General features: G+C 47.9%; 18 protein-coding genes, 1 long non-coding RNA gene and 1 pseudogene across 28 annotated transcripts; 10 read left to right on the forward strand and 10 right to left on the reverse strand.

Moving 5' to 3' along the window:
* The first annotated feature begins 3,124 nt into the window (after positions 1–3,124).
* Positions 3,125–5,854, forward strand: LOC112878096. Of its 2 annotated transcripts, none has more exons than XM_025942499.1 (2): positions 3,125–3,270; positions 4,249–5,854. In XM_025942499.1, the coding sequence occupies exon 2, from the start codon at positions 4,266–4,268 to the stop codon at positions 5,586–5,588; it is 1,323 nt and encodes a 440-aa protein (XP_025798284.1). In that variant the 5' UTR covers positions 3,125–3,270; positions 4,249–4,265; the 3' UTR covers positions 5,589–5,854. The 2 variants fall into 2 exon arrangements, with proteins under 2 accessions (XP_025798284.1, XP_025798283.1); XM_025942498.1 differs by having other exon boundaries at positions 3,143–3,270; positions 4,244–5,854.
* A 987-nt stretch (positions 5,855–6,841) lies between these two features.
* Positions 6,842–8,673, forward strand: LOC112873542 (GPI-anchored protein LLG1-like). 2 transcript variants are annotated; one of them, XR_003224770.1, is made up of 4 exons: positions 6,842–7,645; positions 7,736–7,798; positions 7,901–8,397; positions 8,540–8,673. XR_003224770.1 is itself a non-coding variant. In XM_025936534.1 (3 exons), the coding sequence occupies exons 1-3, from the start codon at positions 7,249–7,251 to the stop codon at positions 8,266–8,268; spliced, it is 828 nt and encodes a 275-aa protein (XP_025792319.1). In that variant the 5' UTR covers positions 6,842–7,248; the 3' UTR covers positions 8,269–8,492. The 2 variants fall into 2 exon arrangements, 1 of the variants encoding a protein (XP_025792319.1); XM_025936534.1 differs by lacking the exon at positions 8,540–8,673 and having other exon boundaries at positions 7,901–8,492.
* LOC112873543 (photosystem I reaction center subunit V, chloroplastic-like) lies at positions 8,625–9,327 on the forward strand. Its single transcript, XM_025936535.1, has one exon. The coding sequence runs from the start codon at positions 8,713–8,715 to the stop codon at positions 9,133–9,135; it is 423 nt and encodes a 140-aa protein (XP_025792320.1). The 5' UTR covers positions 8,625–8,712; the 3' UTR covers positions 9,136–9,327.
* Positions 9,328–13,103: 3,776 nt separating this feature from the next.
* On the reverse strand, positions 13,104–17,225 carry LOC112875228 (polyamine oxidase-like). Of its 2 annotated transcripts, none has more exons than XM_025938999.1 (9): positions 17,027–17,225; positions 16,642–16,894; positions 15,939–16,085; positions 15,571–15,826; positions 14,403–14,546; positions 13,857–14,264; positions 13,646–13,727; positions 13,458–13,546; positions 13,104–13,340 (listed from the first exon to the last, which is right to left on the reverse strand). In XM_025938999.1, exons 1-9 carry the CDS (start codon positions 17,139–17,141, stop codon positions 13,332–13,334), a joined length of 1,503 nt encoding a protein of 500 aa, XP_025794784.1. In that variant the 5' UTR covers positions 17,142–17,225; the 3' UTR covers positions 13,104–13,331. The 2 variants fall into 2 exon arrangements, with proteins under 2 accessions (XP_025794784.1, XP_025794783.1); XM_025938998.1 differs by having other exon boundaries at positions 13,437–13,546.
* A 1,844-nt stretch (positions 17,226–19,069) lies between these two features.
* LOC112878293 lies at positions 19,070–28,950 on the forward strand. Of its 2 annotated transcripts, none has more exons than XR_003225672.1 (4): positions 19,070–20,067; positions 27,917–27,966; positions 28,192–28,273; positions 28,371–28,950. XR_003225672.1 is itself a non-coding variant. In XM_025942741.1 (4 exons), exons 1-4 carry the CDS (start codon positions 20,031–20,033, stop codon positions 28,555–28,557), a joined length of 378 nt encoding a protein of 125 aa, XP_025798526.1. In that variant the 5' UTR covers positions 19,070–20,030; the 3' UTR covers positions 28,558–28,950. The 2 variants fall into 2 exon arrangements, 1 of the variants encoding a protein (XP_025798526.1); XM_025942741.1 differs by having other exon boundaries at positions 28,349–28,950.
* Positions 28,951–29,105: 155 nt separating this feature from the next.
* LOC112878292 (polyamine oxidase) lies at positions 29,106–33,840 on the reverse strand. The gene is made up of 10 exons (XM_025942740.1): positions 33,718–33,840; positions 33,158–33,340; positions 32,794–33,046; positions 31,234–31,380; positions 30,716–30,971; positions 30,414–30,557; positions 30,127–30,276; positions 29,762–30,019; positions 29,551–29,632; positions 29,106–29,442 (listed from the first exon to the last, which is right to left on the reverse strand). The coding sequence occupies exons 2-10, from the start codon at positions 33,276–33,278 to the stop codon at positions 29,363–29,365; spliced, it is 1,491 nt and encodes a 496-aa protein (XP_025798525.1). The 5' UTR covers positions 33,279–33,340; positions 33,718–33,840; the 3' UTR covers positions 29,106–29,362.
* A 961-nt stretch (positions 33,841–34,801) lies between these two features.
* LOC112875574 (FRIGIDA-like protein 3) lies at positions 34,802–38,080 on the forward strand. Its single transcript, XM_025939457.1, has 3 exons — positions 34,802–35,571; positions 36,866–37,038; positions 37,134–38,080. The coding sequence occupies exons 1-3, from the start codon at positions 34,908–34,910 to the stop codon at positions 37,830–37,832; spliced, it is 1,536 nt and encodes a 511-aa protein (XP_025795242.1). The 5' UTR covers positions 34,802–34,907; the 3' UTR covers positions 37,833–38,080.
* Positions 38,081–38,528: 448 nt separating this feature from the next.
* Positions 38,529–40,888, reverse strand: LOC112873394. Its single transcript, XM_025936357.1, has 4 exons — positions 39,960–40,888; positions 39,514–39,676; positions 39,006–39,440; positions 38,529–38,896 (listed from the first exon to the last, which is right to left on the reverse strand). Exons 1-4 carry the CDS (start codon positions 40,886–40,888, stop codon positions 38,750–38,752), a joined length of 1,674 nt encoding a protein of 557 aa, XP_025792142.1. The 3' UTR covers positions 38,529–38,749.
* A 471-nt stretch (positions 40,889–41,359) lies between these two features.
* Positions 41,360–44,433, reverse strand: LOC112877307. 2 transcript variants are annotated; one of them, XM_025941558.1, is made up of 6 exons: positions 44,178–44,433; positions 42,985–44,075; positions 42,473–42,623; positions 42,218–42,349; positions 41,817–42,093; positions 41,360–41,718 (listed from the first exon to the last, which is right to left on the reverse strand). In XM_025941558.1, the coding sequence occupies exons 2-5, from the start codon at positions 43,136–43,138 to the stop codon at positions 41,943–41,945; spliced, it is 588 nt and encodes a 195-aa protein (XP_025797343.1). In that variant the 5' UTR covers positions 43,139–44,075; positions 44,178–44,433; the 3' UTR covers positions 41,360–41,718; positions 41,817–41,942. The 2 variants fall into 2 exon arrangements, 1 of the variants encoding a protein (XP_025797343.1); XR_003225464.1 differs by lacking the exon at positions 44,178–44,433 and having other exon boundaries at positions 42,218–42,369; positions 42,985–44,063.
* A 1,284-nt stretch (positions 44,434–45,717) lies between these two features.
* LOC112873395 lies at positions 45,718–47,888 on the reverse strand. Its single transcript, XM_025936358.1, has 5 exons — positions 47,029–47,888; positions 46,571–46,730; positions 46,311–46,474; positions 45,945–46,215; positions 45,718–45,840 (listed from the first exon to the last, which is right to left on the reverse strand). Exons 1-5 carry the CDS (start codon positions 47,886–47,888, stop codon positions 45,718–45,720), a joined length of 1,578 nt encoding a protein of 525 aa, XP_025792143.1.
* A 197-nt stretch (positions 47,889–48,085) lies between these two features.
* LOC112872606 (putative yippee-like protein Os10g0369500) lies at positions 48,086–51,134 on the reverse strand. Of its 2 annotated transcripts, none has more exons than XM_025935664.1 (4): positions 50,729–51,134; positions 50,341–50,512; positions 49,248–49,356; positions 48,086–48,403 (listed from the first exon to the last, which is right to left on the reverse strand). In XM_025935664.1, the coding sequence occupies exons 2-4, from the start codon at positions 50,481–50,483 to the stop codon at positions 48,323–48,325; spliced, it is 333 nt and encodes a 110-aa protein (XP_025791449.1). In that variant the 5' UTR covers positions 50,484–50,512; positions 50,729–51,134; the 3' UTR covers positions 48,086–48,322. The 2 variants fall into 2 exon arrangements, with proteins under 2 accessions (XP_025791449.1, XP_025791448.1); XM_025935663.1 differs by having other exon boundaries at positions 50,660–51,134.
* A 349-nt stretch (positions 51,135–51,483) lies between these two features.
* On the reverse strand, positions 51,484–58,601 carry LOC112872604 (scarecrow-like protein 21). Of its 4 annotated transcripts, XM_025935659.1 has the most exons (4): positions 55,854–56,434; positions 55,529–55,724; positions 52,525–54,262; positions 51,484–51,969 (listed from the first exon to the last, which is right to left on the reverse strand). In XM_025935659.1, exon 3 carries the CDS (start codon positions 54,164–54,166, stop codon positions 52,556–52,558), a length of 1,611 nt encoding a protein of 536 aa, XP_025791444.1. In that variant the 5' UTR covers positions 54,167–54,262; positions 55,529–55,724; positions 55,854–56,434; the 3' UTR covers positions 51,484–51,969; positions 52,525–52,555. The 4 variants fall into 4 exon arrangements, with proteins under 4 accessions (XP_025791444.1, XP_025791446.1, XP_025791447.1 ...); XM_025935661.1 differs by lacking the exons at positions 55,529–55,724; positions 55,854–56,434 and adding an exon at positions 58,275–58,601; XM_025935662.1 differs by lacking the exon at positions 55,529–55,724 and having other exon boundaries at positions 56,191–56,434.
* A 2,746-nt stretch (positions 58,602–61,347) lies between these two features.
* Positions 61,348–69,539, reverse strand: LOC112873679 (annotated as a pseudogene).
* A 3,871-nt stretch (positions 69,540–73,410) lies between these two features.
* Positions 73,411–77,328, forward strand: LOC112876166 (inositol-3-phosphate synthase). Its single transcript, XM_025940215.1, has 10 exons — positions 73,411–73,598; positions 74,284–74,352; positions 74,433–74,568; positions 75,051–75,298; positions 75,690–75,916; positions 75,996–76,111; positions 76,214–76,390; positions 76,487–76,675; positions 76,764–76,826; positions 76,920–77,328. Exons 1-10 carry the CDS (start codon positions 73,411–73,413, stop codon positions 77,037–77,039), a joined length of 1,533 nt encoding a protein of 510 aa, XP_025796000.1. The 3' UTR covers positions 77,040–77,328.
* Positions 77,329–77,701: 373 nt separating this feature from the next.
* On the forward strand, positions 77,702–78,548 carry LOC112873396 (predicted GPI-anchored protein 58). The gene is made up of 3 exons (XM_025936359.1): positions 77,702–77,777; positions 77,846–78,244; positions 78,493–78,548. The coding sequence occupies exons 1-3, from the start codon at positions 77,702–77,704 to the stop codon at positions 78,546–78,548; spliced, it is 531 nt and encodes a 176-aa protein (XP_025792144.1).
* Positions 78,549–80,199: 1,651 nt separating this feature from the next.
* LOC112874251 (non-specific lipid-transfer protein-like protein At2g13820) lies at positions 80,200–81,525 on the forward strand. The gene is made up of 3 exons (XM_025937471.1): positions 80,200–80,872; positions 80,971–81,003; positions 81,120–81,525. The coding sequence occupies exons 1-3, from the start codon at positions 80,491–80,493 to the stop codon at positions 81,335–81,337; spliced, it is 633 nt and encodes a 210-aa protein (XP_025793256.1). The 5' UTR covers positions 80,200–80,490; the 3' UTR covers positions 81,338–81,525.
* Positions 81,526–81,597: 72 nt separating this feature from the next.
* LOC112874250 (probable protein phosphatase 2C BIPP2C1) lies at positions 81,598–86,829 on the reverse strand. Its single transcript, XM_025937470.1, has 9 exons — positions 86,432–86,829; positions 85,333–86,165; positions 84,807–84,868; positions 84,532–84,601; positions 84,224–84,311; positions 82,669–82,838; positions 82,286–82,429; positions 82,074–82,202; positions 81,598–81,941 (listed from the first exon to the last, which is right to left on the reverse strand). The coding sequence occupies exons 1-9, from the start codon at positions 86,520–86,522 to the stop codon at positions 81,774–81,776; spliced, it is 1,755 nt and encodes a 584-aa protein (XP_025793255.1). The 5' UTR covers positions 86,523–86,829; the 3' UTR covers positions 81,598–81,773.
* A 1,898-nt stretch (positions 86,830–88,727) lies between these two features.
* Positions 88,728–91,690, forward strand: LOC112873491. Its single transcript, XR_003224754.1, has 2 exons — positions 88,728–91,057; positions 91,164–91,690. It is a non-coding gene; the product is annotated as an uncharacterized LOC112873491 (long non-coding RNA).
* Positions 91,213–93,783, reverse strand: LOC112873490. Its single transcript, XM_025936449.1, has 2 exons — positions 92,808–93,783; positions 91,213–91,638 (listed from the first exon to the last, which is right to left on the reverse strand). Exons 1-2 carry the CDS (start codon positions 93,665–93,667, stop codon positions 91,602–91,604), a joined length of 897 nt encoding a protein of 298 aa, XP_025792234.1. The 5' UTR covers positions 93,668–93,783; the 3' UTR covers positions 91,213–91,601.
* Positions 93,784–94,520: 737 nt separating this feature from the next.
* On the forward strand, positions 94,521–97,066 carry LOC112877998 (NADH dehydrogenase [ubiquinone] 1 alpha subcomplex subunit 13-B). Its single transcript, XM_025942373.1, has 3 exons — positions 94,521–94,893; positions 96,394–96,465; positions 96,562–97,066. The coding sequence occupies exons 1-3, from the start codon at positions 94,679–94,681 to the stop codon at positions 96,704–96,706; spliced, it is 432 nt and encodes a 143-aa protein (XP_025798158.1). The 5' UTR covers positions 94,521–94,678; the 3' UTR covers positions 96,707–97,066.
* The last annotated feature ends 38,473 nt before the right edge of the window (positions 97,067–135,539 follow it).

Below are 135,539 nucleotides of genomic sequence, written 5' to 3' on the forward strand. Positions count from 1 at the left end.
TATTGGACCATAATAAAATAAGTATATGATCTGCATTCTTTATATTATGTCGGGTTTAAAAAACCCGTGGATTTGCGGGTTCAGGTGCTACGATCCCATACCCGTGCCCGCGTACTCGCTGGGTACACATTATCACCCATTAAAAAACCCACGGGTATAGATATTAGCCCGTACCCGTATGAGTAAAAATCCGTCGAATTTCGGATGTCGGATACCCATTTCCATCTCTACATGTGGCCGTGCGGATCCGGCGGCCCTCCTCGCTGCCGCTTCGCCCCTGAAGTAGCGTCTTCAGCGCCTCCTTCCTCGATGGGTCTTCGCCGGCCGCTACACCCCGCTGCACGCTGCGGAGGGCCCTTCCTCAACGGGCCGCCACTGGCCGCTTCACCCTGCTGCAACGCCGTCCCTGTTCGCGAGCCGCATGCCCGCATCTCCCAGCGGCGCTTGCCCACCTCGGGGAGTCACGCTCCACGAGCCACCACGATGCTGCCCCGCTTTCACCAAGTCACCGGTCCTGCTGGATAGGCAAGGACGAGAAAATGGAAAAGAGAAGGGGAAAAGAAAAGAAGAAAATGCAATCTGTGGTGCAGCCGACGACTGTTGTAGGCCTAGCCACGTGCTCCATGGCAGCGTGTCAACCGCTGCGAGCGCTCCGCGCGGTCGACCGCAAAACCAGTTTCTCGGTGATTGTTGATGACAACTGGATCTATGGGTTCTGGATGCCCGTAGTTCCTGCAACAGAGCGATGAGGATGCAAAGTCCTGTCCGCGCGTCCAAGTAGTCAACCCTGAAATGAAATGGGCCGGCGCGGGCGTAGCACTTCAACTTGGGCTCGGTCCACGTGATATGGCCCACGACTTAGCCTCCTGCCTGGCCTCCTTCCTTGTCTTCTTCTCTGTTCGCCTACACGCCACTGGTCCTCTCCGGCAGTTTCGGATCAGCCGTTCGTTACCTGGCTCCATTGCCGGCGGCGTCATTGCTTCCGCCCACCAATAATCCACTTGTGTCTGCATCCCGTGGTGCCCTACCGTCTTTCCCGTAAGGCCATAACTCGCCTCCACCGCGTGGGCACCTTCCAGTTTACGAAGATGCTCTCGGGATTTCGCTACGCAGACAGAGGGAGAGGGAGAACGCGTCTGGCATCACGTAGTTGAATCAGGACGTCGGTCCTGTCCGGGCTTCAACTTCCACCGGCGAATCGACTCGGCGGCTGGTCGCATCGATCTAGAGCGTGCAAGTAAAGACAGGGAAGGGCTGAGCTAGCCTGTTTCGTCTTGGTCAAATTTTAACGCCAACTTGTGAAAACGAAGAGCAGGGCTGAGCTAGCCTGTCTTAGGGAGCTTAACACAAACAACAAAGATGCTGAAATTACAGTCGCAGCAGGCGTGGACCAGCGCACAAGAACAAAGGAGAAGATAAGCAGGAGCTTAGCTATCTTGTTTCTTTGGGTCGGCTAAAATTATTGTAGGTCCTGCCTTACTTTTATCTAGATGATGGAGATGCCTTTGTCTGCTGATGTGTGCGCTTACCTTGGCTAACCTACCAGCTAGGGATCGAGATTATCCCGTTGGTCAGCAGCACTTGGACTGAACCACTGACCGTGTTCACACGGTGAGTTGGACAGGAACGAAGGCACTTTTCCCACAACTTTTGTCAAAGCTTTTCTCACTGGAAACGGAAAGAGAAAACAGCAAGTGAAATGCGTATTATTTTAAGCTTTTTTCTTTGGCTTATTGTCAGTGAAGTAGCCCTTGATTTTGGAATTAAAAAAAAAGTGAGAACAAGCACTCCAACAGCTACCGAACCTTTTTGTGGCACAGTGCGGATGATCTTGCTGCACTTTTATTTGTTCGGCACGAGCGGGATCTAGAAGTTCCTTTTGCCGAGATTAAACGCTTTGGTGGAGTGTGGTGTAAAGTTGGCGCCACTTTGTTGAAAAAGCTGAAATCAACTCGATGACTAAACTTTGATTTTTCTTTCTGCAACTGCATGCAGTAAGTCTAATAAAGACATTGGGAGAATTTTTGCAAGCATCCATTCCAGCCTATCTTCACTTCACTGACGACTGACAGAATATGAAGAAATTTCCACTGATGCCCCTTCTAGTGGTCTTTGCGTTGAGACGTTGACCAAATTGTGTCGCTGGGTCGACGGTACCGACTACACCACATGACACTATGCCGTCTTTTCTTCTTTTTTTTCTTTTTTGTAAGCTCTAGTACCATTGAGAGGGCCCAAAAAGAAAACACACTTCGGTCTAAAACAAAAAAGAAAACGCACACAAGAATGGGGTAGTTTCCCCTCAAAAAAAAAGAGAACAAGAATGGAGTAGTTTAGCTGATGACACCGGTCGAGGCAGTTTACACTGGTATGTCATTTCGCTGCGAAGCAGTTGGCTCTGGTGATGGTTAATTTACAACTAAAACTAAGCATTGTTCACTGAACACCGTCCCTGCCGATGTAACTTTCTTCTTGAATAATGTGAGCGGTCGTAGTCTCAGAGACTTCGCCGTTGGAACTCTGCAGCAGAAGATCCCCGTCGTCCGGTTAGTGCAGCCGCAGCTGACCCCCGGCCGCAGTTCTACGACGCTCTTTTCCACTCCACTGGGCTATCTCCAACCCTCGTTCTCTGTATCCTTCTCTATATGCTTTATTTACAGAATTCTCTACAAGATTCTCTCCTCTATATCTCATTTCTCTCCAACAACATTCTCTACGTATTTTGTTCTAAATTTTTATACGTACGTATTTATCATACCTCAAATGCTATGGACATATTTTATTTTTATTTAATTCAGTGTTTAAAACGTAAAGAAAAAATAGAGAAGATGAGAGAGAATCTCTATATATAGAGGAAACCTGTAGCGTTATCTATTTTAGAGTACCATTTAGAGAACGCTGCTGGAGCAATAGAGAACGAAATCTTCCCTATATACAGAACGCTCTAGAGAACACCGTTGGAGACAGCCTTACCAATTCCGGACACTTTTACACAAAGCTTCTAAGGTGGTATGAAATCATATAATAGTCCCAGGCCATGCCTCTCTAGTCTCTAGACTCTCTACGCCTGATTTCAATTATGACATGGCCACCAGGTCTCTGTAGTTTGTGGAAACAACGATGGCCTCTCTGCAAAAAGCAGCGTTCCTTTTTTATATTTGGCCTTTCCCCTCCCGTTCCCGTCTCGCGCACCCAACAGCGAACACTTCCCCACGAAATCCTTCAACAGCGCGTACCTCAGTTCACCCCCGTCAATCCCCAGCGAAGGAGGTAATTACTGCCATTCTCCCCGTAATTTTGCATTACGGAGTTGCTAGTCCCTCTAGTTCGACACCAATATCTGTTCCGAGGCCAGACGATTCCTCACGCCCCGCGTTTGTTGCTCTGTCTGTTCTGATTTGGGGGTTCTGGATCTCCTCCCGCCTGTTTAGCCAAATCCTCAAATTTCTCCAAGAGGACGCGCTAGGAGGATTCCTTTCCGTTACGGATAGGGTTTTTGATAAGCGCAGGAGGTCAAGAATCTCTGTTCTTTGTTGGCTGAATCGAGTATGTAATTCCATACGTGCCTAGCTATTCGTATCCCACGCCAATGTTCTTGCTGTCATTTTGCGTTCGCGCTTTGCCGGCGAATTATCAAATTATGTCTTTGATTCGAGTATTTGGGCTGGACAGCGGGTTCCTGTTGGGTATACCAAATGCAATCACTTTCTGTTCTTCTATAAAAGTTGCAAATCGTCCGGGCTCTTGCTGTTGCGCTGAATATTGGTTCTGTTTGGTCCCCAGTTTGTTCCTAACATGCTCGTACTGTTTCTGAACAAATCAGTACCCGTTACCTTTCAAACACCAGAAATTTCGTCTTTTGCTGCGTTTGGAGGTCTTTAGGCTAAAATTCCTTCAAGTCTGAACCCAAATACATTCCACCTAAGTCACCTTCCAGATTACAGAGCAGCCAGGGACCAAGAGTTGCTTTTAAGCTTTCATCTGCTTCAGTTCTTTAGTAAAATCTAGAAGTAGTAAGCACCTCACCTTTTCAGTTTTACATGTTTACATATGTTGTGCTGCTGTAAGCCCAAGATTCCTCCAATGTAGGTCCAGTCGTTTTAGCTATAAGCTATCTATTGAATTTATGAGTATCAGTTTGACTTATCCTGAACTTTGTACTTCTATTCTTTTACAAGGGTATACAGTTATTTGTTCACACAATATTCTTTCTGATTTATGATTATCTTTTTTCTGTGCGTAGTGCAGTACTTACCACACCTGCAATGGCGGGTTACCATACGGGCCTTGTGCCTGAGCCACAATTGCTGAACATCACTCAGAAGGCCACTAACTTTGTTTCTGACACCACGAGAAAAGACAAACCCATTGGCTACCTGGATGTGTTTGTACATCAGGCACGCGATATCCACAATGTTTGTATCTACCACAAGCAGGACGTGTATGCAAAGTTTTGCCTCACAAGCAGCTCAGATGTTTCATGCTCAACCAAGGTGATTAACAGTGCTGGGCGCAACCCAGTATTTGAAGAAAGCCTACGGCTTGACGTGCAGACTGTGGATGCTTCACTCAAATGCGAGATATGGATGTTAAGCAGAGTGAGGAACTACCTGGAGGACCAGCTCCTTGGCTTTGCCCTTGTTCCTCTGGCAGACATTGTAATGGGTGATGGGAAGCTGGTCCAGGAGTTCTCCCTGACATCCACTGACCTGTTCCATACACCAGCTGGTTTTGTGCAGCTGTCCTTGTCATATGCTGGTTGTTCCCCAGATGTTATCCTCATCTCATCACCCAATAATTCAGTGTCAAGAGCGGCTGATTCTGGAAATGATTATGTAGTTCCTTCTCAGCTTGAAAAGATCGAGTTCCCAGATCTAAATGTCGTGAAGGAGGATGAGATTATGGTCTCAAAGTATCTCGAGATGGGGTCTTTGGACTCTGAGAACCCTATGAAAGCTGAGAATGGCAAGTTGCTGCATTCTGGAAATGATAACGATATTCCTTCTGAATTTGGAAAGGCCGACTTGCCAGAGAACACTGTAAAAGCTGAGAATGGCAAGTTGCTGCAGTTTGGTGCAGCTGTTCCTGGTACTGCAATCTGTGCAGATAAGCTGGAGGAACATCAGGATGAAAGCCCTCTAAGTTGTGTCTCAACAACAGGTTCCTCCACCGCCCTTTCTGCAACAGGACAATCAGTTTCTGAGCCAAGTTCTGAACCTTCGGAGACCACTGTTGAGGCATCCCCAAGACAAAGCCAGAGGGAGAAAAGCCAAGATATTACCGATGGTGAGGCTGATTCTTCTGAAGCACCACCCAGGGATGAAGTTGCCAAGCCTGTGATCAGCATTAATCTTCAGCCGGAGCAGTCAGTTGTCCAACAGGACATAGTTGACATGTACATGAAGAGCATGCAGCAGTTCACAGAATCTCTTGCAAAAATGAAGCTTCCGTTGGATGTTGAGAATAATAGTCCCTCAAATGATGACTCTGACACCATTACGATTGAGAAGCCATCCCCATCCCCATCCCCGTCATCATCCGCGTCAAAGGGTTCTAGGGTCTTTTATGGCAGCAGGGCCTTCTTCTAAGTTTCTGATGCGAAGTAGCGCTAGCTCATTATCTCATATACATACACTTCAGGTTTGTCAGCCATTGGCTGGCATGTATTGACATACTTTCTGTCGCCATAATATACTGCTAGGACTCACTCTTGGTACTGTTCATAGTGCTGTGCTTTGTTAAAAAGGATAATAATTTCAAAATAATATCCTCTCAGAGTTGTAGATTGATCCTATGTACTAATATGTGTCGATGAATATAATAATGGTAATGAAATCAGTTCTGTGCTCGAGTTTGTCTGGAAGTTTGCATGAATTGAATCCATTTCAGAAGGTCCTATGGCTTGCCTGTTTATCAGAATTGCTTCTAGCTAATGCCAGGTCTTCATATGTTCTTGTCAGTTTTATCTTGTCATGAAATGTTTTCTGGGTGAACCATATGCTGCTTCCCAGAAATTGGTGGAGGCACGACCATAACAGAGCAGCAATGCACTAACATACTAAACAATCTATTTTCATCAAGAACCTGATGCTCTCTGATGAATTGGTGTTGCTAATATGGAAGCCTCGAGCAAGTGCGGTAGTATTTGATACTGCAGGTACGGTAGTATTGGGTGTAGCAACTAAGGATGCAGGCGTGTATCGAATAGTATTTTTTGTCAGCCAATTAATTACGATGGTATGTTGCTCTAGTTCATTTTCTCCTCCCATATATATCAACTTTTTGGATCGACTTGCATCAGCGTCGTCAGAAAAGTACTAGCGAGCTGTAGTTTGCAAGCCAGGCCCAAAGAACTAGCGCAGCAGCATCAGCAGCGGGGCAGCAGGCCTACACGTTGCGCCCATGATGCGGCACACACGAGTGCATGACTGCGTGAAATATCTTTGTGTTTTTGGCAGTGAATTGCCAGAGTTTCTTGGTGGTTCATGCACATGTTGTGACAAGGGTGGTTGCCTCGGGTCTAACAAAGGCCATGGAATGATCCTGCGATTTTGAAGGTACCTCTAAATTGCAAACCATGTCTTATATAGGTGCCTGCTTTTTCGATACATTGTTGGGCCTGCTCAACATAACTAGTGAAATGTTTGGGACAATGCTTTCTTCTGTCAGGGGAGATGTTCTGTTTCAACTTTCAAATCCTCTTAGAGGACAAATAGTATGATCGACGCAAGACTTACAAAGATGAACTCACTAGTGGCAAATTAGGGAACTGCTAAAACGAGGGTTTCTCCCCTCTCTAATCGAACCTCAGCATCATGTGGTAGTCGGCATAGGAGTAAGATGATCGTTGAACCGTAAGCTGTCTGGATTAACTGATGAGCCTGAAGCTGCCAGCGCCATTTTTGACCCGAGTTCTTGTCAGCCCTGTGCGTCAAAGACAACGTCGCCGTGGTGCTAGCTGGACGCAGATGATCAATCAGCGTCTGGTCTCGGTGGCGGACCCAGCGATTCTACGGAGCCTGGATGGAATAAGCTACAACTAAGAAATCACTGATATTGAAGACTGTCAATGCACAAAGTCTCCATGGGGCTCTCGCCGTCGAGCCCGGGCGGCCGCCCGGGGTCGCCGTGCCTTGGGACCGCCGTGATGTTCTGTAGTTGCTAGCACTAGCCTCCTTCTGTTGATACACTCTGGTCCCCATGGGCTGTAAGAATGACACAGCTTTTGCCGTGCTACCTTCTCTGTAAATGCAGCGGTTGACGCCATTGGAGTACAGAAGCATCTTCACGAGCATTTCTGACCGTCCAAGGCACCTGCTATTTTTGAAACGCTCCGTGCCCATATGGACACGCCCCGCGCGCGCCGGCGCCAAACTCTTGCCGCGCGCCTCCGCATCTTCCTCCCTCCGCCTCCCGCACGCCCGCGTCGGTTACCCCCTCCTCGCGTCCTCCGGGCCAATCGCCACCCTTCCTCCGCTTCTCCCTCCCTCCCTTTCTCTTCCACGGACACACCGGAGGAGGAGAAGGGCCATCGATCCGATCGGGGAGGAGGCGTGGCCAGCGATGGGTCTCCTCAGGGGCGTCGCGCTGCGCGTGGCCGTGCTCGCCGCCGCCGTCGGCTTCGCCGCCGCCGGGTTCATCTCAAGTCGGTCGCATTCCGTTACGGCGTCGCCGATCTGGTTTCAGGTTCTTAGGTTGATCCACTAATGCCACCGCCGTTTCGCCGTGGATGCAGATGACGCGCTGCTGGAGCGCGGGCACGACACCACCGGCCGGAGCCTGCTGCAGGCCAAGAAAGGTGAGCCTGCGCTGCCACCTCTGGCGTCTCTCTTCTCGATCCGTGCCGGCCGGCCGTTTGATCTCTGGGCTTCTGCCGCGAACGGTTGATTCCCCACTGCAGATTGCCCGGTGAGCTTCGAGGGCGCCAACTACACGATCATCACGAGCCGGTGCAAGGGCCCGCTGTACCAGCCGAGCCTGTGCTGCGGCGCGCTCAAGGACTTCGCGTGCCCCTACTCCACCTACATCAACGACGTCACCACCAACTGCGCCGCCACCATGTTCAGCTACATCAACCTCTACGGCAAGTACCCGCCGGGCCTCTTCGCCAACACCTGCCACGAGGGCGACAAGGGCCTGTCGTGCCCGGAAGACACGCCGCAGGTGCAGCCGGGCCAGAAGGCCTCCGGAGCGGCCGCCGTCGCCGCGCCGGCTGCGGCCGTGGCGTTGGCGGCCGCACTGGCCGTGTCATCGATCATGTCGTGCTGAGGCCAGGAAGGCTGTGGGGACGTGACTGTGTAACCAACCCTGTGCTTCTGTACCACTTGCCGCTGGATGAACGGGTTTGCAGTTATATGCATGTGTGTATACCTGAATTTCGAGAAGGGTGGTAGACAGGTAATGCTAATCCAACTTAGTCACTGTTCTTTCACCTCCTGAACATGAACATGGTAAAATTCCTTCAAATGCATGATGCAACACGCGATTCGGTTACAAGGCTGAAGATTTTGTTGTCGTCCCTGAGGTTTTACTTTTACAGGGGCTCTGATTAGGCTCAATTTGCGAGTGCCGTCCCTTCTGGAAAAAAAATGGCTTATAGACTGCCAATTTTCACACACAGTTCATTTGCTAACCAAGCAGCACGTTAGATCAAGGACACCGCGCACCCGAGCCCCTCCCCGATCCCCAAGAGCAGCCGAGCAGCAGCGAGCCATGGCCACGTCGACCGCCGCCGTGCTGTCCCCGCCGTCCGTGGCCGGGCTCCGCCTGGCGCCGTCGCCCAGGGCGCGCGTGTCGTTCCGCGCGGCGCCGGCGAGGCGGTCCGTGGCGGCGCGGGCGGAGCTGAGCCCGTCGCTGGTGATCAGCCTCAGCACGGGGGTATCGCTCTTCCTGGGCCGCTTCGTCTTCTTCAACTTCCAGCGGGAGAACGTGGCGAAGCAGGTGCCCAAGCAGAACGGCAAGACGCACTTCGACGCCGGCGACGAGCGCGCCAAGGAGTTCGCCGCCCTGCTCAAGTCCAACGACCCAGTCGGGTTCAACCTCGTCGACGTCCTCGCCTGGGGCTCGCTCGGCCACATCGTCGCCTACTACATCCTCGCCACCTCCAGCAACGGATACGACCCCAACTTCTTCTGAGCGCGGGCCGTTGTTCCTGACCGGCTTGCTGTAATCTACGACTCAGTCAGTGTGTGTTGGTGTTGCTGCGTGTTGGTGATGTATCTGGTGCCGGAAAGATTGGTTAATTTGGACAAGTAGTGCAACTGCGTGTGTATATTGCCGCATAAATTTGGTCTTCATCTGTCTCTGTGAATTCAGCTACTTCCACCCTTCCAGTATGTCTCGTAAAATACAGTTAAAGCATCTCCAACCATGAGTTCTATATTTGGATCCTATAATTTGTATTAGGCACATATTTAATGTGTTTATGGTCAAAAAAAAAGCTTATACTCCAACAGCGGGGTCTCAAATCATATCATTTATAACTAATTGGGAAAAGATTGGAATGGAGGTATTGGGGAAAGAAGTCTTTGTCAGTTAGATTTCGTGGCAAAAGGGAGATAGGACCCAACCAATTGAGTCATATATCTAGCACCCGGGAGACTGAGTTCTAAATTGATTTGCCAGTTTTTTGTAAAATAAGACTTCTGTTGGAGGCTATTTTTTTTCTCTTAAACCCTATATTTTAAGATAGGATCTAATTAACTCCTATTAAAGATGCTCTAATCTAATCTCCTTGACTGCCTCGCGAATCGCCGACTCATCCAATCCAAACAAACAGCGGCAACTCCGTTTTCTCTCTGTCTCCGATCCGACCTCGACGTGGGGGGAGCGAACAAATAAAGGCAACGGTAATTTGCCTCAACGTCTGATATGTAAAGTTCAAAATTCATCAGTTTATCTTATTGCCTGATGCGTTATTTGCAGTCTGCACAATCTTCAGACTTGAGAATCCATTATCCATATCTCCATCACGGGTATTAATTTAAGACAAGCGGTTTTTGCAACTTGGTAATTTACTAGTTTTGTGGAGTTGATCTTGTATGGCATTACATTTACTAAATTACTAATTGTATTTTCAAAATTTTCAGAGCTTCCATGTCTACTGAAAGTATGTGTCAGAGCGTGCAAAAAGAAAAAAATATGAAACAAGTACTACTATTTTTAATTAATATTATTGTTATTGGGCCTCTTATTTTAGTTTCGCTCCGGGCCATCAAAATCTCAGGACCGGGCCTGACTGACGGTGTGCTGAAAAAAAAAAGGACTGGTGAATCCGTTTCCCTCCCGTCTAGTCTACTGACGCGAATGGAACTGGAGATGGTTTCCACCAAAGGTTGCCCCCGTATAGCCGTGCTATACCGGCACTGCTAGTTCCAAAAAAACAAAAATGGAGCGGATCAAAAGCGATCGGCAAGATGGCAACTCGTACGCCGAACTCCAGATTGGCACCGGCTTGGAAGTTCAATCTTGAGAGAATTCCTTATACCATACTATAAAAGTTGCTTATTCCTTCTTTGTCCCTCAAAATATTTTTCTTCCCTATTTGACCCCAAATCCAAATTTGATTCCCTATCTGGCACTACCGTGTGTTTTAACGGTTCATGGTATTAAATTGGGCATGAAAAGACCATTTTGCCCCCGATGTGTGCAGAAGAGTTTTGCGTCCAATAAATTTATAGAAAAAAATCAGCAGGTTGGTTTATATATTTATACATATTCAATCATCCTTTTGGGCTCTTGTTTTGTGGATATAATAATAATTTCGGCATATTTTTTGCTGTTTACCATGCTTAATCAGGTATAAATTAACGATCAGGCAAAATCATGCTTGCAATACATCAGAATAGTTGAAATATAAATTAACGACCAGATAAGCACTTTCAAATAATGTTCACACAATAGATTCAAACATATATAATGTCTAGCTGTCCACACACATCACATGTCCAGATACATCCGTTTCAAGCTGTCTACACACATCACATGTCCAGATATATCCATTTGAACTAAGAAAGCGATACATATCCGTTTTGCTGTTTACATAAGGAGCATGCATACATATTGTTCAAAAGGAACTAAGAAAGCGATAAAAATCACAAGATGAGAAGTCTTTTGCTTCTTGTGCTCATGGCAGGACTTGCAGGGAGCCATTTTTTGCTTCTTGTGGCCATTGCTGGACTGTCTAATGCCAGCATAGGTTGGATTGTCTTTTTTGGGTACCTCCTTTCTTTTCCTCTTTGCTGTTGCCTTTGCCGGAGCAGCTGTTTGCTCAACAGAATCAGGTTGATTTGATCCACTTCTTGACCTACACCTGTTCATGTCTGGCAGCAGCAAGTTTAGAGAAAATAAATCAAATAAAAATAGCAGCAAAGCACAAGGTGTGATCAAAATTTCAGAACCAATGTAGCTACCTTTTGATGTTCCAGAATCAGAGTTAGCATTGTTTTCCACTTTCTTAGAGTCACATGTTGTGCCCAAACTTTGCCTATAATAACAGAGAACTAAATTTAAAATGAAAGAAATAATTTACATATAAACATAATAACTCAAGAAGTAGAATAAACAAGTAGTGCTACCTTTTTGATGCTTGAGAACTAGGGTAACCTTTTTCCCCTTTGGCTTAGTTGCAGTTTCCAAGATTTGACGAGACAATTGAAAATTAGAGGCCTGTTTGGAGTGCCGCCCAACCCGCCACGGCGTGCCTAACCTGTGGCGCTCAAAACGGCCACCACACCTGCGGCGGAAAAAGTGTGGCGCGCCATGGCGGGTGGGGCAGCACTCCAAACAGCCCCTAGATCTGCTGTCTAAAACCTTAAATTCATGAACATAAAGTGTAGAATATTTTACCTTGGTGGAAAAGTCATAGAGAATTGTGGTGCTTCAACCTCAAAAGGCATAATGGAAGACTGATTTGATTTGACGGTTTTCTTCTTCTTCTTTAGAGATCCTCTACATTAGCAGTAAAAAAGTTCTGTAATCAACATATGTGCATACTTATAAAAAAAATCAGATACTTATAAAAAAATCAGTACAACAATCATTGCAGCAATTGAGTACCTAACGCCATCATTGCAGCAATATCTTCTGGATTACCCTTCTTGCACTTGTGCCAATGATGCTCATAACCAGAACAAATAGGACATTTGTGCTGGACTTTTGTGCTTTTCTTCTCAGTACAACCCTTATGCCGCTCGGTCCTAGGTCTACCAGCTGTGGCTTTTAGTAGTGGAGGACGCATATAAATCCATGAGTAGATTTAGGCCACTGGCTTTTGTTAGTAATTGCTGGAATTAGTTGACTATAAGCTGCTCTAAATTTCTCAGTGGAGTAATACAAGTTCACATATTTTTTTCAGAGGAGTATTGCTAAGTTGGGTGATAAATACTATTGCATGCTTGCAAGGAATGCCAGAAACTTACCATTATCTACATGAACATGTCTTCTCATTTAAATTCACCACAAACCTAAAGCCACGGCCTCCCAATGCTGTAACTTCAGCCACTTCTTTTGAGCATTCAACCACCTCCAAGTTCAATTCTCTACTCTTTTCATTCAAGTTCTTAATTATGTGAGGTAGAATCAAGTCATTTAATTTCTTTGTTTATTTGTTCTGAACACTTTGTTTATTTGTTCTAAACTTTGTGCAGGTTTACTGGTTAACCAATGGAGGTGGAACTGTCCAAGTCCTCATCACGCATCATTAGAATGCGATTGATGCACAGCGACGCATCTTTAATTTGCGATCGATGCCCCCCCAACCGATAACATGATCTTCAGCGGAGCGGTGAGTTCTTCGTGGGTCCCAAGAATTTATTGCCGTCGCCGTCTCTCTCTCTCTCTCTCTCTCTCTAGTTGTGGAAATTCTTCTTCCTTTGTTTCCTCAGATTGACAATAATGACACGCCCCGTCGGCATGAAGCGAGGATATTGTGCCAGACCAGACCGATTTTTATTATTTGTTTCAGGGATGGGATAATCATCAGAGCAGATCCTTGCTTGGGTCGATGTCGATAGGCCCATGGTTTACGATCGTCCTCTGATCAGTGAGTGATAACGAACCGAAATGATTGAGCGGATCCAGTGCGAATATGAAACGTGTAGACGTTAAGCAAAACCAGCAAACAGGAGCAGAGTGTCTGTGCTTTTTATTACGCAGGCAGAAAAATACATCCGAGAACACAAGACAGAAACGTATGAACAACCGACTGGGAAGCGAATGAAAGCCTGAAAAAAGGCACCCACAGAAACCATGCATGCATCTGATGAGCAGCTTATTATTAGTCCGTGGGTGAGCCGGTGTGGTGGCGGGGCAGGTTATTAGCTCATCGTCATTCATTTAGCCTGCAGTGAAAAAGTTTTACTGTTAGTCCAGCTGGTCGTGCCGGCGCGGCACTAATTAATGATATGAGGGGAGCTAGCTGCTGCCGTCATTTTTACCTCTGCAACCTTTCCGTTTACCTCTGCAGCTTGGTTGTCGTACTTGCCACGGACCTTGTACTCCTCGTTCCTGAAGATGCGGTTGATCAGGATGTTCGCAGAGTCGACACCTGAAAAACAGCTCTCAGCGCCGCATAAGCAGCTAGCATATACAACTTTGCATTAGGAAACAAAGACATACTAAAGAGACGAGGCCAAAGACTCGAGACCTGCAAGGTATGCTCCATGGACATAGCCGTTGTAGTGCTCGCTGGTGTGCTCACCGGTGAAGTAAACCCTCCCAACCGGCGCCTTTTTTTTGTCAGAACAGAAAAGAGTAGTATAGAAAAAAAATCAACACACGGTTAATATAATAATTTGATCGTCAGGTAATAATAAGAATAATCGAGGTTTCAGGTTTGGCTATCAATAGGTAAATACCCTGAGCTGGTCGTATTCGTAGCGGTTGACGCCGATGGGCCAGTTGGAGTAGGAGCCCTTGAAGAACCGGTTGGACCACCAGCGCGGCACGTAGATGTCGGTGGCGTCGGGGACGTCGGCGTCAGGGAACATCTTCCTGAGCACGGCGACGGCCTCCGCCTTGGTGACGTTGTCGGGCTGCTGCTCGATCCGCCGCGACTCGTCGTCGGTGACCGTCACCAGGAGCACGTTGGCACCCGGGTACTCCCGTTCGAACGACTGCCACATGCCGTAGTAGCCGCGGCGCCGGCTCGCGTACACGAAGAACTGCTTGCCCTCGCCCACGGGCCAGAACCGCCGGGGGAACTTGAGGAAGATCTTGGTGTACACCGCCATGTCGAACCGGTAGATCGCCGCGATCTTCCAGAACTGCAGGTTTAGTTTGCATTGGTTTCATATCCGTTCGCGACCAATCATGCGTGCATTCATGGAGCTAGCTGCTAATAAACTAAATTGATTAAGTAATCGAAAATTCATTCAGATAATTTAAAAGCGACCGGAACTGACAGGCAGCTGGGGCGTGAACTGAATGAGGTCGCTCTGCAGGACGCCCAAGCTGGTGGAGACGACCACGAAGTCCGCGCCGTACGACGAGCCGTCCTCCGTCTTCACCACCACACCTCGGTTGTTGTAGGCGATCCGCCGCACCACCTGCATATACCATATCCATGCGTGCATGTATAATTAAATCAAACTCGAATCGATCCACGGCTTCCCATCGATCAGTTTTAATCAGGTAAAAACCACTTAGATTTGATTCTTAAGAGGTGTTTAGATCCAAGTGCTAATACTCAAAAGTGCTAAAGTTTAGCACTAGCCCATTCAAATAGGAGTGCTAATGGGATGTGCTAAATTTTAACCAAGATTTAAAAATTTTAGAAAAAATATGAGTACAAATAGATGCTAAACTTAGCACTCAACTTAAACTCGTCCAAGCAGATCTTTACGTGTACTGAGCCGCGTGCTTCATTTCTCCACCACGTGGTTTCATAGCTTTACTAACGATGGGAAAATGGAAACCTACCGAGTGGGACGTACGCGTAGCCTCCTGCAACCCAGCTAACTAGGCTGATTGCATAAATGCGTATGATGATTAGTGGCCGTTGTCTTTTCTTTTTTCAATGTTGCTTGGGCCATTTCTTTGTCTTTTTTTTGTCGTTAGAAATTCAATATTATATTTCTTTCAGTATTTAGATATAATTAATGGTCGTTTTCGACAGCGATGTATCATTCCACGGATCAATGTCACAGACATGTACTACTCATGTGGCTGGTTCGTTCTCCATTTATTAGTCGTAATTCTGTTTCAATCTCGTTCTTCCGTCCAGAGATGTTCCGCTGATCTTTTCTGCATAATTTTTCACAGATACTTCCTCTATTTTTATTTACATATCGTATTAGGTTTGTCCTAAATTAAACCTAGCTAACTTTAATCAAGTGTATAGAAAAATATAGCAATAATTATACTATCCAACATATGCACTGTCAATACATACTTCCAACGTATGCACTATCAATGCATACTTCATGGTGGATTCAATAAAATAATTTTTTTATAATTGTAAATATTATTATTATTTCTATAAATTTGGTTAAAATTGATCAAATTTGACTTAGATCAAATCTAAATACGATATGTAAATAAAAACAGAGGAAGTAATAATAAACACCGCACCTTGTTGAGCAGGACCCTTCGGTCGGAGATTGCGCCGTTGGCGTCGGTGGAGAGGTAGGAGCTCCCGACGTAGTGGATGATGGACTCGAACCCCCGCTGGTCGGCGACGAATTGGCTGTCTTCGCCGAAGTCGGCGTCGGTGGGCAGCGGGTTGGTGTTCTGCAGGCTGGTCACGCGCGGCGGCTCCGCGAACTCGTAGTCGTAGATGAAGTAGTCCAGCGCCATGTCCACCGGCGTCGCAGGCCCGTTCGGCTGGCTGCACGTACGGCCCGCCCGATCAAAGCACAGTACCAGCAGCTAGTATCTAGCGCATGCATCATATATGCAGCATCGATCAGGATACATAGGCACATAGGCGATCGACGTACTGATTGAACAGGCGTTGCATGGCCAAGACGGAGATGTCGTCGCGGCCGCTGGGGTCCATCATTTTGGTAAGGTTGGCACCCATGTCGTCCACCTCGTAGGCACGATCCATCCTCTGCTGCACGTAGTCCTCGTCGTAGAGGCCACCGCTGGGCAAGGATGGAAACAGAAAACAAACAAACTGACGATTCAAAATGGTGTGGCAGATTGAAAACGTACGTACATGAAGCAGAGTGAATCAATACAGATGCATGTTTTCATATATTTTCTTCAATTAAGGTCGAGACCACCGGTATTATATCAGTCCATTCTCGATCGATCGTCTGTTGCAATCAATGCATGTGATTCTGATCAGGCTTACTTGCAGCTTCTTTTCTTTCAACTCCTTTAATTTGGCAAATGTCTTGGTCATTGCACAATGCATCATTTGATATCGTTCATCGTTCTCCTTTACTTGAGGAGGAATATCTCGTCCATCGTCAGGTTACTGGCCAGCTCATTATATTGGCTGGCCGGCCAAACATTTTTTTTTCAGTGATAATAAGATCTCGACCAGGACCACGGGCATATTAACTGTGGTTCGTTCAATCCGGACAAGATGAAGATCTCTTACTGTTATTATATAGGTGCATCATATATATGCAGGTTAGGTAAATTAAGTTTTATTTTTTGAGCAAACATGAAATTTTAAATTAAGTTTCGTACTCCTCCTTGTAGACGTTGCCGACGACGCTGTCGAAGTCGGAGTAGAAGTTCCTGAGCTTGAGCGTGGAGTTGACGATGGGCCAGATGGGGTTGACCTTGTCGCCGCCGACGCCCTCCACCCAGTTGGCCCCGATCTCCACGTTGAGGCCGCCGAAGTTGTGCTTGTGCATCCGCCCGCCCACGCGCTCCGTCGCCTCCAGGATCAGCAGGTCCCGGACACCCGACTCCCACAGCCGCTTCCCCGTCGAGATCCCTGCAAGTGATCAATAATGCATGTGATGATCGCAGTGGCATGCATCTCTCGATCATGACGACGAACGAAGCCATGCATGCATGAACACAAGCACGCCCGTGCATATATGCATGGTTGATTATTGGTTACTACCGGACATGCCGGCGCCGACGATGATGACCCTTGGCCCGTAGGCGTCGGCGAGGGAGGCGTACTGTGCCGCGACCAGCAGCACCGCTGCTAGAGCGATCACTACGGAGGGCTTCATTTTCCTCCCTAGCTCTTCTCTCTACCGAGACGAAGAGCGTAAGAGACGCGACTGTATGGTGGTAGTAGCTCGCAGAGACCTTGCGGCCACTCAGCGTGCGCTTATATACGCGCGCGATTGGTGGAGTTTTCCTCCAGAAATTTTTGATCGTCGAGAGGATAATTAATAAAATGTGTGTGTTCTGTGTTAATTTTCGAAAACATGTAGGGTCTACATGCTCAACAGGGCAACAGAGCTATATAAATTTGATCATATCCTACCACTATAGCATGATGGAGTAGTGGACAAGAATCGCAATAACGACATTGAGGAAATTTTCTTGGTGGAGAAAAAAAATCTCGAATGTAACATGGAGAGAGCTCTCCCGATAACAATTGATGGAGAGCCCTTACCTCACTGTTCTTGTATGTTGCATGGGAGAGGGGGAAAAATAACACAATAATGACATCAGCACATAAAAATTAGTTTTAAATCTAAAAATTTGTAGTTTCATAGCCACACATTCAAATCAAAGTACGATTGAACAATTGAGTTCATTACAACAAGTCTAACAAGAATCAAAACAAGATCTCGCTTAAATATATTTTGGTCAAAATAGTGATGCTACTATTTCTTAAAAATAAATCTTACTTCCTATATCATAGTACTTTATGTCATGTACATTATTAATAAGTTTCTTCCTGCTATGAATCACAAAGTTAATTTTCTTATTCATAAGTTACATTTTACGGACCACAAAGTTATTTTCATAGACAATAATATTACTTTTTATTAATTTTGACAGAGTACAAAGTTACAAGCACGGATTGCAAAGTTACTTTTTCTAATATTCATTTACGTTTTCTTAACTTTCACGGAGTACAAAATTAGCTTTTTAAATACGTGCTTAAAAATAAACCAACTTTTACATTTAGAAATGTGGTAGGACAGACTCTCCATTTCAAGAAAGTTTCGAAGGCTCTTCCTTCAAGACTAGGAATAATTGAGAGCAAAGTTTCGAAGGCTCTTCCTTGAAGACTAGGAATAATTGAGAGCCCTCTGCATTTAAATTTTCCGATTTCATCATTGATGTCTTTGCCACCGCCTTGGTGCAATCAACAAGAAACCAAACCTAAAATACACCATGGTATAAGCTGTGGTCGGGCGATCCTTACAAAGTAGTCCTGAAGACCTGAAGTTGTCCTGTGTATCAAAGAACGAGCTGAGTAACTTGTGGGTTGGAGAAATCTTTCATGCAAACTCTTGTGGATCTCCTTTTCTTTTTTTACAACGTGGACCTTTTCTCCCACTCTCTTTTGAGTGGCACACGTTGCATGTTTTTGAAGGTTGTCACATTCTGCTGTCCTCGATCGTCCATGCATGCCTGTCCAAGACAGAGAAAACAACTCCGGCAGAAATCGCTAGGCAAAGATACATATATAGGCACGGCCTGGTTCTGGGAGACGCGGCGACGTGGAAGGAGGCGTCTCCATGCGCGTCCCGCCACGTTACAAAAAGAAAAATCTGGACGAACCTACTGCACGTGTCGTCAACCGGAGGCGGGCGCGCACCGACGTCGTCGTCGTTTTTTCCATTTCATCGGGCGACTGGCTGGCTGCCAGGTGCGCCCGCGTATGCTTGCCGCTAGCTGGCGTTCACGGCGCTGTCGCCTATATTTGTTGCGCTTGGGCGGTCGGTGCCTTCATCGATTGGATCGGGGCAACGTGGATCCAGAAAATCGTAGGCCGGGGTCCATGCAAATTAATCGGTTCGCGCGGTTTCCTTGTCACGAATTGAATTCCTGGTTGGGGCCGGGCAGGGCAATCATGCACGCAGATGCTGTTATCTTGCTTGAAAAAGACCTGAATAATGCGCACGTGTTCTAGTGCAACGCGCGATGTTAATTATATTGTTACAAACTCATCACAATCTTACGAGGAAGTAAACAATCACCAAAGTCTCCGCCTCGTCCTTCCCACCGGCGGCCGTGGGGAGCCATGAGCCATGGCTGCTGAGTGTGCTGAGGTAGACCAATAGTATTGATCATGTCTTTGCACTGATGCATGAGCAAAGAACAGAGAATACCGCACTTGAGAAAGCCAGGAGGGCAGCGAGATAGGCAGGGAACACTTAGGTGCTCCATGTGGGCAAAGCGTCGAGCGCCGCCTCCTACCGGCACACCAGTCAAGCGCACGTACAAACCGGCGAGAGAGATGGTGGCATTTATGGATAGAGCAGGGGGAAGGACGAGCACCTTGCAAGTGGCATGCACGAGGCTGGCCAGGGGACGCCGGGACGGTGGCTGGAGCTGAGCGAGTAGAGTACTTCGGGGAGGAAGCATGACGCTGTGCGCAACCAGGGAGCAGCGGCGCGTGACAGAATCCAGAAGAAGGCAAGGCTAGGCGCGTGGATTCAATGGTGGGCGAGCGCGGAAGGCACGGCGGCGGGGCGCGCCGGTGGCAGGAGGAGCTCGTCGCGGTTGCCATGCCATCGGTAGGAAAATATTTACAGATAACCCCTCAAGAATTTACATATACACCTCTAGATTGGTTGTGATTAATAATCGTGATCCAAATATTTGCATATCAACCCCTATACTTTAAATATTCCCTCTGATTTGGATCGCGATTATTCCGAATATTTACAAATTGACCCCTGGTTTTGGTTGGATCCTGCTCTCGCCGCCCTGTCCGTCCGCCGCCGGCCGCGGCTGCCGCCATTCCGGTGGGAATCACGATGAACAATACCCTGCTCTTCCTCCTGGAGCGAGCAAGCACGGAGGCGAGCCAGTCCGAGCAGCCGCAGGCAGCAGTGGCGACTCGATGCTAGCTGTTGGTCCGCAGGCAGCAGGCACGGCTGTGCCCCCCGGCTGACGAGGGGCGGGCCGAAAGCTGAATTGCCGGAAGTGCCATGAGAAGCTACGGGGGACGAGACAGAGATACCCAAGGTAACCACAATTTCTTCCGTGAAGATTGGAAATCGATGCTGCACTTGTTTCTTTCTTTTACCGCCATTGCTGCAGAGTGCAGATTAAAAGATGCACAGGTAAAAAGACATCGGTTCATTGATTTCAACGTAAATGATCAATCATCACAATGTGATGTGTCAATGTTAATTTCATCCTGATGAATTGTAGAGAAACGGGTAGGCTACGCTAGCATTACTACCGCATATATCCAAGATACTTGCGAGTAGAAGATCATAGATCGTTACCACTAGACGCGCAGCGCAGCGGAAAAAGTCGTGCGTCGATGTAGAGGAAGTAGTCGATCACGTCCCACGAACCGAGCTCCTCGTCCTTGATCCCAGCAGCCGATCAGCAGCAGTCGCAGCAGCGCCTCCACGGAGTCCACACGTACGGGGATGAAACGCCGTGCGTCGGTGTGCTAGCACCGCACACACGGCAAGGGCGGCGGCCGAGAGAGGGAGGGGCGACGGCTAGGGAGGTGGTGCGGCTCACAGGTTGTCACGCCCCCTTTAGCCCCTCCCTCGTATATATAGGGCGTACTAATGGGCTTCTATCTCATAGGCCCATTAGTAACCCTAATCCCTCTTGGATCAATATCCTCTTGGGCCTTTAAACCGTATTGTGATGATGGACTCTTGGGCATATCACCAACAATCTCTCACTTGCACCGGAGACAATCGTACAGGCAAGCTTTCAAACATTCCAAACCCCTTAAGTGTGTGACCCGTTAGGTTCATGTGTAGGTGGTCGTGATCGGAAATCATTTCCGAATCACAAGTCAATAGCGGCACCTAGCAGGGTATAGTGACTCACAAATACACATAAAGATCATATCGGCCGAACCTTAGATATACTCATACACCGATCCCTTTGCCACACGATACCAGTCAAGCTCAAGGCGAGATGCGTGCCACCTTTGTGATAGCTCGACCATTCTCTCGATCTAATAGTGGATTCTATTAATAACTAACCTTTAGTCATAATGATTAACTCTTTAATCACTTTGGCATGGCCGTGCACTTTCAAATCCAACTATCTCGAGGGGTCCAGAGATATCTCTCCCGTTATCTAGGAGGGGCAAATTCCATCTTGATCCGCTCACATCCCATTCCATGTTTCATGACACACCTGTAAGCTACTTTTGTAACTACCCAGTTACGGAGTAGCGTTTAGCAGTCCCAAGATGCACCACTACACACAGTGAGAAATAATGGCGATCTCAGGTCTAAGGATCCAGTAGGTATAACACTCAAGAACAACTGATGGCACATACAAAATAACAATCCCAACATTGTCTTGGAGTGGATCAATCCAACACCATGTTCACCAACATGTGTCCACATCATTAATCCGATATCTCCATATCCATGATCCGTGAAACATGATCATCAATTAATGCATGTGCTAGTCTCAACGTCGTTGTTGTCCCACATAACGACATAAACTAGGGATAATTTAGAATCATATCATTGTCAACAAAGAGTTTCACGAACAAGTCACGTACTTGATAATCAATGTAAAATAATCATCCATGGAACAAATAATAATTATTCATCATTACATAAACATACTCATGATACAAAATCTCCCATGCACACTAGAATTACTGATATAAGTATCTAATACCCATAGATCTCATGTGTGCCTCATGCTTTGGTTGTGGGAGAGGCTTCATCAATGGATCAGCAACGTTTGAATCCGTGTGCACCTTGCAAACCTTCACATCACCTCTCTCAACAAAGTTAGGGATGAGGTGATACTTCTGCAGTATATGTCTAGATTTCTTGGTTGTTCTAGGCTCCTTTGCTAGTGCAATGGCACCACTATTATCACAATAGAGGTCCACTGGACTGGACGCATTAGGAACAACACCCAAGTCAGAAACAAACTTTCTGATCCAAACAGCTTCTTTTGCAGCTTCGTAAGCTGCAATATACTCGGCCTCTGTCGTCGAATCAGCCACCGTATCTTGCTTGGAACTCTTCCAGCTCACTGCCCCCCCATTGAGGCAGAAAACAAAACCGGATTGCGATTTGGAGTCATCTTTGTCTGTTTGAAAACTAGCATCGGTGTAACCCTTTACAAGGAGCTCATCTTCGCCTCCAAATATTAGGAACATATCCTTAGTTCTTCTCAAGTACTTAAGGATACTCTTTACAATTGTCCAGTGAGCTTCACCGAAATCTGACTGAGACCTGCTCGTAACACTTAGAGCAAAGGAAACATCTGGGCGCGTGCAAAGCATAGCATACATGATCGACCCTATGACTGAAGCATAAGGAATCGTACTCATCCTCTTTTGCTCATCAGGTGTCGTAGCACATTGACTCTTGCTTAGAGTAATGCCATGTGACATTGGCAAGAAACCTTTCTTGGAATCCTGCATATTGAACCGATTCAATATCTTGTCAATGTACGTGTCTTGGCTTAATCCAATTAGCCTTTTTGATCTATCTCTATAGATCCTAATACCCAGAATGTAAGCCGCCTCTCCTAAATCCTTCATCGAAAAACTCTTTTTCAATGAGGTTTTAACGGCTTCAAGCATTGGAATATCATTTCCGATCAGTAACATGTCATCAACATATAGGACCAGAAACACAAGTGCGCTCCCACTAGCCTTTTTGTAAACACAAGGCTCATCTTCATTCTTGATGAAGCCAAACCCTTTGACTACTTCATCAAAACGAATATCCAACTCCGAGATGCTTGCTTCAATCCATAGATGGACCTCTGAAGCTTACATATTTTCCCAGCATTTTTAGGATCGACAAAACCTTCAGGCTATGTCATATACACATCCTCACTTAGATGTCCATTAAGGAAAGCGGTTTTGACATCCATTTGCCATATCTCATAGTCATAATATGCGCCAATTGCTAGGAGAATCCGAACAGACTTTAGCATTGTGACGGGCGAAAAGGTTTCCTCATAGTCAACACCTTGAATTTGTCGGAAACCTTTCGCCACCAATCGTGCCTTATAGATGTGAACATTTCCACCCATGTCTAATTTTTTCTTAAAAATCCACTTACAGTCGACAGGTCTTACACTGTCAATTTGATCGACCAAGTTCCAAACTTGATTATCATGCATGGATTTTAACTCGGATTCCATGGCTCCAAGCCATTTGTCGGAGTCGGATCCTATCATTGCTTCTTTGTAGGTCAAGGGCTCATCATTTTCCATCAATAATACGTGGCGCTCCTCTGTAATAAGGATGTTGAGCTTGTCAGTAGCGCGACGTGCCCTTATAGACCTTCGTGGGACTGGTGCCTCAACTACGGGTTGTGCAACATCTTGCACATCCCGTGGATCTTCAGTGGGTGCTGAAACAATTTCGGGTGTTTCCTGAATTTCTTCAAGTTGCACCTTGCTCCCACTAAATCCTTTTGAGAGAAATTCCTTTTCTAAGAAAACACCATTGCGAGCGACAAACACTTTGCCTTCCGCCTTATTATAAAAATAATATCCTTTGATTTCCCTAGGATACCCCACAAAGAAGCATTTGTTTGACTTTGGAGTGAGCTTATCTGAGATCAAACGTTTGACATAAGCCTCACATCCCCAAACTTTGAGAAAAGATAATCCGGGACGCTTCCCAGTCCATATCTCATATGGTGTCTTCTCAATAGACTTACTTGGAACTCTATTCAGTGTGAACGCAGCAGTTTCAAGAGCATAACCCTAAAATGATAATGGAAGATCAGCTTGGCTCATCATGGACCTAACCATGTCCAACAAGGTTCGGTTCCTCCGTTCGGATACCCCATTCCATTAAGGCGTTCCGGGCGGAGTTAGCTGCGGAATAATTCCACATTGCTTCAAATGATCACCACATTCAAGGCTCAAATATTCTCCTCCACGATCAGATCGCAGAAATTTAATTGTCTTGCCTAATTGATTTTGTACTTCATTCTGAAATTCTTTGAACTTTTCGAACGATTCAGACTTGTGCCTCGTTAAGTAGATATAGCCATATCTACTAAAATCATCAGTGAAAGTAATAAAGTACTGAAAACCACCTCTGACTATTGAGCTCATTGGTCCACATACATCGGTATGTACAAGTCCTAACAAGTCGCTCGCCCTCTCACTATGACCAGTGAAAGGCGCTTTGGTCATCTTTCCAAGCAAACAAGACTCACATGTGTCAAATGATTCAAAATCAAATGAGCTTAACAATCCATCTTTATGGAGTTGTTCAATGCGCTTCTCATTTATATGACCTAAGCGACAATGCCAAATAAAAGTGGGATTCAAATCATTTGGTCTAAGCCTCTTAGTATTAATGTTACAGACAGATTTATCCTCAAGATCAAGAACATATAATCCATTCACCAATGGACAATGAGCATAAAAAATACCATTGCAAAAAATAGAACAACGTTTGTTCTCTATTATAATCTTAAAATCATCAACTTCTTCCAAACATGAAGAAGAAATAATATTCTTGTTCAAAGCAGGAATGCAATAACAATTATTTAATTCCAAAACTAATCCGGAGGGTAGAGACAAGTGGTAGGTGCCGACCGCCAACACCGCAACCTTTGCGCCATTGCCGACACGAACGTCCAACTCGCCTCTTGCAAATCTTCTAGTCTCACTTAGACCCTGCAACGATTTGCAAGTGTGAATCATCGATCCAGTATCAAATACCCATGATTCACTGGAAGATAATGCAATATTAATTTCTGTAATATTTATACTTGAAGTGCAAGTCTCACTTCTCTTCTTCTTCTTCTTTTCTTCCAAGTACTTCTTGCAGTTCCTAGATCAATATCCCTTTTCATGACAGTGGAAGCATTCATCCTCAGAAGTAGGGCCAGATTTGGCCTTAGGTGCTGGCTTTAGCTTAGAGCCCGAGAACTCACCATTGGAACTCTTTTCCTTGCCTTTACCTTTGGGATTAGGAGGCGTCCAACGCTTCCTCTTTTTGTTCCCCTTCTGAATCATCATCACATGATTGGGATTCTTCTTAATATTCTCCTCTGCTGTCTTTAGCATCCCATGCAACTCACTCAATGTTTTATCCAAGCCATTCATCTGAAAGTTCATGATAAAAGGCTCATAGCTCGCCGGGAGCGACTGGAGGATAACATCAGTAGCCAAGTCTTGGTGAAGTTCAGAACCAAATTTGTCCAAAGTCTCAATGTAACCAATCATTTTGATCACATGAGGCTGATCGGGCTACCTTCTGGCAGCTTGCATGCAAACAAGGACTTTGAGATATTGAACCTCTCAGTCCTGGCTTGGTTCTGAAACATCCCACGCAGCCCCTCGATCATGGTGTGAGCATCCGCATGCTCATACTGCTTCTGCAGATCAGGGGACATGGTGGCGAGCATCAGACAGCTGACATCAAGTGAGTCATTGCAGTGCTTCTCATAAGCTCTACGATCAGCAGCAGTTGCATTGTCAGGGAGATCATCAGGATATGACTGCTCAAGAACATACTCCCTTTTCTCTTGCCTGAGAACAATTCTCAGGTTGCGGTACCAATCAATAAAGTTTGTTCCATTCAACTTTTCTTTCTCAAGAACAGAACGCAAATTGAAAGCGGAATTGTTACTGGCAGACATGATCTACAACATTAAAGTAAAGCAAGATTTCAGCACTAAGTTTATGTAAAGACTTTCATTAACTGATTTAATAAAAGACAACCTACTATATCAAAGTTATCTTCCCTCTAATGACATATAGTGGTTCAAGATCCATAATCACTAAAATCCTAGTGAGCTTTAGCATCACGGCTAGAAAAATAGTGATACAGGTAAGCAACAAATTACTAATCACATCTCTATGCGACTCTTGTTTGTTGGGTGGCATCCAATGCCCCGGCCCCAACCCTATGCCTTAAAGCCCAAAACTGTTTTGATAGCTTTATTAAGTAAACCAATACTATGCTTGTGAATGTCCGACATCCACCCTATACAAAAGTGATAGCTGAGGGTACTCTACTTTGGTAAACCTACCACACAACGATCAAAATTTATAGGTGCAGCTATTGGTAAAAGGTATAAAAAACTCAACCTTTTCTGAGGGAAGTTATTCTATCATGATTAAAACATCCACCATATGTAAAAGCATGAAAGAATAGTATGACAGAAAAATAGTATGGCCTCTTGCATCACAATGGGCTCCATCGCCATGGCTCCAAGGTGACCTCCGTTGCCATCCGTCCTGTCTTGTAGTGATCATCATCGCCATCATGATTGAAGCCTCCATGAAAAGATACTAAGCTACTACATCTAATAGCTAGTGAAATAATTACATGAGGATTCAAACATCACAAGTCGACACGCAGGTCGTTATACAATAATGGTGCAACCTCAACCCGGTTGTGTTAACTTGCGACACACAGGCCGCACAAATCATCACATGACATTGAGGCCATACCATTCACATCACACCCCGCAAAAATAAGTTAGGCGTACGACGTGTTCTACCAAAATAGCGCTTAGGAAGCCGCTATAGCGAGAAAGCAACGGCGGTACCAAAATAGCGCTTAGGAAGCCGCTATAGCGAGAAAGCAACGGCGGTCAGATCTATGGAATCCTAATAAAATCTCATCAGAGTGATAGCATCACCTCAAATCCGAGCCATTCATAATGCCTCAATTTTCACTAGGTCAACCACATTGACCGTGCAAACTTTGCACTTGAGAAGACTGCATCTACACATGACCTCGATCCGTTGGTTCAATCTGCTGACTATGCACACAGTTAGTCCCTGATGGTGATTCCAGCCGGTAGGGACATGCTGTATGCATAACAGAGAAAGAACACAAACTAATCTTTTATCACATACCGTGCAATCAACTCGCTCCAGTTTTAACCCCTTATGACCAATTGATCTAATCAAACCGTGCAAAAGTAATAGATCCAATCTACTACAACAACATATCACCTATATGCTAATGATCCAGACAAAAAACTATGCAAGATGGCTCTGATACCACTGTAGGGAAACGGGTAGGCTACGCTAGCATTACTACCGCATATATTCAAGATACTTGCGAGTAGAAGATCATAGATCGTTACCACTAGACGCGCAGCGCAGCGGAAGAAGTCGCGCGTCGATGTAGATGAAGTAGTCGATCACGTCCCACGAACCGAGCTCCTCGTCCTTGATCCCAGCAGCCGATCAGCGCAGCAGTCGCAGCAGCGCCTCCACGGAGTCCACACGTACGCGGATGAAACGCCATGCGTCGGTGTGCTAGCACCGCACACACGGCAAGGGCGGCGGCCGAGAGAGGGAGGGGCGACGGCTAGGGAGGCGGCGCGGCTCACAGGTTGTCACGCCCCCTTTAGCCCCTCCCTCGTATATATAGGGCGTACTAATGGGCTTCTATCTTATAGGCCCATTAGTAACCCTAATCCCTCTTGGATCAATATCCTAGAGCCTTTAAACCGTATTGTGATGATGGGCTCTTGGGCATATCACCAACATGAATTGCACAGAGTAGAGCAATACCTGCTCCAGTTCACATAGACGTACAAGCTGAGCAACTGAACCTCTGCTTTTGACTGAATGAACCACTCAATATCACTACAGGTTTAAGTGAATGGTCGATGGTGATTCCATGTAGTAACATCAAACGCTACTATTCAGATGCACCTGTGGTCCTTAGGAAATATAGAACTGAGAAGAAAAGTAGGTAAAAGATGGATGCAGAAGACGCTGTTGTTTTCAGTAGAAGCAAACAAGATCAAGTTTTCCCTTTTGGCATTTCCTTGTTGATACAAGGGTCATCAATTATTGGGTAGCAATATGCATCATCGCTGATGATGTCGATTCGGTGTAATCGTTTTTTCGTCTTCTTCAGGGACACGACTACATTCCACATTGACATCCTTTTCTGGGTTCCTGCAGCAGGTAGTGTAAAGCCATGCAATTTTTTTTTGTGTCGTTCAATATCTGAAGCTTGAACTAACATCTTGAGCTCTCACTCAAGAAGTCAAGCTACTGGTTCAATTGCTAAGATATATAACCTCTGTCGCCTAGGAGACCCAAAACCTATTATAGTTGTCACACTTCTCAGCTCTTGCGTCATCCCTTTTGCGTTGTATAACAACCAGTGAACATCATGTTCCATATCAGGTCGGATTTCATTTCTTTCTCAACTTCCTTCTTACAACTTTGGGGGTTGTCCGGGCCCAAAAATCAGCCATGTCATGCGAGTGTAAGATCATCATATTAGATTCCCTTGGTATTACATTGACATCCATTCCAAATTTATCATTTCATCACTCTCCAGCTGATGAAGAACTTCTTTTAAGTCTTGAAGAAATCAAGAAAATAGCAGTGGTGCTAATATTGCCATCAGAAACCGTGTGGTCGTGCTCCTGCAAGCAACATGTTGAGGTCCATGGCAGCCAAATAATTCCTGCTAGCAATTGGATGTTGTACTCTGAATGCCTGAACCGGCCCAGCCGTCATATTATTAGTCCAGCATTGTGTGTATGATATATATCATTTCAAGGTTCTGCAACTGGTTTACCACCGGTGAGTTCAGTCTTCAAAGGATACTTAGCACTAGTGCTAATATTGCCTAGTGTCAATCCCTAGTGTCGTCAGAAGATTGTTGGGAGTTTGCTGGAACGTTTCAGGGACTGCAATCTGCCCTCATTTCCGTAGTATTGCAGAACTTCCTCATAAGATACAACTTATATCCAAGCTACTGAAAATTTCCTTCTGCATTTTGCTCAGGCAAATACTGCTCGTTTGTAGATTGTTACTGACTTCCACGATTCTTGAATGGTTGGAAAAAGAAAAACTGCCATGCGTTTTGCAGTTGTGCTCTTCTGAATCCGAGTATGCAATCTGCTGCCCTTTTCTTCTTTGCTCTTACTGATCAAATTTCTCCTTTCCCTTACATATACAGGAAGTTGAAGTCCTTATATACTGTTGTGATTGTAATGAGAACGGTATCATGCAGCGTTTCTATGATCAGCGAGTCAGCTGACATCAACACCAACCGTCCGGGCAGCATGTGACAACAAACTTTTCCCTAGTGAAATTGCAGACGCGGTACACAATTTTATTCAACACCCCTCCTCAGAAAAAAAAAGTTTTATTTCAAAGAGACAACACTACAATCCACAGCAGAATGAAGCAACACAAGCGTACTTATTGCTTAAGCATCCATAATTATTAACCATAAACCTTAGATGATGGTAGTAGACCACTACTGGCGCGCGCTTAATCACGAAGAAGCCGCCTTATTTCAATTTCGCCGTCGCAGTATGATCGATCGGCCGTTCATTCGAACCTAGGCGTACTTGCTCTGGACATGGTACTTGCACATCTTCTTCTGGGCGCAGTTGATCAGAATTTCTGCAGAGTCAATGCCTGACAACACACGACGAAAATTGACAGTGTAAGTGCAAGCAAAGCTTATCGCAGGAAGGCCTGGCAAGCCAACGAATAGGCAAATGGAGACCTTGTGCGCACATGTACCTGCAAGATAAGCGCCATGGACATAGCCATTGAAGTGCTCGCTTGTGTGCTCGCCAGTGAAGTAAACCCTCCCAATCGGCGCCTATAGTGCAGGGAAAGAAAAAAAAAACAATAACCCAGGTTCATGCATGTGGTTATTACATGATTCACACCAAGCAAAATCACAGTAGCTATAAGATTATAAAATCACAAAAGGATCTGTAGTACGTACCCTGAGCTGGTCATATTCGTAGCGGTTCACGCCAATTGGCCAGTTGGAGAAGGTGCCCCTGTAGAACCTGTCGGACCACCATCTCGGGACAAGGATGTCGGTCGCGTCCGGGACGTCCTTGCCAGGGAACATCCTCCTCAGCACCCCCATGATCTCTGCCTTGGTCTGGTTGTCCGACTGCTGCTCAATGCGCCTGGACTCCTCGTCGGTCACGGTGACAAGGAGGACGTTGGCATCAGGGTACTGCTTCTCAAACTCCTGGTGATGAGTTGTTGTTGAAAACATAAGGACGCCGCAAGATGTTCAGTTGCATGGCGTTCATCATAATTTCACTTATCGCTGCTAATTAAACGACGGGCTACTACCTGCCAGACTCCGTAGTAACCTCTCCTGCTGCTCGCGTAGAGGAAGAACTCCCTCCCTTCCCCTTCAGGCCAGAACTTTTTGGGGAACTTGACGAATATCTTGGTGTACACGGCCATGTCGAATTGGTAGATCGCCACGACCTTCCATGACTGATTCGATCAGTGCATGGAAAATATGAGACGTTTGTGATGACGAAAATTAAGTTGGACAGGCTAATAAGAGAATGTCTAGTTCCGATCCTAGTAGTTCGTTGATCAATCTATGTATGAAGGCGAAGGGGACTGACAGGCAGCTGGGGCTTGAACTGAATGAGATCACTTTGCAGGACTCCCAAGCTTGCAGAAACCATGACATAGTCTGCTAGGTAAACGGCGTTGTCCTCCGTCTTCACGGTGACTCCACTCGGGGAGTAGGAGATCTCACGAACCACCTGCACATGTATAGTATACAGATCCAAGCTCACGACGATATGCTTACACATGATTGAGATCTCGAGTAACTAATAATGTCATTTAACTTGTGCTTATTACTAGATAGGAAAAAAAATGCAAATTAAGTATGCAGGGCAAGTAGGCTAGTAGCAGGCACCTTGTTAAGCTTTAACCGGGGATCGACGATTTTGCCGAACTTGTCGGTCTTGAGGTACTGGCCGGCGAGGTAGAAGACGACGGACTCGTAGCCCCGCTGGTCGGCGACGAAGTAGACGTCGTCCCCGAAGTCGCTGAACGTCGGGAGAGGGACGGTGTTCTGCAGGCTGGTCACGCGCGGCGGCTCGGCAAACTCGTAGTCGTACTTGTAGTAGTCCACCACCATGTCCACCGGCGTCGCGGGGCCGTTCGGCTGGCTGGTATACACCATTTGCACGTGTTTGATCACAATGTTTGAACTTTGCATGTAATTTTGTTGCATACGGAGTACTGATCTTGCTTGATTTTTAAGCATGAAAGAAGTTTCTTTTTTTTAGATTATTGTTTACAACAACGCTGAAATGCATGCATGCAATGACTTTTTTACAGTATTATGTATAAGATGATCCTTTTTTAATTTGTTTAGAACAGAGCAGACAATTAAGGATATGATGAATCTGTTTATGTAGATATACGTACTGATCGTAGAGTCGCTGCATGGCAAGGACGGACATGTCGTCTCGGCCACTAGTGTGCAATGTGCCGGTAAGTTTCTTCCCACTCTCTTCCACATTATCCGCCTGATCAATTCTCTTCTGAACGTAATGTTCATCGTAGAGGCCACCACTGCAGTTTATTTACAGCAAAAAGATGTTAAGAAAATGTTATGCTCCCTTTGGTTCAATATGCTTGATGTTTTAGAATTCCTGTTGATAACAAAAATATTTTCCCTTTGGTAAAATATTTTCAAAAATATTAATTATATTTTTTGAAATATAATATTTTTTAAAAGAAATTGTTGTCGATGTCTTTATTTAATAAATGACACAAATCTGGAACTTGATGGAGTAATACACAGATGCTAACATCTCTAAATACTAATTACAGGGGCGGAGGCAGTATTGATGCCTCAGTATTCCTAGAAATACCAACTATTTTACCAAAAAATAGTATTTATCAAGTATACACATATATTGGGTCAAAATCTCTAGTTTTTAACTTATAACTCAGCCCAATACCGATGCAGAGTATTATCCTGTACCCACTCTCAGGCCAGCCCGCTGGCTAGAGCTGATAGCCCAGGAGGCCAACATCTCTCCCAATCGGTAGCATTCCCACCACTCTCCCAGGCCGGCAACACCCAACGTCATCAAGTACCCATGTCACACTCTTATCAGGAGCATCAAAACGAGGTAGCGGGCTAGCAGCAGCACTAGTTGAATCGAGCATTAGCCATCTGGCTAGCTCTAGCACTAGCACCATTGGTGATGGAACCTCACATCCCAAATTTTGATTTTCTTGCACAATAACTATTAATATTTAGTTTTAAGCGGTATATATTCTTTTAATGTGAATTTTGGAGCTGTAAAATGAATAACAAATCAATGATTTAAACTCTTTATGGAGCTCGGTGCATTCTATTTAGTTTGCTACTTGTTGAAGCATAAAACTAATTGTTTTGGTGCAAATACTTTTATAAAAGGAGATTTAGATATGGACACATGAGGAATTATAAATAATTGTAATTTCTTTTTATTACATGGAACATCTTTGATTCGAATGGTTTTGTAGCATTGCGAACCCTTAGCATTTTTGTATTGGGAACTTTTCTTTTGATATGGGAATACCCAACTTCTAAATCCTAACTCCGCCACTGACCAATTATACTTGTACAGTGTGGAGTGAGTAAATATAATCATAGCCTACTGACACAATAAACATCATACTTTTGGCCTCGGATGTAAGCTACTTTCTCCGTCTTAAATTATTAGTCGTTTTGACCTTTTTAGATTTATAGACTTTGCTATGTCAAAACAACTAATAATTTAAAGCGAAGGGAATACTACTCGTGAATACATACATCCACAGCCAGCTGTATTAACTTTTCTAAGCTTGTGTGTTTGTCCATCATGATGGCAGTGTGGTGCGCGTCTTTGTTGCAATTGCATAAAGAAAACTCATGTCACTAGATTTTTTGTTTAGAAAAAAAGCTGGTTCATTAGTTTAGCTTAAGCCTTTTCAGTTCACTTGAGGACATACTCCTCCTTGTAGACGTTTTGCGCGAGGTGATCGAAGTCGGAGCGGAAGTTCCTGAGCATGAGGGTGGAGTTGACGATGGGCCAGATGGGGTTCATCTTGCCGCCGTTGACGCCCTCCACCCAGTTGGCTCCGACCTCGACGTTGATGCCGGCGAAGTTCTGCTTGTGCATCCGCCCGCCGACGTGGTCCGTCGCCTCCAGAATCAGCAGGTCCGTCATCCCGGCATCACACAGCCTCTTCCCCGCCGAGATCCCTGCATTAACAAACCGAAGAGTCATGATATGACGGTACGTGGTGCATGAGCGCGCCCTGTGTACACAAGGCAGAGAGAGTGGAGGATTTGGTATGGATAATGCATGTTTACCCGACATGCCCGCGCCGACGATGATGACCCTGGGGCCGCCGCCGGCGGCGGCGGCGAGGGAGGTATACTGTGCCAGGTTCAGTGCAACCACGAGAGCAATTGCTGCCGTGCAGGGAATCATCTCTAGCGATTTTGGAAAAAGCGTGAGAAATGAGAACACACTGCCCCTCTCTTGTTCACACACTGCATATAGAAATATTCCACTAATTAGTAAGATAGAATAGCCACGTATATATACAATGGACTTTATTGTCCACCACCCTCAACCGCTGCCATCCCTCCACCACGCCCTGAAGTTAGCTCGCCCCCAGCGTCTCCTGCCTGGCTTCGGCGATGAGCCGCCGCCGCCGCAAAGCACTTTAGACTTGAACAATTGGCATCTCCATTACCGAACCATCTTCTCTTCCACCATCTAGTGAAACATACAAAATCCACTACTACATCCCTTTAAAGTTGAAGATCATAAAACCCTTCCATCCCCAACCCCAAGCACAAAATCCTGAACTCTAACATGGGCCATGCCCCATCATGATAAGGGGAGGAGGAAGAGGAGGACCCACCTTGCCGGCGCCGCTAGCCACCGGATCCAGAGCACACGGAATGAAGGAGGGGGAGAGCGAGTGAGAGAGGAGCAGCGCGATGAGTGCACGGGGTGAGGTGCAAGAATGGTGGGTAGTAGTGTTGTCTCCGTGGCTCGGGCTGTTAGGAATACCGAAAAAGCCGCATAAAGAAGGTGTTAGGTAGGAGAGAGTAAGAACTTCGCGCGGTTGGATTTTGGTCTTTGCACATTAGATAATAGCAAGTGTCTATAGGTGAAGATATTTGCGTCGTGCACGTTGGAAAAGTAGCATTTTCTAAAAAAAATATAAAATACGTGATGTAGTTTGAACCTACGGAGCTGCAAAAAAGGTGTTAGGTAGGAGAGTAAGGACGTCGCGCACGGTTAGATTTTGGTCTTTGCGCATTAGACAATAGCAAGTGTATATAGGTGAAGACATTTGCGTCGTCCACGCTGGAAAAGTAGCATTTCTGTAAAAAAATATAAAATACGTGATGTAGTTCGAACCTACAGAGCCGCACAAAAAGGGTGTTAGGTAGGAGAGAATAAGGACGTCGCGCGCGGTTGGATTTTGGTCTTTGCATATTGGACAATAGCAAGTGTCCATAGGTGAAGACATTTGCGTCGTGCATGCAGCATTTTCTCTAAAAAAATATAAAATACGTGATGCAGTTCGAACCTACGGATGCTTCTCTTTTAAAAATTTATAGAGGGACAAAATAAGTTGAGTTTTTGCGGCGCCTTTGGTCTAGCACATCAGCCTTCCAAGCGTATATGTTGCCAATAGTATAGTTATTCGTGCTCGTGTGTATGTTAAGATATTTTATTATATAATGTACATTCAATAATGATTGTGTCCCTATCTTCTTTAGTTTAGATTTGATTCCTTTTACTGCATGGCTTATATTTTTACATGTTATTGTTCCCGTCTCTCTGGAAGCAAAGTTCTGGTTTAACATCAAGGATCGCAATACAAATTAATGGACCTTGCCTTTTCAGTTATGGGTAGGGTCTTGGTGCTTCTTGGGCCACATTTATATGGGCCCAATGGTGGTAATTTGGACCCAACGACCGTGTCTCTTTCTTGTTCCACCTTTCGCCTCCACCCGTCCGCCGTCGGAGGAGGAAATTGGGGGCTCCACCCGCATCCGTCGTAGCACAAACCTCGATAGGGTCTCGGACATCGTAGCCATGGCCGACGCCGCGCAATCCATCCCGGCCGCGATCGCTTCCCTCCAGACCTACTCCACGGCCCTCTACGCCTTCACCGCCGCGTGGCGCTCCGTCGAGTCCCACGCCGCCGGCCTCGACTCCACCCTCGCCGCCCGCCTCGCCGGCTTCTCGGAGCTCGAACTGATATGCTCCGCGATGGACGGTGCCGGGCTTCGCGCGCACCTCACCGAGCACAGGGACGAGCTCAAGGAGCCCGCGCGCGCCCTCGACGCCGCGCTCCTGGTGGCGCCCGATCCGGGGCTTCTGGCCCTCTCCGCGGCCGCGGGTTTCTGCCGCGCCCCGCCGGAGGTGGCCAAGAGCGATGGGGACATCAAGGTGTCCTGCTGCCTGCTCATCGGCCTGCTCGACCGGCTGCGCGCGATTGGAGTGAAGCCGTCGCCGGAGGCGCGCGACGAGGCCAGAGCTGTCGCGGCGGACTGGAAACGAGGCAAGCGGATCGGGCCGGAGGCGATGTTTAAGCAGGAGATGTTCGCATTCCTGCTTCTCGTGGGGGTGTTTGGGCTGGTTGAAGATGTGGGCGGAGCCAGCGAGGTGCTAGATCTGATCGTGTCGATCGCGAGCCGGGAGCGCGCCGTCGATGCGTTCGTTGGCCTTGGGCTCGACCTCGACCAGCATATGCCTGGTAAAGTACATTTACTTTGTGTACGGTAATTTGTTGGTTTCGTTCTGTTCTTTTTTTGAAAATAATTCGTTCTTTTCTGTGGACTATGGAATGCTAGCATTATTGTTGTTTGTGTGCTGAATTGTCCAACCAAGTTGGGTAGTCACTCATCTGGCCTGCGGATTCAGGATGATGCTTGTAGCGGTAGTTGGTTTACATGTTATTTGCAGTGATCCATGCCATGCCATCGTGTGTTGTGTTAGAATGCTTACTCTGGGCCTGTTTGGGAGAGCTATCCTCCTGTAATTTTCACCTTCAAGACAATGAAAGTGTTTGGTTGGCAGGTTGGTTCCCTGCTCAGACAATGAAAGTGAGGTTAGGCATATAGACTGTGCTTCCCCTAGGTATATAGACTGTGCTTCCCCTAGTTGTAAGTTAAATCGACACGGATGCAGGTGTCACTTGTCCAACTTGGTTACGACTTGCAAGTACTCGATTCGGCAGATTTTTTGGGGACACGCCAAATTCCACTTGAATCCGACATGGTCATGATATTTGGTGCTATTACTTAAAATTGACCAACGCAATGGTCAGGATATTTAGCACCCTTTAGTTCTGTATAATTCCTAAGCTAACTCATTGATGCTTCAATCAATTCAAATCAGACTTCATTACACTTGCTAATTAATCCAACTTGTTATTCCTTTACTCAAATTAGCATCATTCAGATAATCAACCAGATATATGATGCTGTTCCTTCTTCCTAGTTATGTCGTTATCTTATCAGTATGTTCTACGAGTATGCTTGATCATACGCTGCCAAATTCTTGTTGCTCTTGTTATGTTCTCATATATCTTGTTGGCAATTGTATTTCTTCACCTGTTTGGTATGTTGCACTGTTCTTTTTGGAATCCTTTCAGCTGTGTGTTAACAATGTGTGCTTCTCTATAAATGTGTTGTTTCCTTCCATCATTTTTCTCTTTTTTTATAAATTGAATCTTTTTTATTTGTAGTTTAGGAAGATTTTTGGATGCTAATCGGGGGGCAGTGAATGTCTTTGACAGCTCTGCTTAACATCAAACATGCTCTTGAGTGTTTTTAAAGAAATGCCGCCAATAAGATTCAATCATAGGCACATGTCATGTATTTATTCATAATACACTATAGTCTATTTGTCAGCCTTCCAGGAACAGCTCTGTGTTTGTTGTTATAAAAATTCATGGCAGTAATGTTGTTTCCCGTTCCAGTTTCAATGTTTATAATTGTTCTTGATGAAAAAATTGACCTTAAAATGAAACATTTTCTTTGTACCAGTTCTCATTGAGAAAATGAAACAAAAGAGTAAACAGCTTGAGGCGGTCAAATTCATTCAAGCTCTTAATGTTGTGCACAAATATCCTTTGATGCCTGTTCTGAGGTCGTACATTAGTGCTGCTGCATTAGCTGGGAAGATGATCCGCATCAGGGGAGATGATCCTGCCTCTCAGGTACATGTCTGCTCCAGTACTGTTTATTATGAACATTTTACACCAAAGGTTGTACAGACAGTTCTTATTTCCTAAACTATCTTGGACTTTGGCAGAATGCAGCTGATGCAAAAGAGCGCATGCTGCTCGGAACATTGCAGAAGTTCATTCAGGAACATAAGCTAGAAGAACTGCCTATTTTGGAAGAAGCCAACAAGCGAACGGCACAGTTGGACAAGCAAAGTGCAGAGAGAAAAAGAGCTGCTGCCGCAGCGGTGGCAGCTGCTCAACAAGTTAGCAAGAACATTGAGGAGCAGCGGAAGATACAGCAGCTGATGCAGCCTGCTAAGAGATCAAAGGTAGACAATGTGGTGCTAGGTTCTTCAGGCCAGAATGTCCATTCAGCTGGAACTCCTAGTCAACAATTTATCCCGAGGCAGAGCATCCATACTGCTGTGGCACCAAATCAGTACCAAGCTGCTTTAAACCCGAATGTACTACCTGCCATCACCCAGATTTCGCAAGTAGTTACTGGGAATCATCGTCCAATTGGCATCCAAAGTCAGGTCCCTGTTGCGCCGGCTGTTCCGACTCATTATGGTGGCCCAGATTATGAAGTGACATCCTCCAGGCCATATAGGTCCAGCACTCTAGCTCCTGGACCAAGTGCTTTGAATGTTCCAAGTGGGCGTGCATCGTCAAGGTCAAGGCTCTATTCTGGAGATCCCCTTGCGGCTGTCTCCCGATCATCAGGCAAGAAGGGTTCATCTTACAACTATTCCTTGTCCAATATGTCAACTTATGATCCTAAATGAAGAGGATTCGGTTTACCTGTAACCGGTGGACTAACCTTGGAAATTTGGGTTCCAGAATGAGCTCTGGTCCCTTTGTACAGCTAGGTTTACAGCTAGGTTTGTATCTATAGGAAAATTTCTTTGACAAAGTCCAATAAATATTTTAGGAAGTCAAACATGGACTCTGGTCATAAGGACAGACTGCCTTCGTGTTATTCTATCTTTAGATTCAAACGATCTTCTTGTGTTACACGGGAATAGTTGTTTCACCAGTATGCGTTTTGAGGTACTACTTTTTGCCAAAATATTGTTGCTTCTTTTCACGGAGACATCCATCCTAAAACAGGAGAAACAATTGAGTGGCATGCTTAATTGCGATCTGTTCGTTTTGTTAACATATTATGTAGCTTTATATCAGAGATTTATGATTCCATGTCACAATCCACACTAGATATAGTTTGTTAGTTTTCAGCCCCAGTGCGCCCATCTCCACTACCATGATTTGCACATCGATTGCTGCCTCTAAACTGTTTGTTTTAACCAACAAGTGTAACGTGGTCCTGAAGCATGTACAATTTTTTTTTCTTTCTTAAAAAACAAACAAACTGTGTTATGTTTGATTGTTTTGAACGTGCTAAGCTAAGAAGACCGCACGCACAAAATAGGACTTCCTCATTTTATACCTCTCATATATAGCGAAACCAAGCCTACAGAAAACAGTCAGTAACCGTGCACATTGCACAGGGGATACAGCAAAACAACTGACAAACCAGAAGATGGACCTCACCAACCCAACAGACAGCTACACGCACACGTACTTCTACAGATGACACACAAAACGCCGCATCGCGGCAACGGCATCCTTCATCCCTTGGGCTACATGACATACTTGAAGAATAAGAAGAAGAAGAATTACTACAGATCGAACAACATCTCGTCTAGTATAGCGTGCGGTGGCTGCCTAGGTGCCTGTGGTTCAGCTTGCCGACGACCCTCATCACCCCTCGCGCGTGCATCTCGCGCTGGACCGCCATCGGGAGCCCCTCGATCCGCCGCGCCAGCAACCTCGCCTCCTGCGGGAATTGCTGCATCGCATGCCAGTCAACCACAAGTCAGCGCCAAACAAGCATGCACGCATCTATCAAGGGAGCATCGAAATCGGATTCATCGACGTGGCAGGTAACGAGGGCTCACGTTCTTGCCGGCGTCGAGCAGCTTGGAGACGACGTAGTTGGAGTAGCTGCCCCGCACCAGATCGGCGAGCTCGTTGGCGCGGAGGCCCACGAACGCGGCGAGCAGGCGCTGCCGCGGCACCGGCGTGCGCGCGAGGAGGAAGCACGCCTCCACCACGTAGCTCCCGAACCGGTCCAAGGACAGGCTCGCCACGTCCGCCGCCACGCGGTCGGCGATGGCCACCTGGAGGAGCTCGCTGCCGTACTCGATGGCGCGCTGCAGGAAGTAGTTGCTGAACTGCCCCATGGCGATCTCGACGGTGCGGTTCAGGATGATGTCCTCGAGAGCGCGGAGCTCGCCGTTCCTCGCGTACACCAGGCATTCTGCCAGGCACCTCGACCCGAACGACGAGAAGAGCAGCTCGTCGATGATGACGGTGGCGAACTGTATTATGATCTGGCAGAAACCAAGTAAATAATCATCAGCAAATGACAGGTCAAAATTAACAGCAAGTATGGCATGTTCATACCTTGCTGGCCTCGTAAGACATCGTGGTGAAGCAGTACTGAAGCAGCTCCGCGCCGTTGCACTGTTCCATGAGGCGTTCACGGAGGAGCCAGCAGATGAGCTGCACGAGCAGCTGGGGGTGAGGCACCAGGGCCGTGACGAGCTCCTTCACAAGAGTTACCAACCTGCGCCATGTAATGTAAAAGGGTATCTGAACATTTGTGTTTCCATCTCAGTTTCGATTCGAGTATCTATCTACTCAAGTGATCATGTGAATCGGTGCGCAAAATACTACTACTGTTACTTGTGATCATACCAAATTAAAGGAGGCAGTACCAATTTTTTCGCAAAATTGATTGAGGGATCTTTTTTTTTGAAGGGTCGTTGAGGGATCTTTTGAGGGGGTACAATTTTAAAGCTTGATCAGAAAAGGCCAGGCTCGATTATTTTTTCAGAAGGGGAACGTACCCGTAATTGTGCTTGGCGACGCCCATCAGAAAGCCATTGCCCTTGTACACGGCCTCGACGATGTCCTGCAGCTCGTCGGGCCGCCCCGCGCAGGCGCGAACCAGCGCGCGGAAAACGGCCTGCCTCTCGCTGCTCCCCGTGACGCTGAGCACGTCGTTCCTGACCCTGGCGAGCACGCTCCGGCGCACCTGCTCGTCGCCCTCCAGGAGCAGGCGGACCACGTGGGCCGCCGTCTCCGGGAACCTCAGGAGGTCGGGATCCATCGGGCGCCGGAGCAGGCGCGAGCGGACCTGCTCCAGCGTCGGGTAGTAGTAGCGGACAGGCGTGGGGATCCAGGATCGGTAGTCCACCGGGTTAACGCTCAGAGTGCTCTGGAAAGCGGAGGCGTTCGGGTTTAGGCTGGAGTAGGCGTCACCGACGAGGTGAGGGGCGCTGGGCACAAGCTGGAAGTGGGCGGCGCTGGTGCTCGGGCTCGGGATCGGCGTCGACGACGAGCGCGACGACTCCGAAGGGTGGGACGCGGCGACGGGGTCGAAGTGTCCGGCACCAGCGCCCGGCTTTTTCGGCGTCGCTGGCGGGGCGGGGGCGGCGTTGAGGCGCGGGCTGTGCGCGCCGAAGTGCGAGTTGTAGAAGCCGGCGGCGCTGCAGGAGGCGTAGGGCGGGACGTAGCCGGCGCCCCTGGAGCTCTCGCCCACGACGTAGTTCCGCGGCTGGGGGAAGTAGTACTGCCCCGCCGCCGCCTGGAGCTGTTGCATCTGAATTTCGGCCCTCGCGGCCGGCACGGGCACCACCTGCGGCGGCGGCTGGGGATTGGGCTGCTCCCGCGGCGAGGGGTCGTCGCCGAGCCGCATCACGCGGAAGTAGGCGCCGAGCTCGGCGGCGGGGTCCATCAGGGCGGTGGCGGCGGTGCTCTGCTGAGTCCCGTCCATGGCGATCTCGGGGGCGTCGGAGCTCAAACCGGATGGATTGCGTTGCGAATCTGCCGTTGAGGGTTTTGCGGGCTGCGGCCGCACCTATATATAAGTGTGGGTTCCTCGGAACGGACGGGATCACGAGAACCCGACGCGGCGGCCGGGTCGGACTCCATCACCGAGTCCTACCCGATTTCGAAACGCACGCACCGTCGCGTACGAGCAGAACAAATCGTCGGCTAGCGCTGCCGCTGCCTGGAGAACACCTACCGGACGACCTGCATCACCATCACCTGCCGCGGGGACGCCTCGTCCTGGTCCGCCCCCAGCACCTCCTGCCGCATTTCGTCAAACACCTTCCGCGTGACATCTGAGAGCTCGGCCGGGACATTGCCCGCACGGGCGCCGCATTGATGGCATTGCCAGGATGCGGAGGCACGGGGACGCGAAGGGACCGGAGATTTTGGGGAGGAAGAAGCGGTGGACCGGTGGAGAAGGGTACCTTTTTTTTTAAGCCTCGCAACTACACGTATAAGCTGTAGTATATGAACGCACGAGCTGAAGTACACAGCACACACGACACGCAGCGCCGCTTTGTAGAACGGCCTGGCACATCCATGATCCTTGCGCAACATGACAGACAGACCGACTGACATTTAGACTAACTACCTTGCAAGCTTCACGGTGCGCTATGAACAGAACAAAGACTGCAGCGGTTGCTAGGAGAGCACCTCCCTGACGGCCTTCATCACCTTCTTCACGAACAAAGTCTGGTTCTCCTTTTCCCGCCCCACCCCCAGCAGCTCCGGGATCCTCCGTGCCAGCGCCATCGTCGCATCCGAGAAGTGCTGCAAGCCACATTCGACACGAATAAAAAAGGCAGGCAGCTAAGGATCGAGGCCCCGGCGCCGGCACCGGAATGACAGGAAGTTAGCTGACTACTTACGTCTTTGCCGGCCCGGAGCAGGTCGCTGACGACGTTGTTGGCAAAGCGTTCCTGCACCAGTTGAGAGAGCTGGCACTCGGACAGGTGCTCGAATTCCGTGAGCACGCGTTCTAGCACCGGGCGGCACTACCCCGTCCGGAGGAAGCACGCCCGTACCACGTGGGACCCGTGCTTGTCCAAGGACAGGATCACCAGGTTCCCTGTGAGGACGCGTCCCGTGATGTTCTCCTGGAGTTGGTCGCTGCCGCGCTCGAGGACTTCCTGCAAGTAGTTGTTGCTACGGCACGCCGGCGCGCGGCTTCGTTAGTTTCATTCAGACACAACGCTTCATCTTGAGAATGCTAAAACTGAAACCAGAATGATCGGACGACGCTTTATGTAATCGTATGTTCAGTTCGCACCTGTATTTACCCTTGGCGAATTGAACGGTGTGGCTCACGATGAGCTCCTCGATTTCCTGGTTCTCGGGGTTTCTCGAGGCCACGAAGCATTCCAACATGGACTTCCACCCGAACTCGGACAAGAGCACATCACTGAAGGTGCCAAGTGCACGCTGGATGACAATTTAAAAGCAAGCGCATCAGAGAACACGGAGGAGAGCGCATTGGTATAATGGTATGTCCCATTGTTGCCAAGCTGTGGGCTCTGTTACATACCGAAGAATCCTCGTAAGGGAACGTGGTGAAGATTCGGGCCTTTCTTGTGGTGGAACAGGGCTTCGTTCAGGAGGCAATTGATGAGCTGCTGGCGCAGTCCGGTGTGCGGCTCCACCGCCCTGAAGAGACCCTCTAGAGATGCCATCCCCACCTTGGGCAGCGCACACAACAACAAGGTCACATACATTGATATTACCCAGATTTAAGTTCACCGAAGAATCAATATAATCACAGCAAATGGTCTGAACATTTTGAGGAAATTAGTATCGAAAGGATTCAAGGAACTGCTAAACTTCGGTCGCTTGCAAGCTTCAGTCAAGACTTGTCTGAATATTATGCAGTTTAGATTTGTACTCATTACTGAGGTTTCTCTCTGGCTAGATTTGAATTAACGAATTGCTGTGCTCAATTAGTTCGATAGATTGATCAAACTATGGGAAGCGAAATGCGAAGCTTCAATTTCCGAACCATTTCTTCTCAAAATCAATGGAGGGATTCATTCGCAAACTTACCCGCGTGCATCATCCGCGACGTGGATCGGGGGGGCCCACTTTCGCACGCGACATTGACGATGACCTTGAGCTCGTCGAAACTTCCCGCGCGAAGCAGCTCGACGAAGACGACGCGCCACGCTCTGCTCCCCATGACGAAGTGCAAGGCGCCCATGACCCCGTCGAACACGATCCTTCGAACCACCTCACAGCCCTCCTTGAGCAACCGAACCAAGCACGGGGATGAACCCACGAAGCCCACATCCCCTGGCGCAAGCTGGCGGACGAGACAGAGAGCCTGTTCCTCCTCCAGCGTCAACTTGCGAGGAATAGCCGGCGCCGGACTCCTCGATCGGGGCTCCACCTGGTCAGCGCTGCGGGCGTGTCGAAGCTGGCGTTATCATCCCGCGCGGAGGAGTCGATGGCGCTGGCTTGAGGACCACCGGCTGATGTCCGGCCCACATCGGTCGGAAAGTACGCCCTCCCCCGACGAGCTGTTGCGGCTGCGGCATCGGCAAGTACGGCCTCACCTCCACGAACTGTTGCGGCTGCGGCTGCGGCATCGGCAAGTACGGCCTCACCCCCACGAACTGTTGCGGCTGCCACAGCACGCCATGCGCAGCGGTCGGCGCCAGCCCCTGCGGCGGCTCTGGGGGTAGGAGCAACATCGGCGGCTGCGGGGGCTGGACGTCGCGCTGCTGCTGCGGCAGCGCGGGTGGTGGAGGATACGGCTGCGGCGGCGGCAACGGGGCCGGTGGCAGATGCGGCTGCGGCTGCGGCTGCTGTTGCGACGAGGAGGGGTGGCGGGGACACCTTGCTTGGTCGGCTCCATGGTGATGGAGGCGACGAGCTTGATCGCGCTTGTATTTGTTGGGGATATTGAAATGAGGGAGGCGTGGGCGGCGCGCTTATATAGAACGGCTGGCTCTTGGGCTCTTGGGACGGGGCGGGTTGCATTAGCATTTAGCAGGACGGTTGGCTCACCAGGCTGGCTGTGTCTGGCTCCAGACGGGGGGAGAGGGGAGGGCCCCACTTGGTTGCAGTAGGCAGTGCCCCCCTGCAGATGGAGCGCTGCATACACCTGTGTCTTGCGTCTCTTCTCTTTCTTACCCCTGCAGCAAGGAAGCCAATGGAGCTTGTCACTTGTACCAGGCAAGCAAGCTGTTAGCTGTAAGAAATCAGCATTATGACTCACCAGATCACCAATCACTTACCAAATGCTAGCACGTTAAACCAGCTAAGAGCATGGGCATTCCGGGTTAAATGGCATTTCCACAGATCACAGCTGAGGCAGCCAGTGTTCTTCGTAAACCGGCAGCGATCAAAGCAGAGTCGCTGACATATCTTATTCCAGTTTGAGGTTCCTGAATTCATAACTGCAGACACACTTCTGTACACACGGTAACTGACAATAAGGACACTCCATCGTCTTCAGGCGTCTTTCACCATTCAATTTTTTTTCCAGACTGAACTTCCCATCCTTATAAATTGTAATTCAGGCTTTGACCTTCTTCAGATTTCAATCTTTTCCAGTAACTTGTGCTGTGCTCCCTAACGTTTTTGAGACCCGTCCGTTAGAGCCATGCTGCCTTTTGCCATCACCAACCAATGAAACACCATTGGCCATTCGATTCCTTAGAAACAGACCACGTTGCCCGAGTCTGAATCCGCTGCTACCTTGGTCTGGGTTCTGGCGGGAGGATCCTTGGCGTCCCCCGGGCACCAGTTCCAGGCCACCAGCGGCGCTAGCAAGCACCGTGCATCCCCCTTCCCTTCCCGTTTCTGGAACTGGAAGCAGCTAGCGCCTATCCGCGCTTGCAGAACGGGGTTCACGTCCAAAACTGAGGAGCCAAACTGACTCAGGGTTCCTGCCCCGGAGCACGTGATCACGACAATCGCCAACGTCCGTGTGTAAGAAAGCTTCTCTCCATCTTCCCGTCCACCGCGACTGAATGGTCGCCATGTTCCACAGCACCATGGACCTCTGCGGCATTCCGTCGAACAGCTTCGGCGCGACTTCTGAGCGGCCGAGCGAGCCTCGCGTGCAGCCCACGGCCTGAAGGCGCTCAGCCGGGACGATGCCCGCGCCGGCGCCGGCATCGGTCGCGCCGACTGACATGTTGGGGAGGCACGGAGGCGGCGAGGGACCGGAGACCGCGGGGAGAAGGACGCGTCGGAGAGGCCGGCTGCTGCGCCGATTGGCGATTGCCGAGCTCCGGACACGCGCGGGGAATCAGGATCAGTCACTAACCAGTGGGGCCCTTCGATGGAAAACGGACGCTTAGTAACAACTAACAAACCCATACGAGTACGACCCCCCTGGCGACAGCGTGTCGCCCGTGCACCGCCTTTCTCCAGCAGCTCCAGGTTTTCTACCGGGCCTGCTGAATTATGACCTGCCCTGACAAAGCCAATATGCTCATACACAATTGACCTGATAATGAATCGGCTTGCAGGAAATTAAAGATAAGCTTGGCACATAAAAAGAGGACTTCCAGAAAACCTTGACTTGCCGTTTCAAATTTCATCATGGAATCAACATTCAACAATCAACCAAGCCTGGACAAGCCAAAGTTGCAGCATCGCCTACTTACCAATCGATACGAGCTGAACACATGACACGCGTTGCCTCTTTGCAGTGTCTTGCAGCACGGCCAGCGGCATACTATCTACTTACAGTCGCAAGCACGTATACACATCGATGTGCGCTGTGAACAGAAGAGATCGTCTATTGCCTATTGGATGGAGCAGCTGCTAGTGGAACAGCCTATCGATGACCCACATCAACAGCCACAGCTGCGCATCCTCCACTTGCAGCACCGCCGCCGGCAGCGCCTCGATCCGCTTCGCCAGATCCTCCGCGAGCTTCGGAGAGTACTGCCGCCGATCAAACAGCAGTCAGCTAATAACGATCGAGATCTCAGCGCATCAAATTAAACAAGCGACGAGGGAGGAGGGTGTGCAAGAGCACGGCTACTCACGCGCTTGCCCGTGTCGAGCAGCGCCGCGAGGACGGAGTTGGAGTGCGGGCCTCGCACCAGCGCCTCCAGCTCGCTGGGGCGCAGGAGCAGGAACGCGGAGAGCACGCACTCCACCGCCTCGACGGACCTCGTCAGGCGGAAGCACGCCTGTACCACGCAGTAGCCCAGCCTGTGCCCGGACAGGTCCACGATGTTCTCCGCCACGCGCTTCGCGATGCGCACCTTGAGCTCCTCGCTGCCGAACGTCAGGGCATACTCCAGGAAGTTGGTGCTGCAGCGCAAAGAGGTTTTGTCAGTTCCGGCGACAAAAAACTCTAGAGCTGATGAGAGGGATCATCGGCACAAGACGACAGGCATGGTTCGTACCCGCATTGATACGTGGCGATCACGCTGACCCGCCTCAAGATCTTGTCCTCGAGATCCTGGAGCTCGCCGTCTGTTGCGTTCCACAAGCACACCAACAGGCAGTAGCACCCCATCGGAAAACATAGCATCGCGTCAATGGAAGCGACGGCGACCTGGATGATAGTCTAATAACAGGAAATCATCAGATCGAGAGAGAAAAGAGCTCAGCTCGGCCAATAGCTTTTCGCAGCCGCGTCGTGTTCCCAATGGTAGGCACATACCTTGCAATCCTCGTGAGGCAGAACGATGAAGCAATGGTGAAGCAGCACATCACCTTTGCTCTGCTCCATCAGGCATTCATTCAAGAGCGCGGTGAGGAGCGTCACGCGCAGTTGAGGTCTCAGCGCCACTACCCTGATGAGCTCCTTCAGAGCTATCACCCTGCACCGTGCAAACAACACAACGCTCGCCGTTTAGTTCTACGGCAGCATTAATTCTAGCAGATCTCGACATTTCAACAAAACTAGTATGAACACTTTGAAGTTTGAATCTATGTAGGGCGCATGTGCACATTGATCTATCTCTCTCGGTTTTCATTTGAATTGCTATTGAACATGTGAATCGCAAAAACGTGTACCCAAAACTTGCGCGGCGAACATTCGTCAGAAACATGGGGCTCAACTTCAGATTTCGCATCAATTTGTGCAAAATTGACGGAGGAGTTGATCGGCGAACGTACCCGAGGCTCTGCTGGACGACGATCATCAGAAAGCCCTTGCGGTTGCACGCGGCCTGGACGATGCCCTCGAGCTCGTCGAAGCGCCCCTCGCAGGCGCGCAGCAGCTCGCGGAACACAGCGTGCCCCTCGCGGGTCCACATGACCGTGTGCACGAAGGGCTTGACCTTGGCGAGCACGCACCGCCGCATCGTCTCGTCGCGCTCCTCAAGCAGGCGGACCACGTGCGGCGAAAACTCCGGGGACATCAGAAGATACGCATCCAACGTGCCTTGGCGAAGTAGGCGAGCCCGGACATGCTCCCGCGTCAATCGGAAGAGAGCCGCGTCAGCGCGCAGCGATCCGAGAAGGGCGGATGGGTGGTACGCGTCGAGTGCATGCGGCAACTGCACTACCGAGAGGTTGGGCATGGAGGTGGGGTGGAACGCTTCGGCGCTGGCGCTCAGCTTGCTCCGCTCCGGCGCCACCGATGGGGTGGGCGCGGCCGGGGCGTTCGAGATCAGCCAGTTGCCCAAGTTGCTTTGGATGCGGTCGGCTGGGGAGGGCTCGACGCCGCCGTAGCTCCGCGCCTCCGGTTGTGACTGGTGCTGGTGCGGCAGCAGCCGCATGTCGGGCGTCGTCGCGGTCGGCGCGAGCTCTCTCGGCGGGGACTGGGGCACGTGCGGAGGCGGCCGCTCGACGGGCGGCGCAGGCGGCGCGAGCACCTGCTGCGGGTCGAGCAGCAGCGAAGAGGTGGCCGCAGGCTGGTGCGGCTGCAGTCGCGGCGAGGAGGGATCGCCGAGCCGCATCGCGTGGAGGCCGCCTTCGAGGTCGGCGGTGGGCTTGGACGAGGCGGCGCCACCCTGCTCGTTGTTCGGCTCCATGGCGACCGAATCGCGCTGGATTGAGTTGCGGATTTCAAAATGAGGCGTGTGAAATGCCGGCGCGCTTATATAGAGCGGCCGCTCGAGACGCATGCGGTTCAGGAGCCCGAGTCCAGATTCCAGAAGCGGGGGGCCCACTAGGCTGCCCGTGGGATCATGAGGTCCCACAAGGGCTGATGCCTGAATGGGAAATGATCAGAGTGAAATCAGCTTCATTACTATTCACCGGATCACCAATGATTCACCAAACGTTAGCACTGCTAACAAGTTACCAGAATTTTTTTTACGAGAATTCAGAATCAGTAATATTTCACAAATCACACCATCCGCAATCAGTCATCTTCCTAGCTAATCGGCAGTGAACTCAGCTGCCCGATATCTTTATAGTTGTGCGCTTCTTCGATTTTCAGTGGTAAAGAACATTCCAATGATCGTCAGCCGTCTTTCACCATTCTAGCTCTCTCCAGGATGTACTTCCCTTCCTTGTATTTCTGGCTTTGCTCATAGGCTCTCTCCTGCAGAACACCACCCATGAATTAGGATACATCATATGAAGAATATGGTAGTAATATGGACATTATGCTTACTGGTTGATGCAAACTCAAAACGAGGTGCAAGAGTAAATGCCAGCAATTGGCCACCAAAAACCTGACTAGCATTTGAGGAATGGAATGGTATCATGTCTTTTCTTTTACATGGTAACGAAAATCTATTCACTAACAGAGCAACAGTTAATATGATCGGGGTAAAGGAGTTCTTGTGACTTGTGAGCATAACAGCAGAATGAGGCCTGAAGCTGGGTTGAACAGACAAAACTGTCACCGGCATCAATGACAAGTATGTAGAGATCATATAAAAAAGATAGATGTTCAAATTATATTATCAAATTGTATAAATCCTTGACTTCTTCACTGCAATCTTATGTTTTACTCTCAAGAACAGGGGGGCAAAAGAACTAAGCACGAAGAATAATGTGAGCATGACATCTCTAGAAGACTAGAGTTTAATTCATCTTGCAATCCAATAATTAAGCCCAAAAGGTGAAACAGAGAGTTCACTTTAGTGTTAGCTAATAGTTCCAAGACAAACAGTTTATGCATTAGTAATTTGTTGACAAACTGAATGAAGTGTTAATCTTCTTTCCTCATGCATTCATGGTCGCTCGAATTTCAATATGTGTCTTGAAGAAATTATATGTATACCTTCTTCAGCATTCTTTCGTTTTTCAGATAATTGCCACAGGATAATTCTTGTGTTATTTTTTTAAAAAAATAATTTTGCTATTGTGTCTAGTATCGAGCATGAACCCAAGAAAGATAATCACTGTTGCAAGATAAACCAAAGTATGTTTCTACTTACATATCTCCAGCCAAGAATCTGTTGGCAGCAGCTACAGTAGATGTCATTCACTGTGTGGAGCCCAGTTACAAGATTGCGATCTTCATTAGGTCCTAAGCATATGTTCACACTGAAATATTGCCAAAGAAAAATGGATTTTAATGACCATATCTGAACAGGCATGCATGGATCAAAGGCAGATAGCCGCAAGATACAGATAGGATTTTGACTTGTGCTGCTCTGGTTACAAGCTATTCGCAATCTGACAGAGTGGCAGTGAGTTTATCTGAACGACTTTATAAAATGGAATGAGAGCGGTTTTGTGGCAAATACAATAATAATGACAAAACAGGAGAACTACGTTAAACTCATGATAGTGGCTTTCATTTTAAGGTAGACACCACAAACTGCAGCTATAACCATCAGTCCATCACCAAACATGTAATTAGCCTTTTGTCATCCTTGAAACACACCTAGGACTTTTTCTTTGTCAACTGCCAAACCGATGTGATCCCCACCCATACCAACAGTATCCAACAGCACACTACGTTAAGTTGTGAAGCAAGTTACAAGAGTACAGTCTGATGGCTGGTCAAGCGTGCATATCTCATCTGTCGGGACCTCAAACATCACAGAGACGTACTATGTAACAAGGAATGGATTAAGCCATTGTCAACGCTGAAAAGGCTCCGACGTCGTAACCATACTACGAACTTATTTACAGGCATATCATAGGCATGTTATAATAGTTCGACGAGGAAGCCAAAATTCGTGGTATTCGCAGCAGCATTTCTAGTATCGGAGAACCTGTGATGACCATGGCTTCCAACGTGAGATGAACAAAGTTCTATAATCTCGCTTCAATTCCAACGGAGATTAACCTGAAACCGGCACCCTATTTGCAGTGCAGCTGCACTACCAGCCGAGTTCAGATCACATCTTGCGGGTCGGACGAACTCGCCCGGCCCGATGAGGAATCGAGGAGCAGCTTCCACATGAGCAAACGCAGTCTCTTTCCCTACCGGCCAGCGGCCACCAGCCCATTTCCGCCAAGGGAAGGCAACCGTTGCAGCGAGAGCTAGCAAAGCTAAATAGGAGGCGGCAGAGAACATACACGTGGTCGAAGAGGTAGGCGCGGCCGGTGCGGCCGTAGAAGTCCCTGGAGATGATGGCGTCCTTGGAGGCGGCGTCCACGCGGCAGCGCCGGCACCTGAACACGCCCTCCCCCTCGAGCCGCTCCACGAACAGCAGCCCCATCCCAGAAATGCACCACCGCCACCCGCTGCCTGGTCAATCGACGGAAAGATCAGGCGATCGGAGCCGAGCTCCGCCGGCACCCTCTCTCACCCTCAGCAATCAAGAACCGGGGAGGAGAAGAAATTCACAGCAGCAAGACTCCAAGAGGGGGAAAGAAAGCAGAGGAGGACAGGCACCGGTCCGGCGGTCCCAGCGGCTCTCGGCTCCCAAGAAACGAAAGGAGATGATGAGGAACCTTTACTTTCCTTGAAGAGATGGCTACCGAGGAGAGATGCGACGACGGATGATGGATTGGGGGAGGGAAAGGAGGGTAAAAGGGAGACGAGAATGGAGTGTGGGTGGCAGCGACTCCAACCCTGCAACAGCTAGCAGCTCAGCGCCGCAGCGAAAGCATGTGAACGACGCGCGGAACCGTGGTGCGGCGCGTCCTGCGTGGGCCGGGTGGGGTGCGTTTGCGTATTTATATCGATGAGCAATGGCGCCACGATTTCTTCATCAATCTGTTCAGTGTTTCAGTTGATGGCTCATTATATAGCCAGCGAATTTGTTCAGAGTTTCAGACACAAGATGAGGCCCTCGTAACGAAACAGCCGCTTCACAGATGGGATTCTGCTGTTTTGCCAACCAAATGTGATCTCCGATGGAGTGATCCGACTGAAACCAAAACATCACAAGACACGCATACGAAAGTTAGAGCCACTACACACTACAGGCACCACTATAACAGAGGGCCTGGAGTTCTGAATCCATCCAGAGGTAGCATCAGCATTCAACTGGGATCGGTGGTGGAAACCGGAAGCTTGGCATGCTTCTTTGGTGCAGAGTGGTTCAGTCACGCATCAGGCGTGCTGCCATCCAATCAGGTGAACGTCACGTCATAAGGCATTCACACACTCACTCCTTGTCCCTGCCTACCATCTTGGCTCTGCATTTCTGTGCCGTATTAATGCAGAGCAAAACTTAATAATCACCAAAAAGGATTTAACGCCCAACAGAACTGTGATCACCACAAACCAGGCATAGTATCGAAGTAACTCACCCATACTGTATGTAAGTACAATACACGAGCTGCATAGGTTGTACATACAGACTAATGGCACTTCTTGTGCCTACTACCGAAAGGCCAGCATAAGCTTCAGACTCATATAGCATTGTACAAGTCAACCTAAATGCAACATGCAGGGTTTCAGAAATCCAGATTCGGAAGCTGATACCAGATTTCTACCAACATGCAACATTGAGACCAGTAGAAGGTGGGGGGGGCCACTGTTTGCTTGCTCCTAGATAAGGATGGAACCTAGTCATGATGAGTATACCAGTGATAAACCATTTGAGTCTGAAATGATGGTGAGCATGGGACTGTTTGAAAGCTGGGCAACAACAGTCAGCAAGGAAGCAACCAAGTTGTTTTTTATTAGGAAGTCCGCATTGAGAAGTTTAGGTTCCACCTTGGATTCATGTGCTGAACACAAAGCCACGAAAGAACCTGTACGGAACAAAATACAAACTAAGTAATTGTGTTATTGAAAGGAATGTACCTATGAATGGCATGAGCATGTGTTCCATCCATAGACAATCTTATTTCCCTCAAAAGACGTTATTTAATCATGAAGCAACACAGCACAAAATGCATTAAGCTACGTTGCATGGTAGAAGCATGATATTCCATTATTCCATAAGCTTAGTTGATTTGGCAAGACCAATGCTGCTTGCTATCCCATTTTATATGTCCAGGGACTTCAGGTAGAACACTCGCATTGGGCTATAAGTCCCAGTATAATCTTCTGGGAAAAACTATAATGGGTCTTATCATTTGATTTGTTTCCTTATCTAACTATGGAAATATATAACCAACCGAAAAGACTAACAATTCCAAGCTTGGAAAGTAGCAAATCACTGGGTCAGGTATTACTAAACTAGTTTCCTCACCTAAATGGAAGATTATGCATAAAGGCTGATGTGGTTCCAAGCTTAGAAACTAAAAAGTTGCCACAGACATGCATAAGTTTGGGATAAGTAATGTGAGGTGCCAGCAACATACCTAAACAAAGCTTCTTCCAAAATTGGAAATGTCAGCACCAGGCAGAAGATACAACCAGCTTTCTGTTCTTCCAGCCAAGATAAAGGACACCATCCTTCTCCTCAAGCCTGTAACAGCTGTGGTAACTATCCAGCAGTGTTTTGATGGTACTGTTCACCACTGGACTTAACGGGTATGGTCTAAATCCAGCCATGGCAAGCCTTGCCCTCCATTTTCCGAAAGGTTCATGCCTCTCTATTCTTTCCGCACCTTCGCAAGCAATTAAATTGACAATATCTCTAGCAACACAGTGCTGCTCAGCGCTAATGCGCTTCTTATCATCTCTGGGGCGAGCAACATCTATCGCCTCAAACATTGCTGTATAATAATCAAGCGTCTCCAGGTATCTAAGAAAGAAAGGTGCCGTGTTCGTATTTGCCTCCTGCTCTACAAGAGTCACCACCCTTGGAGAGAGGCTCTTGACCATTCTCAATATCCTATCACGATGGTTTTCTATGCCCACACTCTCATCAGGTGTATGATGCAGCTGATAAGCAAAATTGACAACAATTGCCTCCCCAGGTCTTACACAAAGATGTTCATACATAACTTCATGACTAGCTGCTGGAACAGGATTGAACTCAAAGGGCAGACCACATTTCTGGGCAATGCTGTGCAACCTCTGTCCAACTATATCCAGTCCACCACCTCGGGCATGAGCAGAATTTGAGTCATCTATGCCAGTGATTCTTAGGTATGGTCGTCTCCCAGGCCTTGAAGCAAGGGCCTGAATCATAGTCATCCACTGACTCCCCTGAGCGATTTGGAAATCGATGATGTGAATAAAGTTTTCACCCTTAACAGCATCAGCTATGGCACCATTGGCAGACATGTAACCAAACTTAAAGAATGGACAGATGTCGTAAAGAAGATGCATATAGGACATGAGCTCAGAACTCGTAGCCACAGGCTCTTTGCACTTCAGAGATTTATATAGGGCATGTCCAGTGAAAGAAAGCCTCGCAATGAGACCTTCCAACATATAAGCTCCCAGACGTTGCATCGGTTCACCAGACACAGAAACCATCTGCCTTAACTCAGACATTAGTGCGTCCATATAGCAAGCATTCTCATCAACAGCCTTACCACATGCTATAATTACCTGCCTCAAATCCCCGGTTTTAATTCCCAAAAGTTCTCTCCAGTTGTTTTCATGCAAAGCAGTGCCAGAGAGTAAGGAGCTGTCAGGGCTGCCTATGTCAGAATCAGGTCCGAGCATCACATTTTCTAGATCCTTAAGTGTCCAACTGGGAACCTGAGTAACACATGACGCACTTGGAGAGGAACCATATGCATGATCTGAGTGGCTCTCCTGCTGAGACAGGGGACTCCCACTTTGACTCTGAGAAGAGGTAGAGCTATGTGCAGGATAAACACAGTTGGCTGAGGACGAGTCTAGGGTGCAGTACTGTGTTTGAAAACCTTTAGCTCTAGAATTACTGGTCTGCAATCCGTCATCAGAGGAAATGTAGTGACCATCATCATGATTTTGTGGCATATAGTAAGTACCATTGCCCCCAACTGGCACTAGATTGCCATTGTAGTATGGTATTTGGGTATTGTCCGGATATCTGTACGACCGATTAGAGGCATGTGTCGACATATTTTCTAGAGCAACCTTGTGGGGAGTAGGTATATGCTGGAACCCAAAGATATGATCTTGCCGTCTACCACAAAATGCTCAGCATGATGATATCGACTGGACAAGACAAACAAACAAAGGTAAGATGAATTTGAAGTTGTAGAAAAACAAAGTTACTGGTAGATCATAACGGAAGAACAGATAAATAGTACAAACCTCTAAGGTACAAAAATAATAATAATAATTTCCCATTCAACACGTGAAATCGAATGTAAGTTATTACTTAAAAACAACTACCCAGTGGGAACACAGAATAGATCCATAAAGAGTAAATGCGTATACAGACATTTAATGGGTTAATTTAAAATTAGTTGGTATCATGGCCCTGGTTAATGACAATTGGTCAAGACTTAATAGACATGCTGATGTCTGGAAAAGCAGGGCAAAACATGCTAGGTGCACCACCCAATCTAAACATGTCATCTTATACGTTTTGTGCAGTATAGAATTTAATGTTTGCATGTTGTGTCAGTGCACATCTTCTAGCACCTGCTGGAGTACCACATGTGATATTCCCTGAACCGTGATATTAATGGTACATAAGGAATTGTGTCGGTGTAAGTATTGTAGCATTTGTGCTCGTACAACATGGGAAATTCACCAATGTTACTACAACAGCACATAAGGAGCAAAGTCTAGCTTCGTTGTGTGGTGTAACTGTAATGGACAACAAACACATAAATAGATAGTCGCGTTGAACAATTGCAGATAAGACGATCCAGCTTAAAGGCTTAAGCACAGGAAGTGCATCAAGTCAAGGTTTGAAGAGATCATAAATGGACTGTACAGAATCAACAAATTCTCCTTGTTGGATTTTATTTGTTGACGTACCAGTACCACAGATTTATGCCATGGCAGTATGACATTGAAAAGAATACATGCACAATTATCAAATCTGCAAGTTGAATCCCAATAGTCTCACAGGCAATCCTGATATAATCCTCCATAAATAACAGAAGCTAAGAAATTCATAAAAGATGAATGTCAAATTATTAAACTTCTTTTTGGAAAGTCCATTTATAGGCCTGTCGCCAACGTAGCTAGACCAACTCCCTAAACACTTAGCAGTGGTATCCAAATTCGCTCCCTCCCTCCCTCTCACCCACTTAGAGCAGCAGAACAGGAGCAAAAGCAGGACAGAGGAGGAAAAAAATGCAAGAGAGATGTCATTTTCTGATCCATTGGAATTAATAGAATCATTTAGCTGGGGTGTCCAAAATTCCAAGCGCATCTGGTATGGCAGCAACATTTTGAGAGCAACTGTGGCCATCATAAATCGTTCGTGGACCAAAGATGAAATACACAATCTTGCAAAGTGCCTGCCTGTAATTACTAGGTGTCGCATGGTTGCACGCCAAAACATCAACATGGTACTGGACGACCACATCCTCCCCACCAAACAACGAGTCAAAAAGGTTGAGATGATGAAGTGACGGTGCCTATGCCATGCAGCTCCCGTTCTCCAGACATAATGAACTTTGTAGAATAGGACATGGGAAGGGAGGGGAATAGGCAATAACTGTTGCAAAAAGATCGAATTTAGTAGGTAAAATCATGGTCAGATCCGAATACAAGTACCATATGTTAGGGGTTTGGGTGTTTGATTTCGCGCAGCAGGATGGGAAGGGAGGGGAATAGGCAGGCATACCCCTGTCGGATGTTCGTCGCCGGCGAAGCGCCCGTCGCTCGACGAACAACGGGCAGCGCAACTCGCCCTGTCGTCGCCGCTAGGAAAGGAAGACCGAGGCCGAGAGAAAGAACAGAGAAGTCGTGGGAAGGGAGGGTGCTGCCGCACCAGCCGGACTCGAGCTGCAGCTGGGCAGGGGAGCGTGGAGGGCGGCGCACGGGCCGACCGCGTGGAGAGCGGCGGGCGCTGGGGGAGCGAAGGGAGGAGATGGGTCGCGGTGCTGAAGGAGCGGGCCTTGTTGCCGTGTGGGCGTGTTGCCCGTCAAAGGAGAAGGCACAGCTGCTCCGCCGGCGGCTACCTGCCAGATGGTGGGGCCGCGAGCTGCTAGGGCCGCCCTGCTGAGAGGAACTCGTGCCGACGGAGGCCCGCCCAGCGCATCGCCCGTCAGGCCGTCACCGTCAGACGGGTGGAGGCGCTGGCACGCCGGCACACCGGATCTTGCGGGGAGGAGAGGAGGGGAGGGGACACCACAGCCGCCGATGAGAGATACGAGAAGACTGGCGGCTAGGGTATGGATGGATGGGGTGGGGATTTCGGGATGAATGAACTGGAGAGGTGACAATCATTTATATGTGTAGGTCTGCTTATTAGGTCTGGGTTGTACATGCTATTAAGGCTAATAGATAGGAGTAGTTCGGTTACTCGGTAACCAAGCCCAACAATCGGAAAAAAAACCGTAGTTAATTTGGTTATTCAGATCTGGCAACCGAATTTAGAACTGAAAATATGGGTTTTGGTCTCCGTTAACTATGCTTACCCCTAGTCGTGGGGATGAATAAAACTACAGCAGATGCCGTCCCACGGGCTGGACAGGTTCGACCAATTTTGTTAGAGAGAGAGGAGAGTAAAGACTCCATGATCTAAACTAAATTAATATCTCAACATAAAAAATTAACAATTTTAAAAATCAGACTAACATTCGAAAATAACATAATCAATATTTTTAAAACATATATCAATATTTTGTAGAAAGTAGTACAATCAACATTTTCTATAGGCTACATATGAGTAGAAGAAATTTAACATTTTCTAAAATAAAAATTAATATTTATGAGATGCTAGTTTTTTATTTATTCTTCTTCCCCAAAGTCAGTAGCTCTAGGGCCACCGTGTCAAGCACTAGCAGCACATGCTGGAGGTAGACGATATCAATAGATCACAGCGATGAATGCGGTGGGATGAGCACTCGCAACTAGCACGGGAAGCCATGGTTGGATGTTATGCACGGGGGGTCGCAATAAGCACGGGCGGTGCACGCAGTGGTGGAACATGAAGCAAAATATAGAGGAAGACAATTTGCTTCCAGATGGCCGCTTGTTCTCTGAATTAGCTAGACAGTTGGACTTGGATGGACTGCAGCAATACAACAACAATAACGTCTTAAAAAAGTGGCAAGGGGCCCGGAGCCCATTATAGCCTATATAGAGATCTACCACTGGGTGGCAATAAGGGTGGGCGTGTACACGAACGGTCCAAATCTGATAGAAATATTTAGTCTTTTATTTTTAAAATATTATCTTAACATAATATGCCGATTTTCACATTAAATTTTTTATCTTGTAAAGAATACTTTTAGAATATTATTAAAATTAAATAGATATATACTTCTTTCAAGATAATATAAAAAACTATAAATATTTTTTCTTTTAATGATGGTTCTAGATAAAAGATTTTTTAATAAAAATATCATCATCGCTACTTAAAAAAATGAACATTTTCTAAGTATGATATTATAAAGTAATGGTTATGTTTGTAATTTGTCTAACACAACTACACTGCGATCGATTAAATTTTCGGTGAAGACAACCAACCGACAACTTCCTTATCACTAAAGTTTAGGAGTTGCCATGATATCTTCCAAAATATTTTAGTTAGAAAGTTAAAAATATATTTAAACAAAAACAACTTGCAAAACATATGAAGGTTACGTTCTTCTATAAATTTAGGATTGTTAGTTTCAAAGTAGTTAAGAAAATTTTATTTTCATTTGAAAATAAAGTCTACACTTATTTAACAATCATGTAATAGAATGATATATATTTAGAAATAAAATTAAGAATATATGTACAACTATTCGTATAATTCTACGTCCGCCACTGCCACCTATGTTATGCAAAATTTTCCTATACCCTGCCCTATATCTGCCTGGTCCTAGTGATATGAGCACGGTCAAAGCAAAAGAGCTGATCATGAGAAACATTTTTTTTTCTTTTTCCCCTTTTAAGAACTACCAAAAATTCTGAAAAATAAGGTCACAACAAACAATCGATTCCACAGCCCAGATGTACTAGGGTTTCCGAATTTTATCCTGGCGAGCAGGTTTCGGATTTCATTTCTCAGAGCAAACAAGAGATGCTGACCCCGACAAAACAAAACCCTTACCAGCGAAAGAAGAAAGCAATCCAATTCCGAGTGGATCTCCACTCCACGTAGGACAGCCACTAGAGAGGCGGAGCTTGCTTGAAAAAAGTAGAGAGGCGGAGGAGGACTGCTATTAAAAGATAATTCTGGGTGGGAGCAACTTCACTTGGGTGGAAGCCCGCGCGGCTGCGTTTGCGCCCATCGGTGTGGTAGAGGCAACCGGGTTGTGGAAACAGAGAAGGCAAGGAGCGGGTTCGGGAACCGGCGGGACTGGTGGTGGCTTCCGCTGCTTTACTCACTGTCGCCGAGAACGGAATGACGAGGACTAGAGGAGGAAGAAAAAGGCTCCCTTGCTTGGTGAGATCCGAAGGGGCGGCGGGGGTATTTCCGTCACTTCGCAGATGAGAAAAAGGAAGGATGAGAAGCCAGGTGTAGAGTGGATCCGTGATTCGCATGTGATTATCGCCGGCCGCTTCAGTATTAATACTACAACTACAAGCAACGTAGGGCTAAATAGTTAAACAAAAAGATCAATAATTAATCCTCGATTAGTTAAAAGGAGTATGCATTAAAATATGATCCCCACCGGCCACGGAATAATGAGCAGGCTGGCATATCCCACCCACCAAACTAACCAACAGCTCGTGGCTAATGGCCTTGTTTGCACTTGATTAATCGCTTCTTTTTTTTAGAGATCCCGGCCGGCTGGCTTAATTAATCGCTTCGACGCTACCTCCTGATCACCGTACGCCGGCGCGTTTTCCTTGAAGCGAGATACTCCAACACCATAGCGTCGACGCGTCTCGTTTCCGGCTCGTCGTGCTTGGCCTTTTACGCCGATGCCATGGCCGTCGCTGTTGCTGGAGAAGGGGGCATGCCCGTGTCACTGTTCGTTAATCGCTGCCCGTCCGTGATGGCTTGGCAATAATTTGGACTTGAGGTTATCACTTCAACGGCGTGGCAATTAGGAAGGGTGACGGGGCTGTCGTGCGCAAGTTGCACAAAGGTTCCTCTTGAGGCTAGATTGTTTGGACTCTGGATAAATTTCTCACCAGTGCCATCTACTAGCCTGTTTGCTGTACGTCTGTACCTGCAGAACGTACTTGCAGGTCTTACTAGCTAGCTGCCACGACTTGTTTGTAGTCTCGTGTGGTCAAATGTGATGGTGACACAGGACTCCCTAATCTGTTGTTGTCGTGCTCTTTATCACTATCACTACAAGACAATATGTGGTTCCATTTTTTACGCTGACTCCCTTCGGACTCTCGAGGTTTCTGAGAAGCTGCCGGTGGTCTACGAAGAAAACGCCGGCCTCCTTTGAGACTCGATTCACAGGCTCACAGTTAAGTCGGCAAGTGTAAAAATGCTGCTCCCGTCGGCAGCTTGTGTGGTTAAAAACGGCGCCGTCGTCCGAAGACTTGCGTCTCACACCACAGCAGCTGCTGATCACCCGACGTTGGGCGCGCCGTCCAATCGCCGAGCTGTTGGAAGACACTTTTGTCCCCATGCAAGGTATCACCGCATTTAATGGCCAGTGTGATTATCTTGGTGACGCCGGAGCCGCAAAGGCAGACAGAGGGAGAGATCACGGAGACCGGCCTAGGCCAACCTGCGTAGGTCCGTCCTGTGCTGGCCCCCAGCGGGTGATGATGGTTCGTGCAGAGAGACCGTCGCTGTCGCCGCATCCTGTTTCCCAACCGCATCGGCATGTGCGGAGGACAGTACTGACACAATGGAGTCACTAGTTAAGCACAGTGTCTTTTCTCTGAAAAGGGCTAAGCACAGTGATCCATTAGTGAATCTACCAGCCAGCGACACAAAGCCAAGTCTACTTGGGGGCAGTTTAGTCAAGTTGCGTTTGGAATCCAAGTTCGAGCCGAGCCGAGCGGGGGAACACGGGATGATGACGGCAGCGCGGCGACACGCGGACGTAAGCAGAAGCTGGCTGGGGGCCGCAGCTGTTTCACGGAAACCGGCTGGTGCTGGGTCGGGCCATGCCATTGACCGGCTCGTTGGACCGAATGGTCCACGTAACCGCGTGCCCTGGTGGACCGCGACTCGTTGCACAAATGGGCCTTTCGTTTGGACTCGCTCGGCACGTTTTTGACTCTGCCGACACGAGAGTGGGTGGGTTGCCGCGTCAGTCGTGCCGCAATTTTGGGCATGGATGGATGGATTGGATTACTGATTAGCACCAGAAGCCCAACCTCTAGTCCACTCGCAAAACCTCTTCCGTGGTCTCCATGCGTGATGGGTGAGGCCAGTCAAGGAAAGTCAATGCATCTAGTCATGTAGAATATGCTGTCAGGATGCAGGCGCACAGTATAGGTCATGACCGTTTTGCATTCTGCCACATCCAAGCTAGTATGCAAGTTTAAGAGTAGCTAGGCATCAGCTAATGTAGAAAATAGCCACCCGATTTCCAAGCTCATCTCTCTGAGCATGCATGCACGTATGCACCGAGTAGAAAGGATGGAAAGTCATGGCCATCAGGTTCGCACTGTACAAGACAAGGCTCGGCCCTCAGTCGCAGGTCACAGCCAAGAAAAACGACTACGAATTCAGGCAAAACTGCCGGAAATAGCCAACAACCTAGTCATAATTACATTTGGGGAAGACTGATAACGACAGGACGAGTCTCTTCGGTTTTCCTCGCTCAAGTGAGGATACGTAAAACGACCTTAAGTGCGACACCGGAGGGACACAAGGGAAGACAGATTAAAAATATCCGCCCGGGCTGCCAAGAACCGCCGTGATTCAGTACTACCCCGTGAAGCAATCAGATTTCCGCATCACGAATAACCACGTGTCATTATCTCTTGAATTAGCAAATACCAGATCAAAGAAAAGTAAGCAGTAAAGAAGAGGGATAGGTTATAAAACTGGACCAAAATGTGCTGAGCATCTCAGTATGAGTGAATAATGTTCCAGATTCGTTACTTTTGTGCATATGCAGATAGCAAGAGTTCACCAAAAAAAAATTATGCCATGCACGGAGCATGGAATGGAACGCCAATAGAAAAAAAATAGGGGTGTTGAAACATTATGTAACTTAAGCAATGCCCAAAATGAAAATTCTTAAGCAAGGCAGCAATCAGCATGAACTTGATAATTTCTATTAAGAAAACGATGATATGTAACCAAACAAAGTATAAAGAAATCATCAAGTCAATAATCACCTCTCAGACCTTAACCAGCATAAGCCAACAGGAATGCAGCAATGTACCTGAGAGCGGGAACTCGTTCACTAAGTGCTATATCCTGACAAAGATGTGCTGAAACACTTGATGTCAATAGAGTCCCTCTAAATCCTTCCTCAGCCTGCAGTAAATCACCCTTCTGCTCTGAAATCTCGTCTGAAACATATAAACGAAAAACACTTTAGAACCATCAACAATCTTATTTTTCTTTCAGAAATGATCTGGCAGATCCGTCATGTTTGGTACTTCACCTGCTATGTCACGGTTCTCATAGATTTCAGAATCTCTTACCCAAAGAACATCCCCAGCAAAAATACTCTTGTCAGCAAGAGTAGCAAAGTCATCTTCAATCTCAACATAATCTTTGTGAAGCTTCTGATTCTCCTCAACGATCTAAATGTAACAAGAGCACAAGTAAGCTATTTGAATAATCTACCTTCATCCAAAGAAGCAGAGGTATAAATATAATATCACAGGAAAGCATGCTCCAGATTTTGACGGAAAAGCAAAATGCCAGTCCCTTTTAAACACACGGAATTAAACAAATACCGATAATAGTAATCATACTGGCAAAAATTTTGTAGTCTCGGTATCTATAGCATACCTCTAAAGATTCCCATATCATGAGTTTCAACTGATAGACTGATGTAAAACTAGAAACTTTCAAACTGACTGAATTCTCAGAGCTTGTGATCTTGGAATGCTTTGAAGTCCGACGATCTGATACAGGAACAGCTTTAGACGCTTCTTTGATAGACTTTGGTGCTTCTTTTCCAAGGACAAAATAAACATGGATGTCTTCATTCTGGTAATTGAGCTTCTCCACCAATGCACAGCTCTCTCTTTCTCCAATACATTCTTCACAAACCTAGCATACGAAATTCATAGGTAGAGCTGAAAAGGGCAGAAAAATACGAAGTAACCTTCATACACATTAGATAAAGCATTTCAGTTCTAGATAACTTTGGTAATCTAGAAGCCCAGACATTCAAGAAACTTACTACAAGTAGCATCACCTTTTTGAAGCAGCACAGAGCTAGAGATCATTTCATTCGAAGAGTTTAATTAATATGCATAAGTTCAAGATCTGCAGTTTCTTACATCCCATATTATCAGATGGGGTCCAGCCTCAACTACGGGGAGGTGAGATCTCAAATATTTTAGTTACATAGGTTGTCAAAGCTGATACTAACGTTTTTCTGTTAAAGAGATATGTAGTTACAGAAATAACCTCACAAAATTTGTTTCCATGATATCTTTGTAAATTGTGAAAGCACCACATTGCTTCGCCTCAAGCATACCAGTATAGCATGTTTCTGTTCCATCCCAATAAAGATCAATCTCCTTGTTGCTTACTTCCTCTTATCATCCACTAGGGTGGACACGGTCTCCAACATATCACTGACTAATAATATCAATGGAAATTGGAAATATAATATATCAGATAGAAAGAGTCCTCTACTGTGAAAATATATTCCATGGTGGATCTAGTAATATCAACTTACGCTGTCAGGTCACAGTGCAACCTAACAGTTTGCTTACCTCAGGATCAGTTTTGAGATAGGGTTCTCTGACCCCCAAATGGTCTAGATCTCCATTCATAATTGACATTGCTTCATATGACCCATGCAGTTTATCTTGAACGCTCTTCCTAAAAGCAATTTCAGCATATATACCTTTTCCAGGAGTGGCACTCCACTCCTCAGAGAACATTTCCAATCATATTCTGGGATCATGGGTAACCTGTCAGACTGAAAACAAAGGAAGATAATCAACTCATAATGTTCCAATTATTCGTTTTTATCTTACAACACAACATATATCAGCAAAACCCCAAACAACCATGCAGTTAGACAAAGGTAGAACAAAAACAAAGTGAAGTGGTTGCTGGGCATGCAAGAACAGAAGAAAGGGGTAAATGAATAATGCAAGACAGAAAGAGACTCAGTGTTGCTGAGCTGCTAGTTGCATACTGCATTTCCACTGTTTAAAGATGAACCAAGCATGGTTAAAGGCACCGGACATGGCTTTGAACCAGCTAAAATTCTTCAGTCAAGCTGATTATTGTGGTAAACTGTGTGCAAAAAGAAAAAGAAAAGATGTATTCTGTGACTCAGATGAACAACTTCGTTGTGGGAGCCCAAAGAAAAGAGGAAGCCTTTTTAAAATTCGTGCTGCAAATGCTGTTAAGATTGTAAGGATACATCCCCCCTTCCCCTCAAAGCGCAAAGCAGAAGGTACGGCAAAAGAGGAAAAGAAACAAGAAACACAGATGCAAGAAGCAAGAAAGAAAAACAGAAAATTAGTAAAGAGCACGAACTTACATTTGATGTTTCCTGAGTGATGCTCCCATGCTTACAAACAAGATCCAAAGGCCTTTGAAGCAATCTTGAATGCTGAGAGTTATAAAACCTCAGGTTCAAAAAGAAATCACTTTATAGACCTAATGACTAGAAGTAATAAGAAACAAGTAGTATGGTTGATAACAATCAACAGGACAACCTCCTATATTAATATGTGTTGGGCAGACCTCCTGCCAATTTGTTTCAGAAAAGAAAAATAATAAAAATGACACACAGATACTCCTATCAAGACAAATGAATTCACAAACCATGTCAAAGTTGCATCCATTATCCTCATAGCAGTCATCTTTAAAATACAGATTAATTACAGAAAATCTTATTAAATAAAAAATCATGGCAACCATCCCAATAAAAAGTAATTTCGTCTTGTATGAAACAAGCAACATAAATAACAACTAATTATCAATTCTAAAACAGCTAAGCAAGCCAATATCAACAATCAAAAGGACACACAGATACTCCAATCAAGACAAAACGAATTCACAAACCATGTAAAAGTTGCAACCATTATCCTCATAACAATCTCTCGGAAGTAGTTTACAGATATTACTAATAAATAATCTCAAAACTTGGGCATAGAAGTGTTGCCAGGGACCTGCTTTGAAATTCTATAGGGTTCACATTTGTTCTCCACATAAATCTTCTCACTCATCTAAACTCTCAAATTCAAATATTAGAGTTCCACTCTTCTGTTAGTTTAGCTTTCAAATAAGTGAATTGACAATAGCTTCAAGAAAGGTTCAGAAAGTGAAGAAACATTTTTTCCGGTAGCTATGATATAAGCTCTCCATTCTGACAACCAAGATGAAGGAACCAAATAGTATTTTTTACCAAGATTAAGTGTGAAGCTTTTCCCAGATATTAACTTTTCATGATTCTGTCGTTGCTTGAGTTTCACTGCTCTGAAAATCAAACCCATGTATAAGAAAATGCATGTTAGATATAATTTTTGAGCGAAGAATCCAATATCAGGTGTGAATTTCCTGACTTTATATTACCTAAGATTACCCTCAACAGACGCAAAATCAGACAAATCCTGACAGCAGATTTCACATGGTTGACAATCTGATGGAAAAGTTACAATATCATCAGCCCTTTTCTCACTGATGGTTTGATTGAGAAATAACCAGAGGCTCTCTGCTATGGATACCCGCTCTGCCCCTGGAGCATGCTCCGGCAGTAGATTCCCATGGCAACATCTTAAAGCACTTGTTGGTCCATTATTAGCATCGGAAGTCAAAACAGCATTTTTTTTCTTCGCAGCCAATGAGTCAACCTAGAAGTAAAGAACAAAATGATCAGCATGACCAACCAGCAGGTTGGTGAAGTAATGCAACGAGGTGGGCCAGGAAAGAGTAAAAAGAAGGAAATGGCATTAGCGTGCATGCACACAGCTGATTCAGAGTAAAATGTGCTTAGGGCAAAGTTGACAAAAATGACAAACTGCGAGGAAAACTTAAGACTAAAATTGGCCAAGCCGTAAAAGCTCACTCGAGAACAATATAGCATAGCAAGTGCGATGAAAATAATTGCATAAGAACCATGATCAACATTGAGCTCCTCTAAACAGTTAAAACACTAACACAGAGACGGAGAGTACATATCATGAATAGTAATCTTGCATAGATGCACGGGTCTACAAAACATCACCAGAAAAGAGAATCAAAGGGCCATAAGGTGAACAGTTCACACAAATGCAGGAATAATCCTAAGTGCACCAAAAATATTAGACTGTACAAATAACTGTGCAGAACCAAGATTGGAAATTAAGAGAAGGATGCACTTTGCATACCATGCCTTTGAGACAAAAGTAAGAAGGGCCATCTGGACAACTACCACCAAGTGCTGCTTCTGCTAGTTTTTTTAATGATGCTTTACGGTCACGGTAGACATCAGCAGACACTGCATTTTTCGCCCCATCTTTGAGACACTTCATGCAAAAATCATCAGTGCTCAATGCTGGTCCCCCTCCGTACTATAATTATTGTAATGACAACAGCAAAAAGAAACTCATCAATATTATGCCATGAGAATTAGAAATGAGTACAAAATATTATATGTTGCAGCTACAGTACTATAGCATGCTTCTGAATGACAGAATTATTTAAAAATATTTAACTTAAGGAACGTGAAGCAACATTCTATGGAGTGCAAAACGAGAAGTGCAGAAGTTTTGTACTTTTGAAAATAACTTAAGCCAAGCTACAGCTGATAATCGCTTAACTGATGTGACTTTAGATGCTGGAACCTTTCCATGTTCGCATTGAATTGGACCATTGTCAATAAAACTGCAGAAACAAGATATAATTTTAAAAAGAACATTTTCAATTCAGTATGGAATATCAAAAGGCCACGCTCAGTTGCTACATAAAAGCAATTGGAGTGTTGTCAACTTTCTCGGTACAGATCCTGAGTCCTATGAGGTTCCCTGGATCCCTGCAGCATGATAGTGCCAGTGACAGAGAAGAGACTATGGTTTGTTTCTTGCTTCGTGGAAACGGTGCCACCCATTCTATTTAAATTTAGAACTAGAGTCCTTTTCTATGATATAAATCATGGTATTGATTGGATTAAATACCCATCTTATTATCATTTAGCAGATGAGCTTGCCCTTATCGTAAACAGTAGTATATCAGTACAAAATAATATTAGCAAGAAGATGCTACAACTTTTTCGTAGCGCTTAGACAAACACCAGTTGCGTATTCTGCTTTGTTATGAGAATATTATACTTTAGAAAACAAAGCATTTCAATGTAGGGCGGGACTGCAGGATCCAATAAAAAAGAGCATTCTAGTAAACTCACGAGGGAGGAGTGATGTTATCTGCCCACTGGCGAAGCCAGTCTGTTGCGATCCAAAAGTATGAATCATCCTCTGGATTTGCAGCCCATGAGAACAGATTTTACTTCTTGGCGTCTCTCTGTTATATATGCCAAATTGTTGTCCTTCTTGCTTTGGTATTCCTCACAAGATTTCATATACGATGCATTTACTTCATTAATTTCGTCCAGAAATAGTGTGGAAGTGAATCATTAGTGATTTCTATAATTTTATTGCTTTCGGTGCCACTGCCATCCTTACTGGTACATTTGTACATCAGCATATAAGCATCTGTAGATGAAAACATCTCTCCTGAGGTAGAAGTCAGCGCAGCCTCCTGGTGACCATTATTATTATTGTTCTGTTTTTATTATTATTGTTTGCTGTGGGAATGCCTTGAGATTTCTGATCACCTTTATTTGATTTCTTTCCTGGGTTTTCACCAAAAGGGTGCAAACCAAGTTTGGATAAAGTCTCGTCATCAAACTCCCACCATTGCCCATTGCTTTCATCTTTTACATGTGCCACATAGTGCCCACTACTAGCAGCAGTACCCTTGTGGATTAAAATAGCAGCCAGTTCATAAGTATAACTAGATGAGGAGTTTGACAACCGTTTTTCCATATCAAACTGTCCTGGGAAACGGAATGTTGAAGAGATCTTTTTCTTCGTTGTTGTCTGGCAATGAGAAAGAAAGAATCTTTACCAAAAGAAAGGAGAAAATACACATGACAGAGAAATGCGAAAGGAACATATTTTAATGAAACTATAGATCAGCTTTGGATCAATGTATATCACCTTGGGGAGGAACACATAACGCTTAAGTTGAATGTTAATAACTGGAGGAAATGATCGAAGTATTATGCAGCGAGTAGCGTCCACCCTTTTCTGACACGACTCACAAAAGTATTGGTTCTCCCCATCCAGTTCTTCCTGACTAAAATAGTCATCCAGACTTTCTTCCAAATTATTTAAACCTTTAATATTCAGTTCCAGCTCATAAAAGTCCTCAATTTTTGAAGATGCTGCAGAATCCTTTCCACATGATGAGCACCTTAAGCATATGATGGTTAAGCATCAGTTGTCCACATATTACACTGGTAGCTTGTCCAAAGAAGCAGTATGCAAATAACAAGATAAATCATAGTCAACACTGAAGTACTAGGCCAGTATAGAAACATATGTAATTTCACTCCATGAACACATAAACACAATGTAGATATAGAATAAATGAGGCCGCTCATCCTTTTTTTCTTTACCTTTTTTCTGAAACTCAGCCGTACACTATGAATAATGGTATAGTTTTCAATTTCATTCAACATCAGCACCATGAATCGAAAATAGTCACTTTGATGTGGACAGGTTATGTAAATGTGAATATACACAGAATGCAAAAACCTTGCCAGAAATAACACACGCGTCTAGTTTATCTCTTTCTAACTAAGAGTATGAGTTATCAATCTAATCACAAAGCCCTAGGAATCTGCCTCAGCATAGCTTCTCTAAGCACCAGGTGCCCAAAAAAACTCTAGTTCACGAGAATTCATGTCAGGCTCATTTTCTATCCAACAGGATAACCACGCAGTGAGCCTTCATAGAGTAAGCATGTTCAACAACAGCTCTGTAGTGGACAGAGCAGTGATTAAAAGGCTGAGTGTAGTTGAGCAATTGACAGGACTACAAACAACATTATATCAGAATCTTGCTAATACAGACTTTGTAGCAGATCAAAGCTTAGTTTTGTAACAGTCAAAAGTCCAAACCTAAAGCTGCTAAGGAAACATACACAATTGCTTCAAATGCATAGTCGGTACCTTGTTACATGTGACATGCTGCCACGGAACAGATGTTGCGCTACTGTCCTAGCTCCAGGGACCTTGGAGTGACTTAATGATTGCTCGAGGAGAGACAAAAACAAGGTGAGAAATTCATGGCTATCCTGCTGGACACCATTGTCTAGCTCCAATGCCTTAATAAAAGGTGCTGAATCGATGAAAGCCATTTTGCTAGAGTGTAGCCGTGCAAACAACCGAGCCAGCTGATCTAGAACAGGAAGCATCTTCAAAACGTCCAGCTCCAATGAGAAAATGCCTGAGCGGAAATAGGTGTTCATGTAAAGGCACTGCAGTATGCTATTCGCATAACAGGTCGCACCCAAGTTAGTCAATCCAGCAGGCGTCTCAGTGGGATCACGAAGGTCCTCAGATGGATTCAGACCAAGACCACGGACAATTTCCTGCTTTTTCTGCCAGAGGCCGGTTTTACGAACCCCTTTGGTGGTGGGAATCAACCCACAGAAACAGTTTGCCGAGTCCTTGGAGTTCCAATGGCACCCATGGCAAAGCGGCTTCCACACCATGTAAAGCTGGCGGATATCACTCTGAGAGATAGCGCCAGTGGAATGTATCTTCCTGCAAATTTTGTAGCAGAAAAGTAAGAGGAACGTGAACATTGAGGCCATTTTAAGGAACACCCAGCTTCTGACAAGGAAATAAGGCAATGCATACTTGAAAACAGCCGCAGACGGGCTCTCAGATTCGTCTGCGCGAGGCCTCTTGTTCTTATTTCGAGTATTTGGCCTGCTCATTGTACCAGCAACAATGGTCGGACTTGTCTTGGTGCGTAGGGGTTCAGCAGAACCCCCAAAACTCGTGGATAATGGTCGCGTAGATTAGTGTTGTTGTATTGAAAAAGAACCTAATCGATCCAAACATGGCGCATTAGATTAGATTAGCAGAATACCACACGGAAATCAAACCCACGAGTAACATGGCAAAGTGGTAAAAATAATTGGATAAATCATTGCTCACAATCACAGCAAAGAGGAGCCTCCGAGGACAAAACGAGTCCTAAAACGATCTGTTCGAGCAGCTAGGGTTACTTACCAACAGAAGGAGAATCGTTAAAAGCGCTCGCACTCCGTTCGCGTATCCTGGCCCAAGACCTGCTCTCTACTAGAGCTTGCGAGCTTTGAAGGAAACAACGTTGCGACCATCTCTTACGTGACATTGCACATGACAAGAATTACATCCCTCAGAAAAGTATTATCAAATTTCTACAGTTTGATAAGCTACCCTCTGTTAAAGTTGGTGAAATTTGAGTCATGAATGTGTGCGTGCTTCAAAAAAACACATGAAAGAATAGGTCACAACGTTTTGGCTGCCTGTCCACCAAATAACGTCATTTGTTTTCTAATCATAGGTCACAAAGTTCTGCGCGGTAAAGCACAACCTTAATTTTTTTTTTTCTCCCTTGAGGCCCTGACAAATGCCGATGCTTGCTGAACATAGCATGAGGAGCAGCCTGCAATAACACCCCTCAGAAGAAAAACTGCAAGAACCCCCTAGATCGTGCTTACAATAATAAGATCCAAAGAAATTCGTGAATCATGCGCTTTCGCTAGCCACGATCGCGACTGCAGTGGTAAGTTGCACGCGCATGCGAAAGCCTGAAAAAGCAAGCGGAGGGGCAAAAGTGGACGATGGGACGAGATGGGCCAGTGGTAATGTTCTACCTCCGGCCTGCGTGCTCCCAGAATGAACCAAAGGGCCGGCCGGTAGTAGTAACCACGAATTGGCGAGCCACCGTCCAGCCCATCCATGTCAGCAACTCTTTTTCCACACTTTTTGCTTCCAGTTTGATCGCATCCATCCATCTTTTTGTTTGGACTTGTGGAGGAACGAAGCCTGGCGAAATCCGGAGGATCTCGTCTCCTGTCCGCCGTCAGAACTCAGAAGCTCTCTCGAAATACACTTCGATGGCACCCGGAGCATCTGTTTTTCTCTCTTTCCGTTGCACTTTTATGTGAAGTGAGCTCTCTGCGGACTTGGTTACCTCATGCGTGCTTCTTCGGTCTCTTGGCTTGCATGTGTCACAAAACATCGAAATTTGTTTGCATGAAGTCAGTTTATTCCGATGCGAAAAGCAAGGGATCGGAAATTCGACTTTTTTTTTCGGTAACACGTGAGGATTAACCACCCCCCCCCCCCCCCCAACAATATAAAAATTTTAGCCCCACCCTGTCCGGTAACAGTAGATTGCAACTATTTACCGCGCCCCAGGAAACATGGATCGGAACACGACGCCCTCGCCGCTGCGTTCTGCGAATCACAGAGAGTGGTGGCTCCTCCTGAATTTGCACGCAAGGACGAGAGCTCTGAGCCCTTACATGCAAGGACAAGGCCATTACATGCAAGGACAAACAATCCGGGCCACATGGCGCCCCCGCCATCACACGCACCACCACATGGCCGTGGGCGGGTGCGCCGTGCGCTGCGCCTACGCGCCCAGGGGCCAGGGCCACTCGTGGCGCCAGGCGCTCGGCGGCTTCGGTGGGAGTCAGTGCCGCGCGCTGGGGTCCATGGACCGCTCCCAGGTGGGCCGCGACGAAGCTGCACCGCACAAGCCTGACGGCGTGAGGCCTGAGGCAGGGGCGTTCCAGGAGGTTCCGCCACGATCGAGAGCAGGGCACCACGTGACGCCGCGCGGGAGCTCCACGCCACCAAAAGCGCCACTTGGTGGGGTGGGCTCGCCGGGCGAGCGGTTCTCAGCCACGCGCGCGCGGAGGTTTTGCGCGTTGCCCCCCGGGTTGCGTGGAATTGCCGGACGTGCGTGCGGCGATCTACGTCCGGCTCACCAACCGATGTCCGCTGGGGCGAGAGGTACGTCTGATCTTGCGCATGACCTCTCTCGATCCTTCCTTCTCCGATTCCCAACTTTTTACCCGGCTGTCATTTCTACGCACATTATCCTCTCACGCTCTCTGCCAGAGAAGTGTTAATTTTCAATTCTGATGCGGCAGTCTAACAGAGTCGACTGGATTCGCATCCCTGCTGCAATCCATGACTAGCTAGCTTATGAGATGTTTAGTAGCTTTTGTTTTTCTGTCAAGTTTATCAGATGTTCCTGGTACGTACAGGTAGATCCAGGCCTGGTGGAGCAAGCGGTGGGTGCTCTAAAACTGTAAACCTGCACCTGAACTTGAACTTTGCTTTGGTCCTGAACTCTCGATGCAGATCGGAGCGGGCGGTCGCTGGTCCCTGATACTGCATAACCCATCCAAATTGTGTCATCGCTACAATGTTTATTGTAACGTTCAGATCCATGAAAGTATGGAGCTAGCTCGTGTAGATTACACATGCGTCTAGGCCTCTAGCTATGGTGAAATTATAGCACTCCTCTGTATTATCGATCCAACAACCGATTTGATCTATTAATATCCTGGCCTGATCATGCGGCAGCGATGACATGCAGATCAACATGGTTAAATGCCAATAACAGATCAATCCTATTCGTGTACTATTTTTTTTCTTGAACGCGCCCAGCTCCGATCGGGCTGCTAACCGGCTTAATCTACACGCACCTAGTAATGTCCTTGTAGGCAACAAGGGCCCCTTTAGAGGTCACACGGCCAAACTATTTATTTTTTATGTGAAATGATGCAAATGCACGCATCAAAAGGCATGTAATTGTAATCCAGATATTTGTCTTTTTTAGCAAAACCAAATATTTACATAGGTAGCACAAGCATTTAAAAATATCATGTTATTGAGCGACTATTCAATGACAGCTTATTAGCCCGTTTAAACGCTACACGATCACCAACTGTGCTCGTTTATATGCTCGTTAGCCTGATAAAAAGCTAAACAATATAAGTAAACGATAGGTGAACAATTGTTTAGCGTTTTCATCCCCTTTAAATCCACATATTCACCTAAATATAGGCATTTAAAGAAAAATTAAGCCAAATGTTTCCTTCCGTGTTTACTCCCTTCGACCGTTATTATAGGGTGTGTTCTGGTATAAAAAGAATCTAATTATATTTTTTTTTACCTTCAGCTTCTCTTATAATCTATTCTGAACTTCTATAATTAGAATCATCTCCAGATATACCAAAAGCAATTCTATTAAAGTAATTTAATTTACCTGTTGCAAAAAGTACAATTGTTTGTCAAAACTTACGATTTTGGACCTTTTTCACATTGTGGCGCACGGTAGAAAAAGTGGCTAGGAAGAACATATACAAGATTTGCTTTTGAGTCCGCCGTTGTTTAATGTTCTTTGTCCTTGTGTCGTGAAGTACTTCTAAAACATCGAAATTTATTCAATGGAACTAATTAAATTTCAGTGTGATGACGCAATAAATTAAAATGTTCTCGGGACTACTACTCTCGTGCCATGGCCATGAATGGCATTTTTGCCTGTTTTACCGATATCATGTGGTGGTCCCCATGTGGTCCCTCCCTACACGGAGATCCATACGGCTGTTAAAACAGGAAAAGAAGAAGGATGATTATGCAAATTCACACAGCACAATAATTTTTGCTCCTCCATCTTCCTCCCGAACCATCCATCCCGACCGCTCGCCGTCTTCTCCCTCACAGGCCGCCGCCGGTCGACGCCCCCCAACTCCGGGCCCCCGTCTCCGCTGCCTGCGATCCAGCAGAATTCCCGGGTGGCCGGGGCCCTCCATTGGCGGACCTCCGGGCAACGGGAAGCCCCCCCGGCGGCTCAAACCGTCTCTCGCGCCTCCGTCCTCCCGTGGGGCCCATTTCTCTCAAGTGGGCCCCGGAAGATCCAGCTACTCGCGTGCATCCACGTGGCAGTGGCCGTCGAACCAGCTATAAATCCCCCGCCCCGGGCACCCCTTCCCGATCACACCCCAAAGCAGCGCAGCCGCCTCCTTCCTCCTCTCGCTCGCGCTGCTCTTCGCGTTCCATTCCAGGAGAGCAGTGAGGCGGGTAGTGGTCGACCGAGAGGGGAGGGGAGGCAAGATGTTCATCGAGAGCTTCCGCGTGGAGAGCCCGAACGTGCGGTACGGCCCGTCGGAGATCGAGTCGGAGTACCGGTACGACACGACGGAGCTGGTGCACGAGGGCAAGGACGGCGCCTCCCGCTGGGTCGTCCGCCCCAAGTCCGTCAAGTACAACTTCCGGACCAGCACCGCCGTCCCCAAGCTCGGGTACGTACGGACGCAGCCCGCCCTCCCTCGCCCCCTGTCGTCCCCTCCTCCGTCGAGATCAGCCAGTCGGCGTTCACATTTGATGGAATCTTTACTTTGCCTGATGACGACCCGTCGTCGTTGACAGTCACGCACACACTTGCCCGGCCGGATGCGTCGAATCTGCACGATTTTGAATTTCCATGGTGCTCCGAGCTTTCCGTTTTTGTTTTCATTCTCGCCCCGTATTTTTCGGGGTTCGTTTTTCGTGCGCAGAGGCCGTGAGAGGGACATTTCAAGAGGCCAAATTGCGTTCTCTCAGTTGAGTTTACGGCGGTTTGCGAACCTTGGCTTGTTGCTCTGTAGTCTGTACAACAATACAACGTCCTTATCCTCCGAGGTCTGAACTTTGCCTTAGTTTTTGCCCTGTGCACGTGAGCTGGTTGCATTTGTTTCTGCAAGATCCGAGTCCAGCTGGGACGATGAGCAGCGGACAAAAACTCCTCACCTAGTATACATTTTTTTAATGAAACCTCACCTAGTATATTACTTGCAAGTGTGCGGAGCCAGATGCTGCCATCTTGAACAATTTGTTTTCTTCCTGTCCCTGTGCACGTTGGCTACGTGCAATCGTCGTGTTACAGTGTATTAGCCACTTGTCCGACAGAAGATGCTGATTTCTGTCGTGTGTTGTGCGGTGGTGCAGGGTGATGCTCGTGGGGTGGGGCGGCAACAACGGGTCCACGCTGACGGCTGGGGTCATCGCCAACAGGGAGTAAGTGCTCGTTCAACATTGCTTTCCCGTTCCTGCGTGTTTCCGTGCCCTGAAACCTGAACTTGCTGGTCCTGTTTCAGGGGGATCTCATGGGCGACCAAGGACAAGGTGCAGCAGGCCAACTACTTCGGCTCCCTCACCCAGGCCTCCACCATCAGGGTCGGCAGCTACAACGGGGAGGAGATCCACGCGCCGTTCAAGAGCCTCCTGCCCATGGTAATCTAATATTACTGCAGTCTTGTTTTACTCAAAGCAAAGACGCATGCAGAACAAGGCATATTCCGAAGGTGCTAGTTGGTGTTATACAATAAACCTCTCTTTAAGGCCAGTGGTTCTGAAGTGAAGGAATGTTAATCTTTGCATAAACAAACAAAGTATCTGATTTTCTGAAAGGGATGCTAAACATTGCATAATAAACAAATAAAAGTTCTGATTTCCTGAAAGGAATGTTAAAGTTAAACTTTGATAACAAAAAGGCAAAGTCTTGTCAAAAAAGTTGTTGAAAAAGTAAAGCTGTGCCATATTGTGATCCTACTTGGGCAAGTCAATAGGTTGTGGGTCAGTAGAAAGATTCCAGCATTTTTGGACCGTAAAATGATTGTCCTGTTCATTACTCCTGCTGCACTGATGTCACTGATTGGCTGCAGATTTGCAAAATTTGTACCTTCCTGCCATGATTAAGCTGAACTTGTTTTCAGGTGAACCCTGATGACATTGTGTTCGGAGGCTGGGACATCAGCAACATGAACCTGGCCGATGCCATGACCAGGGCCAAGGTGCTGGACATTGACCTGCAGAAGCAGCTCAGGCCCTACATGGAGTCCATGGTGCCACTTCCCGGCATCTATGATCCGGACTTCATCGCAGCTAACCAGGGTTCTCGCGCCAACAATGTCATCAAGGGCACCAAGAAAGAGCAGGTTGACCAGATCATCAAGGACATCAGGTATACAGACATGAATGCTAATGTGCCTCTGTATAATTAACACAAGTGAGTTACAAACATGGTGCATGTGAACCATGATAGGCACTCTGTTTATAACCGAACATATTTTTTAACTGATGCAATAGACGTTTATATGGCGTGCATGCTAAAAACTGTGTCATATTACATTCTAAAGTAGTGCCATTTTGTGTATGAATTATACAGCAGTGGCTTACACTTCCACGAGGACTCAGCGAGTTGAAAGTACTGTCAATATAAGCAGTTATCATCATCAATGATGTTATTTGATAGATATGGTTTGAGGATCTAGATTAACATGGCTAAAGCAACATGGTTCACTAGTATAAGTAATCCCTTAGAAAAGCTACGGCTTATGTGGCTAATGAAACAGGGAGTTCAAGGAGAAGAACAAGGTGGACAAGGTAGTTGTGCTGTGGACTGCAAACACTGAAAGGTACAGCAGTGTCTGTGCTGGTCTCAACGACACAGTGGAGAACCTCCTGGCATCTGTAGACAAGAACGAGGCAGAGATCTCACCGTCGACGTTATATGCCATTGCCTGTGTCATGGAGGGTGTACCGTTCATCAATGGAAGCCCCCAGAACACCTTTGTGCCTGGTGTGTAGTCTGCTGTGCGCAAAGTTTTCTGTGGCTTGTTAATTCTGTTTCGTGGCTTATACTAGTTTGTTGTGCGCAGGGCTGATTGACCTTGCTATCAAGAACAACTGCTTGATTGGAGGTGATGATTTCAAGAGTGGACAGACCAAGATGAAGTCTGTTTTGGTTGATTTCCTTGTTGGCGCTGGAATTAAGGTACAAATAGCAGCCAGACCTAATATCTCTCTTATATTAAGTTGACAAACTGTTTTTGGCTAACGCCATCCTTAACATTAATTTTTGTTTATGATCTTGCAGCCCACCTCAATTGTGAGCTACAACCACTTGGGAAACAACGATGGCATGAACCTGTCGGCCCCTCAAACATTCCGGTCCAAGGAGATCTCCAAGAGCAATGTGGTGGATGACATGGTCTCAAGCAACGCTATCCTTTATGAGCCCGGCGAGCATCCTGATCACGTTGTCGTGATCAAGGTCTGTCAGCTAATCTTCAACCTTGGGCAGATTGCAGACACGCAACTATCATAAACTTTTAGATTTTGTTCTGAAACTTGCCACTCATAAATGCAGTATGTGCCGTACGTTGGGGACAGCAAGAGAGCCATGGATGAGTACACCTCTGAGATCTTCATGGGCGGCAAGAACACCATCGTTCTGCACAACACCTGCGAGGACTCGCTCCTCGCCGCACCAATCATTCTCGATCTGGTGCTCCTGGCTGAGCTCAGCACCAGGATCCAGCTGAAAGCTGAGGGAGAGGTAAGAGCTCAGTCTACAGACTGAATGACCCCGTGCCAGGTGCTCCAGCACTTGAACACCATCCGATTAAATGTTTCCTCTCGTGCAGGAGAAGTTCCACTCCTTCCACCCAGTGGCCACCATCCTGAGCTACCTCACCAAGGCACCCCTGGTAAGCTCTCGGTCTCATGCATTCTGGCATCACTGCGCAGCATTTTCCTCCAATAATCGAAGCACTAACCGTCTTGCGCAAACTGAACAACAGGTTCCCCCCGGCACGCCGGTGGTGAACGCCCTGGCGAAGCAGAGGGCGATGCTGGAGAACATCATGAGGGCCTGCGTTGGGCTGGCCCCCGAGAACAACATGATCCTGGAGTACAAGTGAGCGCTGCGGCTATGCAGAGGGCGCCTACTGGAAGGGAACAAGAAAGGCGAGGCTAGCTGTGGGACTGCGTTGGCTTCTCGTTTGTTTTTTGCGTTCTTTCCTGCTCATTGTTGTACACTTCTGTATGGGTTTGTTCGTCAGGCTCGTAATTATCAGGGCTCTGCTATTAGCGGCACGAATCCTGTAACTGTATCGCATGATAATGTATTGAGGGTGCTAGTTCCCCTCTGTATTCCTAAGGGATTCCTGCTAGTGTTCGTTGCAAATATGTGTTCATCCGTGACTTGCATAGTGTTTCCCATGTTTTCCGTCACAATTCCATGAGGATGAGGTAAAAGTGCTGCCAAGAGCGGCTCCTGGCATCCGCGAAACAGACTCTCCTAGCCTGCCTGTTGACGAATTTTGTTAGGGATGAGGGAACAAAAATCTCTAGACCGAATACATCGCAATAAAAAAAGGAAACCGCGGCGAGAAACAAACGCATTTTTTTTTAAAAAGAAACATATATAGAAGTTTATTTTAGGCTGCTTCAAAAAAAATTGCCGCTTGAAAAAGAAGTTTTAGGGTGGCCCCGGTTCGGCCTAGTCATTTCCATATATATTGGACACGTAACTGAACGTCGTCCCGAGGGCAACAATCCAAGCAGCCTCGCCGGAGCCGCCATGCCTATGCGGCTGCACAAGAGCTTCGCCGTCCTGGCGTTGGTGCTCTGTGCCACGGCCACCGGTGTCGAATCAAGTAAGTTCACCGTACCTGCATCAGGAGGTTTTCACTGAACAGCATTGTATGTTCTTTCTTTCTTTCAGATTCCATCATCAATCTCAAGACTTACATCTGTGTGTTTGTCCCCGTTGCTGCTGCAGATGTTTTCACCTCCGTGGTGCATTCCGCCGTAAGGGCGTTTCACTTCCACCATCGCCGCGCCGTGTCGGGCGAGGCGGCGGCCGCTGCCGCGCATCCCGCCGCCGGCCCGTCGATCTCGCCCGTGCAGCCGACGCCCGCGCCGGGCGCGCAGCCGCCTTCTAGCTCTAGCCCCGTCGCGGCGCCGGTGCCGTCGGTCTCGCAGCAGCCGGCTCCGTCTCCGCTCGTGCCGGCCACCCCGCCACCGGCGCCGGTGATGCAGGCGCTCACCCCCGTGGCGGCACCCGCGCCTGCCCCGAGCACGCCGGCGCCGTGGCCCGCAATTCCAGCGCCGCCGACGCCCGGTACGTGCGCGACACCGTCACGGTACTACACTCTCTTTTCCCCGTGCACCGCGTAAGTTCGTTCGATTGATTGGGCCCGCCAGGCCCTTGGGCTTATCTTCTACCGCAGAACTTGGCCCAGTATGGCCCATTCGCTTTTTTTATCTTCTCATTTTTTTCTAGATCGTTTCCATTTTATAAATCCTGAAGTTAAAGTCGCATTCTGATGCGTAAGCGTAACTCTGATGCTTGACAATCTGTTCGTGCAGCTCCAGCAGCAGAAGCCCCCGTGATTCAATCTCCAGGGCCACCTGGTAAGCCGTGACCATTAATTTTGTGTCAGTGTAGTTTGAGTTTGGGACCTTGCTGGGTCACATCTGGAACTGAACTGGAAATCAGCAGTGGCTTACTGGCTTTAGTAGGCTAACGCGTTGCGCCGCCGTGCCGCGCAGCTCCAGCTCCGGTGATCCCGTCGCCACCAAGTCCAAGTGCAGCTCTAGCGCCGACGGCCACGCCGCCATCGACCCAGGGATCCGCGCCACCCACGGACGACCTTACTTCCGGCGCCGCCGGTCTGGCTGCCTCCACGGTTGCGGCGCTGGTATCCGCCGTCGCCGCCATCGCTCTAAGTTAGGCATTTCCCGTTTCTCTCGTCCCATCACCATCAGTGGCAATACCATCGTCTGAAATTACTAGATTTTTTTTTTCCCTTCTCGATTCGTCACTAGTTGTTTCTACTATGGCTGTCAGTAGATTTATCTGACACTAAGAATACTAAATGCACGAACACCTTGTTCGTATTCGTTGCTATATATGACATCGAATTTGGTCTGTTTTGTTTGGCTCTGAGAGTGTGCTTGACTTTTGTGGAGGGGGTGTTGTTTAGCCTGACCGTGGATCGTGACGTGAGCAATTCGACGCGGCGGCGTAAGCAGCAGCCATCAGGCGCGGAGTCGGTCGTTGGGTTCAGACTTGAGGCGCGCGAAAAGGAGAGGGTTTTTTGAGGTGGGCGCGCGCCACCTTGTGTGAACTTTGGTCCCAGCGTCGTGGTGGATTCCATTGCCCGTGCCGTCGTGCGCGTTTTGTAGGTGGCATTGGTTACTTGTTTATTTATGCAGGCCAGTCTAAGCTAGATTTATTTAGTATTTCGTAAGTTTATTTGGTTGGTTGCATATGTTATCTTAGCCCGCATAAGATTTTGTTTGATTAGTTGCATCGCTCCATGGATTGTACTATTGTAGCTAGGCTGGGGCCAAAACTTGGCCAGCCAGGATCAGTGTATATGCACAACCGGATACGAGCCCTATTTGCGTTTCTCACTATGCAAGCCGTACAAGACCATTTGCACAACTGGAGCCTGCCTATTCAGACTACCAAACATCCAACTCTACACTATGCAAGTTTGGGTAGACTTTTATGCAGCCTACCACTCACAAACTTAGTTTGTTCCCCATTCCATGCCGCCCACCACTAATCTTCCAAAAAGCTAGCGAGCCCACTTTCTCATCGCGCGGGTGTCCGCTGCATCGCTCGCTCAACTAGTTCTCTTCTCTACTGTGCGTGACGGTTGCGACGCCCCTTGCAGCCACAGAGTGGCAGATTGGGGGAAAAGGCAGGGATGGATTGGTGTAGTCGTGAAGGAAGAGAGCAAGAGGGGGAGAGAGTTCTTGCCATATTCGCGTGGAATCATGATCCCTTTTGAAAGCGGGAAAAAAATTCTCAACCCGCTCCGTTCGTTAGCTCAAAGCCACAGCCACATCGCGCCTCATCATTTCAGGCGCACCGCCGCTCGGGGAAAAAAAGCAAAAAAGAAAAACACTATCCTCAGCAGCCCTTCGCTTTGTTTAATCGCCAGCTCGATGCAGCACTCATCAGCGATCACAGCCACTAGCTAGAGCCTAGAGCATGCGACCACCAGAGAACGGCTCGGAGACATCGCACCGCACACCGTGTGCAAGCGCCAAGTGGTGTGCCACTACACTACCCGTGCGGCCACTGCCCCCACCTCTTGTCATCTGCCAGCGGCGGAGACACCAACCGAACTCCCCACTAGTGCCGTCTGCCGTGTGCTGATCGCCGAGGCGGCGGCGTGCCGGCGGTAGTCCGTCTCCACATAAACCCGTGCACCCCGTCGTCGTTCCCACACGCCACATTCCGCGAACACGAACAAATCCCGCTAGTGCCAGTACATCTACAAGTAGCAGTCGCGACCACTAGTCGCGCCGCTACCACTGCACCAACACGAGAGCAGCAGGACGGCAGGAGCAATGGCAGCGGCTAAGACGACGGCCATGGCGCGGTCGCCATGCCTGCTGGCCCTCACGGTCGCGGCGCTCTTAGCCGCCTTCGCCGCGCGCGTCGACGGCGCCACGGGCACGGCGGCCCCGGCGCCGGCGCCGTCGGCGGACTGCACGGACGCGCTGCTGAGCCTGGCGGGGTGCCTGAGCTACGTGCAGGAGGGGAGCACGGTGGCGACGCCCGACCCGACCTGCTGCTCGGGGCTCCGGGACGTGGTGCGCGGCGAGGTGGCCTGCCTCTGCCAGCTGTTCCAGGGCGGCCAGAACCTCGGCATCTCGCTCAACATGACCAAGGCACTGCAGCTGCCCGCCGTCTGCAAGGTCAAGACGCCGCCAGTCAGCAAGTGCCACGGTACGCCCTCACGCTGTTCCTTAATTAGCCTCTGCAACCGAGGAGCTGTGCGATCGTCTGACTGATGGATGGCAACGTTCTTGTGGTTGCCAATGCAGTTTCTGTTCCTGGTGTTCCCACAGCGTCTCCGGGTACGTTTGGTTTCTTCATTACCCTGCTCTCGTTGGCCTCTGTTCCGAGTATAGAAAGCCTGTCGAAAATTCCAGTACTAGGCGACTCAAGCAAACTGCCTTTCACGTTGTTTCAGTTCCCGCACCATCTGCCGGGGCCCCGTTCTTCAGCCAGTCGCCGTCGTCGCCAGCTCCTTCGGGATCACCGGCAGCTGAAGGAACTGGGATCGCCTCCAGCACTCCAGCTCCCTCCCCGGCGCGTTCTGGCGCGGCCAGCCTCTCGGCAGCATCAGCACATAGCTTATTCACCGCAGTAGCTGCTGCCGCGACTCTGCTCGGGTACCGTGTCTTGTGAGCTGGGCTCACACCTGTTGTCCATCAGTTCAGTCCGTTCACTCGTCTTACCAATACCAGCGTATAGCCCCTGTACCGAGATGCATCTTGTGAGAATTCCCTTTTCGTTTTGCACCTCTTTTAGACGTGCATTGTTCGTGGATTTCATTGCTACGCACGATAATAATGTTACAAGTCACGAATGGATTACTCCTGCCAGAGTACATCAAGTCGCATAAAGTTCACTGAAACGGCTCGCGACTTGCTGGGGCCGTGCTCAAGAGATATACTGACACAATCTTTTAGTATGTATAACTGTATACACGTTTGGCTTAGCGTAAGCCAGGTCTGTGGCTTCGTGCTCATGGCGCACAAAATGCTTATGGGCATTTGGCAGCGAGTGCAGCTGTAGCAAAAACTCGGAGCTGCACTGAACTTTCGGGTGCTTGTTTTATAGTTTAGACTTCAGATTTCCGAACAATAGATACAACGACTGTTACATCATCCAGCTTGCCCCCAGAGTAACCAAGGTACCCAGCTGCGAGAGCGGCGTCTGAAAATGGGCTACTTCCAAATCCACGCCGCCCCACCTCCTTCGCTCTAGCAACCAGGAGTTCGGCGATCTCCTGCAATGTTTCGAAAAATGGTTCGTGTCAGGATCATTCTTGCCTGTCAGTTTTATTCTATGAAGGGTGTTCATTAGGTTATGAACCGTTGCATAAAGAAAATGCTCATGTGGTTGAGCACTGAGTACTGACCGTGGGCTTGAGATCGGCTTCTAATGATTTGGAGACAGTCCCTGCTACTTCTTCCTCATAGACATTATCGAAAAGACCATCTGTTGCTGTTACAATGACATCACCTTCTTGTAGATCGATGGCATATTTCTGCCAGTCAAGAACAGCCTGAGCACAACATTCTGATAAAGCTTACAAGAGGAAATCAATAGCATCAGAAAGTGGTGCGGCACCTGCACAAGTTTTAAAGGGTCATCACCCTTTTCAATTTGCAATGGGAAATTGAAACCATAAGTCATTGGTTTTGATTTTTGGTAGACCTCCCCATTCCTTATGACAAGAAATCCAGAATCTCCGATATTTGATGCATTAAGGACCTGCAAGATCAAGTTCACACACAAGTATATCAAAGTTTTGAGGATAATGCACACAGATTCAACCATCATAGATACTTCCTCTTTCCCAAATAATAGGTCGTTTTGGCTTTTCACATAGCGTATATCTAGGTGCATAGCAAAAGCTATGCATCTAGAAAAGCTAAAACGACCTATAATTTGGAACGGAGGGAGTACGGAAAAAAGGGAAGCCAAGTCTCGAGCTTAATCAAAAAACGTACCTGACCATCAAAGTGAGCAACTAAAACAGTGGAAGAACCAGGGGACCGTGCCTCATCTGCAGCCTTTGCGAGAACTTCCTCAGTTCTCATCCCTGGAGCTCCTTGGGTCTCTGTTATGATCTTTTCGCAACTATCCATTAATTCTCTCGCATAGAGTCCAGCATTGATCCCTGAGAGGAAAATCACATCAACAATTAGAAGTGCTGACATTTTGTGAAGAAAAATCAAATTCATAGGTACTTCAAACTAATGAACCAAAAGATAAAAAACATAATGGCCAGAAATAAACACTGGATTTCATACAGTCTCTCCAACAGCACACATGGATTCTACCTGACCAAGTGCTACATTGGACCGTGTCCAGCACATATGTGAGATACAACACGCAATAGGTGTCTCCGTAAAATACCTTTGTGATTGTGTGCAATCTTTTTCTTTTAATTCATGCCAGGCCAAATTGTATTCAGGTCTAGGCTTGTCAAGTTCCTTTAGTTTCCAATCTGACTACATAACTTCACTTCCCCTTTTTTTCCTTTTCCTTTTCTTCTCAACGGATACAGCGACACCCCTCTCTTGTTGCTGGACAACGGATACAGTAATACTTGATACACGACAATGGCATTTGTACTACTATACTGTTGGTCCTGTTGCCATGTTTACCTCCCATGATTTTGTCCTGTTTTTGTGGAAACTGGTAAGACATTGTTATCTAGCAAAACCTATGAGTCATTGACCTAACCCACACCTGGCTAGTTACCAGCAGATTGGATGGCAACTTCAACCATAACTATTAGTCAAATAACAAAATTCAACTGCCAACTGTTACAGATTTGTCAATTTGGCATCTTAAAAGTACTACAGTAGCCATGTCACTTATTTCTGGTGTCTGATGGGAAAAGAAGGAATGTAACTATCACCATTTAGGTTTACAGTCAGTATCTCGTCCCTATCACCTTTGATCATGCTATCCAACTTTACATGGACTTCCCATGCTTACACTATCACCATTTCACCCTTGCTCCGTAATTGCAACCAGGCAAGTCTGTTGCAGTGCATTGTCCTAACTTATTGCTTGATTGTGTTCCCAAATCTTAATTTTAATTATCATGCAAATATTCAGCATCCTATACAATTTCAAAATGTCTTAAAGTCGTAACATGTAAATAGACTATATCACTGTATCAGTATTGGGCATGGAATATTATCAGCATGATTGTAAGGCAATACTCAATAAGGTCTAAAGCATTCCCTAAAGTCAACAAACATATTTCGTAAACATATTTCGTATTTCCCTCACGTGGTTCCAAATATATGTTGACATCAAGTGATCAACTTTAACCACAAATACACCCAGTGTGCCAGAAAATTGCTACATCAATTTGTAAGGGCACAAGCGTAGAATAAGCATTTGAGAATTGTAATGAGTACCACTATGACAGCAAATAATCACTTCTCAGAAGCAAGTATAATACAACTTAAGAAACAAGGCACGGAGTAGAAACATGCTGGGGATGGACTAGAGCACAACTACAGTGGAGAAGAAGATATTGTTTACCTTCAAATGACCACTGACCAACTCCATCAGCTACACCAAACCAGCCGTCACAAGCTATAAAATATGCATCTTCACCACCAGTTGATACCTGGGAAATTTCACATGTATTATTGTCACAACAACAAAAATAAAGGGAGAAATATCCAAGGAGTAAAAAATGATCCGGAAGCAACTTTTAATGTTTAGAAACGGTGACTGCACTATTATCAACATGGAAACCTGTGTCTTTTGTTTTGTCTCGAAATAAAGAAGCACATGTAAATCAGATGCAAAAGTCACCCCAAATAATTTAGTCCTGGTTGCAGTACCTTTGAAGGATGTGGTAGCATTGCTGCACCTGAAGCCAGAACAAGTGTTGATTCAGGTACTGAAGTCATCCTGTGACGAATTGAACATTAAAGTCATATATATACCAAGGAACAATACAAAACAATGAGCTCATCCAACTCTCAATAGAAACTAGAGTACACACAAGCCTTAATTGAATATGTCACTACATATGTGTGCAACAGATCAAAACTATGAGCTGACTGCTGACAGTTTATGTTCTAAAAATACTTATAGCAATAAAGCAAAATAATACCTATCAGAGCTCTTCGTTCCTGACGTGTTGTTTTCTCTGGCCACCTTGCAGATTGCTTGATCCTGCAAGGGGAAAGAAGATTCATACACATCATCTACTAACCCTCATAATTCCGCACCATCTCCGACGAGTATATAAATGAGCAGAGTATGGACTAAAACATATCCTCACAAAACAGAATATTACGACATAAGTGCACTGCGTAAGGAAAGAGAATGTACATAAAATGCATGGCAAATCTGCAACTTGTGGCTCTTCAATTCTCATCATAGAAAATATTCTAGGGTGCTGCTGATTCATAGATAAATTTTTAAAATGCAGCACAAAAAGGAATATATGACAAATATGCTTCTTTTAAGGCCTCAATTATCTCAAGAGAAGAATTTTGACTCTACAGCTAGCTTAACACTTCAAATGAACTACTAACAGAACTAGAAAGGAAAAGCATCAACAAAGTCCTATGTGAAATATAGCAACGTGGACAAGTACTGCCTAGTTCCTACAGGAGTTTGCACAAAACACATACCAGTTGAGGGATGTGGGCTCCATATCCTGTGTCTAGTTCCTCTATACTAGAACCACTCGACTCTGTCTCGACATCTGTATCAGAATCCTGCGTGGTTGAGCCGTCCGAAGCCTCAGAGTCATCCAAACTCGTCTCCATCCTGTCCACTCGGTCTGTGGAACCATTTGAGGCCTCACGTTCCTCCAAATTAGCCTCCATCCCCTCCACTCTTTCGTTACACAAGATACCAGCCAGCTCTGTGGCCTGCTTGGCATCGTCACCATCAGTAGACAATTCTAATTCCCCTCCGGCAAGGCCATTTCTACCATCCACATCATCACTCTGCTTAATTCCGAATCCAGAACTCAAATCCCCATTGGGGAAGCCCACAGCAGTAGAGGTCCCTGTTGGTACGTCCTGCACCTCTTGTTCACATCCTTGGGCACCTCTGGCCTCTGGCAGAGACCCATCCACGAGGGAGTAGCCACCAATCGACCTAGTGGCATCCAGACTTGAACTGGCATCTGATGGGGACACCTCAACCAGTGAAATCCCCTCCACTTCACCAGCTTCATCAGAGCCGAAACCCATACCATCCAACTTCCTGCCATGGTGTCCCACCACTGGAGCCCCTAATCTGACGTCCAGAACACCCGGTTCCGCCGATTCAAGCTCGGCGCCATTCTCTGAGCAGAAAACATCCACGCCTCCGGCATCACCGCCGGCAGGACCTCCGGAAATATCACCACTCACAGCCTGGCTCTCGGAAACGGCCGATTTTGACCCCGTCAACTCCGTTGCAACGGCGCCTTTGTCCTGAAAACCCGGAACTCCTGGCACCTCCTCTGCACCGCCTGCATCCAGAGCAGACCAAGCTGAATTGAATCAGGAAACGAAGAAGTAAACAAAAGTTAGCAGCAAAATCATCAGCGAGCAGTCAAACAAACGGTTCAACCGCCACAGCAGGGGGGTTGGTCTTCCGTTTACCAACCACGGCAGGGGCCGGGCGTTCCATTTACCGACCACGCCAGGGGGGTGGTGTTCCGTACACCACCAACCGCGCAGAGGCAGAGAACAACGTCCAGCGGGAAGCCGCTGCGGCGGCGGAGGGAGGGCTAACCGGTGTCGCGGCGCGGAACGGCGGAGTCGCGTGGGGGAGATGAACCGGGTCGGAAGTCGAGGACGGCGGCGGTGGCAGGGACCTCATCCATGGGCTACCTGCGCGCAAGGCGGACCACGACGGCGCGGAAGGTCGGCTCGAGAGGAGCTCGGACGGGCGGTCGAATCGGAGGCTTGGATTCGGGGAACCACCACCAGCAGCAGCAGCAGGCCAAGGGGAATGGCGGCGAGAGTGAGGGAGAAGGGGAAGGGGCAAGGGTGGGGGGAGGCTTAATGGGGAGGGAACGGAGCAGCTTGTGCCTGAGGTATTGAGGCGGCGGGCTGCGCTGCGGCCGCTCGGACGGCGTCGTTTTCTATGGAGCTCCGCCTCGGTGTAGGGGTGGCCGGGTGGGGTGGGGTGGGGGTTTCCGGCCATTTCCTCGGGATATCTATTTCCTTTGGTCGCTTTACGACAAAGGGCCTCCCAGAAGTTTGTATTTGGCGGGTAGGGAGCGGTTCTGCCGGCCGGAGCAACCGAGAGGCGCCGATGAGTTGCTTCTGGATGGTTTTGCAGCTGCTCGCTGTTTTTAGGTTTAGTATTGTTTTTTTAACCATCTTTGCTGGTTAAGGTGGTTCATTTTAAGCGTATTTAAAAAAAATTCTATATCCAGATGCAGCAACAAGTATAGCTTCCATCACCATTCATTGACATAATAGTTCGATAAAAGAATCAATGCTGACATCACTTGATATGTTATATGTATGACCTCGTCAAGACTATAAGAAAATAAAATAAATAGTTTATATGAAATGGAGCAAAGTTAAGAAGGACATTTGAGGTTGTACTCCGTCTTCTAGTTTTTATCCAATACATTTTACTAGTTTGTATTTATGTGAGGAAAAAAGATTTTTGGACTTTACTTTTATTGCAAATAAATTCTTTACACAAGCTTTGATAGTTTCCCCCAAAAAAAACTCATGAAACTAGATCACTCCACCAGCAAGGGTTAGGGAAAATAAACAGGGAAATATGTATATCATGGATTTAATTTTTCTCTTTTCCTGCCTACAGTTTATATATATGAAGATACGTAGTGGTCAACAATTCATACATGTGTACAGTGAATTTGTGATGCTGATGCGCAATTACATGTCTGAAGGTGGCCGAAGCTGCAAAAGTAACCAATCAGATGAGCACTCGTACAGTGATGCGTTGATTAGTCCTGGGACACTCCTGGCTCGCGTGACCTTGGTCTGGATAATTTTGTGGATATCAAAGCCGGCATCGCAGGCACAGGATCCAACCGCCACGTGGGGCCATGCGCAGCCTCGCGGTCAATCAACCTTGCACGCCCACGTGTCTCCAGCACCTTCCTTACGTGTCGCCGCCATCCCAGCTCGCCGGTCCCACCTGACAGGATCCTCGACGGCTCGACCTCACCGCGTAGCTTGCTCGCTGAGGGCGGCCGGCCGGCGACCCACCCACCACCACCAAGAGGCAAGAGCAAGCGGACGCCGACGCGGAGGATGCGATCGCCAGGAGGTGTGTGCGTGTGCGATTAGCAAGACAGGGAGGCGTATCTGTTCGGATAAGGCCCCTAATTATTGGGCCAGGGAAGCAAAGATTTCGCATTGATTAATGCGTGCGATGGGCCACTCGAACTCGACTGGGGTATTTTTTTAAAAAAAAAAACTGGAGAGTTTGGTACGATGATGCACTGTTCTCCGCTTGATGGATAAGCTCCTCCAAGCAATCATTCATCCCGTTTCCTTCAATTTTTCAATGCGTCAGGATTTTGCCAGCTGGATCACTCATCTGGCTGATGCTCAATATTTCAGTTTGATCACAATTCATAACTGCAGTGCCCTCTCCTATGGGATGGTCGCTGGCTCTGTCAAGCTTGAGAACACTTTGATTGAAAATTGATTCGATTATAAGAATACACAATATCGATTCGGTTCTCTGTCGGTGGTACGTGCCTCCGATTGGGATCATCAGATGAAGTGATGAGCACTGCAAGCTGAATTGATGGTAGGTCGCATATACATGTCGTCTGGGCAAGCGGATCAGGTGGCCAGGCTTGTGCAAGGAGAATCCGTTCCGATTTCTGAATTTGTTTTCTCCGGAAGGTAGGGTGCCTGTCAATTCCGGCCTAATCTTGTCAAGATCGGAAAGAGGATCACAAGATTGAACTACCCATCTATGCTAGGCGTCGGCGATGCGATGAAACGGAAACTTTCTTCCTTCCAAGACTTGTGGTAACATGATTGAAATACCTAGCCAGGCGTCGGTGATGCAAATACCTAACCATGGCGACGATGCTGGAAACAGTTTCGAGTCATCAGAAATTCAGAATGGGTGGGCAAGAACGACTGATCACACTAGGGCCTCGTCACAGGTCACAGTGAAGAAGAGCTATGATCGACGCAGATACGCGGCTACCATCAGCGCCTCGAATCAAATTGATGGGGTCGATTGGACCGGTGCTAGACGGATAACGCAAAACATTCGGTGGCTATGGCGTGTGGTGCAGATTGCGGATGAGGGATGCTGTCCAGGTCCCGGAAAGGATGGCCGGACCTGTCGCACAGTTCACGACGTCGAGATTACTTCTAGCTCCGCCGCATTTTTCTTGGGCCGGCAGCGTATCCAGGACCAGGAGCACAAAGCTGCTTGCCAGTTGCCGCCGCTGATTGTTCTTCCACCCAGTGACGGCCAGTAGGATTGCTTGTTCATGGCAACTTGCAAGAATTTCTTTCTTCTCTTGCGTGATCCCCATGTGGTAGCATTGTTGTCCAGCCAAAAGTAATTTGTTTCTTGCTTGACTCACTCGGATCTGGCCAACATCTGGGGTTGAGCTTGTCTAGGCACCGCTGCTCTTTTTTCCCCCCAGCGGTCAAGTGCCTTGTTTTGTGGAAATCCTCAGCGCAGGAACGTGCGCCACCGCTGCTTTATCCGTGGCCACAACTTGCAGGAATATCCGATGTGCTAGATGACAACAGGAGAAGGTGAAGTTTCTTCGCTTGTTCATCAGACAATTAAGGCTCGGATTGCTGGAGTAGGAGGCCTGCTGATCCGTGATTCCGTGTAGAACCGCAAGCAAATTGATACAAAATTGAGGCAGGAGAAGATTTTAACCGGTAGCCTTGAAACGTTAACGGTGGATGGATTCTCCTTCTCAGTCGGTGCGACAGATTCTCTGTATTTCCACCCAACTGAAACGACACTGCACTTGCACTGGCTTGAGCTTACGGCGGAAGATTGCAGCTGCTTTGTCCTCACAAATCGGACACTGTCTCGCGTTATCTTTTTGTCCGATTCCTTACTCCATTCTCGAGTATGAGTCTTGTCTTTTCCTTTTCATATCCTACCCACCAGGGACGGTCAGGAAAAACCTTCTTATTTCCTACTAACCACCACCAGGGACAAGTCAGAAGCTCGGAATGCAGTGCAAGCATCTCATCGATGGGTAGCCAGCAGAGCAGGGTGCTCGTCGCGAGCACCGGCGAAAGGTCATGTGCGTGGCACATGCTGTCGGTGCCACTCTCGGCTCAAGATCCGAGCTCGTTTCAGTTCCTTGCGTGCGGTGTTCTCAAGTCTACTATCAGTACGATCTACCATGCAAGGGTTTAAGAAGACTTGGATCGGAGAGATTGTTTACAGTTACCTTCCAGAGATCCCGCTCCCAATGTTCCTCCTCCTCGGTCGGTCGGCCCTCACATGGCACGCATCGTGCGCCCTCAGTTACCATAAGACCTTGCCAGTCCCGATCTGCTCGGAGAATCTGAACCTAGTTAGACATGTCTGTGCGATTTGCAGCCTGAAGATCAGAACCAATATTGGGGGCTTCATCACCGCCCATGGCTATGCTGGATTACAGGTGCTCAGGCAGCGCGTGGCCTCGTGCGCTCATCTTTGCACAGGCTGCCTGTGGCTCGGCCGCTCACTTCGGAGTTCGGGTGCAGCTGCTACCTCCACGCATGGCGTGACTGGCCGAGTAATTAAGCAGGGGGGGCACGAGGCGCGCGTGCTGGATGCAGCGAGGAGCTGAGCTGGAAGCTGGTGTCCCGGCACGAGGCCACCGGCGCCGCCGAGATCGCGGCCGTGTGCCGCGCGCGAGGCCGGCCGAGGATTACCGAGTTACCTACCGCAAGCGGGGGATAGGCCCCCCGCACGCGCACAGGAAGCGCCTCCGTTTCGTCTGGCGAGCAGAGTGCACCCGCGTGGTGTCCGTCAGGAAGCGTAGCTTGGTGCAGCGTGTTGCCGCCGTGCGCGCGGCGCTCGCCGACAGCCGTTACGTTGCGGTTGCCCCGGCGCATCATCCATGGATCATGGGCCGCGCGTCACGCCGTCACGGGCCAGGACCTCTCAACGGCACAAGTAGCGCGCTGGTATTCTGTCATCTGGCCAGCCCGGCGTGCTGTAAAATCATGCGGGCACCGTGTCCTAGTCGACGGCGGAGCCGTCGACGAGACGGAGGTCATGGTCAGTCAGTTTGCGAACCAAGCTCGCCTGCGACGCCCGACCACGCACAAACAGCAAACGTGCTGCCAACTCAATGAGAAGATGAGACGCAATGCACGACAAGGATGTGGGTGGAAAAACACAGGCAAACCCAACATGGTCTGATGCGAACAAATTCGTCAGGTACTTACCCCCCATGTACTGATTGAAATAATGAAATTACTGACGTTAGCAAAGCGATCGACAGCGAAACTTACCAGCTTATATTTATGTTGTTTGTTCTCTCCAGATCTATTCATGATGTTTGGCACAGCTGAAGGGAGTTGATAGCCTTCATCTTCGTAATCAAATTAGGCATTTTTACTCGCTGCAGGCATTCATGTACTACATCTTTACAGGCATATAATTTGCCAATCAATTTCATTCTTCCTATCTGCCTAGCATTGCTTTTTGAAACACTAAATTCATCTCAATCCCAATGTAAGAGTGAAGAATGCTAACTTGATATTTACAGTTGGTTTCTCATGCAACCTCTGGTTTAAATAGTAACATAGGACCCTAAACTTCTATTGCGAAACTACTGACAATTGATTGCAGCCTCATCTCGTCTTCTTAACCAAACATTTGATTTAGACCCCCTTGATGTTTTGCATCTTCTCAAGTTTCCTTTTGTGTTCCTTACTGGGAATAAGCAACGGAAAAGAGTTGCCATGCTGAACTGCAGAGGTTATTCTACCCCTTTCTGAGTAAACCAAAAAGGCTCCCTAAAAAAGGTAAACCAAAAAGGAATGGATCACAGAGCATAGACTGTAAACTGAAATGTCTCAGCTGCAAACAACAGTTTGTATTTCTTCCTTTGTCTGATACATCACCGAAAATTTCCTTTACTGATAGGATATATGATGCCATAATATATTTTAGCCCATTGCCTTACATATTAACCGACATCATCTCATACAAGAGAGATGATTTTCTCAACTTTCCACTAAAAAGTTTCCATGTTCAATTGCAGTCCTCCAGTCAATTTATGATTATCTCAGCTGAAAATTGTCTTACACTAGAAGAATGGAATTTCATTCTGTCAATCACATTGGTAGCTTGCACTTTACGATAAAGCTAATTAATACCTAAGGCACTTCTGTTATTTTCTTTCACGACTTCTGATTATGCAAATCTAAATACAATAGTGTAATTTCTCTGCTGATAAACTATGCTAAATGTGAAGGTCCATTTATGTTTTATTGTGTGCGTCCAGGTATACAAACATGTTTAGACGCCTTGCACTGAAGACCTATTTTTCATCTTGATTTATAGCTCCTTTGCTGACATGTACAGTGTGATATGCATGACTTTATGCAAAATTCCTTGACAGATGGAGATAAACTAACTAAATGTGAGCTCAGTTTGGCTCTTGAAGGTGGCAGCACGAATGGCTATGACAACTCGAAATTCATTCAATGGTGCTGTAAACTCTACAAATGCTATATGCCAACAAGAACTGAGGAAATATTTAATATGTTGAATGAACAAGTTGTATATCATGGACCATCTAATTCGGACCATTTTGAAGGTAAAATGACCTGAAAGCATTCTTGATCAAATGGAGCAAATACCCATGAATTCTATCTTTCTTTTGTGGCGTTTTGTTGCTTCTTTGAACCATTATATGTAAGGGTTTGCAGACCGCACAATGCACTTTGACACTTCCAACATCACAGACAAGAGGCCAACAAAGAATTTCAAGGTTGGTCCATGCAGCTCTAATTCTCTACACTTCCATTAAATCCACACAATCTGATGTAACGTATACTCAGTGATAACAAGAGATGCTATGATACAACTCAGCGCTATATCTTCATCGTCAATAAGCTAATTGCCCACAACAGGAAACAGACTATCTTCACAAGGAATCAACTGAAAGAATGGAGCTTACTTGCACGGGCTCCTTGGCAATGAGGGCTCCGTTCGGCAATGCCTGAGCCCGCCAGAGAAGATGCGAGCGAAGGCCTGCAGGTTCTCGTCTGAGGGGCTTGTGTGTATCTTTCTTGGATACGGTAAGACGCAAGGTCCGCAGAACATCACCCCGCCCATCCCCCTCGCCTCTTCCTCGCCCCCCTCCTCATCGCTGCCATCGTCCGCGACCTTGTTGTTCGGCTTGACCACCATCTGCTGCTTCTTGGGCGTAAGCAGCTTCGGGGACGGTGGAGGCGTGGGGTGCGCGCGGTTGAGGACGCGGAGCACGCGGCTCGGGTTGGGCGCCACCGAGAGGCCGCTGAGGGAGACGGCGGGCGAGAGGTGGAGGGCGTGGCAGGCGGCCGGGGACGGCGGTACCGCGACGAGGCTTGCGGCCACGTTGAGGAGGCCGTGGACCCTGCCGGAGGGGCGGCGCACGCCGACAGCGAACATGGAGGGGGAGCCGACGGGGCGGGATAGGAGGCGGTGGTCGCCGAGCAGGAATCGCGCGGAGCCCACGAGCGAGTCCCTCCCGAGGTGCCAGGACCCCGCGGCGGCCGCGTAGATCTCGACGGAGACGGCGGCGCGGGAGTCGTCGGCGAGCGAGGCCTCGCGCACGCGGAAGAGGAGCCGCGCGTGCCACGCCGGGTCGAGCCCGCCCGCTGCGTCGGGCCGGGTCTGGAGCTTGTGCCCGGCGTCCACCCAGGCCACGGCGTACGCCTGCAGCCGCCGCCGCAGGCCGGAGGGCGGCTTGAGCCCCTGCGCGGAGATGAGGGTCACCTCCAGCAGCCGCTCGCCCTCGGGTAACCCCAACCCAGCCTCCTCGTCCGGCGCCTCCATCGCCGGCGAGCGGCCGAGAGGGTTTCGCGATCGGGGACGGTATGGCGAGACGGCGGTGGGTTTGGGCGGGCGGTTGGATTTGGGGAATTTTTTTTTAATCTAATTGACGGGCTGGATTTGAACGGGCGAAAAGACCTCTGTACAATTTAAACAAAACCCCCTGTAGGAATTCACATTTTTCAAATACATCTCGATTGAGTATAAGTTTGTCTCGAGTTTGAATTCGAATGCTTCATGAAAAAAAAACTAGTTGGACTATGACTTGACGGGAAATTAGCCTGAAAGCCTCGAGTACTTGAAAGTAGTCAAATGGCGTAGAATTAAACAGAATGCATCAGAGCACATGAAACAAATCCGATTGAGGATTCCATGGTGTCTTAAGGTTCAATAAATCAAGCATTTACCCGGAACAAATAAAAAACATATCCAACTGTGTGCATTAATTTTGTCCGGGACATAAAAGGAGGCAAACTTACAGGTTACAGCAACGAGACATACAAAACAGAATATGAAAATACAGTGCCTTGTAGCATGAAAAAAAATGACCATTCATGTCCAGGAATCATTGCACCAGAGTTCTCTTTAGCTACATTTTCATGGTTCGTCCTTATAATGGTGGAAACATCTGACAAACTTCACAGAGAAAGCAGATTAAGGTAGTTTGTTTGCCAATGGAGTTTGCGCATCGGCCAAGCACAAATAGGCAGTGTCAAATCAATCTCAAGACTCGTAGGGAAAATGTGCATTCAGGAGCTGGCCTGCTGGGCCTCAAAACCAGGCCGAACTCCACAAGACGGCACCCAAGCCCAATTGCACTCTTTGCGAAATAGACCCTGGAGACCTCTGAAATTGACGAGTCTCTCACTGCCCCCAATTCACAACGCAACCTGCCATCCTCGTCTCCTCTCCCACCCTCCACTAACCCTAGCGACAGCTGCGCTCTCTCTTGATCTCCGCGGGGAGCTCCAGATCTGCAGGCCGGCGGCCCGGCGTCCGGATCGGGAAGCGAAGATGACGGAGGCCTGGGTGCGGAACAAGCCGGGGATGGCCAGCGTCAAGGAGATGCCGCTGGTGCAGGACGGCCCGCCGCCGGGCGGGTTCGCGCCCGTGCGCTACGCGCGCCGGATCCCCACCTCGGGGCCCAGCGCCACCGCCATCTTCCTCACCGCCTTCGGCGCCTTCGCGTACGGCATGTACCAGGTCGGCCAGGGGAACAAGGTCCGCCGGTAAGTGCGCACTTACCCGGCCCATTTCGTTGCCTGCCTCTTACATTGCGCTTCTCATTATAATTCCGGAAATGGATCAACGATGGTTCCTATGGAAATCGATGTATTGCATTCCTGTTGATATGTCATTGAATTAGTTTGTAACTGATGTGACATCACTCTATCAAACTGCTACTGGTTGGCTAATTTCGGTGGAACCAGATCGTTGTACTTTAATTGCGTCTCTAACTTAAGAGCCGGGTAGTTTCAGACCATATGGGTACTGAGGATTCTGAAACACGTGATATCAATGCATCTTCGTACTGCAACAATGCATGTTTTCCAGTTGCACGTCATATACGAATACATATTTAACAGATCAAAAATAGTCGAGGTTGCTGCATATCTTAGTTGATGCATTAGAGAGCCAGAGGCATGCGATGAACTTCCTATATATGTACCTAAGTTTTAGTTGATTAACTGTATCTAGACTGTCCTGGATATCATCTACTCGTGTACGAAAATTGTTTAGCTATGGAAGTAGGGGTGAATTGCGGAAATATTGATCATATAATATCCATACCAATTCGTTAAATCTGATTGCATCCTTGAACTCAGGCATCAGCTTGATTTTTATCTTAAAACATAGTAGTTTCTGGTAACATGTGGCCTCCAAATCAGCTTAAACCACCTTATCATTGCCACATTAGTGTTGAGTTGAACAAAAGCACCCTAGGTTGTATATGTGATTGGTAGCGGTGGTTGGGACTTGGGAGTGGGCGTAAAGTAGACAGATTTGATTGTTAAGAGGTTTCACTAACCTGTCTGCTACAAGGTTTTTCGGTTGTAAAATTGAGAGATGCCAAAGTTTAAGGTTGAAATGTAGAGTTTTCCTTCTTTGAAGTATTTGATAGTTCAAATTGCCATAAATTATAGTGGCCACCAGCATATTCAAAACGCAATTTAGGTGAAAGTGACTAATAGCTTAGCTTGGTAGGCTTAACTCCTAAATTTGTGGACCTCAACGCTTGCACTGTCATTTGGCATTACTATTCAATTGTGAAAATTGATTTATTTTTCTTTTTTGAAAGACCAGAAAATGGATTTGTAATTAATGTGATTATTGCATGATTATCATACCCTTTTTCCCCAGTTAGTTTTCTTTAATGGATAGATTTAGGAACGCCAAGTTCTTATAAGCTATCACATATGTCTTCCTTCTGTTATGTTTCTTGATTTCTTTTCTCTGAATTACTTATGAGCTTGCTAACTGGCTTTATGTATGCTATGACTTGATACTAAATTGTGCTGCTATCAAAGTTTTACCTCGGCATGCTTGTTATTGCTCTGCAGTGTTTAGTAGTACTACTAATTTTTGCATCCATGATGTGTTTGTGTTTTAGCTTCTCTAGCATTAAGTTGTCATTATGGCCTATTAGTTCATTTGATTTTTCACATCCATGTTATATTTGCCTTGAGGTTCATCAGTCTTAGCTTCATGGATTGAAATTTTGCATGCAGTGCACTCAAAGAAGAGAAGATTGCTGCCCGTAGTGCTATACTGCCGATGCTCCAAGCTGAAGAGGATGAAAGGTGGTACTCAATGCTGTCTGTCATTATAATTGGTGTTATATTTTTTTCCGGCATTCACGTAACTCTTGAGGTCCATGGTCCATGATACTATTGTAGATTTGTCAAAGAGTGGAAGAAGTATCTTGAGGAGGAGGCCAGGATCATGAAAGATGTTCCAGGATGGAAGGTTGGCGAGAGCGTGTACAACTCTGGGAAATGGATGCCTCCAGCTACTGGTGAACTCCGCCCTGAGGTTTGGTAAGGTCCTGCCGCCGGTACTGATAATTTCATCATGTCATGAGGACATGAATAAGGCTTCTGAACCTAGGTGCCTTCATTTTTTCTTTTACCAAGGATCGACTCCTTAAACACCTCTGTGTTTGTTGTGCTGTATGAAATTTGACTGGTTAATAATTGGACATATCAGCCGACTTCCTTATCTTCGGAATTGTGAACTGTCCTTGTACGTTGATGTCGATGTAACATCATTTGCTTGATGTAATATGTCGTGACAGCCTCAGGAGTTCCTTTCTGTAGTCATTCCAAAACTTGGAAACCCTTGTATGCGAGAAACGGATAAAGTATGGAATATAAAAAAGATATCCCTGTGTGTTAAGAATAAGTCATCATTGCTTTCTCACACAGATAGCGTCTTAAGGGCGTGTTTCGATGGCTACCACAGTTTATTAAAGTTTGCCACATCTTTTTTTTTTGTTTGATGGACTTTTTGTGAACTTTAGGCCCTTAATCGTTGACGTGTTTCCCCATCACAGTTCCTTTTGCATGACCTGGTGTTTGTACGCCAACTCTACCAATGTTGTGCCACAGAACAAAAGCTATGGCACAGTCAGTACCTGTCACCGCGTCGCCGCAACAAACCAAAGCCATCTACAGCTCAGCTCCTACGTTACACAGTTGGGCTCTACAGGCTCCAAGAATCTGCCTGCATCAATGAAAAGGCGCGGCGCTGCGCTGCGCTGCTGTGCTGTGCTCAAGAATTGACGTGCCTCTGCCTGCCTAGGCCCCTACGCCCGCATAGCCGCGTACGGCGCGCCATTGACCCAGTGCTCGGCTCAACTGCTGCTCAGTGCTCATGCATCGCCCCGGCACATCGCAGCAGCGGGTCAGCAGCAATGCCGGCCGCCTCGGCCGAAGGCCGCAGCCTCTGTGATCTTCGTGACTTGTTGAGCAATGAGCATGCGATGCGAGCGAGGACGAAGACTCGAGGAGTCGGGGAGGGAGACCGACGCCACCATTCTTTACTGCAGCCAGCGTGCATGGCGCCTGTGCCGCTGTCGAACTGTCGAAGTAGCGGGCAGGCACAGACAGACGCACGGATCCAAATGCAAATGAGTGGCCGAGTAGGCTTTTTGTCCTGGGAGGGAGATGTCTGGGTAGGTCCATGAGCCATGCCGCCATGGCCATGGTCCATGGCTGGCTGGATCTGGATGCCAAGGCCTCTTCTGGCCGGCCTTTGCCCTGGCAGGACCTGCCTGCTGCAGCCATTACTGGGCACTGCAAGCCTTCAATTACTCTTGGCTTCTCGTGTCGCTGCCCTTCTGGCCATTTCTGCCGTCCTGGCTTGGTTTCTTCTTCGGATCCGTGCGTGTAGCCTGCTGCCTGCCCCAGCCTCTTTCCTGAACCGTTTCCACGGCGGCACAGCACAGCCTACCTATGCATGTGTTGGGCACTTGCGCTAGAGCAGGGTCGCAGCAGAGACGACGTTTCGAGGACCGCCGTGCAAGTTGCGGTAGCTCCCTTTTCCTTGATATGGGGCCGTGTTCCTTCCGTCGCAGTTGATTTAGCGGCGCCTCTTGCGGTCTTGCCTCTTGCAGACTATTAGCATGGTTCCTTCGCCTTAGCACCTCCTGGAAACATGCTAATATGCCCTCCTATCCTCCTGTGATCTGAAGATGCTATAATCCAATGCTCCTAGTCGTCAGCGGCGCACCTGTTCTTGTCGCTTCTTGCTTGCCTGCCAGCTGCTTGAGAATGTTCAGATCAGCTGAAAGTACCATGTGTTGACCAATTAGGATCGGCTAATGCGTTAATTAGATTAGAAGTACTCCTTTGCTATTGATAAAATCGAGTCACAGAGAGATTGAGATAGAGAGAGAGAAAGCACGGCATACCCTCGTGCCCTAGGGCGGAAGCGGAAGCCGACGTGCCCGCCATTGGTGATGTAGTGCAGGAGCTCGGAGCAGTCCAGCCGTAGGGGTTCGCGGAGCGGTGGCCGGAGTCGAGGGCGCGTGTACAGGTTCGGGTTGGTGCAGAGAGCGTCGAGGTGGCCGGTGGTGATGCTTCCCGTCGCTGACCGCGCTCGACTAGATCGGTTAGGGTTTCACTGTGTCGGTGGGGTGGCGGCGGCGGTGATCCTCGTGATTCGAGCCGCTGGCCCCCACCTCCTTTTATATTGCGCGGCGCGACGGGGGCCCACCAGCTAGGGTTGAGCTGGGGCGCCCCCGATCAGGGCGCGTCGGTGAGGTAGCCCATCGGCCCGTTAGGGTCCGATGGGTTAGGAGATCAATCTAACAGTCTCCCCCTTGATCTCACCCTGTCCTTTTCTTTTACTTTTACTTTTCACATTTCGTCATAGATTTGTGTATAGAGCATGCCTCATCGTCACGATCATCTGTCGATGGATTTAGCAGCTACAATTCACGCTTCTATTCAGAAACAGATTCTTTAACCTTTTTGGGCCTTTGTAGTCCGAAAATCACAGGCTATCCCTTAGCCCCATGCCGGCTACGTGTTCCTTGAATACGTTGGGTGGTAAGCCTTTCGTTAGCGGATCCGCAAGCATTTTCATTGTGCTTATATGCTCAAGATTTATAATCTGATCTCGGACTTTATCTTTCACAACATAATACTTTATATCTATGTGTTTGGCAGCACCACTTGTCTTGTTGTTGTGAGCGTACATTACTGCGGGCTCGTTATCGCAGTACAACTGTAATGGTTTAGATATATTATCAACCATTCTCAGACCGGGTACAAACTTCTTTAGCCAGTTCACCTGCCCTGTAGCCTCATAACACGCAACAAACTCGGCATACATTGTGGACGATGTAGTGACGGTTTGTTTGCAACTTTTCCACGATATTGCTCCCCCGGCTAGGGTGAACACATATCCTGACGTGGATTTTCTGTCATCTCCTGCGTAATCGGAATCTGAGTATCCTACGATACGCAGAGATTCTGTTTTCCTGTACGTTAACATGAGGCCTTTTGTTCCTTGCAAATATCGCAGAACTTTCTTTACCAATTTCCAGTGTTCTGGTCCTAGATTACTCTGGAATCTGCCAAGCAACCCGGTAACATAAGCTATGTCAGGGCGTGTGCACACTTGCGCATACTGTAAGCTTCCCACAGCGGAAGCATATGGTACCATTTTCATTTGATCGATCTCATATTGAGTCTTGGGGCATTGAAATTCCCCATATCTGTCGCCCTTAACTATAGGTGCAGGTGAGGCACTGCATTTGTGCATATTAAATTTCTTCAGGACCTTTTCTATATATGTCTTTTGAGACAGTCCTAATACCCCTTTTGATCTGTCTCGATGAATCTCGATTCCTAGAACGAATCTCGCTTCACCGAGGTCTTTCATCTCGAAATGCGAGGATAAAAACCTTTTCGTTTCTAGCAGCAGACTAACATCACTACTTGCCAGTAGAATGTCGTCCACGTACAAAATTAGGAAGACGTACTTCCCATTCTTGAACTTTGCGTAAACGCAATTGTCCTCGACATTTTCTTTAAACCCGAATTCTTTTATTGTCTTATCAAACTTCAAGTACCACTGTCTTGAAGCTTGCTTTACCCCATAAATCGATTTCCTCAGACGGCATCCCAATTTTTCTTTGCCTTCCACGACAAAACCTTTCGGCTGTGCCATGTAGACGGTTTCATCTAAGTCCCCGTTAAGGAATGCCGTCTTCACATCCATCTGATGTAATTCTAGATCGTAATAAGCTACAAGAGCCATTATGATTCTGAAAGAATCTTTACAAGAGACTGGGAAAAAGGTCTCGTTGTAATCAATTCCTTCTCTTTGTGTATATCCTTTAGCCACGAGTCGTGCTTTAAACTTATCTATATTCCCTTGGGAGTCATATTTGATTTTGTAGACCCATTTGCAGCCTACTGTTTTGGCTCCTTTAGGAATCTCCTCTAGGTCCCACACTTTGTTGGTACTCATCGATTTTATTTCGTCTTCCATAGCGTCAAGCCATTTCGACGAATGTTCACTTCTCATGGCTTCTTCAAATGAAGTAGGATCATCCTCCATTTGAATTTCCTCGCTATTATAGACTTCATAGTCATTAGAAATAGCACATTTTCTTATTCTTTGAGGTCTCCCGTGAGCCTGAGCCTGCGGTGCCTCATCTATTTGGGGCTGCTGGTGCTCCTCTTCTTGTGCAGCAACTGGCTCGTCAGGAGCCTGATGAATGGGTTCCTCTTCCTCATTCATCGTCACCACAGAAGGAGTCATTACAGGTATCGGTATCGCAGTGACTTGCACTGGCGGTGCAGACACAACGGGCAGCGAGAAAAAGGATTCCTGAATCACGGGATTGGGTGTATACACCCTCTTCTCCTCAAGATCAGTTTTCCTTGCTGTGCCGCTCCCCCGGATCATTTGATCCTCAAGAAAAACTGCATGCCTCGTTTCTACGAATTTCGTCGATCTATCTGGGCAGTAGAAACGAAAACCCTTTGACCTTTCTGGATAGCCAATAAAATGGTAGGATACCGTTCTCGAATCTAATTTTGCAATGGTCGGGTTAAATACTTTTGCCTCAGTAGGACTCCCCCACACCCGCAGGTGATTCAGTGAGGGCTCTTTTCCTGTCCACATTTCGTACGGCGTTTTCGGCACCGATTTACTTGGAACTCTGTTGAGAATGTGAATGGCGGTTTTCAGTGCCTCCATCCATAAACTCACTGGCAACGTGGAGTAACTGATCATGCTTCGCACCATGTCCATTAGGGTGCGATTGCGCCTTTCAGCCACTCCGTTCTGCTGAGGCTCGCCCGGCATCGAGTACTGGGCTACTATGCCTTGTTCCATCAGGAACTTCGCAAAAGGTCCTGGAACTTGGCCATATTGGGTATGTCGACCGTAGTATTCCTCTCCACGATCGGATCTTACGACTTTAATCTTTAAATCGTGTTGATTTTCTACTTCGGCCTTGAATATTTTAAACTTATCCAAAGCCTCCGATCTTTCTTTAATTGGATAAATGTATCCATAACGGGAATAATCGTCTGTGAATGTTATGAACGAGTCATAACCATCCACACTCTTTACATTAAATGGACCACAGATATCTGTGTGAATTATTTCTAATACACCTGTGCTCCTCTTAGCATTTTTCTTTATTTTCTTAACGAATTTGCCTTTTATGCATTCAATGCATTGTTCTAAGTCAGAGAACTCTAATGGAGGAAGAATTTCGTTTTTAATTAATCTTTCTATTCTCCCCCTCGAAATATGGCCTAAACGACAGTGCCATAATTTCGACGACGTATCGTGAGTTCTCTTACGTTTTCTATTTGCGAGTGTAGGCGAGGATACATTCGCACTGTTATCGCATACGGAATGAACACTTTCGCGTAACGATATCAAATAAAGATCATTCTTTCTAAATGCAGTGGAAATTACTGTATCATTACATTCGATCAAGCATTTCCCATCTCCAAATAGACAAGAATAACCATCTTTGTCCAGGCGAGACACACTAATTAAGTTTCTGTGTAGAGAAGGAACAAATAAAACATCTCTAAGGACTATAACGAAGCCAGAGTCGAGTTCCAAATGAACGTCTCCTACTGCTTCAACGTCTGCCTGATCTCCATTTACCACTCTAACTTGCTTTTCGCTTCTTTGAGTGGTTCTCGTCAAATGGAATCCCTGTAAAGAATTTGCAACATGAACAGTTGCTCCTGAGTCAATCCACCAAGTAGATTTTGAATATTCTATATACAAGGATTCATTTACAAATGAAATAACGTTCTCACCTCTTTTCTCCATGATCATCTTTAAATATTTGGAACAATCTTTCTTGTAATGACCCCTCTCTTTGCAATAGAGACATTGATCTTTATCTACGAGAGCCTGTCCCTGCTGCGGTCTGTGTTGTTGAGAGCTTTTACCTTTTGAGGAGAACGAAAAATTACCCTTGAAGTTGGTATTTTTCTTCTTGTTTACATAGTTTAAAGATCCGCCAGTGGTGGATCTTATCCTTTCCTCCTCCTGAACACACATTGCAATGGTCTTTTCAATGTCCCAAGTTTGTGGTTGGGTGTTGTAATTGACAACAAAAGTGTCAAATTCTTTTGGCAACGAAGCAAAAACCAGATGGACAATGTGATCCTCCTTAAAGGCAAGGTCCAATGACTTTAGCTTGTTATTCTGATTGACCATGCGATGGATATGTTCCCTTATGCCACCGCCATTGTATCTCTCTGAAACCAGTTGTTTGATCAACTGGGTTGCATAAGTCTTTGAAGAACCAGTGTATTGGTTCTTTAATTTTTTAGGATATTCTATGACGGTGGCACAATCTGGGATTGAGCCCATAATTGCAGGCTCAATCGTATTCTTTACCACTGCCAAACATTTCTTGTTGGCAGGGAACCATTTTGCATACAGCCTCTCATATTCTGCTTTTGCTTTCTTGTAAGCAAGCTCTGTTTGCTTCCAAGAAGCATCTGTGTCTGTGTCCTCCCTTTCAGGAAGCACAGGCTCTGTAGGAGTCGGTGTAGCTAGGACCTAATCTAATTCACCCATGATGAAATAGAGATCCAGCTTTCTGTACCATTCATTGTAATTATCTCCCTTTAATATTGGAATATCGTTGATGGAAAACATCATTGATACTCCTCCTGAAAAACATCCATGAGTGGTGAAAACATTAAAATCAAATAAAATTCATTGCATATGTATAAATACGACGTGGGTCATAAATTAAAATATGCAATAATCTTGTGTATTAAAACTAAAACACCGTTGGGCAGAATTAGAATTAATACATGAAAATTATCTATTAAAATTGAGGCATAATCTCTTTTGTATTAAATCTAGAATACCGTTGGGCATAAATAGAAATAATACATGAAAAATATCTATAAAGGATAATTCAGTAAAAGTTGCAATATTGTCACTTGTTAACGTTGGTCAAAAAGATAACAATATTACGACTCAGAAAAATATCTATTGGCCTCGAAGAATTTAAATTATTCCGTTGGTTCAAATTTAAAACTCAAGGCAAGTAATCAAAAACATATAAAAACATTTAATCTTTGCAGCGGAAAGCAGTAATTCTATCAAAAAGTGTCTAAATTTATCTTTTATAAACAGTGCATCAAGGTTCATTCAAATTTGAATTTGAAATATATCAAATTCAATCAAACTCTATTGGAAAGAAGCTCTGGAAAAAGATGAAAAACGATGCACAGTTTAAATCACAAAATCAGCCCAGCTGGCCTTTTTCCTCTGCGCAGCAGCCCAGCCCGTGCGGACTTCTTTTCTTCACACACGGCCTGCTAAGGCCCGGCCCAGCCCCCTCGCGCACCCCCGCACACGGCTTCGCGTGCGCGCGCGGCTCGGGGCCGAGCCAACCTGGGCCCGGGCCGCTATTTCTTTCGCCCGCGTGGGCCAAATGCAGCCCAATCAAGCGTGGGATGACGGCAGCCGCCCGATCAAGATCAACGGCTACGCGTCGATCTCGGGCGATCAAAAACCCGTTCGCCGTTCTCCCCCGAAACCCTAGATCCATTTCTTCCCTTTCCCCGACGCCTGCTTCTCCTCCACGCGAGCGCGCGAGTGAGCGGCGACCGGCGGCGACCGGCGGGCGGCGGCAGCCGCGGTGGCGGCGCCACCGTGAGGCGCCTCGCCGGTGCGCGCGTCCACCGAAAGGTGAACGGGCCGCCGTCGAGGTGTCTCTCTGTGGTGCCCTAGCCCGGCGACGAGGCTCGGGTCGGGCTCGGTTCCGGCGTGACGGCGCCGGATCTGGCCGAGAGCCGCTCGCAGCGGGCTCACCGGCGGTGGGCAAAACCGGTAAAGTACCTCCTTCCCCGGTCGGCCTCTGTTTTCTGTTTTCTTTCTAGGGTTAGGGATTCACGGGTTGCGCGGGTTTTGCACTGGGATTTTCCCGGGGATCTTTTCTAGGGTTCTTTTCCACTTCACTTTCCAATTCTAATCAACGCAAAATAGCTAGAGGCGACTGATACCATTGTTGACCAATTAGGATCGGCTAATGCGTTAATTAGATTAGAAGTACTCCTTTGCTATTGATAAAATCGAGTCACAGAGAGATTGAGATAGAGAGAGAGAAAGCACGGCATACCCTCGTGCCCTAGGGCGGAAGCGGAAGCCGACGTGCCCGCCATTGGTGATGTAGTGCAGGAGCTCGGAGCAGTCCAGCCGTAGGGGTTCGCGGAGCGGTGGCCGGAGTCGAGGGCGCGTGTACGGGTTCGGGTTGGTGCAGAGAGCGTCGAGGTGGCCGGTGGTGATGCTTCCCGTCGCTGACCGCGCTCGACTAGATCGGTTAGGGTTTCACTGTGTCGGTGGGGTGGCGGCGGCAGTGATCCTCGTGATTCGAGCCGCTGGCCCCCACCTCCTTTTATATTGCGCGGCGCGACGGGGGCCCACCAACTAGGGTTGAGCTGGGGCGCCCCCGATCAGGGCGCGTCGGTGAGGTAGCCCATCGGCCCGTTAGGGTCCGATGGGCTAGGAGATCAATCTAACACCATGATCAATCTGATGTGATTCATGTAGGCACAAAAGAATCAGAGCAGAACAAAAATATCAAGATGAAAGGATCGATGGACCAAGAGGGGGGGTGAATTGGGCCTTATTCAATTTCTAAAACAAGATAAAACAACCTTAACCTATGCAAGAACTAGAAAGGCCCCAATTCACCAACCGAATAACTAAACAACCTACACAAGCTAGATAAGATGAAAAGAGATAAAGCCTAGCAAGGTAGAGCTATCTAGTGATCCCTAAATCAAGCACATGAATCAATTGCATGAAAGATAATGCTTGAAATAAGTAAAGTGGACAAGGGACAACCGGATTTTTTCCCGTGGTATCGATGTGTTGGCACACACCCCTAATCCACGTTGTGACACTCACAAAGAGTATTGTCACCTCCCAAGTCACCAAGACGAGGGCGCTCACTAAGAGTCTCCGTTCACCATCCCGGTGTGGTGGAGATCAAGCCACGTACAAATCTCTTCTCCGGGCTTCCACAATCCTTGGCAAGCTCCGCGAGAATCACCTCGATCACCAAGATCGCCTAGGTGATGCCAATCACCAAGAGTAACAAGCTAAGGCCTTCACTTGAGCAAGAACCAATCACAAAGAATGGATGCACACAAGCTTCTCTCTACTCAAGTCCTTAATCTTGCTTCTTGAATGATTGAATGAACAAGTGTATGAAATGTTGAAGCTCAAGGTGGCTCTTGACTATAGTATGTGTGTTTTGATGTTGCCTGGTGTCAAGAGTAGTAGAATGACCCATTGGAGGGGTATATATAGGCAGCTCACACGAATAGAGCCGTTGGAGAAAAAGCTGCCAGAAAAACTGCGTAGCGCCGGTTAATCCGACGTCCCTCCAATAGTCATCGTCGGTTTAACCGGTGAATGTAAACTCCCCTTTTGAAAACTAGCCGTTACTGTTTGGGAAGATTAACCGTCGTTGCATCGGTTTAACCGGTGAGTGTAATCATCCTTTGATCAACAGAAATACCAAGTCACTGGACAACTGCACCGACGTCAAATTTCAAATAGCGTCGGTTTAACCGGTGAGTGTAGTTGTCCACTGATCAACTGAAAACCGAGTCTCTGGACAACTGCACCGACGTCCAATTTCAAATAACGTCGGTTTAACCGGTGTATTGACTTGTCCAGACCTGCTGACCTCGTTTAACCGACGTATAGAAAACTTGAGGCGTCGGTTAATCCGGTGATAAGGATTTTTCTGATTTTGCCTTTTCTGACTTGAGTCTTGAATGAAATCCAAATATTCTTGAGATATAAGTTGAGAACCACTTATTTGAGCTTCTAGAAACCTGAGTGACCTTTGTGTGCATCCATTTTCAAATGACCATATCCATGCTCAAGTTACTAAGCCTAAACCCCTCTTAATAGTGCGATCACTACAAAACTATAAAACCTATACTAACCTAAGTGTCCTTCTCAACCTTATGACACTTAGGACTAGAAAGATCCTTAGTCTTGACATGTTATAGAGTTGAATGCCGAGATCGCCTTTTTGAATAATGAAAATTAGGGGCCTCTTTTGACATATAACCAAATGAGCAATAATGATCTATAAGGCTGCACAAACTCATTAGTCACAATAATGGTTGTCATTAATCACCGAAACATACCTTAAGGGCCTAGATGCTTACAATCTCCCCCTTTTTGGTGATTGATGACAACACAGTCATAAATAACGAGAGAGCGAGAAAGATATGGCAAGAATAAACACAGGCAAACTCGAAAGAAAGGAACCAAAGAGCTCAAAGGCTCAAACGAAATCCATAGATATGTCTCAAAAGCTCAGCATGCTCAAATGACAAATGTACATATCCATGAACTAAAACCAAATATAAGACAATATATAATACAACAAAGTCCTGATCGAGCTCTCTCTAGTGCTACCCTCCCCCTGACTCCCTCTCCCCCTTTGGCATCAAAGCACAAAAAAGGCTAGCTACTGATCTGGGTGCCGCGGGATGGCGAGGAAGCGATCCGGGTCATCATCGTCGTCGTCGTCGTCAGACGGAGGATCCTCAGTGACAGACGGTAGCTGCTGATCTGATGGGCCTGCTGGTGCTGAGCTGACCGGAGGTGTAGCTGTCGTCGAGGCTGTGGTGGAGGCCCTGGTGCTAGCACTGCCTGGGAGAGGGTCCGTGGAAGTAGTAGCCGGCTCAGCAGAAGATGTGTCAATATCTGAAGTAGTGAGTGCTGATGCTGCCGGCTGTGACGACTGCTGAAGTAAGGACACCTCTCCGCCTCCCCCTGAAGGTAGTGGCTGTGGTACTGCGGGGAGGCCAACTGACTGCACTGCTGAAGGTGACTCCTGAAAGAGCGAGGTCGCAGGCAGTGGAGAGAAGAGAGGACGACTCGCAGATCCAAGTAATGCTGACAGTGAGAACATGATCTCCGGGGTCGCCGAAGAAGCTGGAGCAGTGGAGGCCGGAGCAGGTGTAACTGCAAGTGGTGGTGCTCCGGCGCCCTGAAGGCCTGACTGTGCTGGCTGCTGAGGGGCGAGTCCGGTGTGAGAATATAACTGTGAAATCATCCCGAACATCGCCATCATGCCCTGCTGCATCTGCTGAAACTGAGCGTCCGTCCTCTGAGAGACTCTGTCAATAAGGCCGACGAAACGCTCCTCTGTAGCAGCACGCTCTCGGGCGGCCTCCCTCTGAATCTGGGCAAGCTGGGCCTCATGGGCTCTCCTGGCCTCCTCCTGTGCCCGGCGGTCCTCCCTCTGCTGAGAGACCAGCTGCTGCAAAAGTGCGGTGAGCGCAGACGGCTGAGACACCTGAGACTCTGAAACTGTAGTAGCAGCAGCTGATACTGGAGCTGGCTCTCCTGAACCTCCTGCCTCGTGATCATGACTAGCTGGAGCAGGTGCAGGGAAGTATTCCTCGTCCTCGGAGGAGTCTGACTCTAGGTCTGACCAATGAATCTCATCATCTCCCCCGGGAAGCTGTGCCTCTGCAGCAAGTAATGCCTCGTCCTCCTGGGCCACTCGGGCCTGTACCTCGGGTGACAGCCGTGCCATGGCAGCTCTATCAGCCTGCCTGCCTCTCCTCCGGTCCGAAGGTGCTGTCGGTCTGTAGACTGGAAACCAGGGGACCTCGTCCTGCCGGTAGACTGCACTGACGGGTGACTCAGCTGGCACTATCATGGAGCAAATGAAACTGATCCAGTGAGCATAAGGAAACTGTCGTACTACGCCCATCCCGTCAGTGATAACATCCTCGATCTCTGCCAGAATAAAATCAACAATATCGAACGGCTCGTGAGTGAGGATGTGAAGTAGTAGCAGCTGCTGCAGACCAGTGAACCCCTCTGGGTAGCCACTCCTCGGGAGCAAAGTCCTCCGGAGTGCCATGTGAACTGCGTAGGCCTCTGGGGTCAGCAAGCTGGGGACTCTGGCGTAGGAGGCTGGAAAGGGCTGGCGGAAGCACTGTGAAATCGCCTCGTGAGAAGGTGCAATCCCGCCAATCATGGCCCTGCGAGGTGGATCTGCATCACCGTAGACCATCTCGTGTAGAGAGACGTCTACAAGGTCAACTCCAAGTATCCCAGCAAGTGTCGCTCTGGACAATCCAAATACCTGCCCCCCAAACATGAAATGAACTGCTCTGCGCTCTGGGGCAATCCAAGCTGTGGCGTAAAAGACTCTGACCCAGTCCTCAATATACCTGTTCCTCTCAATCGAGAGCAACCTGGGCAGACCTCTGAAGTGATCGAAGTGCTCGCGGACATCGGCTCCCCCTGCAGCTGTCCTCAGTGAAACCCAGTCCAGTACTCGGTGAGGGAAAATCCTGTGGCCCCGCCTCTGATAGGTCTCGTAGAAACTGGCCTGAAGGAGCGTCCAGAATCTACGATCGACCCTGCTGTCTCGTGTCACCGGGAACCACTCCTCCTCCTGTACACTCCATCTGAGCCTCTTGACCTTCGCCGCATTGGCCTTGGTCAAGTTCTGGAGCAGTACACCTGGCTCCAGACGCACGACAGTGTCCATGCGGAACACTGCGCGCTCGGCCGCTAGGGCCTCGGCTCGTCGAGCTGCTGCTGCTGCTGCGGTGGACCTGCGAGGCTCCTGTGGCTGGTGGCCTCCTCGCGTCCTAGGTCCAGTGCGACGCTCGGTCGCAGGTGAGGGCTGCTCTGCGGGGGACGTCTGCCGGGTGCGGCCAGAACGTCGAAGAGCTGGTGACTGAGTGTCCTGCCCCTGAGACTGCTCGGACTGCGCTGTCTCTGTATCTGAATCGGACTCTGCCGCTGAAGCTGACTGCTCTGACTCTGCTGCTGCTGCGGCTGTGGCTCTGGTGGCCCTGGCACCTCTGACTCGGCCCATCCCTCTGCCTCTGCCTCTGCCCCTGGCTGGTGTGTCCCTGATAGCGAACGGACGAGCGCGGCCTGACGCCTGCTCCTCGGCGGCCTTAGCCACCATCTCGGCCCTCTCGGCCTCTCTCGCTGCGCGAGTCCGCTTGCGAGCGGGCTCCTCGACCACTATCTCCTTACCCTTCCTTTTGTCACGACCCATCTCGACACAGTGAGTAACACGGACGTGACGATGCGGTGGCAAGCGGGCGACGCGGTGATGCACGGGTGGCACAGCGTGGAAAGCGGCAGTGGTGGTGACACAGTGCGTGGGCGGCGCTCGGGCGCAGGCGTGAGAGCGGTGGTGCGCGTGCGCGCGGGCGGCGGTGTGACGGCGCGGAGGCAGTGCTGGTGGTGCACGGGCGCGGCTGGGCGCGCGGTGGAAGGGGCGGCGGCGGCGCGAGGGCGGCGGCGTGACGGTGGCGCGAGGGATTGCGCGGGCGGCGGCGCGTGCGGGTGGCGCAAGGCGGCGGACGGCGGCGCGTGCGGGTGGCGCAAGGCGGCGGACGGCGGCGCACGGACGGCGGCGGTGCGCAAGGCGGCGAACAGTGGCGCAGGAATGCGGCGGCCGGCGGCGGACGAAGGTTTTGAGAGCGCGACAGAAGTTGGACAGGCGGCAAGCGGCGAGAGAGTGAGCGGCGTAGTGGCAAGAGAGAAATATGACATGTGGACCCCGCAGATTTTCTTATCGCCGGTTGATCCGACGCTTAGGTTTTGAACACCGGTTGATTGCGTCGGTGTAGTTTACCAGAAACTCTGCTAAATCTGTATCTGTACGCCGGTTGAACCGATGATCTGAAAAGTGAACTCGTCGGTTGAACGATGCAAATAACAGTTGATTTTCAGGTCAGAATTGTGTTCTGTTCATCGGTTGATCCGATGCTGCAAACTTTGTATACGCCGGTTGAACGCCTGAAATGACTGAGCTGTGGCTGACACTTAGTAACGCCGGTTAAACCGATGGGTATAGATCCGTTGAACGTCGGTTTAACCGGTGAACCCAAAAACCCTCTCGCAGCTCACTTTTCTATGCTAAGTCCAATGAACTTATAAGATTCAACTAAACTCAAGTTAATGGACTTGCATAGGCGACTTTACCCCTCAAAATAGGATAGCTTAATAACTTAAATAGTTTTTCTTTTCAAAATCAAGGATAAGTCGCAAGAGAGACAAAGCGCCAATTTAAAATGTATGAGCCATGTCATAGGAATATTGAAGGAGAAAAGCTTCAAACTCACAATGACATTGCTCACTAGGCAATAACGCACCTAACACTTTACTCTTTTCACTTCTCATGAATTAAGATCTTGTACGTAAAACAAGTCTCATTTTCATTAAGTGATCTCCTTTGTGACTTTTATGCAATGATAATGCAAATTACAAACACATGCGAAAGAAAGGTAAACATGAGATGCACAACTATATGACAAGACATGCATAACGAGAATTTAAGATCTACTTGTCAAATTTGATCCCACAGAAAGCTTCATCATGATGAGCCTTTCTACAAGCCTAGAGGAAAACAAGTGGACCACCACCTCTAGCTAAACCCTTGCTCATCACTATCTTGCCATGGTTAGACAAGTGTCCTATATGTATGCATTTTTCTATATGACATGGCAACTTACATGACGTTTGCCGCATCTAATACATTAAGCTCATTTCTTAGCCTAACAAAGGTACTCTCGTCTAAAGGTTTTGTGAAAATATCCGCCAATTGCTCCTCGGATCTCACACCTTGAAGGGAAATGTCCCCCTTGGCTTCGTGATCACGCAAGAAGTGATGGCGAATATCAATGTGCTTTGTGCGAGAGTGTTGAACTGGATTCTTGGCAATTTTTACGGCACTTTCATTGTCACAAAGGAGTGGTATTCTTCCTAGTTTCACACCAAAGTCCAAAAGGGTTTGCTTCATATATAGAATTTGGGCACAACATGCACCGGCAGCTATATATTCCGCTTCCGCGGTGGACAAAGCCACGGAATTTTGTTTCTTACTCGACCAAGAAACTAGAGAACGCCCAAGCAAGTGGCAACCCCCGGAGGTACTCTTGCGATCCACACGGCTTCCGGCAAAATCCGAATCCGAGTATCCCAAGAGATCTAAACTACCGCCTTTGGGGTACCACAAGCCTATGCTAGGAGTGTGCTTGAGATACCGAAGGATCCTATTCACAGCAGAAAGATGTGATTCCTTAGGGTTAGCTTGAAAACGGGCACACAAGCACACGCTAAACATTATATCGGGCCTAGATGCGGTAAGGTAAAGCAAAGACCCTATCATAGAGCGATAGAAGGATTGGTCAACCGGTTTACCGTCCACATCCAAGTCGAGATGCCCATTGGTTGCCATGGGTGTCTTGATTGGCTTACATTCATCCATCTTGAACTTCTTCAAGATATCTTTAGTATATTTTTCTTGATAAATGAATGTCCCTTCCTTCATTTGTTTGACTTGAAAACCAAGTAAGAAGGTCAATTCGCCAATCATGGACATCTCGAATTCCCTAGACATTATGGTAGCAAACTCATGGCTTAGTAAATCATTAGTTGAGCCAAAGATAATATCGTCAACATAAATTTGACAAATGAAAAGATCCCCGTTGACGTCTTTTGTGAACAAGGTGGTGTCCACCCTCCCGATCTTGAAGCCTTGCATGATTAGGAAGTCACGAAGCCTCTCATACCAAGCCCTTGGAGCTTGTTTGAGCCCATAGAGTGCCTTGTGCAACCTATAAACATGATTAGGATTCCTCGGATCTTCAAACCCGGGAGGTTGCTCAACATAAACAAGTTCGTTAATAAAGCCATTTAAGAACGCACTTTTCACATCCATTTGATATAACTTAATATTATGATGTGAAGAGTAAGCAAGAAGGATGCGGATAGCTTCAAGTCTTGCGACCGGAGCAAAAGTTTCACCAAAATCCAAACCTTCGACTTGAGAAAACCCTTTTGCCACAAGTCTTGCTTTGTTGCGTACTACCACCCCATGTTCATCTTGCTTGTTTCGAAAGACCCACTTTGTGCCGATGATGTTCTTGTCTTTCGGAGGAGCTTCGAGGACCCATACTTCATTGCGGGTGAAATTGTTCAACTCTTCTTGCATGGCCATCACCCAATCCGAGTCCTCAAGTGCTTCCTCTATGCTAGTGGGTTCAATACAAGAAACAAACGAGTGATGTTCGCAAAATGAAGCATGCTTAGAACGAGTTCTTACTCCTTTGGAAGGACTACCAATGATTTGACCAATTGGATGATCCTTGGAGATGCGACCATGCTTCACTAGCGGTATTTGCATGGATGCTTGTTGGGGTGGATCATGAGTGACTTGTGCTTGTGGTGGAACATTTTGCTCTTCTTGTTCTTGGACTTGGGGTGTTGGCGTTGACACATTTTCTTGAGGTAGTGGATCAACTTTATCTTGATCTTCATCCACTAGGGGTGCCGTGGAGGTGCTTGGTGTAGATGAGGAAGGTCCTCCCCCTTGATCATTGCCTTCATGCACCTCTTCCGGCTTGATATCCCCAATGGACATCTTCTTTAAGGCTTCTTCAATCTCTTCATCCCCTACATTTTCATAGCCAACAACCTCCTCTTGGGAGCCATTAGACTCATCAAACTCCACATCACATGTTTCTTCAACTAACCCGGAGGTTTGATTGAATACTCTATATGCTTTGGAGTTTGATGCATAACCAAGAAATAAACCTTCATCACATCTACTTTCAAACTTACCGAGCCTTTTCTTCTTATAAATGAAGCATTTGCAACCAAAGACCCGAAAGTATGATATATTTGGTTTCTTCCCGGTGATGAGCTCATATGGAGTTTTCTTGAGGAGTCGGTGAGGATACACACGGTTGGATGCATGACACGCCGTGTTGATTGCTTCCGCCCAAAACTTCTCGGACGTGCCATAATCATCCAACATTGCTCTTGCTAGGGTGATGAGTGTCTTGTTTTTTCTTTCCACCACACCATTTTGTTGGGGCGTGTAGGTGGCGGAAAACTCATGTTTGACTCCTTCTTCATCGCACCATTCTTCAATCTTCATATTTTTGAACTCGGTGCCGTTGTCACTCCGGATCTTCACGATTGGGGAATTGTATTCCCTTTGAGCTTTTCTTGCAAATGACTTGAAGATTTCCGGAGTTTCACCCTTATCGCCTAGAAACATGACCCAAGTGTAACGTGAAAAATCATCAACGATTACTAGGCAATAGAGGTTACCACCAATGCTCTTGTATGAAGTTGGACCAAAGAGATCCATGTGTAGTAGCTCGAGCGGCTTGGAGGTAGACAACATCGTCTTGATAGGATGATGAGTTGCAACTTGCTTCCCGGCTTGACATGCTTTGCATAGCTTGTTCTTGTCAAAAGTGACGTCCTTTATGCCGGTGATCATCCCTCTCTTGTGGGCTTTCTTGAGGTTGCTCATGCCAATATGAGCAATTCTTCTATGCCAAAGCCACCCAAGAGACGACTTGGTGAAGAGGCAAGTCATGGTGCTTGTTTGCTTTGAAGAGAAATCCACCAAATAGATATTGCCATGCCTAAACCCCGTGAATACCAATGACTTGTCTTTTTCATGAGTCACTACAACACCATTCTTGTCAAAGGCACACGTTAGTCCAAGATCACATAATTGTGCAACAGAAATGAGGTTAAAACTAAGTGCTTCTACAAACAAAACATTTGAAATGGATAAATCTTTTGAAATTGCAATTCTACCCAAACCTAAGACTTTCCACTTAGAGTTATCACCATAGGTGACATGTTCATGATCGCCGGGGTCTTCAAGTGAGGTGAACATGCTATCATTGCCGGTCATATGTTGAGAGCAACCGCTATCAAGTACCCAATGTTTTCCACCGGCTTTGTAGTTCACCTACACACATGAGAATTTATTTTTGAGTTTTCGGAACCCAAACAAGCTTTGGGCCTTGCACATGTGTGACAAGAGCTTTTGGGACCCAAAGTTGCTTGGGGAGCTTCTTCTTCGACTCCTTAGCAATTTTGCCAATGAACTTGGCCTTCACCTTACCCTTCACTTTACTCAAGAGAAAATGATTATTTTGAAACATTGATGAGTAATTCTTGGGTAATTTAGGAAGAGGACGTGATGGTAAAGTGCACTCCCTAGTGTGGTGCCCGGTGACTTGGCAATGTTGGCAATATGAGCCAACTTCCTTGATGAAACTTGTCTTGATCTCCGGAGAAGGAGTTGTAGCCATGTTTGGCTCCGGAAATGAACCAAGACCTCTCTTACCATAGTCACGGGCATTGTTGAAGAGAATCTCCTTGTGGATGTATTCTCCCCTTGAGAGTTTCTCCACACTACTCTTGAGGCTTGCCACTTGATCCATCAATTCCTTTTCCCTAGAAGAGGCAAGCTTGGGCACAACATTAGTGGCATATGCATCAATGAGTAGGTCATCACATGAAGTAGAAGTATTGACCTTTTCAAGAACAACTTTCTCAAGACTTGGGTCAATTACTTCATAAGCAAATTCAAGTTCTTGATACTTGTGAGCCAACTCCCTATGCTCTTGTTTGAGCTTTTTGTGGCTCTCTTCAACTTGCTTAGCAAGTACAAGTGACTCATTGTGCTTTTTGAGCAAGTCATTGTACTTACTAAGTAAGTCGGAGTGGGCAAGCTCTAACTTGGCATGGGTGCTCTCAAGAACTTTAACTTTGCCCTTTTCCCTCTTGATGACGGATGTATACTCATTGATGAGGTTAGTAAATTCATTTGGATCAAGCTCTTCATCACTATCATCTTCACTATCTACCTCACATACCTTAGTGTTACCTTTTGCCATGAGGCACATAGGAGGCGGAGGTAGAGAAGGTTCTTCATTGGTGAGAGCGATGGTGACAATGTCTTCTTCATCACTTGAGTCTTCGCTTGATGAGACATCGGTCACCCACTCTTGTTTCTCCACCAAGAAACTTTTCTTGGTGTGCCCTTTCTTCTTTGGGAAGAGCTTGGTCTTCTTGTCATGGGTCTTCTTCTTCCCAAATCTCTTGTTTTTGTTCTTCCTCTCCTCTTCTTCATCATCGCTTGAATCATGGCGATGCTTACTCTTGTTGTCCTTGCTTCTTTTGTCCGGCTTGGGGCAATTTGGACGGATGTGTCCTTTTTCGCCACAATTGTAGCAAATCTTGTTCTTGACATCCATTGGCCGGAACATTCCCTTCTTGGAGTCAAAGTTGAAGCCCTTCTTATTGATCTTCTCATTCAAGCGTGTGAACTTTCTCATCATGAGAGCAAGTTCTCCATCATCTTCAACATCGGATGAGCTCTCATGATGATCATCTTCTTCATTGCTTGAGCTTGAGTCTTGTTTGACCATCTTGAGCTTGCGGGATTTGTTTGTCTTGGTCTTTAGAGCAATTGACTTGCTTGATGTTGGCTCTTCGGTCATACCAAGAATGCTCATTTCATGAGCGCGAATTTCGCCCACAAGTTCTCCAACTTCCATTGCGGCGAGATCCTCCTTTTGAAGCATAGCATTGATAATGTTATACTTGGGCTTTGGGAGTAGCATGAGGATCTTGCGGTTGATGGATGCACTGTCAATTTTGGATATTTCAAGTGCATTAATGTCCTTGACAATGACATTCAAGCGAGAATACATATCATTGCAATTTTTATGAGCTAGCATTTTGAAGGAATCATACTTAGCTCTAAACAAGTGATATTTTTGTTCACGAACTTTGGTGGAACCTTCATGTATTTCAATGAGCTCCTTCCAAATATCACTTGCTAGGTCCATGCCATTTACTCTAGCAAAGACCTCCTCACTAATAGCTTCGAAAATTGCATTTCTAGCTCTAGCATTCCATTTTAATTGGTCGGGGGTGGGATCTCCGGTGAACCCGACTTTAGTTGCCAACCACACTTCGGGGGCAATCGCATCGAGGTATGCGGCCATGCGAACTTTCCAATAGGCAAAGTTCTTGCCCTCGAGGTGAGGCGGCGAACCACCCATCTTGGACATAGCTCTAGGCGGTGAAGCCTAATGATCCAAATGAGCAACGAGGCTCTGATACCAATTGAAAGGATCGATGGACCAAGAGGGGGGGTGAATTGGGCCTTATTCAATTTCTAAAATAAGATAAAACAACCTTAACCTATGCAAGAACTAGAAAGGCCCCAATTCACCAACCGGATAACTAAACAACCTACACAAGCTAGATAAGATGAAAAGAGATAAAGCCTAGCAAGGTAGAGCTATCTAGTGATCCCTAAATCAAGCACATGAATCAATTGCATGAAAGATAATGCTTGAAATAAGTAAAGTGGACAAGGGACAACCGGATTTTTTCCCGTGGTATCGATGTGTTGGCACACACCCCTAATCCATGTTGTGACACTCACAAAGAGTATTGTCACCTCCCAAGTCACCAAGACGAGGGCGCTCACTAAGAGTCTCCGTTCACCATCCCGGTGTGGTGGAGATCAAGCCACGTACAAATCTCTTCTCCGGGCTTCCACAATCCTTGGCAAGCTCCGCGAGAATCACCTCGATCACCAAGATCGCCTAGGTGATGCCAATCACCAAGAGTAACAAGCTAAGCCCTTCACTTGAGCAAGAACCAATCACAAAGAATGGATGCACACAAGCTTCTCTCTACTCAAGTCCTTAATCTTGCTTCTTGAATGATTGAATGAACAAGTGTATGAAATGTTGAAGCTCAAGGTGGCTCTTGACTATAGTATGTGTGTTTTGATGTTGCCTGGTGTCAAGAGTAGTAGAATGACCCATTGGAGGGGTATATATAGGCAGCTCACACGAATAGAGCCGTTGGAGAAAAAGCTGCCAGAAAAACTGCGTAGCGCCGGTTAATCCGACGTCCCTCCAATAGTCATCGTCGGTTTAACCGGTGAATGTAAACTCCCCTTTTGAAAACTAGCCGTTACTGTTTGGGAAGATTAACCGTCGTTGCATCGGTTTAACCGGTGAGTGTAATCATCCTTTGATCAACAGAAATACCAAGTCACTGGACAACTGCACCGACGTCAAATTTCAAATAGCGTCGGTTTAACCGGTGAGTGTAGTTGTCCACTGATCAACTGAAAACCGAGTCTCTGGACAACTGCACCGACGTCCAATTTCAAATAACGTCGGTTTAACCGGTGTATTGACTTGTCCAGACCTGCTGACCTCGTTTAACCGACGTATAGAAAACTTGAGGCGTCGGTTAATCCGGTGATAAGGATTTTTCTGATTTTGCCTTTTCTGACTTGAGTCTTGAATGAAATCCAAATATTCTTGAGATATAAGTTGAGAACCACTTATTTGAGCTTCTAGAAACCTGAGTGACCTTTGTGTGCATCCATTTTCAAATGACCATATCCATGCTCAAGTTACTAAGCCTAAACCCCTCTTAATAGTGCGATCACTACAAAACTATAAAACCTATACTAACCTAAGTGTCCTTCTCAACCTTATGACACTTAGGACTAGAAAGATCCTTAGTCTTGACATGTTATAGAGTTGAATGCCGAGATCGCCTTTTTGAATAATGAAAATTAGGGGCCTCTTTTGACATATAACCAAATGAGCAATAATGATCTATAAGGCTGCACAAACTCATTAGTCACAATAATGGTTGTCATTAATCACCGAAACATACCTTAAGGGCCTAGATGCTTACACAAGACAAAGCAAATGAAACCATGCACGGCACCTTCTGCACCCAAAATGTTTACCTGAGTATTCAGTCTAACCATTGATTTCTGAATGGAAACAAAGACACTTTTACTTTGACAACGGTTTTTGCCAAATTTTTACATTTTTTTAAGGAAAAAAGGGTTTTTACATTCTTTGACCTTAGGCCTCCTCCAGCATGCGACGATATCGTCAGCCTGTGCTGAGGTGGAGGATGAAAAGCGTGGGAATCTTGCTGCGCTAGAGCTTGTTTCCCGCTAGCGCATGACTCGCTTACCGGGGTCACCAGAGAGCGCATTTACCAGAGGCAGCAGGATCAGGAGGGCGCCAGAGAGGATTTCTCTTTCTTTATTATCTCTTCCCTCCACGTACGCATGCGATTTCGACCGCACTGTTGGAGAAGGTCTTAGGACATCAGTAGTGTTGAAAATAACGGGATTTTAAGATCTTAGGGCCCGTTCGTTTCCGGCCTCTAAAGCCCGAAACCTCTAATCTTTAGAGGCCCGGAAACGAACGGCCCACTACTCCACGCGCACAGTATCGTTTAGAGGCCGAGAAATTTTAGAGGCCGCGAGGGCTCTAACGGCTCTAATCCGTACACACCCGCTCGCCAGTGCCAGCGCTACCCCCCATCCCCCCCGCGCCGACGCCCCCTCCCTCCCCCCCAACCCCCACGCCGCCGCCCCCAGCTCCTACCCGCGTGCTCCTCCCCCTGCGCCGGCGCCCCCTGCTCCTCCCCGCGCGCCGCCGCCCCTGCTCCCCCACGCGCCACGCCGCACCCTCTGTCCCCCCCCCCCGCGCCGCCGCCGCCCCATCTCTCCCCCCCACGACCCCCGCGCCGCCCCCCCCCCCCCCGCGCCGGATCTGTCGCCCCCTATCCCCCCCCCCCCGCGCCGGATCTGTCGCCCCCTGTCTCCCCCACCCCCCCCCCGCGCCGCCGCCGCACCGTCTGTCCCCCCCACCCCCCCGCGCCGCCGCCGCCCCATCTCTCCCCCCCCCACGACCCCCGCGCCGCCGCTGCCCCATCTCTCCCCCCCCCCACGACCCCCGCGCCGCCGCCGCCCCATCTGTCCCCCCGACACTGATCGGATAGCAGCAGCTCTATACAACAACTAGTACTTTAGGTATATCACCGGTACTGGCTTCATTACAAGTTGTTTCGTCTCCTGAATATGATTTATAGTAATCAGCATATATACCTAGGTATATCACCAGTATGTGTTGTTCTCAAATTTATCTAAAGTCTGTTATACAATTATTGTGTTTGAATTGGCTGAACTTTTGTTGTTCCTGACTCAAACCTCCTATTGGGCTCGTGTGTGACCTTTGCATTTTTAGACTCCAATTTTTGTGCTCAGTATGAACTTGTATTAGTTCCAGTGCTGTATGCTTGCATATCCTTTTACAGTCGGTCATTCTGTTTACGACGCAGATTCATAATTTGACTTACTTTTTTATTTGTAATTATAATTGTATACTTCAGTTTCTGTTGACTGCTACATTTTCCTTCTTTTTACAGTATATATAATTGCAGCTTTTTCGCATACTTCCATAGAGTGCTTACATTTTACTTATTGCGGTGCTTATGCTTGTTGATTAGGTCGAACTTGCAATACAACATATGCGACAGATTGTCCAGAGGAAAGCTAATTTTGACATCATGGATCTTGATACCATTCAGGTTTGATATATCTTTGTATAGAGTTATTTACTTGTATTAAATGTTGATATTGTCAAGTTATGAGCAAGATTAGGTGATCTTTAAGCATCAAAACCTTAACTTTAACTTTTCTAGATTATTATCACAAAACCTTAACATTTGGGTCTGTCTGTTTCACTTTTTTCTTTATTCAAACTTGCTACACCTAAGTTTTACCTTTGTTGATTTTCTGCTCTTTCTCAAATAATGTGAGTTGCTATTAGCTGCTAGGAGATTTCCCAAATCCCAATTCATCTTGTTGTTGACTTTAACAGTACAATATTTCCTACAATGCTAGGTTGGCAACTTGGCATCATATACATATGCTTTCTTCAATTCTCCCCTTGTTTTCTTCCCACCTTGACTTAAACAAGGGACTTGTGCAAGCCTTTTCTCCTTTTTGCACTAACTGCCTATTAAACTATGCTGCAACAGATCATTGGAAACTTGTAGGTTGTTCAAGTTTGAGGAATGGGATGGTGATGGATCATCCGATCTTGCTCATGTACAGATAAGTGTGTTGGATCTTCTCAGCTTTTGAGGCAGAAGAACAATTTGTTATTGTCATTTCCCTATTTCTGGACCGTGGGCTTGAAGGGCTCCTGATTATTTTGGTATTTTGATACAATGAGTGGGAAAGTAGCTGTGTCATGGTGGCTGTGTCTTATATTTTGATACAAGTGAGTGCGAAAGTAGCTGTGTCAGCAGCCAAGCGGTATTATTTTGGTTTTTGCATGAGAGTGCTACAAATGCATGTGCTGCCTTCTGCCCTTTTGGTTTTGTGCAATGGCTGTGCAATTCACAGCATAGGAATCTTGTGCAGCTAGGGACATGCATCAATGTGATAAGGGGGGTAAAATGGTAAACATACTCATATTAGAGGGCTGTAATGAACACCCCTCTAAATATTAGAGGTCTAAAATGTTTAGACCTCTAATTTAAAGGGCTGTTTTTTAGACCCCTCTAAGGGGAACCGAACACACCCTTAGAGCCGGCCTTATGCATAACAGCACCGGTTTTAAGAGGGGATGTAATGGCAAAAGGTAAAAACCCGGCCTCAAGCTAAAAATCGGGTCGTAAGCAATAAAAAAATCAGCAAAGGACGACGATGAGATGAGGACACGTTGAAGCGTCCTCCCATCGGGGAAGACTTAAAAGTGTCACTTTATCAGTCCCAGGAGGCTGATAACACTTTTATTACATCAGATGGTACATCACCGTACAACTCTTCGCGGTAATGGGCAGTGAAGCGCCACTATCGCGAGGATTACAACAAAAACCCATATTACTACACTAACTACGAACAGGGGATCATCAGAGTCTTGCGCCATGCGGAGCTCCAACGGTGACCTCACCCACAGGCAAGACTGGGTGCAGGACGGAACCCTACTCGTCGTTCTCGGGGATGTAGTCGGGATCCTCCACTGTAAAGTAAGAACGGAGTGAGTACAAACGTACTCAGCAAGTCCAATCACACCCACGGGGGGGGTATAACAGAATTAAATGCACAGGATAATCCAAGGAATATAGTTACGGTTCTTTTGCGGAAACACAATTATATGCAAGGGTTCGTTTTTAAAAGCATTTTTTCAAAACAAGTTTTCAAGTGTCTAAGAGCACACGATGTCGATCCTTACGGATCCAAGTTTCAAGCCGCTACCGGACTTCCCGTCCGTCGTAGCACACAGCACCATTGCCGGATACTTTTCAAACGACTCACACCAGTTCAACCATCTTCCAGAGAGAAACACTAGTTATGTGACCACACCGTAACTTGCCCAGTACCGTGGGCACGGCTATTCGAATAGATTTTAACTCTGCAGAGGTGTGCAACTTTACCCACAGGCGGGGTACCACAACACGAACACCTTAGTGCCGGTGCAGATCCCATCGAAGCCCTTACCCACCTTAGCTAGACCTGACACACCACCACGGGATCTATCAAGGGGTCATTCGACCTACCACCGAGGTTTAACCGGGGCATAAGTCACGCAGAGCTTATCCCGTCTCCTTGATCACCCGTTGCTCCCAGCACTCCTGGTGGCTATCAGACCAACTAGTGGGGTTAGGCCAAGCCGTTGCCCATACAACGGTCAAGTGGTTCGCACTACGAGAAGCTAGGTGAGATGTCACATCAACTCGGTCCTTAGGGGTGACAAGATGGATATCTCCCATCCACGCTCAACCACACAGGTACGAGCACACCAACGACCATTCACACAGAAATGCCATCCATCTCATCTAACTCGCTCTTCAAAACCACATTTTATCCCTTCCCACACACACGCATTTTCTTTCTAATTCAGGCGGTCAAAGCATGGGTATTTCAAACAAGGGTGGCTATCCTACCGGGTTTCCAGCACGCAAATCCATGCAACTTTATAAAACAGGCCACTGGGTTGTGTTTATAAAATTAGGACAGAAACATGCATCAAAGGGCGGAATTGAACTTGCCATCGTCAAACCCTTGCGGGAAGTCCTGATCGAAGCACTGTCCTTCGGGTTCGGGGTCGCAGTACTGGTCCTCAGTTGCTTGGTCGTGGTCGGGAACCTCGTCGTTCACTCCGCGTCCTACGACGCAAACAAACAGACACACAATCAAGCGAAAGAACTAAAAGCTTTTACCGATAGGCTTGAATCGGAAATAATTTAGTTACGGGGTTAGGGGCAATATCTCTGGGTGGTTTCTTAATGGCATGACTAAAATTATACTAGAAGCGGAGTGGTAAAGTTTCGGATCAATCGGAGGTCGTTTCGCACATAAAATGACGCGCTAAAGGTGGTTTCAGGGCTTAAACGGGGGTTCAGGGGCTCGCTCGTAAACTTTCTGGAAACAGAAGGGCCTTTTCGTAAATCTTGGAAATATAAAAGGCATAACAAAAAGTGCGAGGGATCTTCTTGAAATTAAATTTATATCATGGGGGGGGTCTAGTTTTGGAAATAGCAAAAGGAATAGGTTCTTTTCGCAAAGGTGTCAAAGGGTGGAGGGGCTTCTAGCTAAATAGAGGAGAGGGGGGGGGTTTTTTTGGCAAAACTGCCCTTTCTTCCTCCTCCCTCCCGCACAGAACAGAGGAGGGGTTGGGGGGGGGCGTCGGCGGCCCAAATCCCGGCCGGCCAGGGCCAGGGCGGCTCGGGGGTGTGGGGGAAAAGGGAGAGGGGGCCAAGGGGACTCCATTCCCCTGCTCACCTTGAGCCGAGGTGGGGTGAGGGGGCCGGGCGACGGCGGGCAGTGGGCGGCGGTGAGTCTATGGGCGGCGGCGGCGCTGCAGCTCGGGAGGGAAGGGGCCGTGAGGTGGGTGAGGTCGTGGGGGGGGTGAGCCGCGCGGAGGAGCCAATTTATAGGGGGGGGGGAGGGCAATGGAGCGGCGGAGCCGTGCGGCGGCCGGTCACCGGCTCGGCGGGCGGCGCGGTACGCCTTAATGGCGGCCGTGTCGTGTCGTGTGCGTCGTCGAGCAGCGGTGCGGCGAGGTCGAGGCGCGGGCACGTGGGGCGGCGCGCGCGGCGGGGCGGGGCAGCGACGGGCGGCGCGGCACGCGCGGCACAGAGCGCGCGGGGGCGCGGCGTGGCGCAGCGGGCGACGCGGCGTTGCGGGGCCGGGCGTGCGCGCGGCGCGGCGGAACGCGGGCCAGGGCGTACGCGTGTGCGCGGCGCGGGCATGGCTGGCCGGGAACAGGCGCGCGCGCGTGCGGAGGCCGAGCAGGGGACGGTGCAGGCGCTCAGCCTGGGTGGCGTGCGGGCGCTCGGGAGCAGAGGCAGAGGAAAGAGAGGAGAGGAGAAGAGAGAAGGGAAAAGGAAGAAGGGAGGAAAAAGGGAAAAAGAGAGGGAAAAGAAAAAGGGAAGGAAGGAAAGGAAAGAAAGAAAGAGAGAGAGATTGGAAAAAGAAAAGAAAGGAAAAGAAAAGGAAGAAAAGAGAAAGAGGGGAAGGCGTGTCGGCGCCGGTCGCGGCGGCGACCGCGGCCGGTCGGCCACGCGCGCGCGGCACGAGGAGCGCCGGCGCAAAACGCGGCGGGTGATCGCGTGCGGGTCGGCCATGCGTGCACGGCGTTCGTGCGCTGCGCGGGGAAAGGAGTCGCGCCAGCGCTATTCGCGGAAAGCTGTCTTGCGTGAGTGGTGCGGGATGGGACGGCGGTCAAGTCCGCTGTCGGTCGTCAAGGGTTAGGGTTAGGGTTTCGGCAACGAGTGGTTTTTAATCGGAACACTCTAGTGCGTGGTTTATTTGGGCAAATTTTCAGGGCGTTACAAACCTACCCCACTTAAATGAATCTCGTCCTCGAGATTCGGCTGGCTCCTAAACAGATGGGGAAATTCTTTCTTTAGAGCCTCCTCGCGTTCCCAGGTGGCTTCTTCTACTCCGTGTCTGCTCCACTGAACTCTGCATATCCGTACTTCGGAGTTTCTGGTCCTCTTAGTGACAGTGTCTAGGATCTTGACCGGCACTTCCTGATATCGTAAATCCGGCTGCAGGTCTATTGTTTCCACCGGCACATGTTCTCCCTCGGGTACTCTTAAACACCTCCTTAATTGCGAGACATGAAATACTGGGTGTATATCTGACATTTCTTCTGGTAATTGCAGCCGATATGCTACGGCTCCGACTTTCTTTAGGACTTGGTACGGCCCGATGTATCGAGGGGCTAATTTCCCTTGCACTTGAAATCTTCGCGTCCCTCGAATAGGTGAGACTTTGAGATAGACAAAATCTCCTGGGTGGAAACTTATCTCTCGCCTTCTTCTGTCTGCGTAACTCTTTTGTCGGGACTGAGCCGCTTTCAATTTCTCGCGGATCTCCGCTACTTTTTCTTCTGCCTCTTTTATAAAGTCGGGTCCTTCTAGGGCACGTTCTCCCACTTCCGACCACATTAGAGGAGTTTTGCACTTCCTTCCATAGAGAGCTTCGAATGGCGACATGCCCAGGCTGGCTTGGTAACTATTGTTGTACGAGAATTCTGCGTAGGGCAGACTCTGCTCCCAATCGTTTCCATAGGTCAGGACACACGCTCTCAGCATATCTTCCATGATCTGATTCACCCTCTCGGTTTGACCATCCGTCTGCGGGTGGTATGCGGAGCTAAAATCTAACTTAGTGCCCATGGCTTTATGTAGGCTTTTCCAAAACCTAGATGTAAATTGGGTCCCTCTATCCGAGACGATTCTGCTGGGCACTCCATGTAACTTCACTATGTTTTCCACGTAAAGTTTTGCCAGCTTTTCTCCGCCATAAGTGGTCCTTACGGGTATGAAATGTGCCGATTTAGTGAGTCGATCCACAATTACCCATATGGAATCGTGTCCCTTCTGTGTTCGGGGCAGTCCTACTACAAAGTCCATTCCTATCTCATCCCACTTCCATACTGGAATAGGCAAAGGTTGCAATAGCCCTGCTGGCTTTTGATGTTCGGCCTTGATCCTTTGACAAGTATCACAATGTGCCACAAATCGTGCAATGTCTGCTTTCATCCCATTCCACCAATATTTTTGCCTTAAGTCCATATACATTTTGGTGGATCCTGGGTGGATGGAGTAGGCCGAGTTATGGGCTTCGTCCATAATTATCTGCCGGAAGTCTCCATTCTGGGGCACACAAATCCTATCCTCGTACCATAACGTTCCCTTATCGTCCACTCTGAAGCCCGGTGCTTTGTTTTCTCCAGTTTGTTTGCGAATCTTTACTAACTCTTGATCCGAGCTTTGGGCTTCCCTAATCTTGTCCTCTAATGTTGATTGGACGTTTAACACATGGCTGGAAACTCGAGGAACAATGTGCACATTTAATCGTGCCATTTCCTCTCGCAGATGGTCATTCGTGGGCCCATAGGATTTCCGACTTAAGGCATCGGCTACCACGTTCGCCTTTCCGGGGTGATACTGAATTTCCAGATTATAGTCCTTGACCAACTCCAACCATCTTCTCTGCCTTAAATTTAAGTCTGGCTGAGTAAAGATGTACTTTAGACTCTTGTGATCAGTGTAAACCTCACACTTATTTCCGATCAGGTAGTGTCTCCAAATTTTAAGGGCATGCACTACAGCTGCTAGTTCCAAATCATGGGTCGGATAGTTTTGCTCATGGGTCTTGAGTTGGCGGGAGGCATATGCAACGACTTTCCCGTCTTGCATCAGTACGCACCCTAATCCTTGTCGGGATGCGTCACAATAAATGACAAAGTCCCGATGAATGTCCGGTAGGGTCAGCACTGGGGCGGTTGTCAGTCTTCGCTTCAATTCTTGAAAACTCCTCTCACAGGATTCTGTCCAAGCAAACTTTTTCTCCTTCTTAAGAAGTTCCGTCATGGGTCGGGCTAACTTGGAGAATCCCTCAATAAATCTCCGATAGTATCCGGCTAATCCGAGAAAACTTCTGATCTCACTAACGTTAGTTGGCTGCTGCCAATTGGATACGGCTTCAACCTTCTCTGGGTCCACTGCTACACCTTCCGCGGTTAGAATGTGACCAAGAAAAGCTACTCTCTCCAGCCAGAATTCGCACTTGCTGAACTTGGCATATAACCTATGTGCCCTTAGCTTTTCTAATACTACCCGCAGATGTTGCTCATGTTCCTGAATACTCTTAGAGTAGATAAGTATGTCGTCGATAAAGACTACGACAAACTTATCCAGCTCGTCCATAAACACTTTGTTCATGAGGTTCATAAAATAGGCAGGGGCATTGGTTAGTCCGAAGGACATTACAGTGAACTCAAACTGCCCGTAGCGGGTGACAAAGGCCGTTTTGGGGATGTCACTTTCTCTAATCTTGAGCTGGAAATACCCTGATCTTAGATCGATCTTCGAAAAGTACTTAGCTCCCTTTAGCTGATCGAACAGGTCATCAATCCTGGGAAGAGGGTACTTGTTCTTAATGGTAACTTCATTCAGTGCCCGGTAATCCACACACATCCGCATACTCCCATCTTTCTTTTTGACAAACAGGACTGGGGCTCCCCAAGGAGACGAGCTTGGTCTGATGAAACCAATCCGTTGCAGTTCTTCTAGTTGCTTCTTTAATTCTGTCAATTCCGAGGCCGCCATCCTATAGGGTTTCTTGGCTATCGGAGAGGTTCCGGGAATAAGGTCTATGACGAATTCTATATCCCTGTCCGGCGGCATACCGGGAAGCTCTTCAGGAAATACATCTGGGTATTCGTTTACTACCGGGACTCCTTCTAAGGGCTTGGCTTCCATGCTAAATACCATTGGGTCATATTTACTATCCCGGGTACGGCAGATCACTTGTACTCCTTCGTGGTTGGTTAGGTGTACCACTTTATCAGTGCAGCCTATGAGACCATTGTGTCGGCTTAACCAATCCATCCCAAGGATCACGTCTATGCCCCCAGGCTTAAGTACTACCAAATCTGCTAGGAAGTCTACCCCACTTAAATTGATCCTTACCCGTGAACAACCTAATTGGCAGTTGATGTCGCCTCCAGGCGTCCGGGTTAATAGGGGTGTTTTTAGTAGTACTGTAGGTATTTTGTGTTTCTCCACATAGCTCGAGGATATAAACGAGTGCGATGCTCCAGAATCAAATAATACTGTCGCCAGAGCTGAGTTGACTAAGTACTCACCGAGCACTACGCCCTGAGCTTCTTGAGCCTCCTGCGCGTCGATGTGGTTGACGCGGGCTCGTCCAAAGGATTGCTGCTTCACCTGCTGGCTGCCGTCGTTGTTGCGGACGGGCACTCGGTTAGCACCGGTCAGGGCCGGTCTGGGCCCATTCACCGTGTTGGAGAAGGCTGACGTGGCCGGCTTATTCTTGGCGTAGGGGCAATTGGCGATAAAGTGCCCTGTCTCTCGGCAGTTGAAACAAGCCCTAACATTGTTGTTGTCGGGGGTGGCCTGATTTGCATTGCTTTGCGGGGCCCTCGAGGTATTCTGGCTTCTAGGCGGGGCCTGTGATCCTGTCACCTGGGACTGAGTTCTATACTGCATTGGGGCCTGAGTTCCTGGTGCAGTATAGCTGGAATTTCTCGGCTTCTGGAAACGGTCTTGTTGGCGAGCCTTACTTTCCAAGAACTTGCGTTTGTTGTCCTTTCTTTCTTCGGCCTTGGCCCTTTCTGTGAGGATGGCCTTGTTCATCAGGGTGTTGAAGTCCGGGTAGATCTGGGGAGTAAGCAAGGTCCGTAGCTCCGGGCTTAACCCCTTCTTGAACATGTCTTGCTTTTTGTCGTCGTCGTTCACCTCTTCCGGCGCATACCTGGCCAATTCTATGAACCGGTGGGTGTATTCTTCCACCGTCATACTTCCTTGTTGTAGTGCGCGGAATTCATCCGCCTTGCGCTTCATAGTGGCTGAAGGAATATGGTAGCGGCGGAATTCCCTTACGAACTCTCCCCAGGTGATGGTAGAGGCGTCTTCGACTGCGGCACAATAGTTTTCCCACCAAGATAATGCTGTTCCGGTGAGCTGGTGGGCTGCCAGTAGGACTTTATCCCGGTCCTGGCATTCGAATGGTTCGAGCTTCCTCTGAATTACCCGCAACCAGTCGTCAGCATCCAACGGGTTGCAGGATCCGGCGAAGGTGGGTGGCTTGGTCCTTAGGAAGGCCGTCAGCTTGTCGTTCATATTCTGCCCTCGTGGCTGCCGGTTAATGAGGGCGTTCGCCAGAGTCTCCAGTATGAGGGTCTGGTTATGGATGATTTGTGCCAGGTCTCCGAGGGGTGGGGGTGGTGGTAGTTGTTCTCCTTCTTGACTTCCCCCTCGGTTCTGGCTTACTTCTTGCTCTCCTTGGGGAAGATCTTGTTCAACGGGGTGTGCTCCGACACTAGCGGCCACGGGGTTCCGGCCGCGGGAGGCCCTCGCGACGTTCCGGGGGGTCACCTGTTGATCAGGGTTATGATTATGTGATGTTTAAGTTGTTTAATTCGTATATAGGGCAGAATCTACCTTCTGCCTGTATTCGTATAAATAATCAGCACACAACAAACCAGTACACAACATTACAAACAACAAGTACGAACCATTTTATTACTGCGAGGGGGTACAACTTAGGGTAAGGCTAGGCCTCGTGCTATTCGGCCAGGGTCTTGCAAAAGGGCACGTCTTAAGCAGAAAGGCTGGGATGGGCATCACTGGGATGGCGTCGATCACTCTACTTGCGCGGTGTGTCTTCTTCCGGGGCGGACAGGGTGAGAGGTTCTCGCTCGCCGTCTCCTGGGTTCCCATCGGTCAGGGGTTGCATTGCCGCATCCCCTTCGTCGGTGGCGGCAGAACTTCCAGGATTCTCGGGTGGGGCTCGTGTGCTCCCAAAGAGTGATCCCCACCCTATGACGGGTGTCCCAAGTAGAACGTGGTCTTCCCCTATCGCCGGGACTGGTGTTCCACTTTGGGTCCAATCTTGCATACGCCGGTCTCGGGCCTGTCTAAGGCTTTCTTGGGCGACAGCTTCGCTACTGACCGCGGCTGCGGCTCTCGCCTCGGCATGGGCGGCTCGGATCTGCTGTATTCTCACCGCGAGCTCTGCTTGCTCGGCTCGGTGAGTCTGCTCCTTCAGAAGGTTGGCTTGCTCGTCAAAGAGTTGGTCCAGGGCGGCTAGGTAAGTAGCCACTTGGTACAGGGGGCCTTCTTCGTGGCGACGTCGCTCCAGGTTTCTCATGCGCGCTTCCCAGACTGGGGTTCTGATGGCCGGCGGAAAGAACTTCGCTGGTGTAGGGGCGAGGTGTTCTTCAAAAATCCGGCACAAGTAACGGAGTGCTTTTCTGATGGCCAAGGGGTAGGTGTCTTGGTGTCTAAACCCTGTGGCGGTCGCGCGCCAGGGCTGGATGTCGGGGTAGCGGTTGCTCCTGGCGATGACCAGGATCACCCTGCAGCGGAGGGTACCATGATGTTCGTACTCTCGGCTGTAGTACCTTGGGCGCTCCGTAACGCCAAGGTCCTCCAGGGTGTTGATCAAGAGGCTGGGGAATCCAGGTGCAGCTTGGCAATCGCCCTGGGTCCATCCTTCCTCAGCCATCTGAAACAGAAACAGGGTAAACAATCTGGTACAGGTCAAAAGCGAGTAGATGATATTTATTATTACAACAAGGGTGGTACAGTTTTCATGGATACGTGGTCATTAGGGTCGGGTTTTTGCTAGGGGTGCTAATCCTATGGGGATTCTTCCTCGGTCCTGATAGAGCGCTTCTTTATCGGAAGGAACCGATCCATCTCGTTTTCGGTCTGAGTACCCTTGTCCCAATGGGTCTCCATGGGTTCTTCTTCTTCTTCTTCGATCCATCCACCTATCCCGTTGCGGGTCTCGTATTCTTGCATCTGGGCTTGGAGGGCGGCTAAGGAATACTCGGCGGTTGCAGCTCTTGTCCGTTGTTCCTCCAGCTCCTGGGTTATCTTTTCAACTCCATGGATTAATTTCTTCAGTTGTGCCGCCTGCTCGTTGCAGAGTGCATCTAGGCCAGTGAGGTAGATAGACAGGTGGGAGACCGTATCTTCTAGATCCTCTTCTTCTCGTCCAAGTCCCCTCATCCGGGCAATCCAAGTGCGCCCTCTTCTTTCAGCGGGTGGGAAAAATCCCATAGGGGTCCGCTGAAGGTGGTGCTTGTAGAGTACACGCAGTCGTCGCAAGGCTTTACGAGCGGCCTTCCGATAGGTGTCGGGGAAGCGGAAGCCAGTGGTGGAGATGAACCAAGGGTCCACATCAGGATAGCGGGTGCTTCTCTCCACAAAAATCATCGTGTCGCACCGAAGGGTGCCACCGGAGATGTATTCTCGGTAGGCGTACTCCGGCGTTTCCATAACCCCAACGCGTTCCAGGCTGAGCAACAATAACCTAGGAAGGCCAGGCTCTGCGTAGCAGACTCCGTTGACCCATCCATTGCCAGCCATCTGGAACAAGGCAAAGACCAGTGGTGAGTGTTTGTGCAGAAAGTTTCTAAATCCGGACAAGTTCTAGGGCCTAAAAAGTGGTCTCGCCCCTAGGGTCACGCCCTACGGCCAGCCTACGGCTCTGATACCACCTGAAGCGTCCTCCCATCGGGGAAGACTTAAAAGTGTCACTTTATCAGTCCCAGGAGGCTGATAACACTTTTATTACATCAGATGGTACATCACCGTACAACTCTTCGCGGTAATGGGCAGTGAAGCGCCACTATCGCGAGGATTACAACAAAAACCCATATTACTACACTAACTACGAACAGGGGATCATCAGAGTCTTGCGCCATGCGGAGCTCCAACGGTGACCTCACCCACAGGCAAGACTGGGTGCAGGACGGAACCCTACTCGTCGTTCTCGGGGATGTAGTCGGGATCCTCCACTGTAAAGTAAGAACGGAGTGAGTACAAACGTACTCAGCAAGTCCAATCACACCCACGGGGGGGTATAACAGAATTAAATGCACAGGATAATCCAAGGAATATAGTTACGGTTCTTTTGCGGAAACACAATTATATGCAAGGGTTCGTTTTTAAAAGCATTTTTTCAAAACAAGTTTTCAAGTGTCTAAGAGCACACGATGTCGATCCTTACGGATCCAAGTTTCAAGCCGCTACCGGACTTCCCGTCCGTCGTAGCACACAGCACCATTGCCGGATACTTTTCAAACGACTCACACCAGTTCAACCATCTTCCAGAGAGAAACACTAGTTATGTGACCACACCGTAACTTGCCCAGTACCGTGGGCACGGCTATTCGAATAGATTTTAACTCTGCAGAGGTGTGCAACTTTACCCACAGGCGGGGTACCACAACACGAACACCTTAGTGCCGGTGCAGATCCCATCGAAGCCCTTACCCACCTTAGCTAGACCTGACACACCACCACGGGATCTATCAAGGGGTCATTCGACCTACCACCGAGGTTTAACCGGGGCATAAGTCACGCAGAGCTTATCCCGTCTCCTTGATCACCCGTTGCTCCCAGCACTCCTGGTGGCTATCAGACCAACTAGTGGGGTTAGGCCAAGCCGTTGCCCATACAACGGTCAAGTGGTTCGCACTACGAGAAGCTAGGTGAGATGTCACATCAACTCGGTCCTTAGGGGTGACAAGATGGATATCTCCCATCCACGCTCAACCACACAGGTACGAGCACACCAACGACCATTCACACAGAAATGCCATCCATCTCATCTAACTCGCTCTTCAAAACCACATTTTATCCCTTCCCACACACACGCATTTTCTTTATAATTCAGGCGGTCAAAGCATGGGTATTTCAAACAAGGGTGGCTATCCTACCGGGTTTCCAGCACGCAAATCCATGCAACTTTATAAAACAGGCCACTGGGTTGTGTTTATAAAATTAGGACAGAAACATGCATCAAAGGGCGGAATTGAACTTGCCATCGTCAAACCCTTGCGGGAAGTCCTGATCGAAGCACTGTCCTTCGGGTTCGGGGTCGCAGTACTGGTCCTCAGTTGCTTGGTCGTGGTCGGGAACCTCGTCGTTCACTCCGCGTCCTACGACGCAAACAAACAGACACACAATCAAGCGAAAGAACTAAAAGCTTTTACCGATAGGCTTGAATCGGAAATAATTTAGTTACGGGGTTAGGGGCAATATCTCTGGGTGGTTTCTTAATGGCAAGACTAAAATTATACTAGAAGCGGAGTGGTAAAGTTTCGGATCAATCGGAGGTCGTTTCGCACATAAAATGACGCGCTAAAGGTGGTTTCAGGGCTTAAACGGGGGTTCAGGGGCTCGCTCGTAAACTTTCTGGAAACAGAAGGGCCTTTTCGTAAATCTTGGAAATATAAAAGGCATAACAAAAAGTGCGAGGGATCTTCTTGAAATTAAATTTATATCATGGGGGGGGTCTAGTTTTGGAAATAGCAAAAGGAATAGGTTCTTTTCGCAAAGGTGTCAAAGGGTGGAGGGGCTTCTAGCTAAATAGAGGAGAGGGGGGGGGTTTTTTTGGCAAAACTGCCCTTTCTTCCTCCTCCCTCCCGCACAGAACAGAGGAGGGGTTGGGGGGGGGCGCCGGCGGCCCAAATCCCGGCCGGCCAGGGCCAGGGCGGCTCGGGGGTGTGGGGGAAAAGGGAGAGGGGGCCAAGGGGACTCCATTCCCCTGCTCACCTTGAGCCGAGGTGGGGTGAGGGGGCCGGGCGACGGCGGGCAGTGGGCGGCGGCGAGTCTATGGGCGGCGGCGGCGCTGCAGCTCGGGAGGGAAGGGGCCGTGAGGTGGGTGAGGTCGTGGGGGGGGTGAGCCGCGCGGAGGAGCCAATTTATAGAGGGGGGGGAGGGCAATGGAGCGGCGGAGCCGTGCGGCGGCCGGTCACCGGCTCGGCGGGCGGCGCGGTACGCCTTAATGGCGGCCGTGTCGTGTCGTGTGCGTCGTCGAGCAGCGGTGCGGCGAGGTCGAGGCGCGGGCACGTGGGGCGGCGCGCGCGGCGGGGCGGGGCAGCGACGGGCGGCGCGGCACGCGCGGCACAGAGCGCGCGGGGGCGCGGCGTGGCGCAGCGGGCGACGCGGCGTTGCGGGGCCGGGCGTGCGCGCGGCGCGGCGGAACGCGGGCCAGGGCGTACGCGTGTGCGCGGCGCGGGCGTGGCTGGCCGGGAACAGGCGCGCGCGCGTGCGGAGGCCGAGCAGGGGACGGTGCAGGCGCTCAGCCTGGGTGGCGTGCGGGCGCTCGGGAGCAGAGGCAGAGGAAAGAGAGGAGAGGAGAAGAGAGAAGGGAAAAGGAAGAAGGGAGGAAAAAGGGAAAAAGAGAGGGAAAAGAAAAAGGGAAGGAAGGAAAGGAAAGAAAGAAAGAGAGAGAGATTGGAAAAAGAAAAGAAAGGAAAAGAAAAGGAAGAAAAGAGAAAGAGGGGAAGGCGTGTCGGCGCCGGTCGCGGCGGCGACCGCGGCCGGTCGGCCACGCGCGCGCGGCACGAGGAGCGCCGGCGCAAAACGCGGCGGGTGATCGCGTGCGGGTCGGCCATGCGTGCACGGCGTTCGTGCGCTGCGCGGGGAAAGGAGTCGCGCCAGCGCTATTCGCGGAAAGCTGTCTTGCGTGAGTGGTGCGGGATGGGACGGCGGTCAAGTCCGCTGTCGGTCGTCAAGGGTTAGGGTTAGGGTTTCGGCAACGAGTGGTTTTTAATCGGAACACTCTAGTGCGTGGTTTATTTGGGCAAATTTTCAGGGCGTTACACACGTGCATGCTGCAACTTGGCGTGCAATCGATAGGGGTTTGAGAGATAGTAAATTGGTTTTTATTAGGAGTAAGACCCACCTCTTAAAGCCTGGTCGATCTTATACCATGCAACCACGTACTGGGTGGGGCTCAGCTTAAGCGCGGGAGCGGTCGGATACACTATAGATACTTTGCCCATGCATATAGCGTGTGTTTGGTTGGGCTGTGGATTTTGAAAAGCTGCAGTGACCTGTGAGTTGTGAAAAAGCTGCTATGGAAAAAGCAGAAGACCGTTTGGTTAGAGCAGCTGTGTGCAGTAGGAAACTGTGTGCTGTGGATGAAATACCTGTAATACCCCTGAAGGTTTGTGGGACCGTATATAAACCAAAATACTCATACAAACATAGTATGTTTACTATTTCGCATGTAAATGTATAATTTGGAAAGAAAAATATTAAATTTTCTAAATTTTTCATCCATATGGTCTGTATAAATAGAACTGTAGCAATTACACAAGGTAAATAGCTCATAAAATTATGATATATATCAACGTAACTATTCTCATCTCGCACTAACCAAATCATCAGCGATCTTGTTACAAATGGTATTCATGGTATCTTCATTCTCTACCTCTTCACTCCCATCTTCTTGTATTTATGTCGTGCCACTTATAGATGGTACCAAGTACTGCTCATCAGCATCACATCTCTCAAACTCCTTATCACGCAAATTGCTATCACGGATAAAATGATGCAAAGCAAAACAAGCTATTATTATATGCTTTTGAGTATGAAGTGAGAAACTTGGCATATTTCTTCAAAATACGCCACTTCTGCTTCAAGACTCCAAAAGACCTTTCAATCATATTTCGAAGGGATGAATGCAAAAAATTGAACACTTCGTACTTTCCTTGAGGAGGGCCTGTACGATGTCGAAATTTGGGTATATGATATGTGCTTCCTTTGTAAGGTGCAAGATACCCTATTATGTTTGGATAACCCGAATCCACGAGATAATATTTTCCTATAAAAGTAACCAAGTGAGGCAAAATAAGTAATACAAGTACAACTAACTAAAACGAAGAAAATGATGTACCATGCATACCTTTAGGAGGCATGGAAAATGAAGGAAAATTTGCCAATGCATGATTGAGGATAGGCGTGTCATGCGCAGCACCTGGCCAACCAGCAATAACAAAGGTGAACCTCATGTCAAAATCATAAATTGCTAGCACATTCGGAGATGTATATCCATGACGACATGTGTGGTTAACCACTTTATCCACTGGCACTACCACTTTCACATGTGAACCATCTATTGCTCCAATTGCACCTTTGAAGTATGGCCAAAAACGGTTCTCTCTCACCCTTGCACGGTCTATGGAAAAAGTAGGATCTCTCTCACCCTTGCACGGTCTGTGAAAAAAGTAGGATCTCTCTCACCATCTATTGCTCCAATTGCACCTTTGAAGTATGGCCAAAAACGGTTCTCTCTCACCCTTGCACTTCATGAAATTTCATATGAACTGTC

The sequence above is a fragment of the Panicum hallii genome, chromosome 9 (assembly GCF_002211085.1).
Source record: "Panicum hallii strain FIL2 chromosome 9, PHallii_v3.1, whole genome shotgun sequence".
Lineage (NCBI taxonomy): Eukaryota > Viridiplantae > Streptophyta > Magnoliopsida > Poales > Poaceae > Panicum > Panicum hallii.

Excerpts from the sequence above, each read along its gene's own strand:
- LOC112873490 (XM_025936449.1), bottom strand. The coding sequence starts at position 93,667 with ATGGAGGCGCCGGACGAGGAGGCTGGGTTGGGGTTACCCGAGGGCGAG. Across the intron at positions 91,639-92,807 it reads TTGCCAAGGAGCCCGTGCAA|GGAGCCTTTTTGGTTTACTC; the intron begins GTAAGCTCCATT and ends TACCTTTTTTAG.
- LOC112877307 (XM_025941558.1), bottom strand. The coding sequence starts at position 43,138 with ATGGGCGCCTTGCACTTCGTCATGGGGAGCAGAGCGTGGCGCGTCGTC. Across the intron at positions 42,624-42,984 it reads GTCGCGGATGATGCACGCGG|GTGGGGATGGCATCTCTAGA; the intron begins GTAAGTTTGCGA and ends GCGCTGCCCAAG. Across the intron at positions 42,094-42,217 it reads TTCGCCAAGGGTAAATACAG|CAACAACTACTTGCAGGAAG; the intron begins GTGCGAACTGAA and ends GGCGTGCCGTAG.
- LOC112874251 (XM_025937471.1), top strand. The coding sequence starts at position 80,491 with ATGGCAGCGGCTAAGACGACGGCCATGGCGCGGTCGCCATGCCTGCTG. Across the intron at positions 80,873-80,970 it reads GCCAGTCAGCAAGTGCCACG|TTTCTGTTCCTGGTGTTCCC; the intron begins GTACGCCCTCAC and ends TTGCCAATGCAG. Across the intron at positions 81,004-81,119 it reads TGTTCCCACAGCGTCTCCGG|TTCCCGCACCATCTGCCGGG; the intron begins GTACGTTTGGTT and ends ACGTTGTTTCAG.
- LOC112872604 (XM_025935661.1), bottom strand. The coding sequence starts at position 54,166 with ATGTCGACACATGCCTCTAATCGGTCGTACAGATATCCGGACAATACC.
- LOC112876166 (XM_025940215.1), top strand. The coding sequence starts at position 73,411 with ATGTTCATCGAGAGCTTCCGCGTGGAGAGCCCGAACGTGCGGTACGGC. Across the intron at positions 74,569-75,050 it reads TCAAGAGCCTCCTGCCCATG|GTGAACCCTGATGACATTGT; the intron begins GTAATCTAATAT and ends ACTTGTTTTCAG. Across the intron at positions 75,917-75,995 it reads CCAGAACACCTTTGTGCCTG|GGCTGATTGACCTTGCTATC; the intron begins GTGTGTAGTCTG and ends TGTTGTGCGCAG.
- LOC112873395 (XM_025936358.1), bottom strand. The coding sequence starts at position 47,888 with ATGGAGCCGAACAACGAGCAGGGTGGCGCCGCCTCGTCCAAGCCCACC. Across the intron at positions 46,475-46,570 it reads TGCCTCACGAGGATTGCAAG|ACTATCATCCAGGTCGCCGT; the intron begins GTATGTGCCTAC and ends TCCTGTTATTAG. Across the intron at positions 45,841-45,944 it reads TGCTCGACACGGGCAAGCGC|TACTCTCCGAAGCTCGCGGA; the intron begins GTGAGTAGCCGT and ends GATCGGCGGCAG.
- LOC112873396 (XM_025936359.1), top strand. The coding sequence starts at position 77,702 with ATGCCTATGCGGCTGCACAAGAGCTTCGCCGTCCTGGCGTTGGTGCTC. Across the intron at positions 77,778-77,845 it reads GGCCACCGGTGTCGAATCAA|ATTCCATCATCAATCTCAAG; the intron begins GTAAGTTCACCG and ends TCTTTCTTTCAG. Across the intron at positions 78,245-78,492 it reads TCCAGCGCCGCCGACGCCCG|CTCCAGCAGCAGAAGCCCCC; the intron begins GTACGTGCGCGA and ends CTGTTCGTGCAG.
- LOC112873542 (XM_025936534.1), top strand. The coding sequence starts at position 7,249 with ATGCAGCGGTTGACGCCATTGGAGTACAGAAGCATCTTCACGAGCATT. Across the intron at positions 7,646-7,735 it reads CGCCGCCGGGTTCATCTCAA|ATGACGCGCTGCTGGAGCGC; the intron begins GTCGGTCGCATT and ends CCGTGGATGCAG. Across the intron at positions 7,799-7,900 it reads CCTGCTGCAGGCCAAGAAAG|ATTGCCCGGTGAGCTTCGAG; the intron begins GTGAGCCTGCGC and ends TCCCCACTGCAG.
- LOC112878096 (XM_025942499.1), top strand. The coding sequence starts at position 4,266 with ATGGCGGGTTACCATACGGGCCTTGTGCCTGAGCCACAATTGCTGAAC.
- LOC112878292 (XM_025942740.1), bottom strand. The coding sequence starts at position 33,278 with ATGATTCCCTGCACGGCAGCAATTGCTCTCGTGGTTGCACTGAACCTG. Across the intron at positions 30,558-30,715 it reads CCCGGTTAAAGCTTAACAAG|GTGGTTCGTGAGATCTCCTA; the intron begins GTGCCTGCTACT and ends ATACATGTGCAG. Across the intron at positions 30,020-30,126 it reads GTTACTACGGAGTCTGGCAG|GAGTTTGAGAAGCAGTACCC; the intron begins GTAGTAGCCCGT and ends ACTCATCACCAG.
- LOC112877998 (XM_025942373.1), top strand. The coding sequence starts at position 94,679 with ATGACGGAGGCCTGGGTGCGGAACAAGCCGGGGATGGCCAGCGTCAAG. Across the intron at positions 94,894-96,393 it reads CAGGGGAACAAGGTCCGCCG|TGCACTCAAAGAAGAGAAGA; the intron begins GTAAGTGCGCAC and ends TTTTGCATGCAG. Across the intron at positions 96,466-96,561 it reads CAAGCTGAAGAGGATGAAAG|ATTTGTCAAAGAGTGGAAGA; the intron begins GTGGTACTCAAT and ends ATACTATTGTAG.
- LOC112873543 (XM_025936535.1), top strand. The coding sequence starts at position 8,713 with ATGGCCACGTCGACCGCCGCCGTGCTGTCCCCGCCGTCCGTGGCCGGG.
- LOC112875574 (XM_025939457.1), top strand. The coding sequence starts at position 34,908 with ATGGCCGACGCCGCGCAATCCATCCCGGCCGCGATCGCTTCCCTCCAG. Across the intron at positions 35,572-36,865 it reads CCTCGACCAGCATATGCCTG|TTCTCATTGAGAAAATGAAA; the intron begins GTAAAGTACATT and ends TCTTTGTACCAG. Across the intron at positions 37,039-37,133 it reads GAGATGATCCTGCCTCTCAG|AATGCAGCTGATGCAAAAGA; the intron begins GTACATGTCTGC and ends GGACTTTGGCAG.
- LOC112878293 (XM_025942741.1), top strand. The coding sequence starts at position 20,031 with ATGAGAAGCTACGGGGGACGAGACAGAGATACCCAAG. Across the intron at positions 20,068-27,916 it reads ACGAGACAGAGATACCCAAG|GGACACGACTACATTCCACA; the intron begins GTAACCACAATT and ends CGTCTTCTTCAG. Across the intron at positions 28,274-28,348 it reads ATCAGCCATGTCATGCGAGT|CTGATGAAGAACTTCTTTTA; the intron begins GTAAGATCATCA and ends ATCACTCTCCAG.
- LOC112872606 (XM_025935664.1), bottom strand. The coding sequence starts at position 50,483 with ATGGGGCTGCTGTTCGTGGAGCGGCTCGAGGGGGAGGGCGTGTTCAGG. Across the intron at positions 49,357-50,340 it reads GCCTACCTCTTCGACCACGT|TGTGAACATATGCTTAGGAC; the intron begins GTATGTTCTCTG and ends GCAATATTTCAG. Across the intron at positions 48,404-49,247 it reads AGATTCTTGGCTGGAGATAT|GAGAGAGCCTATGAGCAAAG; the intron begins GTAAGTAGAAAC and ends GGTGTTCTGCAG.
- LOC112874250 (XM_025937470.1), bottom strand. The coding sequence starts at position 86,522 with ATGGATGAGGTCCCTGCCACCGCCGCCGTCCTCGACTTCCGACCCGGT. Across the intron at positions 84,312-84,531 it reads TGCTACCACATCCTTCAAAG|GTATCAACTGGTGGTGAAGA; the intron begins GTACTGCAACCA and ends GAAATTTCCCAG. Across the intron at positions 81,942-82,073 it reads AAGCCGATCTCAAGCCCACG|GAGATCGCCGAACTCCTGGT; the intron begins GTCAGTACTCAG and ends GAAACATTGCAG.
- LOC112873394 (XM_025936357.1), bottom strand. The coding sequence starts at position 40,888 with ATGGACGGGACTCAGCAGAGCACCGCCGCCACCGCCCTGATGGACCCC. Across the intron at positions 39,677-39,959 it reads GTCGCCAAGCACAATTACGG|GTTGGTAACTCTTGTGAAGG; the intron begins GTACGTTCCCCT and ends TACATGGCGCAG. Across the intron at positions 39,441-39,513 it reads TGTCTTACGAGGCCAGCAAG|ATCATAATACAGTTCGCCAC; the intron begins GTATGAACATGC and ends GGTTTCTGCCAG.
- LOC112875228 (XM_025938998.1), bottom strand. The coding sequence starts at position 17,141 with ATGAAGCCCTCCGTAGTGATCGCTCTAGCAGCGGTGCTGCTGGTCGCG. Across the intron at positions 14,547-15,570 it reads GAAGGGTCCTGCTCAACAAG|GTGGTGCGGCGGATCGCCTA; the intron begins GTGCGGTGTTTA and ends TGGTATATGCAG. Across the intron at positions 13,728-13,856 it reads ACGAATACGACCAGCTCAGG|GCGCCGGTTGGGAGGGTTTA; the intron begins GTATTTACCTAT and ends GACAAAAAAAAG.